The sequence below is a fragment of the Necator americanus genome, chromosome X (genome assembly GCF_031761385.1).
Source record: "Necator americanus strain Aroian chromosome X, whole genome shotgun sequence".
Classification (NCBI taxonomy): domain Eukaryota; kingdom Metazoa; phylum Nematoda; class Chromadorea; order Rhabditida; family Ancylostomatidae; genus Necator; species Necator americanus.
Window position 1 is genome coordinate 2,159,759 of NC_087376.1, and position 133,172 is coordinate 2,292,930.

The 133,172-nt window shown below is 34.9% G+C and overlaps 14 protein-coding genes across 24 annotated transcripts; 9 read left to right on the forward strand and 5 right to left on the reverse strand.

Moving 5' to 3' along the window:
• Positions 1-16,964: 16,964 nt before the first annotated feature.
• On the forward strand, positions 16,965-31,024 carry RB195_021258 (uncharacterized protein; the record flags this gene model as incomplete). 2 transcript variants are annotated; one of them, XM_064207901.1, is made up of 13 exons in its annotated part: positions 16,965-16,999; positions 22,043-22,115; positions 23,475-23,590; positions 23,873-24,033; positions 24,758-24,845; positions 24,934-25,021; positions 26,791-26,888; positions 27,481-27,580; positions 27,671-27,768; positions 28,558-28,749; positions 29,538-29,603; positions 29,683-29,781; positions 30,829-31,024. In XM_064207901.1, 13 exons carry the CDS (start codon positions 16,965-16,967, stop codon positions 31,022-31,024), a joined length of 1,410 nt encoding a protein of 469 aa, XP_064063782.1. The 2 variants fall into 2 exon arrangements, with proteins under 2 accessions (XP_064063782.1, XP_064063783.1); XM_064207902.1 differs by lacking the exons at positions 16,965-16,999; positions 22,043-22,115 and having other exon boundaries at positions 23,481-23,590.
• Positions 31,025-33,125: 2,101 nt separating this feature from the next.
• RB195_021259 (uncharacterized protein) lies at positions 33,126-33,729 on the reverse strand (the record flags this gene model as incomplete). 2 transcript variants are annotated; one of them, XM_064207904.1, is made up of 5 exons in its annotated part: positions 33,126-33,174; positions 33,339-33,343; positions 33,406-33,426; positions 33,514-33,615; positions 33,682-33,729. In XM_064207904.1, the coding sequence occupies 5 exons, from the start codon at positions 33,727-33,729 to the stop codon at positions 33,126-33,128; spliced, it is 225 nt and encodes a 74-aa protein (XP_064063784.1). The 2 variants fall into 2 exon arrangements, with proteins under 2 accessions (XP_064063784.1, XP_064063785.1); XM_064207903.1 differs by lacking the exon at positions 33,126-33,174 and having other exon boundaries at positions 33,340-33,426.
• Positions 33,730-37,015: 3,286 nt separating this feature from the next.
• RB195_021260 (uncharacterized protein) lies at positions 37,016-43,904 on the reverse strand (the record flags this gene model as incomplete). 2 transcript variants are annotated; one of them, XM_064207905.1, is made up of 13 exons in its annotated part: positions 37,016-37,082; positions 37,207-37,295; positions 37,376-37,440; positions 37,915-38,040; positions 38,239-38,359; positions 38,417-38,500; positions 38,993-39,130; positions 39,235-39,402; positions 39,541-39,768; positions 40,130-40,222; positions 41,322-41,409; positions 41,752-41,832; positions 43,858-43,904. In XM_064207905.1, 13 exons carry the CDS (start codon positions 43,902-43,904, stop codon positions 37,016-37,018), a joined length of 1,395 nt encoding a protein of 464 aa, XP_064063786.1. The 2 variants fall into 2 exon arrangements, with proteins under 2 accessions (XP_064063786.1, XP_064063787.1); XM_064207906.1 differs by having other exon boundaries at positions 37,915-38,109.
• A 1,153-nt stretch (positions 43,905-45,057) lies between these two features.
• RB195_021261 (uncharacterized protein) lies at positions 45,058-48,202 on the forward strand (the record flags this gene model as incomplete). The annotated part of the gene is made up of 14 exons (XM_064207907.1): positions 45,058-45,108; positions 45,225-45,329; positions 45,506-45,628; positions 45,689-45,764; positions 45,894-46,063; positions 46,465-46,548; positions 46,624-46,743; positions 46,822-46,882; positions 46,943-47,043; positions 47,105-47,198; positions 47,560-47,677; positions 47,736-47,892; positions 47,962-48,033; positions 48,092-48,202. 14 exons carry the CDS (start codon positions 45,058-45,060, stop codon positions 48,200-48,202), a joined length of 1,443 nt encoding a protein of 480 aa, XP_064063788.1.
• Positions 48,203-50,511: 2,309 nt separating this feature from the next.
• On the forward strand, positions 50,512-66,579 carry RB195_021262 (uncharacterized protein; the record flags this gene model as incomplete). Of its 5 annotated transcripts, XM_013451686.2 has the most annotated exons (26): positions 50,512-50,644; positions 50,729-50,853; positions 50,913-51,012; positions 51,140-51,273; positions 51,603-51,728; positions 51,787-51,876; positions 51,932-52,067; positions 52,173-52,315; positions 52,375-52,455; positions 52,916-53,023; positions 53,090-53,244; positions 53,344-53,437; positions 53,913-53,982; positions 54,044-54,219; positions 54,478-54,620; positions 54,723-54,843; positions 54,923-55,038; positions 61,881-62,005; positions 62,478-62,803; positions 62,967-63,147; positions 64,374-64,514; positions 64,590-64,724; positions 64,776-64,918; positions 65,076-65,168; positions 66,226-66,354; positions 66,433-66,579. In XM_013451686.2, 26 exons carry the CDS (start codon positions 50,512-50,514, stop codon positions 66,577-66,579), a joined length of 3,471 nt encoding a protein of 1,156 aa, XP_013307140.2. The 5 variants fall into 5 exon arrangements, with proteins under 5 accessions (XP_013307140.2, XP_064063789.1, XP_064063790.1 ...); XM_064207910.1 differs by lacking the exons at positions 61,881-62,005; positions 62,478-62,803; positions 62,967-63,147; ... (4 more) ...; positions 66,226-66,354; positions 66,433-66,579 and adding an exon at positions 60,714-60,900; XM_064207908.1 differs by lacking the exons at positions 61,881-62,005; positions 62,478-62,803; positions 62,967-63,147; ... (4 more) ...; positions 66,226-66,354; positions 66,433-66,579 and adding an exon at positions 56,523-56,583.
• Positions 57,783-58,069, reverse strand: RB195_021263 (uncharacterized protein; the record flags this gene model as incomplete). Its single annotated transcript, XM_064207912.1, has 2 exons — positions 57,783-57,916; positions 57,988-58,069. The coding sequence occupies 2 exons, from the start codon at positions 58,067-58,069 to the stop codon at positions 57,783-57,785; spliced, it is 216 nt and encodes a 71-aa protein (XP_064063791.1).
• Positions 66,580-68,974: 2,395 nt separating the features above from the next.
• Positions 68,975-71,808, forward strand: RB195_021264 (uncharacterized protein; the record flags this gene model as incomplete). 2 transcript variants are annotated; one of them, XM_064207913.1, is made up of 4 exons in its annotated part: positions 68,975-69,134; positions 70,299-70,376; positions 70,458-70,552; positions 71,626-71,808. In XM_064207913.1, the coding sequence occupies 4 exons, from the start codon at positions 68,975-68,977 to the stop codon at positions 71,806-71,808; spliced, it is 516 nt and encodes a 171-aa protein (XP_064063794.1). The 2 variants fall into 2 exon arrangements, with proteins under 2 accessions (XP_064063794.1, XP_064063795.1); XM_064207914.1 differs by having other exon boundaries at positions 69,002-69,134.
• Positions 71,809-74,990: 3,182 nt separating this feature from the next.
• RB195_021265 (uncharacterized protein) lies at positions 74,991-80,459 on the forward strand (the record flags this gene model as incomplete). 2 transcript variants are annotated; one of them, XM_064207915.1, is made up of 11 exons in its annotated part: positions 74,991-75,063; positions 75,128-75,225; positions 76,740-76,837; positions 77,158-77,274; positions 78,013-78,075; positions 78,170-78,263; positions 78,342-78,444; positions 78,642-78,823; positions 78,881-78,998; positions 79,579-79,731; positions 80,293-80,459. In XM_064207915.1, the coding sequence occupies 11 exons, from the start codon at positions 74,991-74,993 to the stop codon at positions 80,457-80,459; spliced, it is 1,266 nt and encodes a 421-aa protein (XP_064063796.1). The 2 variants fall into 2 exon arrangements, with proteins under 2 accessions (XP_064063796.1, XP_064063797.1); XM_064207916.1 differs by lacking the exon at positions 80,293-80,459 and having other exon boundaries at positions 79,579-79,742.
• A 54-nt stretch (positions 80,460-80,513) lies between these two features.
• On the reverse strand, positions 80,514-86,359 carry RB195_021266 (uncharacterized protein; the record flags this gene model as incomplete). Its single annotated transcript, XM_064207917.1, has 22 exons — positions 80,514-80,541; positions 80,619-80,889; positions 80,935-81,015; positions 81,099-81,177; positions 81,627-81,764; positions 81,830-81,936; positions 82,055-82,133; positions 82,200-82,346; positions 82,430-82,525; positions 82,743-82,868; positions 83,282-83,425; positions 83,489-83,593; positions 84,086-84,331; positions 84,497-84,610; positions 84,689-84,787; positions 84,920-85,034; positions 85,086-85,213; positions 85,485-85,628; positions 85,696-85,809; positions 85,876-85,974; positions 86,098-86,268; positions 86,339-86,359. The coding sequence occupies 22 exons, from the start codon at positions 86,357-86,359 to the stop codon at positions 80,514-80,516; spliced, it is 2,652 nt and encodes an 883-aa protein (XP_064063798.1).
• Positions 86,360-87,633: 1,274 nt separating this feature from the next.
• RB195_021267 (uncharacterized protein) lies at positions 87,634-89,448 on the forward strand (the record flags this gene model as incomplete). The annotated part of the gene is made up of 2 exons (XM_064207918.1): positions 87,634-87,855; positions 89,422-89,448. 2 exons carry the CDS (start codon positions 87,634-87,636, stop codon positions 89,446-89,448), a joined length of 249 nt encoding a protein of 82 aa, XP_064063799.1.
• A 13,067-nt stretch (positions 89,449-102,515) lies between these two features.
• Positions 102,516-106,647, forward strand: RB195_021268 (uncharacterized protein; the record flags this gene model as incomplete). Its single annotated transcript, XM_013448385.2, has 13 exons — positions 102,516-102,573; positions 102,635-102,702; positions 102,993-103,160; positions 103,951-104,025; positions 104,088-104,231; positions 104,296-104,477; positions 104,544-104,632; positions 104,714-104,850; positions 104,960-105,083; positions 105,268-105,400; positions 106,150-106,298; positions 106,378-106,459; positions 106,584-106,647. 13 exons carry the CDS (start codon positions 102,516-102,518, stop codon positions 106,645-106,647), a joined length of 1,473 nt encoding a protein of 490 aa, XP_013303839.2.
• Positions 106,648-108,898: 2,251 nt separating this feature from the next.
• On the forward strand, positions 108,899-112,771 carry RB195_021269 (uncharacterized protein; the record flags this gene model as incomplete). 2 transcript variants are annotated; one of them, XM_064207920.1, is made up of 16 exons in its annotated part: positions 108,899-108,994; positions 109,050-109,068; positions 109,139-109,147; positions 109,282-109,357; positions 109,424-109,517; positions 110,015-110,137; positions 110,288-110,434; positions 110,495-110,635; positions 110,740-110,799; positions 111,384-111,450; positions 111,509-111,613; positions 111,698-111,784; positions 111,849-111,927; positions 112,051-112,146; positions 112,205-112,341; positions 112,626-112,771. In XM_064207920.1, the coding sequence occupies 16 exons, from the start codon at positions 108,899-108,901 to the stop codon at positions 112,769-112,771; spliced, it is 1,482 nt and encodes a 493-aa protein (XP_064063801.1). The 2 variants fall into 2 exon arrangements, with proteins under 2 accessions (XP_064063801.1, XP_064063800.1); XM_064207919.1 differs by having other exon boundaries at positions 109,050-109,143.
• Positions 112,772-114,856: 2,085 nt separating this feature from the next.
• Positions 114,857-115,072, reverse strand: RB195_021270 (uncharacterized protein; the record flags this gene model as incomplete). Its single annotated transcript, XM_064207921.1, has 1 exon — positions 114,857-115,072. One exon carries the CDS (start codon positions 115,070-115,072, stop codon positions 114,857-114,859), a length of 216 nt encoding a protein of 71 aa, XP_064063802.1.
• Positions 115,073-129,661: 14,589 nt separating this feature from the next.
• On the forward strand, positions 129,662-132,792 carry RB195_021271 (uncharacterized protein; the record flags this gene model as incomplete). Its single annotated transcript, XM_013448383.2, has 7 exons — positions 129,662-129,796; positions 131,214-131,354; positions 131,415-131,476; positions 131,585-131,704; positions 131,773-131,853; positions 132,482-132,611; positions 132,688-132,792. The coding sequence occupies 7 exons, from the start codon at positions 129,662-129,664 to the stop codon at positions 132,790-132,792; spliced, it is 774 nt and encodes a 257-aa protein (XP_013303837.2).
• Between the last annotated feature and the right edge of the window lie 380 nt (positions 132,793-133,172).

The following is a 133,172-nucleotide window of genomic DNA, read 5'->3' on the forward strand; positions in this document are numbered from 1 at the left end:
GTACTGAGGCAGTGGAAATGCTGGAGTGGCAAAACGACTTTTCCCCAAACTAAGCAGCCATGCCAGGGCGAGCTTAGCTTTCACCACAGGTCACAACCTATATGGATCAGGGGACCACCTTGCGACATTTTGCCAAGACGGTGGTGAATCTTAGCAGTGGTTTACTCTTAGCTAGGCTTCCGATTCCGAGAAGTCAGAATGTCGGATGTGTCGAACTCCTTCTCAGCTTGGGAGACCTTGCCGGAGGACGAACCTCCGCTGTGCATCGCAGTTCGACGCCCAGTGTCACCTCCACGCCACTATGAGGCGGTAAACCGTTGTGGAGGGTCAATTAGATAAGAGTCTTATTTCCATGGATTTGACATCCAGCATTTCTCTACGTGCATTGTGTTATCAGCAGATCTGACCTTCCCTCCTATTTCCTCAGAACACCGTAGGAAATGCATCTTTTTTCTTTACTCTTTCAAACTCTTTTAATTACATAGGCAAGTCTTTTTTTTTCAAAAAAGAACTTTTTGTTAATGGATGTTAATTGATGTTAACGACTAATGTCAATAAGGGGACGAATTTTTAAACGGAGCGGAAAATTTTGGATGAAGAGGGCGAAGGAAAAGCGTTTAAGTTTGGCCTTGTGTCAATATTGCACTATATTAGGATCTAAAAGTTTTTGATAGATTAGTTCTAGTTCATTAGACGTATTTTTTGGTTATTGTTGATGAATAAAAAAAATTAAATTAAATGAATTCTTGATGAATTGAAGAGAATTTATTTTATTTACTCAATTTCAAATTACTTCCGTCGAAAAACTTATTTTTCTGGAGTTTCTCTTTCAGCAGCAGCTAATTGCTTGTAAGGAATTCGAGGTAGAGAGTCTAGAGGTAGTCCAGAGATACTACGGTATTGAGGAAGCATTTCTGTAATTTTTATGCTCATTTCAGCTTCGTTGATCATGTAATAAGTAGTTCTGTAAACGTTACCGAGGAACATTTCCCTCCTTTCCCTCTTCCTGGCACACTTCGTTACCGTCGAGTTTTGTGTGTGTGTGCTTTGTACAAGAATTCTTGTGCGGATCTTATGTTCACTGAACTAACTTTTCCTCCTCCTGTTCTTCCGACATTTTTGTCAAAATTTGAAAAATGTATGGATTTCCTGTCAAGCTAACGATGGATCTTCATGACAACTTCTCAATGGGAACCCGGAAGAACCTTTCGGTACAGGAAGCCGCCAAACACCTGAGCAGAGGAACATCTTTTTGTTAATTGCACTAGCGTTATCAATCCTAATGCCAGGCACCTTTGCCAGAGAAAAAATCATGTGTGAATTTACAAGAACTTCGCAAGAATACTTTCATAGATCCATTTTTACGGTCATGGATTTGTGCCACTGTAACCGATATAAGAGAATCCTTGAATCTCGTTAATCATCCGTCACGAATTCTGTCGCTGGTATCTAGGAGTAAATCCAGAACCGTTTTCTCGTGAGTAGCTATATTAGACTAAACAAAGATGTGGTCAGAGTTTTCTGTTTGCGTGTATAGTTGGGGAAATTCAAGAGCCCTCTTTCTTCATTTGTGAGGACGTCTTCAAACTCTCGACGCGAGGAACTCCAGAATTTTTTATTACAGATTTTTCAAGCCAGGAATAGCAACAATGAGGTTGTTGAACGCTGATTTTGAACTATTTTTGCACAAATAGGAAAAAAATTCTTAAGATCCTTGAAAGGAACGTAGGATACGTCCTGTTAATCTCAATCAAAACCTGAGTACAAAAGAAAAGATCGCAGGATTCAGTCACGTTTTATGGATTCATTGATGATGGCGATGCTTCCAGGAAAACTTTATTCATTACTGCTAAGAGTTGACCGTTGTCGGTCTGGAATGAAATAAAAGTGCTACTGTAGAGACCAGTTCTCAGCTAGCCGGAATCTTCGATTCATCGCACTCAGAACAACGATCAATAGAGGTTGGGATTGATCCACGTAGGGCACTTCACTGACTTTTACTCTATCTGAAAACCGGAAGTAATTCACGCATACAGGATCCTTGAGTCACCTAGTAATCCGAAAATTTGCCTCTTAATGCTCAATTTTGTTTGTAATAGGTAAAGAACTTTGTGAATGTTGGGTTCAAAACATAGTAGGTAGCAGTTTCTCATGGATATCGTAACTGTGCCTTTTCCGGAACTTGCTCGAAAGCGTCTACAGCAATTGAAAGAGACAATCTGATCAGCATCCGGGATTCGCATGCATTAGAACCACCAAAATTCCCAGGAAGGTGATTGTGAACGATATTTAACTACTTTTTTAATCACCTGGTTGAAAAATTTCTTCGTCTCCCTGTCAGAAATTCAACAATATTCGACATGGGAGTTTATTCAGTCATTTTGAGCTCATCAGCGTAAAAGTAATCATCAAATTGAAATCCATGATCGCAAAATCCTAATTATGTAGTCATTTTGGTATAAGTTTTGAATATGAAAGAAATATAGAAGAATCAATCAATCAGAATCATTTATCCTCAATCTTTTTTTTGTCTTTTTTTTTGTTTTTTTGTTTTGTTTTTTTTTGTAAAACTACTTCCATTTTTGTGAATGATTTGCTACCAATTCATATTCTTAAGTGACAAAGCTGCTTGAGTAGAAAAATTACCAAGTGATTACTATGATGATCACTCCTAGCACCGTTCTACTCGTTGATGTCAAATCCTTAACCTACCTTGAGCAAGAAACTTTTTTCTTTGATCATGAACATTCCATGGAGATCTCGTGCTAGAAGAGGATCAATCAGAACCATCTCCGTCAAAACAAAGAATTTGCTGATCCAAAACTCCAAAAAAAAGAAGGAAAAGAAGGAAAAGAAAGTGGAAAGACTTACAGCGACTAGACAAATTTCAGAAACAACTGAAAACATGGAGTTGGGGACGAATAGGAGAAGTGTATCAGGAAAAAAAAATGGGCTAGATGAATTTGATATTATAAAACTTTTTTCTGCAGCTTGCCCGTATTTTAAAAAGTAAATTAAATTGTTATTTTTATGAGAAAATTGAAAAAAAAAACCTGTAGGACATTGATTAAGCCTACATACACCTCAACTTATGTGGTTTTTTTTTTTTTGAACAAATGAGCACAGCTCACAGCTCAACTTAATCATGTAACAATAGCTCGTATTGTTTATTCCGCCGAGCGTAACACGAGCCTCATACATACACAATGGAAGGTTCGTCTCGTAATTTTCCGAGAAGTTTCGCGTTGATGAATGAACGACAAGAAAATGTTGTGCGATTGAGAAACCATCTCGCAAAACTTGTGAAATATTTCACACGCCATGATCGACAACGTGTCATACTTCTTCTTTTTCGTGAACGTCATGAATTTAGTTATCCAGCTCTCACTTTATCCCTTGCTAATATTATTCGTATTCACACAATCTGTACCAACATCATATCATATTTGCCTCATTTTCGAACCTCTTTTGTATCACTCAGTCGCGCACATTACCGATCATTGTTAACCGAAAAAGTCCAGGAAAGAAGGTTACGTGAACTTAGCAGCTTAGAAGCTTTAAACCTCAATGTTCCTCAATCTTATTCCTCTTACTCTTTTTACATCCTTCAAGTTCCAATTGTTCTTATCAAAGCGCTTTATATAATAAATAAATACAAATATATAGTAAATAAGTCTAAATTTTTTACAGTTCTATCTCTTTTATAATTTGGTTTTAATTTACAATTAGTTTTAATTTTTTATAATTATTTTTATAATTTTTATAATAATCTTTTTATAACACCTATACCACTTAAATACATTTAGTTGAAACTATAAAAAATGTGGCCTTATTTATTATATATTTATAATAAATAAGCCCAAATTATAGAAAAACAAAACTGTAAAAAATTTGGAACTATTTATTGTATATTTATATTTATTTATCATATAAATATTATTAGGTTATTTATATTTGTTTATTATTTTACTGTTTTATAATTATTTACTGTCTATTATTATTTATTATTATATGTTACATGTACATATGTATGTAGTTGGGAGTATTAAAAATTTGTATTTATTTATTATTTATATTCATATCTATTTGTCATATAAATATTATTGTGTGTTGCTCATATTTATTTATTATTTTATTATTACTTCTTGTCTATCTATCATTTATTATTAATTTTTTTTCGAGTTTTTTTATTTCTTACGTATTTAAAAGATGGCTGTTAATAATAGCAAAAGAGCTCCTATAGAGCAAGCGTTTCTAATTAGAATCCTTTTCACGTGTGTCATTTACATAAATTCTGGATTATTCAAGGAATACGTTCGAGAAAAATAGTGCGAAGACATTTATAATTCCGTTTTTTTTCCCTTAATAAGCTTATTCGGGACTCAATTGCGTGCTTTATTAGAATCTTAGGTGAATAGCATTGTTCCCTGTACTGCACTTGAGTAAAACAATTCTACAAATATAAAAAAGGTTTAAATCTCTCGTTCTATTCTAAATCAGAAAAAAGACTGTCATGTGCAGTTGTTCTTGTGTGAAAATGACATCCATAGTTTTATAATAATTGTGTAAACACGTACTTTATACCAGAACTTTTCAATTGATAAAAACTAAATCCACTATGGTAGTCTAAATTTTACCGGATCTAATTTAAAAATGAAGCAAAATTTTTATTAATGTTGCAGAATTTTTGTGATTATCCAACAAACAGTGATAACCGATAGCTAAATAAAAATTAAATTTTCTCTTTAATAAAAAAAATTACCCTGGAAAATTTCGGCAACAGATTTTAGCTTTGAGAAAAATTACATGAGTGTTTCTTAAAGCCTCGTTCTAAATATTTTTTCCAATATTTTTTAAAAGAAAATTGTTTTAAAACAACCATCTTCCAAATCTTTTAGCAGGAAACTTCCATTGCCTTTTTTAGAGATATTACATATATTCATGACGATAAGTGATTTCATGAGTTTACATTTGTAAATCCACGTTTTTCCATTTGTAGCACGACAATTTATTTGAAAGTTAGTAACAATGTGATTTTGCGTAAATTTTGTAATTTTTTAAGTAAAAAAAAAAACGTTTTCGACTGTTCTTTGGAATAGGTGTACTAAAGTATAAATTTTATGCTTCTCGAGGGAAATCTTTCAGCTTCAATCAAAATCAAATGTATGTAGTCTATTCGTACAAACCTTCGACATCCATTAAAGAACGAATCTTGTCCTTGTACTTTTTTTCCGTCACCTTCATTTTAAGAAAAAAATAAAAGATCCGGGAAATTTGATTTCTAATCAATCCGTACAGCAGGCAACGAAAAGCGGATGCGATTTAGAATTAGGCTTCAGCTATGTAAAAACGAAACCGAGAAAAAAAATTGCTCAGGGTAGGTGTTAAATTGAAGTTCTATGAATATAAATTACCGTCGCTGTTCTTTTTTGCCTATTTGGAAAAATTAATCTATTCATATCCGTGTTCCCTCCTATAATTTTTATTGACTTATTTAATGGGAACTCTAAAATGTTCCGCACCAATTTTTTTAGCTAAACTATAAAGAAGCACTTTAGCTTATTCCACGAGAAGAGAAAATTAATTTAAGAATAATTCTAACAGAAAAAATAATCGAAAAAGCACAACTCAAGGAATTTACAACGTCGTATTTTGCCGCAATTTCCCGAATTAATATATCGCCGTTCAATTGGGTGATTTTATCACATTCTATTTCATTATTTTTTTCTTTAGAAATTATTCTGATTCCTGCATATACTGTATCTCCAAGTACATAATCCATTGTGCGTTGCAGAGCATAGGTATCTATGGATCAGCTATTAATTAAACCTTGCTCCGAGTGAGTCTCTAAGCGATCCGTAATCTCATTGCTTACTGGCACTTAAGCCAAACGATCGAAGACTAACTAAATGAGATTACTCAAAATGAGAAGATACCATGACGATCGAGAAAGGTTTTGTTTTAATTATCCAGAAATAGTAACAATTTTTGATAGTCATTTCCCTATAAATTAACTTTGGATGATAATAAGAGGAACTTTAGAATCAATGAAGCAAATCGGATTACTTTATTAGAACTGGGATGAGCATCGTTACTAGTACACGTAATCCAAGAAACTAACAACTTTTTTCTGTCATTAAAAGAATTACTAGTTTCTTTACTAGGAAAGTAAGTATTACGTATTTGAATATCTGCAAGTAGTTTTACGCAAATACAAAAGAACATGCATAGCACTGATTAGAAATGCGACCGCCTTCAGGTCTTCTGGATTACGCGACGACATTCAGACGAGTTTTCTGTTGATATCCATAGCGTGACATGGGAAATTCTTCGTAATTGTTAGTCGAAACCTCTATTCTCTTTCTTATTATTCAAACTAAAAGAAATCACAGCATTTTTAAAAGGTCACTATTATATCTCCTAAATACGCATAATATATTAAATTGAATTAATAAAATAAAATGTTGTTATCTCTATTTTTGCTTCAAACAATCATTATAAAACTCCTATTGGTTCATGAAAAGAGTGGGCGTGATATGCGTAATCACAATTGGTCGTCGTAATACTGAATGAATTTGCAGCACCACTAGTGTTTTGATGTTCGCCGTTTTCTTTTCCACATGTACTCTACTAAGGAACATAAATCCATTTCTTCATCTAGGATTGAAGAATTGCAAAATGTGTACTTTTGACGTGAGTTATGAATGTTTAGTGGTCTTGTTGGCAAAATTTGATAGCGTCCGCTGCCGTCCAACTCGCCAAACTATGTGTTTGCTAATTTCTTAGATTTCTGGTTGTAAATATAAGCAATGTTGTTGCTTATTCTTGCTTGATTACCATATTCGTTGTTAAAACAAATAGAATCCCTCGAATCCCTATTCAGCAAACTATTTCAAAATTCCGGCGCTTCATTTGTAAAGCTCCAGTTCTGAAAGATTCCTGCTTAGACTCTGAATTCATTACACGTTTCTTCTATTTTCATCTTCCATGTCCCTTATTCCTCATCTTTTTTTTTATTTTTTTGCATTTAAATGATCATTTTCTGGCAGGATGCTTGTCTACTCACAAGCGATTAAAAAAGGCTGAAATGTCAATCTCGTCTCGAATCCATGAAGCAGACATGAAATTTTCAACGAAAAATAAATCTTTGCTTGAGGATTTTGGTTGAAAGAGTGAAAGGAACGAGTGAATTGCTGTCGCTTTTTTTCATCGAACATTATTTTACTGGAAAGTAGTTGCTGGAATCACCTCCTTCTAGTACATAGCTCCAAATCCAATCTTTTTTTTTGTGCCGAATGATGTAAGTATTTATTCTAATTTCAATTTTGAGATATATTATGCAGTAAAACCAGTCAATTCGCTTTCAATTTGTGGGTCTGAAAGAGGTTTTAATGCAATTTTATTAATCTTAATGCATATAAAACCGATACAAGACGGATTTGATCGAACTACTGACAAAAAAAAGTAGTAAGTTTTACGATTTAGAACAGATTTCGTACAAATGCTGTGGGAATTCTGAACTAGGAGAAAGTTCAGTCAAAACCACATCCTATAAATTATCCAAGAGAGATTTTAATGAATTTTTTCAACTTTGTGGACTTAAAAATTCTTGGAATTAAGGAAGAAGGTTTTAAGATTAAAATTCTTGGAATTAAGGAAGAAGGTCTTAGGATTTAAAATGGTAATTCATGATCCGGGAAAAAAAACTCGCTTTAATCTGATTTGAAATGGCGTTATTTTCACAGAAGAGTCTGTGAACGTCACCTGCCCTGTATGTTGTTTTGACTTTTCGTTAGATAACTGCACATATCTGGAAGTTTTTGGAGAATAGAAAAAAACAAAACAAATCTTTAGCATATGTATGCACCCCGCTGTCAACGTCACCTGCCCTGTATGTTGTTATGTTCTAAGGAGGAGGGGGAGCAGATATGTCAATTGCCGAGTGCATGACGATTTTTGGGCTGAAGAGATTACTCGGCCGAGCAATTCAATTGCACAACTACGGGGGGCTGCTTAGGCGAATGTTTTATTCATTTCAAATCTCTATGTGTTTGTGTGTGTGTGTGTGTGAAGAAAGCAAACCAATGATAATTGCTAGCGTTGAAAAATCCACGATGTGATATAGTCGAAGAATCCACATGCCGCCGCTAGATCTCTACTACATCACTCTATAGATGTACGCTGTGATTTTTCACTTTTTTTTAAAAATATTTTGTTAGATTTACTCGTTTCTCATCCACTATTTACTACTGATATGGAAGCAGTAAGAGATATCTGAATTCTCCGGAGACCTATTCATTTCCTGTGGAACACTAGCAATTTTCAAATAGGTCGACAACAAGCTATGTTCACGGAAGATTTACGTTCATTCGTATGTGAGATTGGCTGGATAGAGAGACAATTGAGTGGATCTCCGTTATGTTATTCCTAGCGCTTCACAACGCTTTCTTATCGTCAAGCGATTCTAATTCCGGCTTCTATACTGATTTACAAACTCATCCATGGAATTTTCTAGCAAACATCTAAACGATAATTTCTAACTTTTAGCCATTGAAACTATTGAAAAGATAAAACATAAACAAATACAATATACAACATAAACATTGAAACTTGCAGTAGTTTTTAATAAATTATTTTGTGCAAAAACAGGGTAGTTGCTAGGCATTTTAATTTAACGGCGATGCTGTTCTGACAGGCTTTTCTCTGGATGGAATCTTATCCTCATCTATTAAAATATTCCTGAATATAATCTCCACCTATTAAAACTACTATTTTGTAGTAGTTTTCAACAAATTATTTTGTGCAAGGACAAGGTTGTTGCTAGGCATTTTAGTTTAGCGGCGATACTATTTTGACAGGCCTTTTTCTGGATAAAATCCTATTGAAATAAGTAGTAGAATAAGAAGGAATAGTAATAAGTAGTAGTAATATGTGGAACAATATGTACCTTGAACTTCTTACTCGCGAGGTTCTCTGCATTTTTGAGTATTCATCGTTTGCGGTGAGCGAGGTTTCCGGGTTTGCATTCAAAATTGCCGTATGTGGAATTATTACGTCTGGATGTATAATGTGAGCAATCCACCAATCTTTATATTTGTTTTCAAGTATGAATTTGAGTTAAAAGTTGGGGATTTTTTCTGGATAGCTTTACTTTGAGTGAAAAAGGGAATTCATCGACCAGCTCCTATCTTTACGATTCATCGCCGGCTAGTCGGGAGCTTTATTCAATGAGTGCGTCCCAGCTTCTTATGCTTTCCACTCGGCTATATTTATTGACAGTATATTTATTGGCATCATTTAGGAGAATAGAGCACTTCAAATCCGTAAATCTCCTTCTGCTCTTCTTTATCGAAGTTTTTTTTACAAAAAAAATAGGTTTTTTTTGGGAGTCTTATAGGAGAGAAAGGCTATATATCTTCACTAGAAAAAACATTTACGAAATTTAAATTATAACTTTTAATAAACTCTTCGGGCCGTCATAGCAATATTCCACGCTTGAGCTGTTTAGATCTTTAGGTGGTCAAAGAAAAGAAAAAGAAAAAGAAAGAAAAAAGAAAGAAAAAAAAAAGAAAATAGATGAAATCCACCTAAAACAAAGCAAAAGTACAGAACCTATCAACTATTTCACCCTTATGAGAAAATAAAACCAATTCTTCAACCTTTCAATAATTCTCTGCAAAAATCACTAAATTTCGTACCATTTTAATTATACCGGAAGCTTTTTTCACTAAAAAGAGTTTACCTATTTTTCTTATTTTATTTTAGTTTCTTTTTTCAATAAGGCCTATGTAGAATTTATTGGACTTCGTGTTGATCAGATATCTTTTCTTAGGAGGAAGCGTTTTCCTCAAGTTAAAACAATGTGGGCTTCCGTTTATACCCTCAGGGCATATTTATAGGTATAATTTACTTCCATATCACATCTCTAGTTAAAAATATGATCAGCACTCAAATTTGGGCCCGAACTCACTCAATCGCAAGTGACCTAATTTTATCCAGTGTTTTTTCTTCCGTAGACGTTCTGGAATTCAGTTGCGGTTAGTTGTGAGGCCTATGAGTGTAGAAGAAAACGCTTCACTTCCCTTTAATCGGGATGGATATGAATCTTCAATGTCCAGCCGATAAACGAAAGTGGTTTAGACGACCTTACTGAGACTTTTTCGGTTATTAGAAGGAGATTTTCTCTCTCTCTCTCCAAGAGATACATCCATGACTAGGAAAAGCGATAGAGCTACATTGCATGTATCCCTGAGGATATATGCCATGCATTCGTTAGAGTCTGTGATTTATATCATTCATTAAAAGCATATATACTATGTATTCTATGTGAAAATTAGTTTTGTTTGTTTTTTTTTTGTTTATTCAGGTAAATCCTCAATGTATGAAAATTGCCTTTTTTCTATTCAGTAGAAATGTTACGTTTTCCTTGTAAACAAAATTCGGATTAAAGATTATCTATTCAAGTTTAAGCTCACAGAGAGGAAAGCGCCAGTAAATTTTGACTTTAAAATATTGCTGATGTAATTAGGAATTTCCTTAAATATTGATATTAATTAATTCATCTCGCCTCTCATTGAACAAAAAAAACAGCGTTTTGACGCAAATGTAACTATATTCACGCTTCCTTTTTTTCCCCAAGGTGAAAGAAAAACAAAACAAAATGAAACGAAAAATATTAGCAGCCTAATTTCTCCTGAAATTACGACCGAACGAGAACTGAAATTTGTTCACGTTTTAGCTTAAAAGTGAATAATACGATTATTTTGGTACCCTAACTTTTCCACAAATCCTCAGTGGCATAGATGCGTATAGTTACTACTCGACTATTTCCAGTATATTTTGTACAGTTTTGGTTTTAAAAATTTCAAAATAAAACTTAGTTATTTATGATATCGGATAATTTTTTTGAGTCAAAACTTCTTTTTTTTTATAATATTAATTGAGTGCTTTGCATTGTTCTACATTTCGTTAGCAGCAGCGAAGTGAAGTGAAGAAGAAAATTATATTTTAAAACGATTTTGCAGACTTTTTTATAGCAGGATTTCTATCTTGTTAAGTATCTATAGTTTTGAAAGTGTTCTAAAGTGAAATGTTTATAATAGACGAGAAAAAGAAGGATATTGCACTATTATAAACAATAGGGGTCGAACATCACGGTAAAAGTAATTTGATTATTTTTTTTTCAAAAAATCCATATTTTTCTATATAGAAATCAATGTTTGTAGGAAACATGTTTGACTAGAGATACCTCTCAGTTTTGATTTATATCATAGTGTATGATTTGTCCGCGGGACATACTTGTCGACACATCGCTAACAACAGGAAAGCAGGATGTTCAGAGTGAAATCCAGCAGCAGCGCTTTCGACAACAACACGAGCAAGTACACGTGAATTCCCGGAGGCGTTTTAAGTTAAGCATCAAATTGTTGAACTTGGCTGAACTCTGTTCAAGGGCAAACACATTCGCGAATTTTTTCGATTCCTTGCGTGTTTTTTTCTTTTGTCGTTTCGGATTAAACAAATCCTCTAGTCTCAAACTAATTATCTTAAATATCACAAACAAGGCCAGCAGCTATATTCAAATTTCGAGGGATTTTGTCGGGTTTTTTTTCTCACCTGATAACCGGATAGCGGCTGTCAGGATACTGTCCTTTTAATCTTCTTTAGCGCCTTCATTATTGCAAAGACTCACTATCCTTGTGTGCTTCATCGAATATGTCCTTCACTTCCTTACGATAAATTCCATGAATTTTTCCTTGAATTATACATCTTATTTTTTTAGCAAAATTATCTGCATGAACAGTTTTTAGAATTTCTAGGCTCTTCATCGTTTCTACACGTGTTTTTTCATATAGAAAATAATTTCAAAAAAAAATAGGTAATCAGTGGAGCTGTACATTTTTGTTTACTTATTAAAATAGTAAGCAAATATTATGTATAAATATACGCAGTATAAACATAAATATATAACTATAAATATTAAATAAAATTATTTCATTTGCATTGAACCCGCTCTCATACACTACTCTCGTGAAAAGTTTTTTTTTCTTTTTCGGGGAAAAAAACGGCAAAATCCCTCACTTCACTTCAGTTCATCGTATTTTCCTGTGGGTACAATTTCTTTCTAAAATGCTTCGGAAAAATATTCATAAAAGGTTCCAGCTGAAGAGCATATAATTTCTTCCAAGTACATTTTCGTTGTTTGATCCTTCTCAATGTTTTTTTTTTCATTTGTTTTCATTTAATTATTTTCTAAGGAACTGCTCATTTGCTGGCATCAGTCTCTTCAACGTTCTCCAACTGCACATTATCCGGAATGTTCGTTGATGCACACATTTCTTGATTAAGTGTTCTAAGAGTACAAATGTAGAACAGAAAAAGTTCACTTTTTTTTCTCTTCCTTACTTTTTAGCTGCAAACATTCTTTTAGTATCCACAGCTGGTTCTAATCAGGTAAACCAAGTGCTAGGCGAAAATCTCTCAAGCGAGAATGTTAAGGTTTTTTTTAAGGATCGTTTCGAATTCTCAATTATCCGCATTGTTTCAAGCGCCCACGCGAAAATCGTGAGGAAGTGTTCAGTTTTAGCTTCAGCTGCAGTGTAACAGCAATAATCTTAAATGTTAATGTTTTCCATTGTTCAGACTCAAATCTCCTTTATTTTTCGTCCCTATAACTTAGAAACCCTTTATCACCTGCTCTGCTGCGTAAACAACAAACATCTATAGGGGGATTATGATTTGAATCTTCATTAAGCTAGGGTTTCATTATTTTTCTCACAAAAACACCTTTCAAGTCTAGAAAACATATGAGAGAAAATTTTTATGGTTGTTATAGAAAACAAAAACAAAAGTTTCCCTTTTGCATTTTCTTAAACCAGTATCGTACTATGATAATAGGAAGAAAATAAGATGCGATCCCATCAAGTCCCGGATAAGGCAATAAATAAAAATAATTAACAGCCATAGAAAGCTACAAGAATTCAAATCAATTGAGCCAGATAAAGAGTATAACGTTTTCCAGAGTTTATAGCTTAGTCCTTTCCTGTAATAGGATGATCCTGAAATTTTCGTCACTTATTTAAGAGAATTTTTTGTCTAAGTGTAACCTCATCTTACTTGAACAATAATTTAAAAGGATTCTCTATAAAATTGCTCAAAATAGGGTTATATTTTGCTCTGGTATTTCTAAACGAATCTAAGTAGCTAAAAAGTAATATTATCGAATTTAGTATCAAAACTTGAGTTTCGGGTTTCCACGAATTCCTGGACTACAAAGTATCTTTGGTACCACTTCTACCAAGTCCTTCTCTGTGTTTCACACAAAGTTTTATAATCTTTAAAGCACATGCATGTTGGATTTTTTTCTTGAAATTTTCACAAAAATTTTATTATATTTGCTTAGCACAACTGTAGGATTTGATAGATTTCAAACAAATTTCAAACTGCCTCGTCACAAGGCGCGCACACGCGTCGCGGTGCTTCGGTGCAACACAGTAAGATAAAGTCACTGGTGTTGATCAATCCGTTTGGGATGCGCCGACGCCTTTTCACTGTAATTCGTAATCGTTGATGTTTTAGGAAAGCGTATCAGCCTATACAATGACTTGCGGGGGCCAGCCGATCATCAAGTCAGTGTTTTATCCTCGCAGACAAGTCTGGTACCAATTTATCGACCCTGGAGGGATGAAGGGGTTGATTGGCACAAGGGCGGATTCGAACCATCGAATATATGTATAAACATAATACAAAAAATAATTCATAGTTATCTTAATTCGGCCTTCAGCTGCGAACTGTGTGATAAGTTCATCGCAGGAAAAGTTCAAAATCATCTAAAAATTCACGTTAACTAAAAAAAAAAATTCTTCTATTGTGAGTGTGCTGAAATAAAAAACTGACTAGACATGACGACGACTACATGTTGAATTTTGCTTTGACGAGCGGAATACATAAAATGTGCAAAGGGAAAAGTAGAATAATTCCAGAAAATGCTTTGACTTTTCCATTATTCCCTTACAATTGTAAAGGTTGAAAATTGCAAGCAGATTTTATAAGAAGTAAACGTTGTTACAAAGGTATTTTCGGGCAAAGAACAGTTCCCTGCAAACTCGTCTACAAATTGCTTCGAGCGCAAAAAAAAAACGTCTGATATTTGTTAAAGAGTTATTTCAAGGTTTTCTGTATCTGTGGGCCCTTTTAAAAAAAGATAAACAGGAGTATAGGTTTCTGGAAGAAGATGATCACGTTGATCTCTTAGAATTTGTCCAAAATTCTCTGAAAACCAACTACGAAGTTTATATGGGTAGATTATATACATATAGTGTATAACTAGGTTCAAATAATCCCACATCTCAAATTTTGTTTATAAATTTAAAGTTATGAAAAATTCCTTTCATTTTTTGCAACATAAGTTACGGTATTTATTCTTGTTTGTAACAATTCACATAATTAACAAATGTTGCTCAGTTTTTTTTTCTCGAACTACACAACTTCTTTTTAATTCAACTTTTTTTTCGGGAAAATATGTTATATCTAACGACTTGCTAGGACATATTATCCCTGACTAAAAGAACAAGAGAAGTTCGTTTCGATAGGATTTTCTATGCAAAGAATTACGTTTTTTTTTTGCTAGGATTTCATTTTAGAAATTAAAGCCGCCCTTAAATGTTTACGTAGACCGGCGAGAAGAAAAACTGTTGAGATCTTTTCGACGATTGACGTCAATGAGAGTATATGGGTAAAAATTTTGAATGGATAGAGCACATCAGCATCGTGCTTTCTTTATTCGGCCAATTGCTCGAAACAGAACCGTCCAAGCTTTTACGCTGCTCGAATGAAGCCAATCTGTTCATCTCCGTCAATGCTTCACTGAATCTCAGTCTGACATTTCCGCATTTTCATTACTCATTTAGTTTGATAGGAAGAAAAAAAAATCTCCTCTTTTACCTTTTTCACTGCTTTTACTTAAGGATACTTGACCGTTGAGTGGTTGAAAATTTACCTGAATAACTATCTCGCTCGCCACATACACCCCCTCCCCTCTTCCGGAATACGCTTTTGTCGACGGTGGTAAGCAGCCGCAAATGAGAAGCGTCGACTTCTTTCCACCTCGTAATCCCAGAACTCCGAAGAAAATTCCTTATTAGTTCCATTAACTTTTCCAGTAGTAGGTATGGTTGAAGAAGTAGTTTTACGAATGACAAGAAAAATTCGAAATAATACTGCAACGCCAGCAATTAACATTTTCGTCAACATCCTGAAGGCCCTCAATTTATCCGATGAAACATTCGTTATACTCTCAGGATGGAATGGTGTGGATCAATAGAATGAAATCATCCTGAACTTGCTCATAACATCTGTTCTACTGACGAAATCCTCATAATGAGCTTTCTTTTCGTTATTAGTATGAGTGTAAAGAGGTGCAGTGGTGCCTCATCGAATTAACTGCTCCCTCGACTTTTTTTCAATTAACTGAGGATATGTCTCGTTTTATTTTTGTCTTTAAAAGCTACTTTCTGAATATCACTAACAATATGAAAGATCCTTACCTTGAAATTTCCCTCATACACTGTGTTCAGCCAGATATTCCGAGGATTCACTGTTCACGAATTTTTACCATAATTTCTAGCTATGTTGATGTATTTGATTTATTCACTAGCTGGATGAATCTCAGCATCATTTACGTTCTCCTCTTCTTACATCAAGGATGCCAGTAATTTGCCTGAATCTATTTTTCTTTGTTTTATCGCGATACTCAACAACAGAATAATCGCAAAGATCCGCCTCTTCCCATGTCTACACGTCATTGCTCACGATCCTATTAAGAAGTACCACCAGTCGGACCAGCTCCAATCCAGAGAATGTGTGTGTGTGTGTGCAGATAGTTTATCGTATCGAATTTTTTTTCCGGATTCTGCCATCTTCAAAATAATTACTACTTTGTTTTGTACCACATTTTCAATATTGCACCAATTTTTTTTTCCGAAAATCTATCGAAAATTGAATCCAGATGAAACGTGTCCAAGATTTCTTGTTTCGGATATTTTCTTGGAATATTTCACATGTGAAAAGCATTCACTAAAGCTTTTTCATCCCTCACTATAACTGAGGTTTCTCCTCACTTTCTATCATCTCTTTGAAAAAAAAAAACAACGTTTAGGAGCTTTTCATTGTAGAAGATAAGATCCGAAATAAATAAATATTATAAATAAATAAAAGAAAGAAAAATACCACAAAACGAATCTTTATGACTCCTCACCTCACTTCACTCTTTCTCAGTGTGGAGAGGAATAAATTCAGATACTTGATGTTTGTTGTTGGCTTAGACTGGGATTTCAGGATTTCAAATGTGCTTTTACGTAATTTCGAACGTCATTTTATCACATTTTTTGTTTAGCTATACCTTGACAACATATAACGCCTTAGGAAAATCGATAATGAGTATTGTCTCGAGATAACTGCCGTAACTTTTTTTTTGTTTCACTCTAGTCGTCGTGTCTTCCTTATTGAGCCAATCTGAGTAGATTATACTGCATAAAATCCCGAATGAACATATTTTATGCATATTTTGTTCCAGTATGATCTAAATGTCCTACAATTTTATCCTCATTTTCTTAGTTCTTCTTTCAGATCCTTTTCAAAAAAATAATAATAACTCAGATTCAAAAAAAGAGAGACAGTAGTGGGGTACCAAATCCACATAATTGGGACGGCTCAGGATTTACGTGGTACGCTCGTAGGGCAAATGCTTCTGAAAAATTTTTGTCAGATTCCTATGATGATCATTCACGAATTCTGAGAACATTATGTTCACTGCAAAATCCAGAAATCCACATTCTACCATCTAATCCTTGTTTTAAACCTTACTGTAAAATTTTACATCTTGCTCATCCTTGCTGGAAAAGTGGAAAGCAGGAACTTTGCAGGATCTCTATTCGTGCAAAAGCTAATATTTACTTCAAAGTGCAATGGGTGGCTGCAAGAATTTTGCGTCGTTAGTGAGGTAAAGAAATGGATGAGAGAATAACAGGATTGATTTTTCAGAATCATTTGCAGCTGTTAAATCTCACGAAATCCAAATAAAATCAACAATGAAGCAACCGAAATTGGTGCAGTATTTTTTGTAGAAAAAATCCAACTTGATTGTTCCCGTATATTTCCTACTTATAATACGGATTTGAACTATAAAATTAATATCTTTTGTTTTTTTTAAATTATCCAAGATGCAGGAAAACAATGATTATGAATAAAAATTGTTAACAAAAAAATTTTTAACATAGTTAATTTTTCGCTTTGGTTTTCGCATACATTTCTGTCCCAATTCCGCTGGGATCTGAGGACCTCCCTGAATGAACTGTAAAGATTGGAGTGCGAAAATAAATTCTAAACAATTCATTTGGAAAAACAGCTATTTTCCTAATGAATTACACATTTTTAAACTGTAATTAAATAGCATAAATAATAAATAATAGTATCAAACATATGTATCGATATTTTCATATTAACATATAAATAAGATGACGAAATATTCACCCTACAACTTAAAAAACAAAAGAGAATAATTGAAGATCTTTTTTTTAATCATCCTTCTTTGCAAAAATGACTATCGTTCTTCGCATATATTTTTTAGAAAAATATCATTTTCATCAAAAAAAAATCTGATTTTTAAATTTTTAATCATCACTCTTTTTCGACTGCTCTCTAATCCATCATCGAAATTCTCTTTGATGCTTCGTGTTCGGGAAGTGTAGGGAAAAAAAAACTTATTCATATATGTGAAACGATGCACAATATCAAGAGTGCATAGGGTGGGGAGATCTTTTATCCGATAAAAATACACATATATATGGATTGAAATTTCCTGGAAATGTCGTCATCCAATAATGTACACAGGCATATTTTCAAAAATATTCTTTCTCGATGTCTTCTTCTTTTATGAATCATTTGTCAATCAATGAGTGTATTAATTCAACATTTTGGCGAAAAAAGTGTTCTTTAGTAAATAGTGCTTGAAGAAGAAAAATTATTTTTTAAAATAAATAAATAACTTTATAATGACCACTATACGGTAATGTATGAAGAAAGGATGTTTGCACGTGAAAAGTTCAAAGAGATCCAGTAATTTTCGGATATTTCTGTAAACATGGAAGTATTAAACAGTAAGTAATTGCTGTGGATATATATTGGCACAGTTTTCGATGAATAGTCTTTTACTCTATGCATGATATGAGCGCACTACAATGGACTTAACATTTTAATCGATAATGTTTTCCGTACCACTCACTTCACCTTTACATCTGTTTTTATGTATACGTAAAAGTATATGTCAAAATTTCATACATACCGTGAAGTATTCTTTAAAAAATATTCCCTTAAAAATTTTCAAATTTAAAACCAAAAAGGCGCCATAGGTCATCTTCTAAATATTTGCCTGCAATCCAGAAAATTTCATCGGATTATGCTAAATTTCTGATACCATGTATTAGTATATTCATGATTTCTTTTCGAAAAAAAACAAGCTTAGTAGAATATTCAAGGAAAACTCTGTAGCTAGGAATACTTTTTTTGCCGTGGATCTTCTTCATAAATTCGAAAAAAAGCTCAGAATTATACGAAAATTTACAGTTTCACCAGTTAAAGGTAGTATTCCAGGATATTTCAGATATTCGATTCATCTCTTTTGTTGTACTCTAAAAAGTATTTTTCAAAAATGACAACAAAAACCCAAAATATCACCTAAGAGTTCATTTTTTGCAAATTTCTTCAACTATAGAAAAATTCCCAAAGATTTTGCAGGGTTCGAGCCTTTAAGTAACGAAGTTTTCAGGGAATCTAAATTTCCTAACTTGCACCACACTACACTTCCCGTCCCCGAAACTGAAGTGGGACTCCTCATTTAAAGCAAATCACCAAGAAATGCAGCAGTAATTCGTTTTCGATGCAACAAATTGAGCAAGTCAGACGTACGTGGAATCCTGCACCGTGTCATCCAGATTGTTTCCTTTCCCCATCCTGAACAATTTTCTTAGTTAATCCGGATCAGGTTTCCCTTAATGTGTGCTTGAAAAAATCATCTTCTGCCAATTTTGTTCGATTTCGTTGCGGATCATTTTCATTTGCTCTTGAAAAAAAAGTGAACACTACAAAAATACTACAAATTTGCTCTTGTATCAAATTACAGATCCTAGAAAACTAAAAGAAAATGAAGTTGAGCCAGTATGTACGGTGTTTTGTTATATTTTATATGTCACAAGTAATTCATTCCGTGGATTGCCCCAGAAAGCTTTTTTTTTTGCTTTTCATTTATATCTATGTCATGATACTCTTGCCCTATGAAGAAATTTTGCATCAATTTCTCGTAAATTTAGTCCTTATTACGCATTCCTATCCCCATCCAAGGCTCAGAAAACTGACTTCTTTTCCAGGATCTTCAAACCACTGTTGATGATTTCAATTCTTCCACGATTTTCTTAAATTTTCTGTTTAATTGGATCCCGTTTTTGCATGATAGATCTCTTAGTGTTACCTAAATTAGCTTATTGTTTAGAAATTCCTCAAAAAAATATATTACTTAAATATTACCGAAGTACAGTAGAATCTCTTTTAAAGCGTGGTAAAGATGTAAGATTCGTATAAATGTTGTTGTTTACTGTTTTTCGTCAGAAAACTGATGTAGTAGTACAAATAAATTGAAATATAATCCATACTCTCCAACGATTTCAAAGTGTATTTCAAATTGATCTGTATTTTGTATTTACTCTGACAGTTATATATTTACTTTTTATGTGTATGTACCTTCAGTATTGTAGGGGTGGCTCCTTAGTGTTACCGAGGCGACATCTTATTTTTGAAATAAATTACTAGCTTCATCTACTATTTATAAATAGTAAACTGGTAATAAATGTAAATACTCATTATAACGTCTAGCATAGATAGACGCAGGAGCTCGTGCTCAGATTACTGCTCTGCTTCAAGTACATCTTGTTACTCCATTACAATTGATGGAAAGAAGATTAGTGTACTAAATTAGATTTCCATATTTTATCTGGATTTGCTTACGTTTTTGCCCGTTCTAACAAGCTCTATGACTCTTTTTTTTTTGTTCCTTTTGTTTATGGTTGACTGTTGACGATTTTCAAACGAATAACAACATCTCAACACGTTTTCATGGCGGTTATTAATAATATTATGTCTTCAAACTAGCCTACATTCAATTTTTATTTCTTATTTCTTATTTTTTCCTCTTTTTCACTATCATTCCATGGGATATATTCGTTCTATCATCCTAAAACAGCAGCGCATTGCCAAATTTCCCCCTCATAAGAGGCTCTTCCAGGGCCATTTGCTCACATCATTCTCATATTGCTCTTATGTACATATTTGCCGGTTTCTTCATGAATAGAGCATCCACGTTATGGAGAGAATTAGTTTTCATAAGTTTCTTTATCGTATAAGGAATAGTTCCGGAAACGACATCCAAAGTTCGCCAAAATCCCATAAAATCGCTTTTCCGTTGGTTGATTCCTATTATTTCAGGTTAAATTGCTTGATTACACTTAGGAAAAAAAGAGATTCTTCCTCTAATTTCTCTCCTCTTCTTCCTCTAACTACTTCGTGCTAATTTCTCCACTAGATCATTGGAATTCTTTTTTTTTTCTTGTTATTGTTCTACACAGCAAAATTATTGTATAGATTTTAAATAGGAGGCTGACATTAGCTTGCGTATTTCCTCTTTCCTTCTAAAAACTTCCATTAAAATATTCAACGTGATGTGCACGTGCACAATACGTGCATAATCGGACAATTGCGAGCGGAATGGAGTGATATTGGATCCTTAGTGAACGGTGATTGAAGAGGTGTTCAATTTTGCTTCTCTGGTATTTTATTTGAAGCCATATGACTTAAAAAGCGGAGAAACAACAACACATGGAGTAGTTTGTTGCATTAGCTATACGGTATAAATAATTTCTTCTTTTATGGAGGCAATTATACATAAATCTCCCTCACTAATCTCTCCCTCATAAAGGATGATAGTGCATAGATCGTAGGAAAGACAGCAAGCCATATAATCTGACTCTCAAAAAAAAATTACACGAAATATCGTTTGTATCCGTTTAGCTATTTACTACTTTACTTTATTACATTATTACTTTACTTTATTTAGTTTTTGTTACGATATGTTATGATAAGTCAGATAAAATCAAAGAGCATTTCATTATTTAGGGATTTATTTCCGTATTAAAGCTATGAGAATCGGTTTTTTTAAAATTATTCAGGTTTTTTTGCGGAATTATCAGCTCGATTAAATTCGGTTTTTCTACTCAACTATGAAGTTTTTTTTACCTTATACTTTGGTTACCTTGAACATTTGAAATATCTGATACAGTTATAGGGAATCAGACAATATAAATTATCTAATATGCGGGTAAGTAAATAATATGTTTGCAAAAAACAATCATAGAATGGATACATAGCTTTTGATTGCAATTTCTTCAAACATTGGTGCATCCACCGATATTCATTTTTTACCAAAAATAAACAATAATTTTGTAAATACTAATTGTATGCGTAACCAAAAACACAAAACCAGTTGTTTTCGGATATTTTTTGGAGTCTTTTTGAAGGAAATTTTTCACTTAACATTAAGAGCTGGCTATTAAAGCACAATTTCATCATAATACAGTAATTTTTTTTTTCTTTTTCTAACCAATCATACTTACAGCACTGAAATTGGTTCATTGCAATTTGATTCCGGGAAAAATCATTTCTTATCTGATTCTGTGGATCACGAAAAAAAAAATTGCGTGTGTAATCGCATCTTTAACCTTAGGTCTAAAAATTAGCGAACAACGACCAAACTAATACGGCCATGTGTAATGAAGCGTTAGATAGTGTTTTCGCTGCTGCTCTGTGTTTGATAGTTCTATGTCACGCAGATTCCATGGAAGAAAAAAAAAAGGATCAGAAAATATGCGTGAGGAACACATATAGAGACATTGTTGCCGTTGAAGTTTGAGGTTAAGTCATTTTTTTTTTGAAATTTCAGCTCCAGAGACGAAAAAGCAAACCTGTGCCCAAGTAGAAAGTCGAGCGTGCGAGTTGTCGAACAGCACCTGCTTGTCAGTGCCTGCTTAGCGTTTGGATGTTTTTCAGTGTTTCCGTGCTTGTTTATCCCATTCACAGATCTTGAAGAATGTCTTGAACGTTCGCATATTTGAGCCCTGAAGCATTTAATGCGTTGTCCAGCTTACGATTAGCTCATTATATTTCATATAATATTTCATTCGTTTACTTGAAAACTGTTCGTAGACTCAATTTTCGTTGATCTCACGCGTAGTGTGCAAACAATTTTGGCAATCAGAATTATATTTTCATGATGATGCTGTATGTTTTCGTATAGAGACATCTTCGAGAACGATCTACTGTACCTCGATATATCATTTTACATCATTTTTAAACTTTTACATACGTAAATACACCTATACTTTTAGTGATGTACCTGATTTCTGCATATTACAACAAAGCCGTCGAGAACATGTTCACTTTCTTGTTAGTGCTCCAGAAAAAAAAAAACTACTGCCTCACTGAACATTTTAATAATTATCTGTAGAACAATCTTACATATGTTCACATTTCACATTTGTCCACGTTCTCTGATCCTTGAAAGACTCCCGTCCATCGAATCCGAAATGATACTTTTACAGAGAAGTCTGATGATAACTATAAAATTCATGACTTTCGTCTGCATTTATGCAAACTTTTTTTTTTGTTGTCTACGGTTTCAGTCATTCCAGATGAATAGCTGGCTAGTAGCAGTAGTCAGAATAACATTCACAAGTGAAATCTTCCCTCTTCAAGTGAATTTCTTGTTTCGCATGTGTTTCCATTTCATCTTTTTTTTTTGGATAGATAAAAATCACATTGAACATTTTAATTTTTACTTTGTAGCACTTCTATCTTAATTAAATACATAGAACAACTCAAATAGAATGCACAAATGGATTTATATTTAATTATTCGTTTTTTTTTCTATTTCTAATGACATCACATTTCACCATAATTCTACACACATCTCGAACCTTCTGTTGGATTATCGTGACAAATTAACTCTCGATTTCTCTTTTTGACCCTTCGGTTATTCGAATTATTTTAGTTTTTACCTTGTTGGATAGTAGTAAGTGAAGAATACATATATCTTTGCTTGGATATGTTGTCCATAACTCATACGTATGGTATTTTTTATTCTGTGTAAGGATAATAGTCAAAAAATAGTGCACATTGTAATTAAAACATATTCAACACTTATTCACACGATCAAACTGTCCTTTCATTTTTTCTTTCCCCATTAATCACTACTATCAAGAAAAAAAAACAATTAAAATTCTCCAATATTCTAAAAATTATTCGTTTTTCTCGTATAATGCTTCCCTGACAAGGAAAAGCACTGTGCTCGAATGATAATTACTGGATATTTTTAGCATGAAATGTCGGATTCGTCGCAACATCTTCGTCTTGCACTTACAGTCACTCATCTACTTTTGGTTGCCCTTGGATCTCTCAATTTACTCGTCATTTTTCTTATACTTTCCAGACAGTAAGTAAATATTTTAATGGAATTTTAGTTGAAGTCATTCGATGTCATTCGTATTTGAAATCGAATTTTGCGACGACTAACAATGTGCACTTTTAAGGAGAAATATTTCACATTATATTTTATATTTTTCAAAAGATATATAATCCACTTTTCTTTTGAAAAAAAAACTCTTCATTTTGAAGGCAAAAGTATTTTTTTAGAAGAACAAAAATATTTTTAGTAGTGTTACATTTCTCGGAGGAGGAAAAGAAAAACAACGAATAATATTCTTTTTATTTCCAGATATTTACGTTCGATAACGAATGTTTATATGGTTGGATTGTGCCTAGCCGATTTCATCTACCTCACCGATTTATCACTTGTTGCTGCGACATCATTAAATCTTAAAAGTTGGCCATTCGGCTCAGCTTTATGTCATTTTTATCATGGCACAGAGACGACAGGTTAGTTTAGAAAAGAAAAAAATCCGGAAGAATTTTTACGCTGTTCAGCTTTAGCACGAAATGTTCACCAACTAACACATTCTCATCTTCTTTTGTTCCTGCAAATTTGGTTTGAAACGTGAAAATTCACAGATTCAGCTTCGACTTTATGCGATTTTGTGAGAGATTCACAAGTTCTTTATGAATTCGTTCACAGCATGTGCTCATAAATTTAAAATCAGTGGTTATCGTCCGGAATGCAAGGACAGAAAGAGAGAGAGAGAGAGAGACTCAACTTTCTGCAAAAGTGAAAATATGCACTCTGCACTAATACATGAACACTTTAGCCGACATGTAGCATCAGTTCTAATTTCTTCTGGAAAATTCTATGCATGTATAATCCATACGTTACGGGTAATATATTACGGGCATTTTATATATTTCAATATTTTGATTAAAAAAAACACTTCTATACGGATTTGGAATTAAAAATTCAAAAGAAAAAAGAAAAGAAATTAACTGGTGACGATAAGGAAAGTGGAAAGATCGTTGGTTGAAAATAAGGCTTCATGATTTTGTTTTGATTTGACAAAAAAACATAATTACCCTCCGGCGCTTTCAATATTGCAGTTCCAGATAAAAATTAATAAAATCATAACTGCATAGGAACTCTTCCTTTTTATTTACAAAATTTTATTACCTCGGTATAACAATATTAATATAAAAATGTGGATTTTTTTTACAGGAAAATATGCTTCGGTCCTGTTTGTCGTACTACTTGCTGCCGATCGATATTTAGCTATGTGTAAAACGGATGCATGTGCACGATTCAGGTTAATAAATATATGTATAAATAAACATTTTTTTAAAAGCTAAAACAAAACTATATCACGACTATTTTTATTTATTTATTTTTTTTAGAAATTATCGTGTAGCGATGATTCTCAGCACGTTAGCATGGGTTATCGCAATTGTATGCAGCCTTCCGTTGTATTTATATGCAAAAGAAGTAAGTATATTTTGAAAAAATATAATTTTATATATACTGTAGTGAAATCGATTATTTGTGATCACCGTGAGTTGATCGAAATGATTTTTGTTTTCCATATAGCTTCCTGTTGTTGTCAAAGGTTGGTTATGGTCGTAAAAATCTTAAAACTTCACTTTTTTCTTCAAACTTTTACCACTTTGAATTTATCCGCTCGTTTTTACTTTTGAAACCCATTAAATTAAATCAATCAATATAATCGATCAATTAAATATAATATTTATGTCTTATTACACAAACAAAAATTGCCTTATGATACCTTTTCTATGTGTTTGTTAACAACTGTTGAAATATGATGCGATATGAGTGCGGCATCGTCACATCTTGACAATGACAGTGACAGGTGACAGAGAAACGATGGGACACATAGATCACTTTGCATGGAGTTTATTTGATGCATTTTTCAGATTTTTAAATGATTAAATTTATTTTTATGAATAATGTATGATGATGCATGCGTGTCTGCAATTATGGGAACTAAAAACAACGGAAGTTCGCAAGAACACGCATACATATTTAATAATTATTTATTTATCTAGAGAAATTTTAAATAACTGGGTAACAAATCCGAATCAAACACTAGATTTCTCTTAAAAACTTCTACTTTCCTTCTTTTTTTCGGGAATTTTCCTATTATCTTCCTATTATCATATATTAGAATTTTTTTTATCATTTTCTACATATCCAGAAAACTTCTCCATGTTTAAATAAAGTCGGTATGTACAACTAGACCAGTATTGAGCAACTTCAGTTATTGCTTTCAAATTTTCCAGAAAAGTACAGGTTTTTCTCGAGGTTTTTCGTAGTTTCTGACCTTACGAAACCTGACATAACTGTGAATTCTTTAAAATTCATCGAGGAGAGGAATCCGAGAAATTCTCTCTCGGAATTCGAAGACTGAATTGTGAAATAGAAAGTATTACTATTAGCTAATTTCCAAAATTATGCCAAGAACAAGACCTCCAAATTTAAGAAACTTTAGAAACAAATTTTTTTAATAATTAACTAATTAATTCATTCTTTAAAGAAATTATTTTAATAATTAATTAATTAATTTTTCTAAAAAAAATTTTAAGAACAAAATTAATGAGAAATTACAGAAAGATAAAAAAAGGAGCAAATGCTGGATATGTACATAGTATACATGTATTTATGTAAATAAAAGCGTAAACAAACTCCTTTTAGTTTCTCATCATAATCATGTGCAGAAAGAGTGCTTTAATTTCTGCGACCCTTGCCTCACACGCTTTTCGGACACGTGTTCGTCGTCAATAATGATTTTAAAAAAAAATTGCACTCAATTTCTCCCACACCATAATTTCCTGAACATCACTAATCACCATCTCGTTTGTTTATTTTTTTTTCGCTCCTATAGGTATTTGTTTCCAATTGTGCTTGAGAAACAAAAATCTCCCTACTGGACTGAAACTAATTGTTTTTCCTTTTTTTAACACATTTTTGTCTCGCTTATAAAACACCTGCATCGTTGTTAAATCACAATTTATAATAATTTCCGGATTTAGATGACCAATCAGGTGAACAATTATGAGGAGAGAAAATTCATATAAAATATTTCAAGAAAAAATTGAAAAATATCTATACGAAAAGAAATAAAAATGTAAATGTATGCAATAAAATATCCAGATAAAAAATCCTTCAATATATGTAGAAAAAGGCAGCGTTTAAAAGATGTTAACATAGGAAAGTGTTATGAATAATTCTAATTGTAGGCCACATTTGGTGTACGGCCAAAAAATGCGACCGATGGCGAATATCTGAACAAAACGTTCTGCTTGGTTCATTGGCCAAGTACACCGGCAGCTCAGTGGTAGGTTTCAGAAATTTTTTTAAAAAAATATTGGCTCCTATTCAGTTAAATTGCGAGAATTATTTTATTTTTCACCTGTTTTAAACCTATTACATTGATTGGGTAGTCGATGGATTTAAAAAAAAAACAAGAGAAGCAAAATAATCTGATTTTGACTATGAATTCAAAATTAGAAAGAATTATAAAAATCATAGTGATAGTTCGAAAATAACACTGTTCCATGCAAATTTAATTTTTGCTGAGAAAAAAATGTATACTTTTTTTTTTTTTTTTTTTACCAACCTCACCTTGAATATACTAAAATTTCTTGACGTTTTTCTGTTCGCTTATCTACTGTATTCTTAAAAAGAAAGAAAAAGAAAGAAGAGAAGGAATAAGAAAAAAAAAGAATAAATGAATAAGAAAAAATTATTAAATGAAGTTTTTTTTTCGAAGAAAAAAACAACAACATTTATAAATGTTCGACATCAAAGCATGATGGATGCACTAAAATTAGAAAGAGATGATATAATCGTAATAAAAATAAATTCAAGTGAAATTCGACTCCACTTCAATAAAAATGTCTTCAAGTGTTTTTTTTTTTTGTTTTAAGGTACATCACCACATGTTCAATACTAATATTCATACTGCCAGTACTAGTCATATTTTACTGTTACTACCAGGTTTTCTGTAAACTACGGGAAGCAGCAAAGGTAAACAAAACAATTTGTGTGCTTTTTTTATTTAGAAAAAAAATTCTCCATTATCTCATCATTTTTTCAATTTTTTTTTACTGTTTCAAGGGTTCAAGACGTCTACAACGTTCCACAACAACACGGGCTCCTTATCAACGTGTAACAAGAAGCGTTCAGCGGGTGGTACTTTTCCATCTACTTTGTTGGTAAGAACAAATAGATCCTTCATTGCTATATATATAACCACTGTCTTTCATTTAAATTTGAAAAATCCTATTAAAAATAAAATTTTAAAAAAAAATTAGAGAAATCAAATTATGAAATGAAATTATTTGCAGAGTCTTTGTTTAGTGTTTTTTTTTCTTCTTTGGTTTTTTTAATTTTTTTTTCCGGAAAAGTACAGAATTTTTCGAACAGATTTCCAGGATAAGTAAAGCAGAGGTGGGGTTGAAAACGTAACGAAACCACCAGATTCCTCGATTTTACCACAAACCACGATCCATGTAATTATTGTAACACTTTTAGAAATCTTGAACCAATCCTATCATTATACTTCTGTGATAGTTTATCTGACTCTTTCTAATAATACTATTATCTTTCTCTTAAAATTGAAAAATCTCTGTAAAAATGAACTTAAAAAATACAAAAATTAAACTACGAAATGAAATTATTTGCTAAGCCTTTGTTTAGTGTTTTTTTATTCTTTTCTGATTTTTTTTTTGTTTTTTTTTTTCGAAAGGGAAGAGAATTTTTCGAACAGATACCCAGGATCTTTGAAGCGAAGTTGAGGTAAGCTGACTAGAAATATCGACGGGTTCAAAAATACATCACATTTTTGTCTCATTCTCGTAAACAGCTCTAGAACCGCTTCATTTCGAATCGGTTTTATAATTACTAAAATTCCAACTGGTGCATATTAGATAGTAAAAAATAGGAACTACAATAGGACTCGAAGAGAATTGATTTCTTGAAAAACGCACTGTTTTTCTTTTCAGGACCCCATTCTGGCTGTTCAATCTGTTTTCTTCAATTTTTCGAGTTCGTATCACCTCACAACTTGAACGAATAGTAGTGAATATTATTCATTTATTCCCATATGTGAACTGTGCCCTCAATCCACTTCTATATGCATACAGAGCAGAGAATTTCCGGATCGCCTTCAAATCCTTGTTCTTCTGGTCGGCCAGGTATATCATTGTTTCCATATCATTTAAAGGTCGTACACCACGAAACTGACAATTTTAGAATTTCTCCACAAGCAGGTAGGGTTTGAGGTGTAGTTCACGAGTATATGTGTTGGTCCACGGTCAATTCCTCATAATTTTCCTGGAAAATGACATAGAAAACGACCTTGTTGATCGAATGTAACTACGTGGAACCTGACAACATTTCACGTACGCAGACGCAGGCATACGCGCCGCGTCCGACAGCGAGCGGGATAACGGGGAGAAAGAGCGTCAGTAGCCTATCGACTGTCCGTTCTATGGCTGACGCTGCGCGTATGCTTGCGTACGCCTATGCGACACCTCCGTGCCGACGTGACGTGATGCGTTGTTAGTTGCCTCGTAGGAACATTTGATCGACATTGCCGTTATTCAGGACAATTAGGGGAAGTTGGGCGTGAACACCTTCGTACTCGTAAATAAAAAATAAGTAAAGACTCGTGATCTACATCCCTGATCCTATCTTTTCGTAAAGATCCCAATATCGTGTAATTCTCGGTATGGTGCCTATAATGTTCTAACAGAACTAACTAACCTAATTGAAATTTTTTTGAAAATATCTTACAAATACACAGATTTTATCTCTTGCCTACATTTTGTTTTTCACTGGAACACTCTTTTTAGCCGTAGGCAAGAGATGCAGAGAAAATAATTAACATCACTAGACTCATCTATTTCCTATTAACTGTGGTCGGATTCTAGGATTCTAGATGAGATATCCTAATACTTTGTACTCGCCAGATTGCTTTTAGGGCAACACACGAACTCGACGGATCGCGTCCGAATGTATCGCGAAGTACTTACTGTAGCAGCAATAAGTAATAATTAGAACATAATTTCATCGCCTAAAGTTATAAAGATATTTTATTTTTTCCCCATGAGTACACATTCTTCCAGCCATCCAATATCGGATGAACGTAGCAAAACAGGGCTGCTTGAAAAGCGACCACCATCTACATGCAAGGATGAAGCGAACGGTGGCAAGGAACGGATTAGGTGAATAATTATGAGATTAATTAACTCACATTAAACAATTCAAGAAAAATTCCAGTAATTTTAAGAAAGTAGCCTGTTCTCTTCCTTTGAAAAAAAAAGGTTTTTTTTTGTTCTTCTTGGGAAATATGACTGCACAATAAGAATAGAAAAATAAGAAATAAAAATATTTGGATGTTTGGTTCCCCGCTCTCGTTTCTGTTAGCAGGTTTTATATGATAATAAAATAAAAAAATAAATGCTATAAAGAAGTGAGAATGACCAGTGAATAAAAATATTCCAGTGTCACTAATAACTCACATTTACTCAGATTGCACTAACATATGGTTCATTTCCTCTCCTCAAAAACACAGTACGGACACTAGAATTCTGGATTGAAATTTCATTAAAAGGATGAAGACATAATACGTGCCTGGTGTTAATCAATCCGTTTGGGATGCACCAACGTGTTCACCGCAATTCAGGATCGTTGTAAGTTTAGGAACACGTGTCTAGCCTATACAATTACTTAGGAGGGCAAGCCGATGTATCAAGTTAGTGTTTTTTGAGGGAAATGTAGTTCGGGAGGGGAGGGAGAGGGAGGCACTCAACCATACTCTTATTTCTGGACGCTCTATCTCATTTTTTTTTCTTTTAGTAATTTTAGCTTTCATTTCATAGATCCTCTAAAACTAATCCTTAGCTCCAAGGGTCCAACTGATTTAGTTATTTACTTCCAGAAATAAGGCGTGACTGAGTGTACCCTCCCTGGTTACCCGTGTTTTTATCCGCTCCGAAAAGTCTGGTACCGATTTCTCGACTCCTGGAGGGATGAAAGGTTTGATTGGCTCTGGGCCGGTTTCGAACCATTGACAGATCGTCAAGTCACACTTTAACATCTTACCGACTGCGCTACACCCGCCCATAGGAATCCTATTAAGAAAGCTAATCTACTAATCAGTTGACCTCTCTCGTACTGTTAAAATATTTTTATAGCTACTCGTACTTTATTCCCTTTAAAATAATTTTGAATGAAAATAAACGAAAATGAATGACTAGCGAAATTTTAAGATCATCCATGGATGAGACGTGGCGCTCACAATCAGTTCTGGACAGGCCATTGAAACGATCCGTGAAATTGGCGAAGAATGAAAAGGCACAAGGAGCAAGTCTTCACGTACGATTCTATTCTCAAAAGCCGACAGCTCAAAGTATCATTTTACAATCACCTAAAGAAGATCGTAAAGATAATATAACATTACTGTAAAGTATTATCCACTCCATTCTCAGAGAACGGGTTTAAACAAAAAAGAATTGATCAAACTTTCTCCTTTAATTTTTGCATTTTCATCTGATTTAACCTTCTGTGTGTGTTTTTTTTCTGCTTAATCTAGTCTACAGATTTTTATCATTTTAACAACTTTATTATAAATTTTAATGCCAAATTTCTCAATGGTTTTCTTATGCCTTACTATGTTATTGATAAATTCTACTATTTAGAATAATTAGATTTCGCTCTGAATGCCTGTATCTGCTTGCTCTCATTTCAATGTTGATCATTCAGATTTCCTTTCATTTAATGCCATTTTTATTCGGCAATAAACTGCTAGGATTTTATCCTTATAAAGACGGATCGAGCAAGGAACCAATCAGAACGAGAGAATCATGTATAGCGTTTCACTAAATCCACGACCACTTTTGATTCGAATCCATGAAATGTTGGGATCATATTATACTCCCTATCCTTTGGGACTCATCTTCAGTTCGAGCTACATTATTTTCATCTCATCACTTGCGACCAGGAACCCTGCTGTCGCGGTGAAATGCCCTGAAGCGGGGTCCCATTGCGCGTGCAGTTGCACTCGACGTGGCACGGTGCGACCGTTACTCGTCTCAGCACTTCGACTGGAGCTAATGAGCGTCCCAACTTGACGAAAACCGTTTTCGGAGTGTGAAAATGAGATGAGTTTCAAATGTATGGTTAAGGATCCGGTACGAAAATCGAGGAACACTAGCTGTAACCGTCTGCCACTGCACTACACCCATACATCCAACCAGTCATCAGAATACTAACGTTGATAAAGTACTTTAAAAAAACAATATCCTGGAAAGAATCCTGTTCAATCCCTGAAGAAAAAGAAGTAAGATGTCTTCCATGAGCTTCCTTGCTGCGCTATACTCTGCAGAAGAGAAAAATGGTCTCTTGTCTTAGGACGGTCTCGAACCATTAACGACCATCCAATGTAACGGTCGAATCCCTTACCACTGCACTACAACCACCTATAAACCAATCATCAAAACTCATACTCATAATAAAGGTCATACTAAAACCTAGGAGGACCTTTGCTAGAACTATTGATCGCAGCAATTCGTGATGGTCCCATTTCGAACCCGACCACTCGATCCACTAGTTAATGGATGAGTTTATAGTCGAGTCAATACGACATGCACCTCGGTGAGACTAGCGGCTGGGATCTAGGAGGTGGGACCATCGAGAAATACAACGATAAGTTAAGGGTGCTCCCTCGATCCTAACCGCTATGCTCCACCGCATCGCTTCGAGCGCAGCCGCTTACGCAACTGCATTGAGCATCATGTCGTTTTGGCCCGAATGTACTAAGTCAGTGGCCTAAAAAAACATGTTCCAGGAAAGATTTGTCGACCAATCCTTGTAGAATGGGGAGTATGATGACTTGCATGGATTAACTTAACATGGATTAACTGTACTTCACTCTCCGGAAGAGAGAGAGGTGCACTTGTACGCTTGCCTTAAGTACTGTCGAATCTTCGACAGTGCAAACGCGGTGGGACCTCTAACGGCTCCACATCCCCAACCAACCCACTCACTCGTCAAAACACTGAAGAAAAAAGATGTTTATAAAGTATTTCGAAGTGAGGAACGTTCTCTTTCTTTATTTACGTATTTATCTGTTCTTTAAATGGCAATTATGTAGTGGTTATGGACCTCAAATAATTTTCTACCACAATCATTCTCTGGATGAAGGAATGACTCTCTTGTCTTGGAACGGAATCGAACCATCGTCATCTGCGGTGGAACTATTTGATACTGATATGAATAAATGAAAATTTTAAAAGATTCAATGTTGATCAATTCATTTCGGATGCTTTCTAAGGATACGAAGAATTAATTAATCAATTACGCATTCCTCAAAAATATCAACAACACAACAAAACATTTTTTATTTGAGAAGAAACGGAAATCATTGGAAGAACAATGAACAAAACGAAATCAACAAAGTGGTAATTACAAAAAAATTACACACATTTTAAACCCATATCTATATGATGAAGATCATTGTTCAACAAAATCCGAGCGTAATTAACGGCATGAAGACGAAAAATGATCATCAACAATTAATCGGTATAGGACCGACAGATTCGTTCTCATTCTCGTACCTGAAAACTGTTGTAGAATATTAGGTTATTGGGAAGGAATTGTTCGTTAAAGGAATTATACTAACTGTTTCTTTAAATTTTATTATAAAAACAATAGTATTCTATGGGATTTAATGGGAAGTTTCTGGATATATAGAGTTTATTGGATGAGTGAATGTACTAACCTCATCTACGCGACGCTTTCCATCTCTCATGTCTCATACAAAGATGTTCCGCTTCCCTGATATTCACCTTCATAATATCTTTCAGAGCCTGTAAAAAAAATTGATTTTCGATAGAATAATTAGGGAATAGAATAGATAGAATAATTATCAATAATAATGTAATGAGTTCACATACAGCGACATGATCAGGATCGGTCTCCTCCTCTAAGGCGGCTTCCAGCTGGTGCATAAATTTCAGTCGATCACGGATTTGTGCTCGAAGCTCTTTGCCAAGTGTCTAAATATAATATTAGCAGCTTTTTTTTTGCTCTTGTTAACAATTGTCCAAGAAAAACAAACATACGGGATCCGGCTGGTTTCTTCTTGTAGTTCTGTTTCTGGCACGAGTCATATCTCAAGTATGTTCGTCAAGGATATGATCCTAGAAAATGGAAGCATGAATGAGAATTTGACGAAGGATCACTTTCTCTAAAAACATTTATGATTATCTTATTGAAAAAAAAAAGAAAACAGCATAGGCATAGGGTAACTGAAACTACGTGTGATGGTAGGAATGAGGGTGACTGTACACGGTGTGGATAACCCGATAGTTAGGGATTCCAGTGAGGACCATCTGGTTTCATAACTCTCTCACATCTCGGAGAGTACCCGTTTAAAATTCACTGGGTAACTATCATTATTTTTCACTTTTTTCAGATTATTAGTTACTGGATTGTTCTCTTTGACTTTTCTAGTATCTTTCGATTGTCCAATGGTTCCTTGTGCTCTCAAACATCCACCAATATCCAGAAGATGACCGGTATGAGTGATGATGTCTACAAATTCCTGGACTAAGGACATTGAGGAAATAATTTAACCTGACTAATCATTCATTCATTTCTAAATAATCATTTTTAAAAGATGTAACAACACAATAGAATTACTATTTACCATAGTAACTAAGGTGTTATTGGTGGCCCGACCAAAATAGTTTAACGGGACTGGTGGTAAACAATTAATTATTAGGGTAAGAATAAAATTACACTTATTTTTGAATAGAATTACACATATTTATTCGAAAAACATCACGAACATAAAGATATGTGCACCTTATGGAAATTTTTCTTACATTGATCATCACATAACTGTGAAGTAACAATGAGAAACGCCTATAGAAAAATGAGAATTAGGAAAAATATGAGTAGGAGGAAGTAAAAACAATATTCATACGGATAGTGGAGGTTAAAAGACAGGTTGATGGACTGTTCCGAAAAAATAGAATGGACAAAATGAGGACGGTCGTAGCCACGTGTTCTTCTACAAGGTTTAACATGTTAACCATGTTGAACCTGGTACCTGATGTTGAACATGTTTGTCTGACGTCTTCTCTGATTCATTTTCATATCATTTCTGCTTAACACGTAGGAATGAGATGAGTTCCGACCTCGGTGTGTAAATTACATGGATTTTAGACATAATTCACGTTGCACATTTCTGGGGAAAATGTATGATTTCTTAAGGAAAAATCCATGACTTACCACTACCGTTATACTATTACTCCATATTAGGGAACGGACAGTTGTTGCTGGTTACCGTCCCAAAATGATTCAAAAACAAATTTCCACGTTCCATTCCTAAGTAAATAGTTCCCGCCAGTTTCCTCCTATATTAAGATTACCAAAAACTCGATCAATAGCTATACAGAAAGGATCTTCATTCAGGATTGTGGAGGAATCATAAACTCCGAATCTGGAGTGATTTACGTTTTTTGTAGAAGCTCAATTCACTTTTTCTTCTCTTCACAGTTATTTTTCGTTCACCTCATGCTTTTTTAAAGGCATCACCCTACGAATCTGAGGTAGTATGGATTTCTGGTGGAGTATTCGTATACGGGATCGTAGATTATAGAGAGTGGGTGATCCCGTCCATTTCTTCCTAATTGCCGTGAAAAACGGCCTGGAAGATACGGCTTCGGGCGTTCCGGTTCGCTATTTTCTACAAGGAGTTCGATTGGAGCGCGCCAGCCATGTGCTCGCGCCGCATCTTCCGGGCCGTTTTTTACGGCAATTAGGAAGAAATGGACGGAATCACCTCCCTCTCCATAATCTATGATCCCGTATACGAATATTCCACCTGAAATCCGTACCACCTCAGATTCGTGGGGTAATGCCTTTAAGGATTTTCGTTTTCAACTATGTTCTTGGTATGCCGCTCCTAACTGGCCACGGGCATAGATAAACTTAAAGGTCCCATGAGATTGATGATATCTTGGATCTCTCCACAAAAAAATAACATCAACAATGTAGATTACGAGTACGAGCCCAATTGCTCTTAATTCCTGAATTTGTCGATCGAATTATCCTAAACCAAACAATATATCACCTTTGAAATCGCAGACAAACGCGCCGTGTCTATGAGCAGATGGACAATCAATGAGTTCGTGATGCTATCTGTCAGATTTCCAGACTTCAGATTCCTGTTATGGTACCATTAAGCAGTCTGAAGCAGCAGTGACTGGTCCTATACAGAATGCAGAGCTACTTTAACGACTTAGTGTGCATTTTAATGTTATGTCGAAGCACAACATTGAATATAGTCGGGTCAAAACGACATGAAGCACGGTGCATTTGTGTACGCGTTCGAAACGTCGGGGTGGAGGCAGCAGCTGTAGCCGAGTTGGGACTATCGCAAACTGCAGGGATGGACGGTGCCAGCAAGGGTTCCAATACGCTCCTAACCGCTACGCTCCACCGCACCGCCTCGAGAGGAGTCGCGTACGCAATTGCACCGTGCTTCATGTCATTTTGAACCTACTATAAACCGGATCATGTGGCGGGAATAGGGCGCGAACGGTGATTCTACCTGATTTTCTTTGACTGCACCGACCTCTTATTGAAAAATTTCACTATTCACCTTATTTTTGCAGTCAAAAATCACCTTGCTGTAATTTAAAAAAAATTATGAGAAGGAAATCAAGGTTCTATTGTGATATTTATACTCGACAGTGGACCATTATTATCTGAATTCACGGTTGCTGGTTTTGGTTGTGCCCTCATCTTCTGGAAGAGTTTAGATGATCATATTTTCCAGGTGTGATTGTTCGAAATTGCATTGCTGATTTCTGCAGTCCGATTGGAAAAAGGGAAGATCCCACCACGATCACAACCGTTTATGGGATTGATGCGAACTAAAAATGGTTTGGATTCGACTGTATTGAGCTGTATTCCTGGGATCCATGGAAGTTGTACATGAGTTACGTCTGTTGTCCATGTCTGTAGATAATGGATCTAATGTGTTTCTTGTTGTAACAGCTGAACATCCTGACATTCAATGCGATTATTCATAATATCCTGTATCAACTCCGTGATTTTTGAAGGTAGCTATCGTTGAAGCTTAAAATAGATCTGTTTTTGGTCTCTTTTGTACTTTCAATAACCATTAATCAATCATTTTATACAAAAAAAAATTCATATGAACACAATCAATTTATGTTGATTTATGAATTAGCGTGTTATATGTATGGAGTGTTTTGTAGTTCATGTCACCCGAGGACACGGTGTAATGGCATTCTTTTTTCCCTGATATGAAAAGTAATTTAGCCTGATATTATCCACGATAATAGCATCATTATAGCAATATCCTGCTTCTTCTTCACCACCTCCTTAGGTGACACGATTAATTTTTTTTAAATGGCAATATTAATTTGCACTTCTATTCTTCTTTACGGCGATCACATCTAATATTGGTTGACGCTTCGTTTGATACCTGAAATTTAGACAAGTAAATTCTTAAGGACAATGACTTAAATTCAAAATAACACTAAAAAAAATCCACAAAACATTCAGTTTGAACATGAGTAATTATTTAGAACGATAAATCGAGAAATCACCTCCTCTGCAACTCCCGTAGCTCTTCATCCATCTCTGCTTCAAGATTGTTTTTCCGTCGAAGCAATTCATCAAGTGATAGTTCTCGTAACTGAAGAGGATTAAAAAATTTAAAAAAAAAAACTTAAATTTAAAAAAAAAGAAATAAAACACAAGTATAGAACAACTCACAAATTCGTAATCACCGTCGGCCATCGATTTATGAAAACGATTTTCATACTCTGCCTCAGTGTTTACTGAAAATCGTCACTATTATATTTCAGAAATTTTCAGAACACTTATTCTTCAGAGAAAAAAAAAAAACAAGTACTTAGAAACAGAGGAGGGGAATTAAGTTGAGGAATCAATTTCATTTCTGGTATAAAATCAGATCGGTCATGGCTGGAGTTTAAGATCCGTGGATCTTCTTCCTCTAATGACTGTTAGTAATCGTTTCTGTATTCTAACAAACCATAACCATTTTAGAAAACAGAAATTCTGGGAAAGAAATGGTGTTCTGGACTTCTTTACGGTGGAATACAACAGGGGCATTCCATAGAATATCAACATATTTAATCAATACAATGTCAACAATATTTTCAAATAATCCCCTATAAGCTGAAGTCCAGAAAATTTCACTCAGAAGTCCAAATGAACGAGAACTACCCTCATTCAATAGGCAGTAGATGTTAAAAGGAACAGAAGAAGGTAAAAGAAGTGAAAAAACTCACACATGCTCGAATTTGTTGATGACCCTGACTCTCCAACGGGTGCATCCGTCGTGGTCATTTGATATTCGGGCTTTTCCACAAACGATCCGGCTTTCTGATATGGAGGCGGAGCGCCTAGTACCGATCCTGGGATTTGGCCACCAATACGAAGCGATTCCATTTGACTCTTGAGGCTCAGAGCCGTGAGGAATTGATCTGATTGAGGAAATGCTCTATGAGAAACGGAAATAGTGTCTATATTTTCACAGGACTCAGCCTCAAGGGTATGAGGAGCGGGGTTGTAGTGAAAGTCCGCGAAAAAAAATAAAACTCAAGGAAATATACCTGCGACAGCAGGGTTTTCAACAAGTGTACGGTCATCTTGATTATTTCCTGTTAGAAGTGTCCGACCGTCAAGTTGCCCTCCAACCATGGTCGCTGCCTCAGGTTCGGTTGCTGGTCCATTCTAAAAAATGGAAACTAGATAAATATTGTGTACTTTTGAAGAAAGAATTCAACAAACTCTGTTATTGAATTGGATTTCGCTCGCATCCCTAATGATGGCTTGCAAAACCTCCGGACCAGGAGCATTCGCAATGAAGCTATGCTGCAAGAACTATGAGTTTTTCATCATGTTTTCAAAAATTCTCCTTGAAAAAAGTGGTATATGCTAGAAAAGGCCAAGGATGAATGAAGACAAAAACTTCAACTACAGTTAATTCTAATGACAAACTCATTTAGCACGTTTTGGAAATGTAAGATAATGATCGAGAAAAAAGTTCCTTTAAAAACGAAAGAAAAAAGGAGGGATACGTACTGGAACGGAGGCAAATAAATAGAATTGAACTAACTAAAATTTGCTAACTTTTAAGTGGAACAGATGCGCAATTTTTTTCATCTGAACTAATCAAATATGGGAAATTCTTAACGTCCACAAAAATGGGAAAAAGTGATAAAAAGAGGGAAGAGCAAGAATAAAGGTTTCCTAGTAAGACGACCTGGAGAAGAGTGGTCGTCGCGTTAGGAAAAAAACTGGTAGAATACACACAGAAAAAAAAAACAAAAGAGAGATTAAGACAAGGAAAATGAAAATGTGAACCTCAACAAGCTGGGAAGCCGTTTTTCGATCATCTGGCTTTTTAACCAAGCACTGTTTTATGAAGTCATTGAACTCTTCACTCCACTCATCTGGTTTTTTGAAAGTTGGAGGAGGTTTTGTTGGGATCATGAATATCGCCTGAAATATGAAATAAAAAAGTTGGAGATATTCTCATCTAAATCATCATTATCTCATCAAATCAAAGAAAATCATAAGAATATCCTGAAACTCAAAGGACTCACTCTCATAGGATGAATATCGGCATAAGGTGGTCGTCCTTCAGCCATTTCGATGGCAGTAATACCTAAGGACCAGATATCTGCTTTGGTATCGTATCCGATTTCTTCGATCACTTCAGGTGCCATCCAGAAAGGTGTTCCAATGACCGTGTTTCGCTTAGCCATTGTATCCTATATAAAAAAAAAACAATTGGAGGCAAAAATATGTAGTTAGTTAAGAATTTCATAGTCAGCAGAGTCGATGTATTCACTATTTAATTTTGGGGAGAAAAAAAAAGAAGAAAAAACCAAACAGAAATCAATTCTCACCGTAAGTTGTCCTGCCACTCCAAAATCAGCCAATTTCGCTTGTCCTTCCGTATTCAAAAGAATATTTCCAGCTTTTATATCACGATGGATTTTCTTTAGGTCATGCAGATATCGGAGACCTTGTATAGTATCCCTCAAAACTGCACTCATTTCTCGTTCTGTTAACGTCTTTCGCCTCAGCCGCATGATATCAGAAACCGAACCAGCACCGCAATATTCCATTACAATCTAAAATACAATAAAGTACGGATTTCATTAGAATCAAAAGCACAATTTTCAAAAACTGATTTCCAGCTGTTCAATCTTTCGGGAAAATAATTAACAATGCAGATTCGTATCTATAAAATGGAACAGAAGCCAAAAAAAAATTGAAGTTATAAAGAAAAAACTTTGAACGAGAAGGATAAAACAAAGCCATTAAGATCCAAGTGATAGTACTTTCAGTGATCACAAGAGATATTGAACACTAACAAAAGAAAACACGAAGAACACAGCAATAACTAGATATTTTGAACTGTAATTCTCTTAGAAAAAATATTGTTGAACAGAGGAAACCAATTCTCAAAAAAAAAACCAGGATAATACTTACCCACAAATCGGAATTTTTGAAGTAGGACCCGTAATACTTTACGACATATTTACTGTCACACTGCTGCATAATGCTAATTTCTTTTATAATTTCCTGAAATATCGGATAATTAGCACGATACGATTCTCATGATTAGAATCCGTAATAAAAACACATATTTATCTGCAGTTTTGCTAGCGCTTATGTACTTTTTATGTCCTCGATCGAAAATAAGCATATGAAAATGTGATAACGATGAAATGTTTAGAGCATTATCGGGGAAAAAGCACTTTTGTTGTCCAGCATTCTAAACATCAACATTGTTCAACGCATCACTCATAGCGCAAATATTTGAATCAACTGATTATTCACATCGTAATCAAACAAAAAAAAGTGTGGATTATGTCTTACGTCACTATGGGCACTGAGTAAAATTGCTAGAATCTTCATCGACCTAATAATTCTCCAAACACCCTAAAATCCCATAGATTCATTTTTGTGAAAAGACGCATTCTTTTTTCGTTACCTCTGCTTTTTTTTTTTTGCTTGACTATAATCTTCTAGCGAGTTCTTTATTTTAAAAAAACAAAAAAATATAAGAAAAATAGCTAAGTTAAACAATTTACTGATAGCGATGATGAAACCGATCTACCTAACTTCGTCAAACGGACTTATCTATTGGATTTTAGAGTAATCAGGTTGTGCTCTAAAGAAATCGATGGACGTAAGAATGGTGATTTAGCATTTTTATCCGAATTCAAAAATCCAGACATGTTATAAGGAAATTTTGATACTGATCTATATAATATCAAATGACTGAAATTTACGCAACAAATTTGTAACTCTAACCGACTTAATAGGAAAAGTAAGCAATTTGCTAGCGTCATAATATATTTTCAAGAAATTTTCATCAAGATAGTTTAAAAAAAAATGCGCAACCCAAATCTCTCATGGAAATCCTTCGTAAACCGTTTTTCATATACAGTTCAACGGCTTAGTAAAAAAGAGACTACCGTACAACCAGGCTAAACAAATGCTATGTTCTGTCAAACTGACACAAATGCAAGGTTAAATGGCAAAACAAATGAAAAACAAATATCAAAATTATCATAAAAATTTATCAATATGATGCTTGTTTCAGAAAATGAAATAAGATAAATGAATCAAGAAAGATTTATTACAAAAAATGTACAGTAGAAAGTTGCTAGCCTACCTGAAGATCAGTGTCGACAGGCACCTTCTTAATAGCGAGAGTATGACCGGACTCCCGGTGAACAGCTTTATGAACAGATCCATAAGACCTGGAAAAAAGTAACTTAACTGCATAGTTAGTTGAAGATATAGATAAGTCTCTAGGCTCAAGAAGAAACTGTAGCCTCGTAACAGTTTGAGGCAACATCCCGAGAAACCGTTTAAACAGAATTTTTAGAAAAAAAAGCATGTGCATTTGACACTTTGTGGTTCGGGAGTGTTAGAAAATCCCGAGGTCATCATGTCAGGAAAGAATAAAACGGTTCCGAAAGCGTAAATGAGAGTTGAGTGAAAGGAAATCAATAGTTGAACTTGAGACTGGAGGGAAGACAACGAAAAAAAAAAGGACTTTGTAATAGTACTAAAGATAAGAAGCGAGGATACAAACGTACCCTTCACCCAATTTCCCGACTATATCAAAGACTTCTTCGGGTTGTTTATTAAGAGCTGCCGAGTCCAACTTGAACACATCCCTGAAAATCAGAGAAAGTGATTGAAAAAAGTCACCGAGAAGAAAAAAGTTCAATAGAAGTAACAGAAGTACATTTTACTTAATTCGGGATGCAAAGTAGCTTAACCGAATGTATTAAGGATATTTTGTACGGTTACATAAGCGAAAAAAACCGTACGTGTCGACTCGGATTTGTCTTCTTTCTTTTATTTCCGCAATACCCTCCAAAACTAGATGAGTTCAGGTTTTTCGGAGGACTTCCTGTTTGTCAATGCCTAACACATTGAGGACACTACGGCCCATGGTGAATTTCGTCCGCGAAGTCTTCCCGCATAGAATTTATCGAATCAACGGATGAAGCGATATTTTTGAATGATTTTCACAGATATGATCAGAATTCTGTATTATAACACCATTTTATATAGTTACAATAACAAATTTAGGTGATGTACCTCAAAACTTATTCAAATTCCTCCTAGCAAGTCACTTTGGAGATGAGGTATTGTGCTTCCGAAATGGAAAAAAAAAACAAAAAAAAGATATTTGATTCATGATCAGCACGCTTTATATGCTCAAAAGTTTAGAGGTTGTTTGTGTTGGTCCCTCGTAATAGCAAAAACAAAAATATCCACATATCGTGGATGCAGTTGAGTGATCGTTCCTCATTGGTATTCTATTCGTATCTACAGAAGAAATCAATACAATAAGATGAATAATTGTAGCCATGATCAATACCAATCTTACACTACAGTTCAAGTAAATCAATATAACACGCATCATTTATAAATCACACAAAACAACGACTCGTTAAGATTCCACCACTGTTGGGAATTTATAATACCTTTTTTCACAAATCAAAACAGCTTATTTAGCAGAAGAACAATAGAAAAAACGCTATTGTTAGAGCCGACTATTGTTTAAAAAAAATTGGTCACGCACAATGCATAAATATATAATTATTTGTTATTAACAATCACAACAATTATTATCGCTTAGTGTAAAGAGATGCGAGTTCGCAGGTGAGGATAAAACCGACTATACGCCTTTCCTCACAACTGTTCGTACTTTCAGCCAACATTAATGTCTCAGAGACCACAACATTATGACTACTACGCATAGGTATCCTCAAACATCGTCAGGTATCCGAAATCCCGGCTACTTCCACATAACATGAGTACTTCCAGAAAAGTGAAGGAAAAGAATGATTTCCATCTTCGGTCGGTGTACCCTAATCCTACTATTTCTTGTTTTCGCGGATTCTTTTGTAAAAAGTGTGGGAAAATATTATGACTGAATGAGTTGGCAGTCTGCCAACGATGCGCCATATTTGCCAACCCCCGTATCGATTAGCAAAGCTGAGTTGCACTCATCATGATTTTTGCAAATTGTGAGTTAACAAGTCTTAAAAAAGATTAGAGAATGTCCCGTAAAAGCATATTATACCTCATTCCTTTGCTCTAAAACAAAAAGTTTGCTCTTTAATTGAGCTATGGAACAGAAACTGGCAGGTTATTGTTAAATCCATGAAAAAATAAAGAGTACCGGGAAAGAATAGCGCGTAAGAGCTCACAGAAATCTCATTTCTATATTGTTTATAGTAACAGTACGGTACTTACAAAAGAAACGAAATGAATGGAGCGAAATTCTACTTCACTGGTACATTAAACCATAACTAGGATCTTTCATGGACCCAGAGTAATTTCCATATTATTAAATCCAAGTCAAAACATTGATTTATATGGCTTTTGTAATATAATCCTTACTCCTTTAATCCTTGAAAGTTGTGAAAAACACACGTCTTTCTAGTGATGTTTCCGAGCAAAACAGCATCTTATCACATTACGTTGAATGGATTGTCGTAAAATTCCAATACAAGGTCAACGCATTACTAATTTCCATGGTCGTATCCAGAAGAAAGAACGTATCAACCAACTACGTCTCTAGGATCAAGAATCCGAATTTACTATTGATGATTTCTCAACTAATTATGTGAAAAAAATCGAAAAGCAATTAGAAATCTGAAAAAAAAAAACATCGTTCAACTTACGAACACGCTTCATCGGTATCCTTCGATGAAGTAATGGAAGGAGGCATAAATTCTCTCAGAGGCGACGCCTCCAAAAGCACCCACTAGAAGCTATATAGTTAGTAATGGGAAGTTTTCTCTTTTCTTATTTCTCTGAGAGTATGATAGGACGAGAAATGTGTAGGATAAAAGATTGGTGGTTAAGAGATATAGTGAGTTTTTACATGCACTAGTACTAGTGACGATTAGAAATAGAATATTGGCGTTGTGATAAAAGAAATGCCTGTCATCGTACGAGGATTCCGAACACTTCGTGTGATGCATGAGTGTAACAAACAGAAATTCCACGCCCTCAACAACTGTGCGACGAACCGATTTCCTTTCGTTGCGAGCGTTCCGCGCGCGTACTTTCGCTTCTTGTCACATTAAGTGTTAATTTGATGTTTATATCCGAGATATTATCAAATTTCCTGGAAAATTGAGGGAATTTCATTTCTATTACGATGCGAATTTCTCCTTCAATTTAACTTTTCTCTTCGGGAATTTTTACGGGAACACATAGAACTTTCTCGAGTGGTCCCACTCCAAATAGTAAGGCATAGGATTTTCATTGACGATTTTCCGCCCATTGACTTATTTTCAAGGATCCACTCAGTTTGGAGATTATACCAGCTCATTTCCCGTTTTTCTAACGCAGAAATTCCGAGTTTTCTTTGTCTCCAAGCTCACATCCGTCCCAATTTAGTCCCTTTTGGTGATATGATGTTTTATCCTGAATACTATATAGAAACACTTTGAAAATACTTACTTTAATTAATACTTTGCTAACTGCAAAGGACTTTCTGGATAATAGTACTCAAATAAAGAATAGCTGAAGGCTTCCCACTTTCTAACGGTGAGGTAACCTCGTGCTCCTGTGCCAATCAATTGTCCTAGTGGGAAATTCGCATTCCTTTAAGGAATTTCTAGACTTGTATTTCAATTTGTTTTATAAACTGGTTTATTTCGTACTGGAACTTCAAATTTAAGTATATGTGTTTTATTAACTTGCCAAGTTTATTTATTCGTAAAGAAAATTGTTCAGTATGCAACAGTCTCTCACGGAAAATCTTGCTCTGGAAATTCTCTATTTTTCCTTTCTTTATGTTTACATTGATTATAAAAGTCTTTTTTATTAGCATCTTGGTAATTTAGACATTTGTTATCGTACGATCTCATTTAATGCCCATTTCTGGCTCGAAGGCGAAACGCCTACGTCCATCCCAAGCTAAGGTACGTTCTTTTATGCATAAGTTTTTGCTATCCTAAAATTTTTATTGGCCCTAGAATCACTGCTCATTCATTTTTCTCACTAGTTTTTATCTGAAGAAATTATGCTACAAGTTCAGCTCAATGAAGAAGAAGAAGATCATCTCGCGAGGAAGTTGTTCGGTGACAATCATGTGGCATTAGACGAATCATCTTCAGACGATGAGGGTGAGGTAATTGAACAGGTGGGATTTTGCTAGTTTTTTTTTTTTCATTTCTTTTAAAGTCGAAATCGACAATACTCAAACTAATTCGTAAGTGGCTTCTCTTGGGAGCTTCTTTCGTGTTCCGATGGATTTCACATGAGCATAACATTATCCTGAATTAGGTACAGTGTAAAATTCTCAAATGATCTCTTCAGGAGGTGCGTCCTTCTGTATGGCACGATGAGGACGATGTAGAGGATGAGGTTGTAGTACCGAAGAGTAAATCTGCTGTGTTCCTTCAACGGAGCAGTGATAGTGGTGGTTGTGTTGCTGCTGATGTGAGTTTACTTCACATTTCTAAGTTTTTGAGTTGTATAATTCTAAGGAAAATCTTTCAGGAGTATCAGAGCCGTCTTCGTAGAACGTTCGAACGACATCAGCATGGGACTCCTAAATGGGCTAAAGTTGAACCAAGTAATGTGAAGTTTTTCCCGTTTCATGTGTTTTGTTATTTTTACTTTTCCTCCTTCTTTTCTTCCTTTTCCTTTCCGTTCTTTTTTCACACCCTCTTATATTTATTTTATTTGCCATTACGCTGTTTAGAGAAGCAGGCATTGAAGCGAAAAGGCGATGATACTGAGGATGAAGTTGAGGAAGTTTTTGATGAAATGACCAGATCTACGAAGCGATACATCGACAAGGATCCGTTTCTTGTCAAGGACATTGTTTCAACATTCCGATGGCCGGACATCACAGTTGGACATCATGATTCAGTTAGTTGCACTATTTAAACCACTTTTGTTGTATTATTTTGGTATTATTTCTTCCATTAGATATGCACGCTACTTGCACTTTTCATATTTTCTCTTGTTGGAATTGGAGTATAGAAAACTTTATTTTCGTAGAGACAATACGATTTTTTCATTTCTTGGTGCTACTAATTAATTTTTGTTTTTCACATATACAAACACACATTGTTATCTGTTCTGGTATGATTCAAAGTAGTAACAGTATGGGGGAAAAGGCTACTCTTTTTGTCAGATGTGGTTCGACTTAGCGGAGTAATTTTGCCCAGAACAGTAGCTATCGTTTTACTTCAAGTTCTATAATCCTATTTCTTTAATTGTTTGTTTAGTTCGAATATTTCTGTCACAAGTAACTTCTTGATTTTTAGCGTCCAATTAACGTGATCTTGTTCCACAATGTGAGACCCGTTATTCTAACAGCTGGAAATTCTGGAAAAGTTCAGTTGTTCAGGGTCGGTTGGTTCACACTTATTCCCATACCATCATCTGATTTGGATTTTTTTATTTGTATTCCTTTATCTGTTTAGGTAGGCGATAGTTCTGACTCTGGGAATTTTCTACAAAATGTCCAATTTTCGAATTTTCCGATAACTAGTATGGGTTTTATGCATGGAGGGTGTTCTGTGGTTTGTGGTTCTATTCGACAGGTTCGCTTTTTGTTTACTTGTTATGTGTAATTATCTTTTTGTTCCTTTTCGTTATGGGATGTATTTTCCTTATTGTAGGATTATCTTATGAGGTATGATCTCGAACGAGGCTCAGTCATGCAGTTAAATCTCCCAAAATGTGCGTTTTTAGTTTGTTTATGTGATTTAAACATTCCCAACGTAAGCTTTTCTGTTCCAGGTATCCCTCGTCAAAACGCTGGAAGATTCGTTGTCTCTTATGATGGTTCCTTAATAGCTATGATAGGTCACAGCGCACAAGTTCATGTAATTTCTTCATCGGTGAGATAATACTATTCCCTAATGCTTAATTGAAATATTCTTATGTGAGCTCATAATTCAGTCGATGGAACTGGTGAAAACCCTTTCCGCACCTACAGATGTGACATCGTTGCAGTTTTTGCCAGGATCTAGTCAAGAACTTTGGGCTATGACAGGTTTGGAATGCTTAGTTTTTTTCTTTAATGTGAAGTTGAGCTCTTCGATATCCTTGGATCGAGGTATTTGTAGTTGTATTGTTTTAATTGAAGGTGACGTGGAAAAAAATTGATTATTTCGATTGCTTATTTCAAAATGGTTCATGCCTGAAGACGTTGAAGACATTTAGAGTGCTTAAGAACTTAATGTTATTTGAAAATGTAAACTGATGAAGGTAAAACTCACCTTTTCAAATATCTGTAGCTAGCCCATTGAATGAAGTACGTAATGTGTTTTTGATCCATGCTATTTGAAGCTTGTGGGCAGGGATCTTGATCAAGGGATTCTTAGAGAAAAAGTTCAACTTACTAAAGATTTTAGAACGCGGCGAAGTAGTCATATGGAGCCTCGAAGGATCCCAACACCTATTCCGCGACGAAGGAGCTGTCCGTGGAACAAAAATCAGATTAAGTGCTGATGGCAGCAAAGTAGCTTGCGGGTGAATATTCGTGTTCTCCTGGTGTTTCCGTTTTTAGAAATCATTGTTATTTTTTAAGGTCGAATACTGGTATCATAAATGTTTACGATGCACCGGATGTTCGTAAAAATACGGATCCAAAACCGCGAACCGTTGTCTCAAATTTGGTCACTTCGTGTGACTCAATAGCGTTTAATCATGACTCTCAAGCAATGGCATTTAGCAGCAATGTTAAGGTAAGTTTACTTTTTTGCTTGATCTTTGGTACAAGTATTTTGTTATTTGCTGATATGTTGTATTTTTAGAAAAATCAAGTCAAATTGCTACACGTCGCCAGTGGTACTGTGTACAACAACTTTCCGAAAAAGCACGAAAAGGTTTCACGCTTTTTCAAGGACCTTTTGAGATCTTTTTACATTATATTTATTTGTTTAGATTATGAATGTTGAGTGTGTTGAATTCTCACCTCACAGCGCTTATCTCGGGATCGGTTGCGCAAACGGGCAACTTATTTTGGAACGAATCAATCATTTCGAGGATTATTAGAGCATTCATTGTAATTAGACCTCATTTTGTTTACATTTTGTTGGATTTGTTGATAGTTTATTGTTGTTTTCAAGGTTATGAGATCATTTCTTGTTAAGTTGATTGAGGTTGATGCAAAGAACTGTTGACTCGTTTACTTTGTACCTGATTGTTAATTTTGAATTTTCTTTCAAATATCTTTCACATGCACTATTTTCTGTTTAAAGTCAAGGTTTAAAAATGAATTTACGTTATTCAAATTGTCTGTAGTACTTATAAACATTAAAAGGTTTCAGTAACCTTGGATTCAGAGTTTTTCGAGTGATATTTTTTAATCTATGATTAAAAAGTGAGTTTTCATGCAGGATCTGGGTTAAGAGAACGTGTGAAGGGATCTGCCAGGATTGCATTTTGTTCAAAATTAGTTTGTTTAGCAAAATTCGGCTGATTAATGCAAACACTCCATTATCAAGATGTCGTGTAAGATATCGCGGCTGGTGTTGTTGCATTGTCCGTAATTCTGCGTATTGTTTAGTGCACAACTATTCCAGCAACATCAGTAAAAGCGGTTTAGAATCGATAGGCATAAGCAGGGATGCATGGATGATGTTGTTAAGGTTGGATTCATCGACCTGTGTTCGGAAATGAGAGCAAAGCAATTTCCAGTCCTACTTCACCAATCTAGTTTTACGTCAATGTTTCGTGTTTTAAGCATGATGACTCATATATTAGGCTAGTTGGACGTGTTATCGGACGGATCCGGCGCTAACACTTCACCTTCAACGGATTTCCCTTTCATTTCTCCTTCGTATAGCCCTGAAATGATTGCTGATGGTTCCTCTTATTATTTTTTTGCTGTTATTTTTCTCTTCATCCCATAAACTCGACCGGAAGAATCGATTCTTAGGAAAAAAAAAAGACACAAAAACTCTTAGAATGCTTGCTAGGCCGCTATTCGATGAAGATGTTTGCTGGTTGCTCGAATACACATGTATTTTTAGTTTCTTTAGAAATAAATTGAATTCCTCAATTCAGATATTCTGTCTCGATTCTTGTGTAAACGCACTGTGATCACTAAACTTTTGAATTCTCTTAATCTTCAAAACAAATTTGAAAAGTTCATCCGCATTCGAATGCCGAATGATTCCCTATTCCCTATCTTCGTAATTACGTCTTATTCTACTTGTAAATTGTTCATACGTAGAATATCATTGTCAGTTCTGATTATACAATCATGATTCGAGCACTCTTTCTTTACTTAGACTTGGATGGAATATTGTTGCATCCTTTCCTCGATATTTTGTCCAGTGAACTTTCTGAACATACGCCCATAAGCGAAAAATGTCACTGATTATTCCAGCCGTTTTTAGCCCTTCTAATTGTTGTTTGCTAATATTTATGGATACGGTGTTTTAGCTGTAGTGTAGGAGAGGTGCTCATATTGCGCTTTTCCATCGAGCTCGGTTGTGTTGTTAAATTTTTCCAGCTCTTTTGTTTCTTTTTTTTTGGGTACGTAGGAATGCCAAGAGTATTGGGATTTCTGTAACATTCCAAAGTTGAGGTCGTTATAATATATTCTCTTGGATTTTCTCTCTTCCGCTTGACCTATGAATTTCATGGATCCCTGGAGATTTGACGAATATTCAGTTATGTGGCTTTTTTCTATCATTATGTTGTTCATTTCCATTTAAACATTACTCAAAATCCGAAGTGGCATACTCCTTCAGAGTCCATGAATCCCCACTCTTACTCCGATTTGATTTTTGCTCTGTTTTATACTATTTCCTTTTTGTTCCCTGTAAATCCCGGTCACAGATCTCAAATCAAGCGTTCTCCGATTGTTTTAAATGTTATGTAGATTCACAATTACTCTTTTTTTTTATTGATTCTTCTTCGCGTTATATTTTCAATTCAAATTATTCATGGACTTGTATAATGTGTTTCCATTATTGATATCAAGTTATGTAGATTCGTATCCGTTTCTTATTATTATTATTTTTTGTTTCCTATTAGAAATGTATGGATTATTCCTACATTTGCTGTCTTTATGTAGACGTTGCTACTAATGTTGGCCCAAACGACAGCAATGTGCATTCGACGGAGGTAGATCATTGTGCAGATAGAATGCGTTAGGCGGAATAAAAATGTCTGTTGTTGCACGGATGATGCGGTCCCACAGGGAAACATGCGTGCCACCGTCTATGTATGTATCGCAACATGTTACAGCACTCCGTTTCGTTTTCTTTTATGCCACGTGAGATCTTCAGCTTCTTTGTCTTTTTTTTCAGAGAGTGCTACAAAATTTGAGGTAGTTTCGAACTCCTCTCATAATGTCGGGTCTATTTCGTGGTGCTCTAAATTTAATACAAGGAGAAAGCGCATCAAGTTCATCACATCCTCTTATCGGTACCCAAGTTGAAGTTGGTTCAGTACGTTTACGTGTGGATAGTCTGATTGCTGAAGGTATAGTTCTGTTTGTATAAATCCTTGCTATTTCAATATTTCCTTTTTTCTTCTGTGGATTTAACAGAATAATCTGTTTTTCAGGCGGTTTTGCTGTAGTATTCGCTGCATATGATAGCACTAATAGGTGGTATGCGTTGAAAAGACAATTGACGAAGGATCGAGAATCCATGGATGCTGTTCTGTTGGAGATTAGAATTCTCAAAGAGGTTGGTGATTGAATCATTTTCGATCGTTATATCCCCAGTAAATATCTAATTTTTCGCAGCTTACGGGACATCCCTCAATTCTGGAATTTATTGCTGCGGCACAAATGAAAATTCCATCAGGAGGCGTCGAGTTTATGCTTCTAACAGAATTATGTTCGGGTGAGCATTTGTACGTTCTTTGTGGCTTTCAATTTCTAATTTTTCTTTCTTTAGCATGTGCGCCTAAGCATGTACAGCGTCATGAATTTAATTTTCTTAGTCATCGCTTAATTCTTCTAGTTTCTAGGAGGTTCCGTTGCTGACATGATTAAAAATGTCCGATTGAAACCAGAACAAACGTTGAAAATTTTCTATGCAGCAGCAAGTGCAGTCTGTCATATGCATGACCGAAAAGTTCCCATCACGCATCGCGATATAAAGGTATTTTTCAAACACATTTCTATTTGGTTCACCACATTTCAGTCACTTGAAATTCCAAAAGAATAGCTGTCGCTAATGATTGCGATGGTAAAAATGTCTTTGTTTTCTTTGGATAGCACAATTTTTACTTTTATTTGACAATATTCGAAATAACCTACCATAGTGGAAGGTGGAGCACATCATAAACTTACTTCATTCTCAGAAATTAGCTTTAGAATCATGTACAAACTTTAATATAAGATTCATTTCGTTTTTTTCGTCTTGAAAACATCAACATTTTCCAATCTTTTTTGTTAGGAAGCTTCGAGTTTCATTTTTATTCTCTTCAGATCGAAAACTTGCTCTTTGATGCAGCTGGTCGAGTGAAATTATGTGATTTTGGAAGTGCAACGACGCAGATTTGCCAGCCTGATGAGACATGGAATATGGCAAAAAGAACTCAGCTTGAAGAAGAGGTATATTTTGGATTTTCTGGGCGGATTTCTGCATTCTTTGAAAATTTTCGAATTATAGATGCAACGACATACCACACCTATGTATCGTGCTCCAGAAATTCTCGACACTTATCAGAATTATGTTGTTGGACCGCAGCAAGATATCTGGGTAACTTTTTGAGTGGGAATTTTGTAATTTCCAAACATTATCCTCTTTTTTTCAGGCATTAGGATGCGTTTTGTTCTACTTGTGTTACCATGTTCATCCTTTTGAGGATTCAGCTAAATTGCGTATTCTTAACGTAGCTTACACAGTACCGTCTGGTTGTGAGGAAAGTCGAGACATTTTACCTGTGATTGGTGAGTCTATGACTGGAAAGGATTCATACGTATTTTGCTATATTGTTGGTTTATACTCTGCTCTCCGAGTTGATCTCCAGCTGGCGCTGATTCCAATTTTTTCAGAATCGTGTCTTAAAGCGGATCCATTGATGCGTCCCGTCGCGAGGGATCTTGTCGAAAGGACGGAAGCGTTGGCGGTGGCCCTCGATATTGATACTTCAAAACCTGTATCTGGTGTTGATACTGGATTTCTCAGGAAATCACAAGTTAGTTGAAAATTTTCATGTAGAATATGTGAATTAACTATTGAGATTTCTTCAAATAGGTGCAAAAATTGGCAGCTAGTGGACCATCGAACGCTCCACCTCCGCGTCCTCCTCCACCCAGATCTTCAGCAGTGGCTGAGGTACGATCATCTTCAACCTAAATGATAGCCTGAAGCATTGGGAGTTCGAGGGTGACCTTTTTGAGTACAAGTTAGCAGGAAAAAGCAGAAGTCATCAAATCTAAAGATCTTCACGGATTTTCCAGCCCAAAAGTTTGACGGATATACGCATTTTCACGCTTGAGTTCACATGAGAGCAGTTCGCTTTTGACACTTTTTACTCCGTTTGTTGGTTGTTGTGAATTTACTCAGAGGTTTATGGAAGAACTTTTGATATTCAGGATAATTCTTGAAGAAATCAATTTGTAAAACGTCATCCAAGGTGCTAATTGCCCTTTTTTTGGTTGATTTTTTCCACAAATTTGGCTTCCACGGGTATTTCCTTCCTAAGTCCTTGCCATTATTCATTTCGCAACAACTTCTTTTAAGTTGTTACTTTACTTCTTTAATGTCTTATAACTGAACATATTTTTCTGCTCAGGATGTCACTGAACAAGCGTCAGCCATGCTGGGTGCTCTTAAGGGCCAAGGATTATCTCTACTCAAGAATCTGAAGGATAAATCGTCGGCGGTTGTCCAGAAAGTTCAAGCAAGTCGTTTCCCTATACTTTTCTGTTCATTTTTGTCCTTTCAAACATGTTTCGCAAATCTTCAGGCAAAACTTATCTCTCAAGAAGTCACTTGGATTACATCTAGGATGTGTGTAGTTCCTGTTGCTAGGGCAGTTCAGGACCAAGTTGATGAAGAAGAATGGAATGCTAGAGTGATGACCGCAGGTCGCCCTTATGTGGTATATAACTTGTCGTCGAGGTAAGATTTTATCGATTGTTTTAAAGCTTTGAGTTTCCTAATTGTGAAATGTTTTCAATTTTTTATTTGTAAATTTCTAATTGTAAATGTTTTTTTGAGGCCCTTGCATGGAAATTACCCTATCGAGGAAATGTTTTGTGTACTACGTAGTGTTCGCCCAGAGGTGCCACCTCCTATTGAAAATATATTAAAGGTAAGTACTGTTATTTTCGTTACTCCCTTAGAACTTTCCCTCATTCGTCCTAGCCTCTTTTTTTCTAACATGATTAAATAAGTCTTGGCTTCATATCGAGATTACTTTAGAGAGACTTGTTCTTCATGACAAATGATTCTTTCAATAATTATCCTTCCTTTCTAGTCACACACATACTACAGGAAAGACTTTTTGTCATGATCATTTATTTATTATTTTGTAAATCATAATTTATTCTCGTCACCAAAAAAGGGATAGTTGTAAACCACATATCTGATGCATTGTCAGTTGCAAGTTTGCTGATTTTCTTCCAGAATATATTTCAAAAAAGGTAGTACTTAGGTGATTGTCAAAATTCCGCTCTTATGAAGCGGATTTTATCGCTTTTTCCGTTTCTAGTTCTTCCTTTCCGTTTTAATATTCCGGTAATTTATTCGTATTCATCCTATTCCCTCATTTGTGTTTTTTTTTTCAGATTTGTTCCTCTGTAGTTACTGCTTTGCGCAATCGTCCTGGTTCATCGATCGTATTATTTGGTGCAGAAAGTGAGATTTTCAAATTTATATTTTTCTTTAGCTGCTTGGGATTCTTTTTTTTTTGTTTCAGATCACTGTGTGATGGTATCTGCAGCATTATTATTATATTGTAAACTGATTGGCGATGCAAATGATGCCTGTGATTTTGTTGCAAACAAACGTAGAACTGCTCAACGATTCGCCCCTTCACAAATTCGTTCATTGGATCTCATCAAAAATCTCACATCATCTGCTTCTGTTGTTTTGGTGAGTAAACACCTTATCACTTTTAATAAAAGCCTCCATGGTGTGTTTGGTTCATGCTAACAACATGTTTTTGGGTAATTTACTCCATTGTGGGACCTCTTGAAGTATGCTGCATGTTCCTAGTTTCTGTAGTTGTGTTTCTGTATTTGAGTGGAGTAGGATAGCAGACTTCCTATGATTGTTTTAACTTGTTACTAAATACTTTTTCAAACAAATTTCCACTAAACCAATTTTGTTTTTGGTAGTAAATGTGTTTAGTTGCCCATGAGTCGTCCGATGTCGCTTCGCTCTATCTCGCTTAGTACGCTTCCAATTTTGGCGGGTATTCGTAGTGGTCTACGGCCAGTTATAGAAATATACGTTGGATCATCAAAGGTTTGGGATTCTGTAGGATGCAAACGGTAGGTAATTTTTTTTCAAAACTTTAGATCTATTCACATATTTGCGGTTGAAATGTTCCAATAAAGTTTAAAATCACTTCCGTCAATTGTCGCATTTTGCAGCCCATTTACCGTGTCAAAGTCATTGTCATCTGAAGTAGACGTTGGAGACGTTGTACTAGATGGTCAGGTCACTCTGCTAATGTCGTACAGCAGATCGGATCCTGCTGACGCTGCTTCCAAAGTGAGGACTAGTAACGTCTTTTAATTTTATGAATTATTTTGAAAATTGTTTCTCTTCCATTTATTCTTATAATTTTTAGAAATTCATGTTTTCTGTCGTATTTCATACCTGTGTCGCCAAGGAAATGATGAAGTTTTCCCGATCAGATCTTGATATCAGTACGGTTGAAGAAAGCAATGTTCCGCCTGATTTTAGGTAAGTTCCCACACTCATGGTTCATTTTGTTTCGTCTGGTTTATAGCAAAATGTAGTTTGTATAAAATGTAGTTTATTCGACATCGTGTTTAACTTCATCTATTCTAAGAAATTTATGCTTTTTGTGTGGAGGTATTCAGGCGAAATAGAGGTGATGGCGGACGTCAAAAAAGACTATTTGTACAAAACCGGTTGCTCACAAACTGTGTAACCTTGTAAAACTGCAGTAAAGTAGGTAAAATCCAAGAGAGCCAGTTCTCATCTACAATCCGTTATTTCATCTTCAATTAAAGTACTCATATCATTTTGGTTTCTTTTCTAGATCGATAAGGTATAAATTCAGTGACAGACATCTCTAGCGCATCATCTCGATTCTACTATTAATGTAGTTACTTTAATATAATCTCCATCTGCTTTTTTACGAAGTGCACCTCGAAGCAGAGGCCCTCTGTGAGTAATGAGATATGAAAGAAGTATTTTATTGCAATAGAAGCACCATATGTGACAGTATAGGTAATTTCCTGAAGAGACGACGCATGGATGGTAAAACTAGTAGCTCCTATTGTTTACATTAAAGTTAAAGTTAATTAAGTTTAAATTATTCTAGTTAAAACTTGGTCTCATACATAGCCATAGTTGCCCGCTCTTCATTGATTGAATGGAATAAGTAGAAGCTGAAATGTAATTTTTACAAAAAAAAAAGAACCAGAAAAAAAAACCTCATCAGGATAAGTTGAAATTAACATGAAATGATTCTGACGTATTCGAAAAAAAAAACTATCAGAAATTCTCATCACAGGAGGTAGGGGACAATAAATCGATTCGAGGGGGAGACTACCTCCATCCTTTTTGCGTCGCCATTAAAATGAATTTCTAGCTGTAAAGATTTCTGCTTTTTTTTTTCTTTTCTCATCTTGAGTTAGGTGATTTTCTCTGAATTAATGTTTACCAGTGGATACAATATATCTCAATGCTACACTCGGCGTTTTTTCAATGTTCTAACCTCTACTTAAGACATTACAACGAAATTTGAAGTGGTGTGACCTCATTTTGTAAGAAATGTGAGTCGCAAATCATGTTCTTGCTCAGCGGTTGTATCGCTGGAAAATTCTCCAAGAATTGCCCCCTATGTGACTTTATCGATTTGTTTTTTTTTCACAAATACAAATATTTCTCATTTCTCTGGTGTATACGGATGCATTTTCAGACTATCTTTGTTACAATTTAACAACAATATCTAGGCGCTATGTAGTCATCCTCACAATGACAAAGCGGTGAGCAGAGAGGTGTTTACAGCAAGGAGGGAAAATTACGGTTTTCTCAACTGTATATCATGTTTTGATCGAGAATATTAACAAGATAGTGCCATATTTATCCAGTTTTTTGATGATATATCGTTTGGAGGGGGTTGACTGAAATTACTGCATTATTAAAGTATTACAAATTTGTAACGTTCTTCATCACAGATCAAATATTTTGTCCAGAACGATTATCACGGTCGTAATTAGCACTGGGAAGATTCTTTTGGATGCCATGTATGATTAATGAGGCCTGGAAAGATGAAACGGAAACATATATGGATCGATATTTTCGCTTGAAGTCCTCCTCACTAGCATATTCCCACTAGATCACTAGATTCATTAGATATGATCTCATTGGTCCCAGAAAGAAAGTCCACAGAAATCGATAAACCGACAATTCGATATTTTTTTTAGTTAAGATGATTACCATATTCGTGATGAGCATACATGAATATGTTAACTGCAATTTTTCTGCTGTGTATAGGGCAGAATTGCCCCAAGATCAATAGAATCGATGAAATCAATAATCATATTAATAATTCCGTCCGAGAATTAGCCTATAATCAACGAATTATCGTGTACGAAGTTTGGCTCAAGTTGGACAATACTTTGATAATTTAGATTCGCAACATTCTTGGAGATTTTCTGTTGTTTTTTTTTCATATATTTTTATTTAAAATTTCAATCCTCATTACCTATGAAATTGCTGAAGAAATAACGGAAAAAAAATGTTACGCAGCAAATGGGAAACTGTAGTTTAAATAAAAGAGTAATGTTTTTTGTAATAACCTTTATGCTGCCATTAGCAAACGAACTTGTTCAGATAATGTTTTTTTTCTGTAGAGCAGGTTTTTCAATTGTAAAAGAAAAAGTTGTAATGTTGTGACGGTGTTGAACATGCATTAATATTGACAACACCCATTTTTTGATTATAGTGATTATAGTGATTCGTTATTTTCATCAAAATTATTGTTGAACGAATCAGTATATCATCTTCGGGATTTATTTTTCAAGGATGTCAACGTTATCCTAAACATGTTCGGCTGTTAGATGTTTTTATGGTCGGTGAAAGCAAGAATATCTAAGAATTGAATGAAGAAAGGGTCTTAACAAGTATTTCCTGTTTAAAATTATTTTCTCGACTACCAGAGGTGCACGGATCATTAGGGGATGCTTTGGCTCTGAAAATTACTAGGAACTTAATTGTTTTTATGCAGTTGTTTTGTCTTCTTCGAGTATATAGTAAACAAATTATTTTGATTTGAGAGAAAATATTCTCATATTTTGTCTGGACATTTTCGAGAAATCTTTGGGCGTATTTGTTTTCCAATAAATTCATATAATTCATGTCCAGTCTTTCGTGCTCTCTGACTATCAATAACATGCATTTCAGATTGTTTGTTTTGGCTCGATTTTCTATAACGCTTCTTTTTTGTTGTATCCTTAATGAGGACCTTTTTCCTCTTTCCTCATCCACTTTTCTTTGCTCAATATTGAAGTCGACTGGTCAATTAGTCGGAAAATTCGCTCGATTGCTAACATTGCACGATTTTCCCGCCATCCAACAAACGCAACACCTAGAAATTTCCCTTGAGAATTTCTCACTTGCAGGCACATAGGCCGGGTAGTTCTAGGCTATTTTCATCACCTAATGTCCATTTCTGTGTCGTATTCGATGTGTTTTCAAGAATATCATCTTTCCCGTCAATGCTTGCAGCTATTTTATGCATTAGACATGTGAAAGCATTCATTTTCTTTCTTCGGACTTTTTTTTTTTTGCAATTTTGAATATGTCATTCAATATTCATGTGAAAATGGAACCAAAATGTCTCCGAGTAGTACCTAAGATTTTCTGGAATTAGTTTTAATTCTACACTTTTTTCTGTTGTATTTCGTTGGCGATGTGAACGTCTTCTGCTCGTTCATTTCCGGTTGAGCATCGTTGCAAAGCTGTTATTGATTTTTCCTTTACAATTAGGAAAGGTAACATCCTGAAATTCAACTTACTTTTTGTATCATGGAAAAGCTATTACACTGCAGTGCTTTTGCGGCATCCTAAATTTCGTCTCTGCACGGAACTAACCGTTCTTTTTCACTTTCCTAGAATGTTCCTGTAAATTGCTTTTAACGTTGAGAATTTCGAAACGAGAGTTAGTTAGCGTTCTTTCCAAAGACTCTTAGTGCTCTTATTTTGAATGTTTAAGCACTTCTAGAACAATTTGAGAGTAGGGAAGGAGGTTTATAAAAATGTCATTATTAATCGACTGCAACCAACCGCCTGGTTGATTTTGCTGTCCGTTCATTTTAGTTCCTATCCGTGACCAGATGTCAATATGTCCAGATAGGTGACCGGATGACAAATCGATACCACTCAGTACGTGTGGTAAGACTCATTGATTTTCGAACTTGGCTCTCTAGGACCTGGATGTTGTCGTTTCCGCGATAATCCGAACTGGTAATAGTGTTCTTCCAATGTCCAGGATAATGAGAGACACCTCCTATTACTATAGAATGATTTTGTAGGCGAAGATTAAAATTTCTTCTATAAATTGGGTTCTCCGCGTATCTGCAAATTTCCAATCGTCTTTAAAGATGTACCAGTGGATGAGTGTATAGTTCAGATTTCCTGTCTTCATTTTTCGAACTCTCTCTGTTCGTGGAACGTTCGCTTTCTCGTGATTAAGCCATTTTTATGTACTGATTCTAGTTCTAGTTCCTTTTTTTTTAACGATCGGTTCCACAGTATTGAAAATCTAGAAAATGACTCAGAGACACGAACTCCCTACGATCGTGTTATAACCGGTTTCCAGGGGGTCATTACATTTGTGAGTCTTTTACATAAAAGTGGAGTGTGTTGGGTCCAGTTACATTAAGATATTTTTCAGTAGGTGTGAAATGAAAGGGATTTCTACTGGTAAAATTTGAACGACATGGAATTTGCATGAGATGGGATTAGTGAAGAAAAGAGCGGGGATGATAGGTTGGAGCGATGTTTTCCGTAAAAAGCATAAACGTGAAGGATTTTATTGATTTCCTTTACATTGTTGATCTTGTTAGAACATTGTAAATGGGATAATTATTATTGTAGAAACTTCAAGTTTCCATTATCGTATTCAACTTATTTCTAGGTACTGGAGTTACTCTTAGCTTTATTTAGTTCAGTATAATTCTCGTATCCAGATTCAACCAGTCACCCGCTGTACCATATGGCATTTTTTTTCGACATGAAATCGTGTTACTCGCCGGATTACTGGGATTTGGCCCCATTTCGTATCGTTTGCTACCTTCGTACCTTCGATTACTAGCGCTAATATGTGGAACGGAGCAGACACGTCCATTTTTATATCTTTCCATTAATTCTGACCGCCGAACAGCGCCGAACGTTGAGCATATGAAGCCGTGAAAGCCTTGCCATGGACAACAACCGACACGATTCGTGAACCAATATTTATGTTTTCTATTTAGAACACTTATGGAAGTGACTAAGAATTGTTTGAGTTTGTGCTGAAAAGGGGAAGTGGAGGCAATGTGCTGTCCATGTGGTAGTGTGCGGGTTTTTGTTTCCGTTTCGCTGGGCGCTACCCGCAGTCGTCATTGTCACTCGATACTCATGCCCTCTCTTGCTTGCGAACCGTGGGTATCCGCTAACGTTTTAGGAGACTGAAGCTGTTCGGATAACTTTCGGCAAGCTTTACGCTCCGCCTCCCATTTATTTAGGGTGACGTTTCCAGTATTGGTGAAAGCAATTATATGCTCTTGTTTTTATTCATCATAAATTCTTCTGCCACTGCTGTATAATGTGGTTCGGAGGATAATGTGTACTGCATGCTGAGCAAGTTATTCCGCTATGTCGATCCTGAATGCTTTGAGACGTAAGTCGTTGACTCATTGGGGGCACCACTTTCGATACCCATTATAGCTGCCACTTCTAACCGCAGCTCTCTCATTTCGAAACATTGATTCTTGTGAAGTCAGTCCTTTGCAATATGTGTTCTCTTTCAGTGTGTTCTTTTACAGTTCGTGATGATTTCGTCGAAAAAAAAATCCTCGAACGATTCCTGGAACATTTAGTTGCACCCATTGACATCGGTTTCTGCTTACATTTGCAATCTTCCCTCTTTTTCTGCGGATGTTCTGCATTTACTCTTATCTGGTCTCCGCTTTCTTAAAGGACTAGCGCCATTTCCTTGCATTCGTTTGATTCCATCCATCAAGATGAGGGTGTCAGCGTTTTTCCTGCGTTTAACATCTCTTGTCTGCCGAGTGAAATGTCAATCATCTCCGTCGCTACTCATCGCCGCCAACTGCGAATAACTGTTCCCTGATTGAGCGGTAGAGTCAAATATCTCTGGATCAAACGACTCGAATTTTTAGCTGTACACTGGATTCGTTTACTGCTGTCATATACGATCATTTAGCTTTCGTTAAGCATCCCCAATCAATAAGCATCGACCATATGGGCCGTCTCATTCAGCAGTGGCAGCCGTGGTTGGCGACGTCCGGTTATGACTTGTCATCTGCTGTAGTGGAAGCGTGTTTGATGGAAGCTGAATATGATTAATGACAACATTCGTATTCTTCATCTGAACGTCGAGCGGTTTTGCGGTGTATTTTCAGGAGACGATTCCTGATGAGAGCGTTTGCACTTACGATTATCTACAATAATTTCAGCACCTCCCTGTCCCTGTTCCTATTTGTTAACCACAATTCTATATCCAATTAGCTGATTCTATTTGATTATCGCTTCTCAAATCACAATATTTATTTTACCGTATTCTCGTCCTAGTTTTGAACGCTTCTTACAGTGTATGTTAGCGGGTCGCCATCATGGTTACCAAGCTCTCGGACAAAAACCGCACTTCTTTCAAAGGTACGGTATATTTGGCGAGTGTCTAATGGCCGTAGTCCTAAGTCATTTGTTCTCGAGTGCACTTAAGGCAAGGAAAGACACGAATGTTCTGAATTATTGAGTCTTATCCTCATACTTTTACAAACTATTTGTACCAACGGTTATATTTTCAATTTCAAACACGGGGCGTATGGAAGCATATGAATGTAAGAAGTTTTTTTTTAAAAAATTATTATGGCTGGTGACTATACGGCGACATGTGCTCTGTAGAAGTTTAATTCACAAAAAAAAGTGTGAGCTTCATTTATATTTAAGTATATCTTTCTAATAAAAGATAAGAAACCTTTCAGAAGGGAGAAGAAAAAGTAAAAAAAAAAACATATTGAAATATGTCATTAAGCTATAATTAAGAGGACATTTCAATTAAAATATCTGTTTTATTAAGAAACGAAAGAATTCTGGCATGATTGCTGTTCTTTCTGAAACCAGAAAAGCTTCCATAAAATTCATTTTCATGTTCAAATTCTAGAAAGTAATTCTGGAGATTGAGAAACGTTACATGATTTCCATTAGTTTGTCTAGTGGTTAAACGAAACTTACTTCTAAGAACGAAACTTACTTCTAAATTAAATTGAAAGTAGGAAGGATCCAAGATTGTGGTTAAATGTCGAAATTAATCTGTCTTATTTCAGGATTGCGCTAGGATTCCGTGCAATTTCTCAAGATGATAGTCTTAAAGCCGACACATCATTGCAAGATCCGAACGTTTTGCGTGCGGGATCACCCGAGTTGCTTGTGCTGGACTTTGAGGAGCAAAGTAAGTCGATGTTTATTTCTTTTTTCATGTTTTTTTTGTTTTTCTTTCTATTTTGGTACTTCATGCTTTCTTTACTAAATATTATAAATTTTGTGTATTTCTCGCTTTACTAAATTTTAAACGTTTATAACTTACTTGTTTCAATACAGAAAAGTACAAATTGGGAAGTGGTATGAGAATTTGTCTCTCGAAACTACATTTATTGGAGCATTTATGTTTCCTTAGAAAACGCTTTTGTTTTGTAGTTTTGTTGTCTCATTTCCTTGTTCTTTGGTGACTCCGATCCCATTGCATTTATTTTGGAGCCGCGGCAGAGAATTTAAGTAAATAACGGCGCTTCCAATATGTTTTTCTAAGTTAATAGTTCTTGTTCCTTTTCGAGAGTAAGGATTTGATTCATTGAATTGCAAAGTGGATCTCATCTCACACAAAATTTATCACATTTAATTCGATTAATAATGCTAAATTTCAGAGCAAATCATGGATTGGTACAGCATGTCATCGGAAGCAAGTATTTCTGCCGAAACAGGACAATCCGAACTCTCAAATGAAATCCCACAGGCGCCTGCCGCCTCGAAGACGGACTTCTTTGAGACGTTGGATTGGACGCAGGCTCAACATGGAAACGCTCCACGTCCTCCGTCACCACCACCACCACCGCTACCTCATGGGCCTAAACCTCCGTCGAGGAATCACCAATCTATTCAGGACCCATTCTCTTTGTTAAGCACAGATCACACAGCGCAATCAGCTCAGGTCTCTTCACCATCGAATCGAAGTACTTCTCTTCGTCCATCGGTATGTCTTGAGACTTGTTATAATAATTATGTCATTTTCTAGAGTGCATCGTTTTTTCTTCTAAACATTTTGTTGCTCTGAATAGATTTGTTCACGCAGAAAGCCATTAAAGATTAAACACAACCAAACTTCCCTCATTATTTCCTGAATTCAGATTTTTCAGGGTATGGATACAGCTGAAGTCTATGAACGACAAGCAGGGATTCGTGTTGCGCATGTCGCTGATGCAGACGCTGATCAATATCGATTTGATTACGAAAAAGAAACACCAATCCTGAGTGCATTCACACCACCTTGTGCACCTTCCAGCGAATTTGATCTACTGGATTTGGGCAGTTCTTCAGGTATGTTGGTTACTTTTATTTTTGATTTTTATCATTTGAAAACCTCGCTTTAAAATTTGTTATATGAGGAAGTTGGCGTGAAAATGAGTTACCGATTCCCTTGCAGTTTGTTTTTTTTTTCTTGGAATTTGACAAAACCGCACATGACCGGTCTCTCCGGAAATGAAATCGAATGGGTGCCTATAAAAGAAAGTTCAAGGGCTCCTTTTTATGTATCGGTTCGTGATTCTTACATTCGTATCAGATTTAAGCAGCAACTTCACATTTCTACATCCTCTAATAGTTAACTGAGGAATTTTTAACTAATATTGATCTTTAAGGGATACGGGGCTTGTATTCCTCTCATATTGATATTTTTTACCTTTTAGTTTGTTCAAATAAGATGTTTATGAGTGAAGAAGTGAAAAGTAGGTGTTGTAGTCCTTTTCCTTTATCGATCGCTTCTACTCTGTAGCTTCAAACTTCCGATACAACTTTTGTTACTCCGTTAGTGCAGAAATCTTCCTTTGTTAATGAAAATTTTATCGATTTCGACTTTGTCCTTTAAGTACATGATGATGTTTTTGTTGTATGTACTCGCCAAGATTTAATGCTTTCTGCGCTAGAATAGACTAGACTGCGCTTAAGATGCTTAAAAATTGAGTCAACAATCCTACGGTCGTCAGAATCATGGAACGAACATGGCATGAAGGGAAGGTCTCAGTTAGTGTTCTCATTATGAAAAATCCGTGTCGTCTAGAATTTTGCGGCATGCAATTTTGAAGATTTGCTCATCCGTCCGCATACTTAGTGAGAGAGTGAGGCAATGAAGACAAAAGAGGGAAATGTGAATGAATTGTAAGAAGGAGATGATGATGAAGAGGGAAAACTGTGCATTTTCCAACGGTTTCAAACGATTTTTCTAAATTTTGGTGCTAAGTGACTGTAGATCAGAACAGTTAAAATTTTAAGATGATTGTCTTTGTATTCTAATGATCCTCCATTGTAGATTTTTTTTGAAAAAGCATTATCCTTTAACGAAGCAACAATGAAATCCTTGCGTATTAGCGTGTTCTTCTCATGTACAGTTTTTATCTTTACGAATAGGGGGTATTTTTCTTTGAAACGAGTATAAAAAATATGTACTAAATAACAAAAGTCCACAAAAGCAAAAGTACTTCGGTCAATGAACTCTTAGTCCCTTACGTTACTATTATTTAGTAGTTTATTTCACAATTCCATTTAAGACCCGAGGTCAACTGAACCGACTCAAGCAACAGCGACTGTGGATCCGTTTTCGGATCTGCTAAAGGAAGGTTGGTCAGCATCAACTGGGCCACCTGGTCAGAACACCGGCGACCTGCTAGGCGAATGGTCAGGAACGCCCAGTAAGTTTCTGGTCTGTGCCTGACCTTAGAAAAATTTTCGAGTTGCTCTCTATTTTTTTTTGTACATTTTTGAAGATCTTCTGAGCGCCGGACCTACGTCCTCAATTCATCGGAATGTCTCAGCGCCCGCATTCCAACCAAACGCTGTGAATTTTGATCCATTTGCAGAGTTTCTTTCACAAAGTGCTAGTAATCCAACCAGTGCCCAAGGTAATCATATTTCTTTGCTGTTTTTAAGGCCCAAATTGTTTGGTTTTGCAGCTTCTGCATCTAATAGTGGATCAACAACACCGAAGCCCACAAGACCGAACTATAGTAGAGCTGCGTTCGAAAATCTGACCACCAACCCTGCCGGGAAGCCCAAGGTTTCGAACGACACGTTTGGTGACCTTCTTTCGAGTCAGGTTCGTTAAAAGAAATCCTATTCGTTTCTTCCTTTTCTACTTATTTATTTTACTTCACTGCTTGGCATTTTTGATCTAGTCGTGCTGTTCCTATGTTGTAGCGAGGAATTCAAATGATTTTATAATTCTAAATAGCATTTATTCTGTCTTTTTCTAGGGATTCACCGCATCCTCGAAGAATGTAAATCGAACACTTGGGGATATGAGAAGAGCGGAGGAGATTAAGGAAATGGATCCAGTTTCTATTAAGGTTAGGATGAATATTTCTGTAAGCTTATCAATTTATATCCTGTTGGAGTTAACGTTTACATCTTTATTCACCTATTTGAACTTTACCTTTATTTGTTTATTTGCTGACATTTACTCAAGTGTTTTTGAAGAGAGAATCCTGCCACATTTCTCTAATTTTTTTTCTGGGAGGGGAGATTTTCGCATTTTCTAAATTCTCACGGTTCTTTAACTCCAGATATATACAAGAACTATTTCAACATGATCCTTAAGAACCCGCTTTTCGGGATCCTAGCTGAGCTAACGAGATTCGAATTTCTTCAATCACACAGCTATTTCTATAATATATTCTATACTATATTTCAATTTAATTTACAATTCTCTCCTCTTTTTGGGAGGATTTCTGCATTCCTCCAAAATTTAATCCATTTGGAAAAAATTTCCCCGACTGGTGAAAGATTATGCCATCTGTCTGCCAATTTATAGTATTAAGCTTAGTTTCTTCGGGACGTTTCATCTCTGGATAATAACCGTAACAAGTTTCGGGAGCTTCTTTCAAAAATTTCTGGGGAAAATCGAATTGGTGGCGTTTGAAGGTGCTCTTGGAAGAATTTTTTTTTTGACTGGGCAGAGACATAAACTTTTGGAAAATTTGTTCGGTGGGATGTACGCGAAGAATACTTTTCAATTTTACATTATTAGAACTCTTGGACCTTGATGACCGTTATCGCAGAGCGGCCATATATCTGAGAGGTCAAATGAGTCGGGCTGTGACATTGCGTCCCGGGACTCGCAAATCACTCCGTGAACATCCTTTTAAAATAAGCTGTGCACTTTTGTTTTGATTGATTGTTTTGCCTTTCACGCATCCGCTAAATTTTTATGGATATTTGCAGTACGGGCTTTATACATGAACCTGCCTGTTTAAGACTTTTGCGATGTATTACACAAGTCATTTTTCTTCCTGAACAAATTAACATACGCTATTCGAAAGAGTGCTTCTGGATGGTTTTTTCTCTCATGGATTTGATGCCGTTTCCCATATGGCTAAGTTCCGGACGCACATGTTTCGATTATAGATTCGTGATTGGGTTGTCGGAAAAGAAAGAAACATTCGCGCTTTGCTCGGATCGCTCAACGATGTTTTATGGGAAGGCGCTGAGAAATGGCAGCAACCTCGGATGGCAGATCTGTTGACCGCAGCCCAAGTAAGTTTTTTTTTTCCACCCCTAACCAAATTATCGTTTGATTTTCGTCGGTTTTTCACGGGATATTTACAAGTTTAGGTGAAACGAAGTTACTACAAGGCATGTTTGGTTGTGCATCCTGATAAACAAGTCGGTCAACCGCATGAAAAACTTGCAAGAGCAATTTTCACTGAACTTAATGATGCTTGGAATGCATTTGAACAAGCTGGTAGTCAGTCGCTATAGTGCAGCTGAATTAAGCAGGATATTTTTTTTCCCTTAAAGTGGGTCGAATGCTTTTGTTTTGCCGAAGAGTAAGTTGCAGATCTTCAAATTGGTTGTGTATGTTATTGTTAGCGTTCGGGTTTTTCTTATCCATTATTCTTGTCCATTAATTGTGAACTTTCTGTGATTATTGTGTTGTGTGCTGCTAAAATGATACACCTTTTGTTCAAATGTTTTTTTTTTGTCTCGCTTTTATGCCTAAGATTTATTTATCGTATTTCTTGTGAGTTTGTTCGCTAACGGGTGTATGTTTCGCCCTTTGTGAATCGTGTACTGTACCAATGTTTTTGAACAGATTATGAACATTTTTTCTTGGTGTCAATATGCAGTCGACTTTTTTTTCTTACGGATAAAAAGAAGTCTGCAGGATAGCTACAACCTAGGATAATGAGCTACTAATATCCTGCTTATGAGAAAAGTTCCATAATTTTCTAGCTAATGGAAAGTATTCTAGCAACGATTAAGATAGTAACTTCATAGACATGGGGATGCTTTTTTTTTTTCTTTTTATCCTCGAAAATGTATAAATACCAAATGAAAACGTGGGATAAGATGTAATTGCTACGGGAGGGTTTACCTAATACTGTCTAGAAATAAAACACTGACAAGAAAAAATGTTGGATCAGAGGTAACAGGTTAATAATATATTCATCGAGTGGTCCCTGAGGCCTCGTTCGGGTTCTCTTAAGGAGTTAACGAAGGAGTTTTCCAAATTAAGGGATTTTTGAGATGTGAATGGGCTAAAAAATTGATTCATAAAATAAAATACTAGAGGAAGTAGAACACTTATTATTTAATTACTATAAAATGATGAAAAATGGTTTTAAAAAGGATCAGAGTTATAGTAATGAGGATTTTTTACTTCTGAGATCACATTTCAATTACTGAATCCTTGCATCCAGGTAAGACTAGGTTACTTTTGAAATTAAATATAATAACAATTACTTTGTCTAAACTGTTTGCTAACTGAGACGTACGGCTATCATTTAAAGATGACCTACCAATCAATAAAACTTTGCTAATATATCTGAAGTCATTTAATTCTGTTTACTCATCATCGAAGTCCAGATATATGTTAATGAAGTAGTCTGTAGTTGGTAATGTTTTTTTACAGTTTATTTAAAAAAAGCTGGAGTTGCCTTAAGAACAGTTGTACGAAGATTGTTAAATTATAAAGGTTTTCTATTGGATTTTTTTCTTCTGAAGCACATTTATTTATGTTTACTTTTATTTTTCTATTTATATTTACGTTGAGGAATGAGATAGTGTTTAAGCGAAGGTGTTCATGAAATTCTTAGTGCTTTGTTACTCAAAAGAATGGATATTTCTATGGATATGTGCAAGTTGATTTGTAGATAAAACTATTTGAGAAGAAAATATCATATTTCAACATTATTCAAGCAATTTATTACAAATAAAAATTGTGAAGATTGAAAAATGATATAGGTAGTATATGAAACATCACATTTTCTAGTGTTTATACATGATCTATAAGATTAATTAACATGTCAGATTTGGATGTGGATATGCGACTGGATGACCCCATTGTGAGACCAGTTGCGCGTCACTAATTTACATCCCGTATATCTGGCTGGATATAACTTTAACTTTTTGTTTTTTTTTAGACCTTTTTCCAGAGATATCCTAGCTTTCCTACATTAATATGCCTTCTAACTGTTCCTAAGGTTCCAAACATCTTTTAATTGGCACTTTTTTCTCGTAAAATTTAGTAGAAGATTTTCAAAAAAATGTTTCCATAAAAATGGATAATTTTCGTTCATCGAAAAACCGCACAGGGTTATGGTAGGCTGAAATCCATAATAACGTTCTTGACTATGGCTACAAAATCCTGTTTAGGAATGTGCTGTTTAAAATACCTTTTTTTCAAAAAAAAAAAAAAAGAAAAAACGCCTGTGGAGAATAGTCCACATAATGGCAACTGTTGTCACAGTCCTTTTTCCTTTCAAATTATTTTGTTTAGAATTTATTTTTTCTTAATTTCACTTCTTTTAGTTTTATTTCCCTTTGTTATTTCTTATCTTTATTTATTGTTATTTGTTTGTCTTTGTTGTGTTTTTCTTATCCAATCACTATCCTTTCTTTTCAATTGTTGCCTGAGGCTCATTTCTATTCGTCAATTTCATAAAATAACATAATGCAGAGAAAAATTGCAATAGTTGAATACTTTTTAATATTCGTCAACTTCTTGCCAAATAGTTGGTGAAAGTGACAAAAAACACCAATTTCTTGATCTGGATAGATCACCAATCAATACCTCGTCACACCCGAACATTTGTCGTTTTTTAGCCCAGTGGTCGTTCTTTTACATTACTTCATTTCCGTTTTTTTTCTTAGAATGTTGATGCTAAAATTTATTCTCATTATGTGCTTGATTGGACTCATTTCCTCATCTCGTCCATTACCTCCTTCAATCGACGTAACACAATCTACAAGACCATCGGCAAAATGCGAATTTTCGGTTCACAAAGATGGTCCTGGTGGGGAACCGGTAACAGGTCATTGTTGTAAATACTACGTAATTTTGAAGGATTTAAAAAAAATAATTCCATTGAATCAACTTTAAAAGATGAGAGAAATACTGCTGAAAAGAATAAAATAATTTTTTTCTAGAGATCTCCATTTCGTGAAAAAAATGAAAATGAAAATTAACTCTATGATCTTATGAATAAAACATTTTTGGTGTGTTTTCTTCGATATTTCTAGGCATTTTAATACTAAGAACTGTCGGAATCAACTTCCTGAATAAATTTGTACCTTTATTTAAGTAATGGTTCATTTGACTACTTAGATTTGGTCGTGATCTCCATCGCATTCGTTTTTTTCTATTTGGACGCTAGTATTTGCTGGAAGTCTTCATAGAAGAAAAAAGAAAAAAGAGAAAAGAAGAAGAAGAGGAAGGAAACTGTCGAAAGCTTAACTACGTACTAAGTTAAATTTCTAATTTTTCTTAGAAAGAATGCTGGAGAGAAAGGGAAAAACTTTGATCTTTTAACGGGTTTTTAATTCCCATCTGATTATTTTTTTGGACGTATTTTTTAAACTAGCCTTCCCTTTTATCGATTTTATCCACATCGGTTACGAACATGTGGAGATCGTGGCCAAAACAATTGTTGTCATGAATGTGATTTTACATGATCGGACCACCAAGAAATTATTTTTGAGTACAATTTAAATATTATTTTTGAGTTAACATCTTATAAAACTAGTATTAGTTTTATAAGATGTTAACTCAAAAATTAGCCCGCTTAGTATTTTGAGGAGTTAGATGGGAAGTAGAAGCCATGATAGATCTTTGCTTTTTTTGGGGCCTACAGCACAGCGGGTGAACGTGATCAAATCTGGATGTCAATAACGATTTTTTGATCTCCTACCTTTATCCGGATCAACATCAGGAAGAATAATAAAAGATAGGACATAATGTTAGGAAGCAAAACCGTGAAAAAAGTATAATTCGTAAATCTAAGGTATTGAGAGAGAATTTATATACGATTTGGATCAAAATCAAATAGAACTCTCCTGAAATTTATAAGTAATCGATTCATGGGGTCCACTGTAAGTTTAGATGTATTTTAGAAGTAACATGTACTAAAAATTGTACTTATAGTATTTATTAATTTTGATAATTACTATTTAATTAGTATTAATAATAATTTTTTTAGGGACCGCTCTAGATGTTGAGCTTTACTACGGTATCCGATGTCAAATGCATGATGGATACTGTCTCTCAGTATCGAATTGTATGTTTTGAATAGAGTTTTAAAAAATTACTTTAGAAAATAAAATTCTAATTAAATTTAAAAAATTCACAATTCTTTTAGGTACGATAAGTTCAGATGAGGCCGGTTTCAAGCCATATCCGATAATCGACGAAAATGGATGTTCATTGGAACCATCACTGTATGATAATGTTGTGGTAAGTGAAATGTTAACTAAATATTTTTATTAATTATTTAAATTTTCACAATATTCGTATGAATTTGATTTTATTTCCTTGAAAACGGCATTGTTTGATTTTATTCGTTGAAATTTTTTGCATTTTTTTTAAATTTGGCCATCTCAAATATAGTAGAAGTTTACTTTTATGACGAATAATTTGCATTTTTAATCAGCGAAGATGTGGGGTTCTACAATTTTTTGTTGCTATACGATTTTTCAAACTAGGGTGAATTTTTGTATTTCTGCGGAAAAAATCTCCATTTTATGTTAGTTATCTCACTATGATTTTGCGTATTTGTTAAAATTATTACTGACTTTGCTAAATTGAATGAAAAAAAAACTAAATAAAGCGATATTTCATTTCGCTGTGAAATAGAAAATTGTGTTTTTAGAAACCAATGAAATCTATAAATTTTTATGCCACTCGCGTTAACCGTTCTCCACGATTTTTCTCAGCGATTCTAAAATCACTTACACTACGAAAATGAAAGCTTGAAATATACTGATTTTTTGTTGTTGAACAGTTTTTATCTTTTGATTTTTTTTTCGTTTTCAACTACAAGAAAAACTGGATATAATGTGTAACATTGGTATGTATGTGGCTCATGACTCATAGTTCTTATCTATTCCAGAAATCCAGCTTAGACTTTATCTTAAAAGTAATCATAGATGAGTAGTTTCCTCATTACTTTGCTGTGTTAGTACAACACAGCATCATTTCAGGAATTTTCTTTTTTGGTTGAACTCTCGAAGTCCAGTCTTAGATTCTTGTAATTTAAACAACAAGATCCTCCAACATTTTTTTTTCAAATTTTTATCTTTGTTATTTCTTTGTCTTTATTCTATCGTAATGAACATGACTGGAGACATTTTTAGTTTTTTTTTTTTGGCCATCGAGGGCAACAAACTAATTTCTATTTGTTATTGCTTTTTTTACTTCAAAAAGTTTTTATAACAATAAATTTGAGAAAGAAGAAGTAGAAAACTCGTGTCCAGACTAAATCGATAATTTGTGGACGTAGTTCTTAACAAAAATATAAGCATTTTCAGTATGAATCCAGTTTTACGGCCGGTATTCGAAATCCATATCCGGTACGATTTCGTTCATCATCCGGTGCTGTACTTCTGTACTGTGTGACAACTTTGGTGCCAACCACAACCGATGGTTCCTGTCCTCGACCTGAATGCGTGAAACAAAACCAGCAGAATAGTGAGACTGGTGGTGAACATTGATTCTATGGATTTTTTCCTTCCTTCCATCTCATCCATCCAAACACATCACACATCAGATCATGTTAGATCAATCATACAAATCAATATCATGTGAAAATTAGCTTTCTGTTACACTCAGTGCAATTCATATGTATTCCCCCGTTAACGTTCCACATCAGCAATCATCACAATTTTCGACCTCTTTATCTGTCTGGACGCACTCTCCTCCCTCGCCCGACGCAAACGAAACTCTCACTGATCCATCCGATTCCGTGCGTCCTTCCATAATCCGTCGTCCTATTTCTTAAATTTTCTAGGACAACTTATCTAGTACGCAATTTATCATCTCATCATTTATCTTTATTTAATGATTTATTGCTAATGTTAGTAATAAATTTTGTGCATTTACGGATTTCTGCACTCAGATTTTGTCGTTGTACGATTCTACAAACTAAATAAGGTTGTATTGGTTTTTTTACCGTATATTTATGACGAATCCTTGAACTTTTGATGTTTCTCATCCTCAATGATACAAATTTGGAACACTTTCGTGTCATAACCGAACGATTCAGTGTAGATAATAATTCAAATATTCTTTAAAAAAATTGTAAAAGTAATTTGTTAAGCCATAATTGGTTGTAAAAAAGTGCAGAAAGGAGAAAGTTTCGTCGTCCACACTTGTTCATGTATATCTTTCGGCCAATCTAGTTATGCCCGATTATTTCCACTATGGCTACTGGATCGTGAATCGCTGTGGACTCTTCCCGTCCACTATCTATGCCAATAACATTATAACCTCGTTTATTTTTTTTTCTGAGGCTTCAGAGGTAATTCAACGTATTCATTTGAATTCTCTCAAGCAATTCTCATATTTTTGAAAATGCTTTTTTTTGAAAATTGAAATAATTCGAAAAATGTTGCAAGTAATACTGACATTACTCTTTGTTTTCTTTTGGCACTCAACTAAAAAATTTTTCATGCACGTATTTATTCGTAAACTTCTTTTTTTCAAATTTATATTCGATTGATGAACAAAAATATGACAATTTCTCATTATTTGCTTACTCGTATAGCTTCAAAGAATAATTTAAATTTACGTTTATAGAATAAGTTGTGTGAATTTTAAATATTCATGCATATATTTATTTATAACCTTTTTTACATCCAATGAACAGGAAAATATCTAACAATATCTCATTACATATTTACTCATATAGCTTCCAACAATAATTTAAATAATAATACAATAATTTGTAATTTAATATTTTATAAAAATATAATAATTAAAATAATTTATAATTTTTACAATTATGCAATTAATACATTCATGTAATTACAATTATATAATTTGTGATTTAAATTTTTGTTTACAGAATAAGTTGTTTGAATTTTAAATACAAATGATTACTATCCGGAGTGCCCCAGATCCTTATGGACATACATACATCATAGGTGGAGATACGAATATTCGTGCGTAAAAAGTACTTGACCAGCCGTCTACCGTACTACAGAACTACTACTAGAAGTAACCACAGTAGTTATTGAATTTTGAAGTAGTATGTTTAGAGTTGTAACACGGAATTGTTGCGCTCGAATCGTTTCAAGTTGAGAGAATCGGAGCGTCTATTGAACGGTTAAGTGTTGGATTGTTTACTGATCGTTTACGAAACACTATAAAGGATATCGTTCCGAGTTTACACGAATTCATTCGCATTTCAATGATCCTCAATAATATTTATTTTTTCTAGCGATTTTGATGAATTTTAAGAAAATAGCACCACCTATTTCGCATTAATTCCCAAAAGAAATAGAAAGGTGAGAGATGAACTCATGAGAATACTAATTCCATCGAAATCAAATTAACAATATAGTTGACATTTTTTTTCCTAGGTTTTTTTTTTCGTAGAATAATATTTTCTATTGTTTATTTTAGTTTCGGTATTTTATTTCCGTAGGTTTTACATTTATCAAGCACAATTTTTTTTTAGAAATAAAAAAAAGTGGGAGAGGAAAGAAATTGAATCCTAAAATAATTAATTAAATTTCCGTTATGGGAATCATGTAGCATGGATTGCGGTTTCAATTTGCTTCAATCCATAGTTATATGATGGGAAAAGGTAAAAATAAAATTTTCGAACTTACCATTGTGAATTATGCAAGGAATTATCAAACCAATTCTGGATGAGAATGGTTTTTTTTTTTTGAAAGTTAGAATTTCTCTACACAACTAGTAATTGCTTACATTGTTCTACTCAATTGAAATGAATATTTCCTTACTAGTATTTTTTATTTGTGTTCTTTTCTTCCGATAGTGAAGAGTATAACAATTTTTTTTTTCTGGATTAATATGTACATGAATGTATATTTCCCTAAGAATTAGCTTTGTTATTCTCGTTTGATAATATGCGATGCCGTTACAACTTATTTAAAGTGTTGAGGTCATCGTTTTGTTCCTGAGTTATGAAATAATTGAGTTAGATATTTGAAACATGTTCCATTTCTATGCTTATGCAATTTTTTGTATCCATAAAGTCTTTCGAATCCGATCATAGTTTCGTTTTTCGCTCAACCTATAGCATAAATATGGTTTATTGCTTAAGGGCTTCTGTTATTGACTTTCTTTCCTTCTTTCCTTCTTTCCTACTTCTTTTTTTTAAGAATTAATATTGATGGATCCTGTCCAGATCTTCTGCACTTCCATTCTATGTCTAGATCTGGATTTGTTGCTATTTAGCAGACTTTTTCCTCACTTTACGAACTTTAAACCCATTTATGCCTCAGACTGTACAAGAAGTTCTTGTCGTTTTGTACCTTGAAATCCATTAAATAAACCTTTAGGGATTTGACTTTCTTCAAGGTCCCAATTCGTTTTCGACTTCGAACGCTGCTTTCATTCCCACAACGAGTCCTTGAAATCCATAGCGGTTTCCCAAGTAGAACGTGTTCGAATTAATTACTAATGTATCGATTGCGGTCAGACACGTTCATCGCTCTATGGAAATCCAGCTGAGATCGGAATGATTCACACAATCGCAATCAAAAAAAAGAGAACTTGAACGTATGAATGGCTATGATTCGTCTTATCTCTTTTCATCACTCCTTCTTCTTTCTAACTATTCTATTTCCATCCTGAATTATAATCCTGTTCGATTTCTGGATCGCTCAAACATCTATTTTTATCGCAAAAAAATCAATTCCAGTTAATGTTGCGATGGCAAATAGTAGTGGTGCTTTTAGTAAATGCAGCCGCTGATCCAGAACGAGCTAAACGACAATGTAAGTGAATTTAACAAGGAATTAATTCGGATGATATTTCTATGGATAATCTTTTTATATTCAGTATCCATTGACGACCTGATTTCGAGGGCGCTCTCACTTGTTCGACCGATTTTCGATACATCGCAACCGTTGCAGAACGATGAGATGCTGAAGAAACAAGTTCGTTCCAGAAAAAAAAAACTAGGGATTGATAAAATCTTAGAATAATTAAAATTTCTAGGTTAAGGATGGAATTGTAGTGGATTTACCTGCTGTAACCATTTTAGAGTAGATTTTATAAGCTTTTGAGTTAAAAAAAAAAAAACATCGAAAGATAAAAGAAGTTTCTCCATCCGAAACATGATCGAAATTCTAATAAAATCAAGTTTTCTTTCCTAATCGGTGCGTTGAGGAACCTGGATTTTTCTAGTAATAACGAATAATGTTTGAAGGCAGGATTGAAACCAAAAAACATCAGGAAAAAATACTGGATATCGCTTATCGTTGGGATTTGTTGATTTTGTTAATTCATTTTGCTCCTTCTTCCATAAAAATGAAACATTTAAAAGGTTAGAAACCCTTAAAGACGTAAATCTTCGTAAATTTTGTTTTTCAGCACGAAAAACGTATCGAAAGAAAAGCAACTGATTTTATTTAATTGAAAAAAAAAATATGAAATAGAAACTATTTGATTTCTTTAGTAATTTCTAGCCACAAAAAACTGTGATCACAAGTTTTTTCAACTTTTATCGAGGAAGATCAAAAAAGTGTTCGTAAATTGATTAGAACATTGGGAACGAGAACTTCGCTCGTCTATTTCTGTGGCTCTTACTACGAGAACGTTCCTGAAATATTTTTTTCATTCCTGTTTCATCTATTTCTCTCTTTTTTTTTGCTTCCATAACCTTTTATCGGCTCATCTTTCTTTTTTTACCTCAAGACGTTTTCTCTTTCAATGTTTTTTTATTTTCTGCCACTGACAATGTCTTTTTTTCCGCAAGCATAAAAAAGCGTAAATAAGCGTAATAGAGAAAAAAAAAACGAAAATTTTGGTAAATACTTTCAGTAAGCAAAAGTAAACAGAATATTTACCAATTTTTTAAAATGTAAATCGGTTTTGTGTGAACTATGACTTCTTGATTACGGGATTATAAAGAAATGTTTGTTTTTTTCCTTAAAAAGTCGGATCTTATACCGTTAATTTGGTGTACTGGAGAGCAGAGACCTTGTTCTCAAATATACGTTTGAATTTATAGAGGGATCTTTTTGAATAATAGAAAAAATATTAGGTTGTCCTATAAGTTCCCTTCTAGTCTTTTTTTTCGGAGAATTTTTATTTTTAATTTAACAACAAAAAATTAACTAGACAATATTGTCACAAAGAGACTCGATGCCTTTTTCTCACGGATAGGAGAGATTGTGGATTACTTTGACTAAAAATTCTTTAAAATGATTTTAAAATGTTGACAGTCATACAAACAAATTCAGGGACGCAATAGTTGACGAATAAATCCTCTATTTCTTCGTATTTTAATGATTAGTTGTAAATCTCTTCTAAAAGTTATGCATTTATTTATTTTTTTATTATGTTATATTAATTATTCATCCGTTTATTATATTGTAGTATATTTTTTATTTATTCTATTCTTTATTGCACATCCTCTTGTTCCCTACTTTTCAATCAATACCTACAGCCAGTACCATCAACGGACGATATACGCGATTCGAGCATACTCGGTGCACGTGCTGCTCACCCTTTGGACGATATACCACTTTGTAAAGGAAGTAATAGGTGATTTTTTTTTCGTTTTTTCACTATTATTACAGTATATTTTAATTATTACATAAAAAATTGAGCTATGAATGTGTGTCTGAGATATCGTAGTGTTGAACGTTATGACAGATAAGCATGTGAAAAAAAAAAATCCGCGAAGGTCGTCCAGTCGTCTTTGACAGAGATGTCAGTGACGAACAATGTAGTGGAACGAACGGTGAGAGAAAAGATCTGGAGAAAAATAGCGGAATTATGGATAATCGTTTAAAATGAATTATTGACACGTGAATTCGCCTACAGCAACAAAATTTATCCGGTGAAATTTTGGAATTATTCAGAATCTGTCAATTTATCTCATGTTCTGCGGAAAATTTCAAGAAAGATCCTACATTCGGAAATATTCAACTAGCAGCTCAAGTGTTATCCGATAAAAAATTACGACAAGCTATTAGCAGGTTTGTTGATCTTTTTTTTAAAGTATATTATACGACTAGTTGACGTTTATAGTCGGATCATAACGATCTGAAGCTCATTGCAGTTGCGCGAGCGGCTGCGATCGTGGTGGGACCCTTGCCATCTCCGCAGTGTGATTGAAGTAAATGAGGGTCTTACCTCGATCGATGAAATAGTGTGACACTTAAAAAATCACAACGAACACAATTCTATTCCATCCAGAAGTTAGAGGCAAATTTGCGTTGATTGCACTAGGATTTCGCATTTTCAGCCTAGAAAACATAATTCCATTTTGATGTGGAAAATCTAGAGAAAGAAAGTATGTTGTAGAAGAATTGTGGCAAGGAAAAATGAGGGAACGTGAGTTCCAAATGATCTCTGGACTAATAGATGATCTATTGAACTAAAGATCCGAAGGAACAACGAATTTCTCCTGAAAAGCAACCATAGCATCATATTGCTGTTTTTTCTTGGATCCAAACAATAAGTCAGGAAGCGGAAGTTTTCGGCTGGATATAGTAAGAACAGTAATGTAAAATCATTACACGACTTTTGAAATTTACTGCGAATCCATAAAATTTTACCTTAAAACCATACCGTATCGGGTATCGAGTAGTTAATCCAAACCACTTAAAAATCGTAATTTGAGTCAAGTTCCTTGAAAGTGATCACTAGTTCTGGATTTTCATCCAATACCTTCCGTTTTTCATTAATCCCGAGGCGATCGATGCGGTGTGCAGAGAGCAAGGCATGGACGAAGGTCAATGCAAACTCTTCTCGAACGGATTCCAACTAATCGATCGGTGGGCCCTCTTGGATCTATGATCTCCCTTGTAAACAAATGCAATTTAAAGAATCTTCCAGAAATAAACCTCATTTACTTGTGAATACATCTAGATTTATAACAACTATCGAATCGAGATCTCCAGCAAAAAGTGAGGATCCACCGAGGACAGAAGTTACGAGGCAACCTGATCATAAAGAGAATGATGTAAGTAGTAAACAGTAATTATTTTATTTTTTAAAAGATCGGACTATTTTTGCAACTCCACCCTTTCAATTTTCGAAGATTATGATGGACGACGCTGAATATGTTATGGATTTACCACAACCACGTGAGAAAGTCTATGGATCGAAAACATGGAGTAGTCAACCGGAGCAGGAGCATCCTGGTGAATTTACATCCGGATTTTTTTTTTACTTGGGTCCTTTTCAATGTTAGCGCTGAATTGTAATTTTTTCATCCATTATTTTTTCGGGAAGTAGAATCCAGTCACTCTACGAGATTGCTCAATGAAACAGGAATATGGAAGAAGAATATTTGACCTATCAGCTCACTGCTATAAGACCCAGAAAAAAGTCGTTTCAGGACCACATCTACTCGAAATCCGCAACGATCTTGTCGCCAGTTTTACACCGTTGCCGCCGGCACCATTTGTGCATCCCACTCCACCTCCGGCTCCACCGCTTGCATTCCCAACAGTTCCGTCACTAATTGTGCCTCCCTTGTTACCTCCTATTCTACCTGTAGATAAATTATTTCATTTGAAGGTAAGCCATTTTGGAAATGGTAGCTTGAGTGGATGAATATGGTTTGTTTTTCTTCAGATTGACCCAATAATACGTCGACAACGTGACATCGACTGGGATTTTATGGATGAGGAAGATAATTCAGAACGACGAGTTAAAAGAGATTACTATGATGAGGTGCATACATCAAAATCAGGTATGTTCATGGAAATTTTGTGGATTACAGGAGTTAGTTGGCTTAATAGTGAATATTTAAGTAGTCCCAGCTCCAGCCCACTCATAGGTCCCAAGCAAAAAAAAGCAGTGGACCAATGAGCTACTTTGCTATACAGATTTTTACACTGAACTGCTTCTCAATGCTAGAAAAAGGGTCACTTATTATGTAGGTGTTGTGATCAATTGAGAAAAATCCGAGAAGATCAGATCCGTAAAAAAAACTGGAAGGGGTTCACAAAACGGTGAAATCAAGGAGATAGTAGAAAAATTAGCTAAAATTCTCACATAATATTGCAATATGCTATAGTTTCGTTCAAGGATCCGTTTCCCGAACTCTTTATGGGAATTTCTTTCTCCTACAAAAATTCCGTTTCTCCTCAGATAGAAATGGACGAGTTTTCCAGCTTTTAGGCGGAGCTTCTTTTTCGGTCATGAGAAGATATGACTAGCGAAATTTCTTTGCTTTTGTCGTACATTCTGGATAAAAAAAAGTAGAGAAAAAATAGAGAGAGAGAGAAGAAACGTTACTGACTCTTCACTTCTATTAATAAATTTATCAGGTTCCTCATCATCATCCTCCTCCTCCTCCTCTTCTCTTCATTCTACTGGTTCAACTGTCGATTCGTCTGACGATTATTATGGGACTATCGCTGAATCAACACCAAAAAAACATGAAGAAAGTTCACCGTTACAAAATTGTGTTCATATTTTAGGTATTTATTAGGGACCATTGCATTTGACTTTGTTAACTGTTTGTCATCGCAATCGTTCTGGTTGAGGTCCTAGTCTCTTCCTTAAATTTGATATTGACCTCACCCCTTCTTATCCATTAATTTCCCTCTTGTATACAAATATTCGTGAACAGATGCGGGTGTTTGCTGGTTCAATTTTTTTTTTGTGTCTTCCTCATTTTTTTCCTTAAAAAAATTGTTTATCAATAAATATATACATAATTCATTCACACTACCTCGTTAGACTCTGTTGATGGTTTTTGAGCAAATCAAAAATCAATACTGAGCACAATAGAAATGTCATGGTACTAGAACAATTGTTAAATGGCAATTTTGGAGAAAAAAATGACAATGACAATGACAACGACAATGACAATGACAATGACAATGTATACCCATTTCTAACAACTAGAATTAGTGACTGGTTTTTTTTCTTAAATCGAAGAATAATGCCATACAATTGTGAAATGATGAGAATCACTTGGTATATAATATGACAACGGGAATCGTTGGTAGAATTGTGCTCGGCACATTCGGATAAAGGTAATCGATTAACTCAGAATCTTTACCGACTTGTTGTAAAGGATATTCCCGAAAATTTCGGATCACGTAGCATATCATTTCGCTCACTCTCACTGCTAGAGATGCGCGAATTCCACAAGAAGATCGTGAAATCCATGCGATCGTCTGGATTCCATGTAGACCGCTGATAATTTAGCCGTCCACTTTACATCGTACAATCCACAAATACCAAACATGGACAACTAGCCAGAAAATTCTGAGCATTTTTTCCTAGAAATCTGATGTTAAAAATCGATTTAAAAAAAAAATGAATGAAATTGGTATATTGCTAATGGAATCGACCGTACTGATGATGGTATTGATCGTATCGTTGTGGATAATCAGGATTTGGTGGATATGGCTGATTTTGAGGTGGATAATAATTATGCATAGAATACATTCCTATATCTGAATGTGGATGAGGGATTTGTGAATGCCATTGTTGATTTGTGTATGGCATTTGTTGTTGTTGTGGTGGTGGTGGTTGATGATGTGGATATACATTCATATGTGACGGTATTCCTGTCCCACTCATATGATGCGATGGATGATGAGGTCCCATTGGTGTTGGCATATAACCTGGATGTTCCATGTAATGAAGTGAATTCGGTGAATCCCATGTACCTTGAGGACTATTGATTTGCATCACTTCCTCACCATATGTACTCAATGAGTTATCATTCATGTCAGAATGATTGACAGTTGCTGAAAGGGAGGAGTTTCAATTAAATATTGAAAAAATAATTAATTTTTTCTGCTCAAGTAGATATGATCACTAGAATTCTTACGTGAAAATGGAGGTGAACTCTGAGGCACAGTTGTTGGGCAGAACACATTTACGAATGGATCGTCGGCAATGGCGAAATCCTGAAGAATATTGATTTTCTGATTCCCTATGATAAAATAATAACCCAGCAATGAAACAGAACTTGAATATTACGGTAGCAACTATACACAACATTCTACAAATATAATAATATGGGTCGGAACAAATCGATTTTGCAGTGTATGTTGCATCATGTTGTGCGAGAACTGATCCCTGTTTCACAGAAGTAACCGCAGACCCTTTTACTGTGTTCCGAACGGTATTTTATATGTTTTTTGGACTATTTTCAAAGGCACGATTAGAATCTCGCAGGGAAAAAAGGAGAACGGTTTTTTCTTGTACAACACTGAGGTGCTACTATTCTGAATAGATATAATAGCCTGAGGGAAACTAAATACTTTAATAACTGATATATTTCATATATTTTACGCATTTTTATAGTTGAAATCTGGAAAATTGAAATAAATGTTCTATGGGAATATTTCCTCACCTCAGGTATTTGCTCTCCGGCTCCTTCCATAGGTTCTTGCCACATTCCGGATTCACTACTCATTCGTGTACTTCGTGCAATTGGACTTGGCATTGCCGACGGTGCAGCTGTGGATGCAGTGGATACTTCCAAAGAGGGCTTAATAAGAACAATCAGAACAAAATAAACAAAAAAAATAAAATAATTATGAAACAAAAATTAACCAATGTGTTAGTTTTTTCTTTAGTTCTTATATAGGGTGGTGGTGGTGGATTTCGTGGCATCGCTCCTCCTAGCATAATCATTTTCAAGGATTCCTTTGCAAGATTTGCTGGAAAAAATGTAGAGTTAAGTGAATAACTTCCAAATTCTCACCGTTACTATTATTTTTCATCACTAATTATTATGTATTATTATTTAATACTAGTTATTGTAAAAATTCCGCTCACCCAGTACAGGATTCGAATTTCGAGCGAAATGTTGTAGGCCATTAGTTAAACTATGGTTTTGATTGAAAAATGCAGCCATCTATAATAGTACCATTGAAATTGAACAAAAAAATTGAATTTTAAAATAATTTTTGCATTAAATTACCTTCGGATGGTGAACAGTAGCTTCAATAAGTGAAATTGCCGATTTTTTGATCGATTCCTCATGAGTATCGTGAAGTGCGTAAACAGGAAGGAGTATATCACATTCTCTAACCTTCATATTTTCTGGATAGAGAAGATAGTAGACAACCTACAAATGTATTCATTCAAATATTTTCTGGATTATTCAATAAATATAATATCCGAGGATTAAAAATATTACAATCTTCCTACCATCTCTAACAAATCCCTATCACGACACAAACAATGTAGAACAATCAAGGAAAGATTGATGAGTTCGTAAACTTTGATTCCTTCAACCATTTGAGTCTGAATAAGAATAATATTAGGATACTGTACATTTCAAACAGAAAAAAATAAATGAATAAAAAATAATAAAATAATAAATAAAAAAATAGTTCTTGAGTTTTTTCTCGAAAGCAGGTTGCCTGCTATTCGCTGATACATGGGTGCAAGCGTCCACCAATAGCAGACGAATCCTGTGACTACCTTTACAGGTTACAGTATAAATTTAAAATATTTATACCTCTGGTGGTTGATTGCATGCTACCCGTAGAATATACACAATTTGTTGAACGAAGCACACTCCATCCAGAGAACAATTTCGGAATCCAACCAAATTTTCATCTCTTAGAGCTGCTTTGGAAAGTAACTGAAAACCTACTGAGTTACTGTACAGTTATCGATCGAACGGAAACCATTTAAATCCATCATCCATCACGAATCTGTGGTGGTGCGGGTTTCAGGTGGGTTATGCCTATACGGGGTCGTAGAATAATGAGAGGAGGGTGATTCCGTCCATTTCTTCCTAAACCTAATCTTTAAAAAAAACGGCTCAAAAGATGCGACGCGTGCACAAGGCAAGGGCGCTCCAATCGAACTCGTTTTAGGAAATAGCGCCCCGGAACGCTCGAAGCCGTATCTTCCGGGCCGTTTTTTACGGAAATTAGGAAGAAATAGACGGAATCATCCTTCTCTCCATAATCTACGTGTAGGCATAGCCCCATCCGAAACCCGCACAACCTCAGATTCGTTGAATGATGCGTTTAAGGACAATATCCCTACCTGCAACGTTTGTTTGAGTAGAACTGGTCGCATGTGGACGAGTTTCTCGAGGAAAAGTTGTGGTTGTCGGAAAACTTCTATTCGAACGTCTTCAATCATATTATTACCAACACACAAAGTACAAAGTATTGACAGAATACATTCCTGAAATATGTGGAATATTGAGTAAACAAGACAACTCCTGAGGGAATATTGTCAGCAATTCACATGAATTTCCTCCACAATTATTGTTTGATTTTGTTTGCTCATCGTTCTTTCTTCATTTAAAACTCGAAGTAGATAGCCGACTATTCCATTAGAGATAAGGAATTCCTGGAAGAAAAAGATCGAACAATAGCTAATAATAACTACAACTTATATTAAATGTTTTAAAAATTTTTTCATCGGACAAACTATAGCAGAGATCATTAAAAACAGCAAAATTCAAAAAAAAATTGTAGTGTGTTTACCTGTTTGCATTATTTCTTGGAGCTACGACCTTTAATAAAAAAGTGGTGAGCAGAAATAGATTTAGAGTGGCCAACTATTCATGTTCATTGATTTTTTTGCTATCGATTGGCAGTGATGTTATCGTCTACGATTAATCTCAGAACTCAATTCTTGTATTGACATTCGGAACTGTAGGAAAATTACAGGAGCATATTGTTGTTGCTTGCGTGGCTTACTCTAATTTAATGATTAAAGCAAATTAATTCTCATTGATTGTAGGTCCCATGCTCCCGCTCTATATCACAAAAATTGTCGCTTTTCTGTGATTCAATACAACTTCCAGAGAAAATCACAAATTTTCGGCAAGCTACTTACCTTGTTAACTTTGTTATTTGCACAAAGATTTGCAAGAATATCCAGAGTGTATCGTGTCACTTTCTGATTCCGATGTCCGAATAGTCGTAAGAGGGAACGTAACAGATCGTATCGATTAGCATCGGTTGGCACATCGCTGATATTCCGGAGGCATTCCAGAGATACCAACACCAAACGCTCGGAATCATGAGCTAATTGAGGTGCAAGTACTGCTGGCGCATTACATTGCACCAACATTTGAGGATTCTAAAAATTGTGCTATTTAATGGTGGGCAGTTAGCCGGGGGAGGCGTGACCACAATCTACTATTACTGGTCGGTTAACGTGCAAATAGGACACACAATAGTGTTGGCCAATCACGTGGGAGCTCCTCTCCATCAACACTCTAGGAACAAACTAATAATAACTTACAAAATTAGAAAACACAGTAAGCAATCGAGTTGTCCTCCATAAACAATTTTCATATAAACACTTTTTGAGGATATTCAAAAGTTTTGGTATTCCATTCATTCCAAGGAAATACGCCTGAAAATGGAAATTTTCATGTGCTGCAAATTCTTCTGAAAATTACAAGAATCCACAAATGTCTCCAAAAAGTACTACCTTCTGCTCGTGATTTTTATCGCAAAGGATTCGTACCAGATCCACAATGACGGGTAGGAGTTTTTCACTTTTTTCATGCTGAAGCCATTCAGATACAACCTGAAAAAGTATTTTTTTTTTCACTGAAAGTAGGGTCAATCGATAATGCAGTCTTATCATTGACATGTGACTCTTCCACATAACCTCCTTGATCAACTAAATCCTATTCCAGAACCGGGCAAAGTCACTTACTTGCATGGTATCCATCTGTCTAGCTTGTTGAGCACATTGCGGTCCATGAACTTTATCGGATACCAAACTGTGTAACGTTAATAACGCGTATTTGTAGCATGAAAATGGTACAGTCCTGAAATTTCTAGATCCAGAAACTGAACAGAATCATTAGAATCCTAATTACCTCGCATGTTCGATTAACGCTCGAATCAGTTCACCGTTACATTGAGCATTCACTTTTGCCACATCATCGAGGCCATCTGCTCGGATGCAGATTTGGAACAGTGTTCCAAGAGCCATTCGGATAATATTCTAGGAAAATACAAGAATTCTCATCCTTGTTGAAAGGAAAATAATGGAAAAATTTCTATCCTAGAAATCCGTGTTTAGGAAGTACTAAAGAATCCAAAATATCTACGTTGATTCCTACGACACGTTGAACCTTTTGAGATCTTATGATCATTTTAACCGTGTAATTATACTCCCGCCTTAGCCGTTGGTCCCGTTTAGATTATGCTTACTGTAGGTACGGCTCCTCAACAGCCTCAACCGAGCCTCATATAAACAAAATTCTAAAACATACCGGCGTATTTCTTCGTACTTGAAGCACATTTAAAATTGCCATCACTGCATCCCCACCACGGATTCGAGCACTTGGTGTCCTCGAAATATCCGCATCCAGTTTTGCAATATTTTGCATGATAAACAACGCTCGATAAACAACTACCTATAGAAAAATAATAATAATTAAGTTTCATTTACACTGACAAACACCTAACAATCCCTCCCTTTACCTCATCATTATCCTTCATTAAATTTATCAACTCCGGAATTACACCTTCAGCATTGGCGTATTCTGGATGACTGGGACATAGTGCTAATGAAATATTCTCGAATTTTTGTTGTTGCTGGAAAAAAGGTGGATTATGTGCTGAGTGATGAGTATCCTTAATATCCTATCCGGTCACCACTACCTGATCCGTAAGCTCCGCCGCATCCGTGTCCACAACCGATGACATGGTGGAGATCTGTGAGCCAGCATGTATCGACGTCATCGACATCATGGATGGCGCCTACATGGATACTAGTTATTGGATTATTCAAAAAACTCCCATTATTAGCTTCTAAGTATTACATTTCTAAATCCCCCAGTATCCAGGAAATCGTATAAATTCCATGAATCTGTCCTAACTTACTTGGCTATGTGTCATAGTGTGCACTCCACTATCGAATGGTCGATTTTGCCACATTTGAACCTTAAAATTTGCACTCATCGTTGGATTTGTTTGAACACTTAACGGTGAAGCTCTGGATGATGATTCTATCGGTGGCTGCATCGTTCGTGGATCATATTCAGATGGCTCCCTCTGAAAAAAAAATCCTTTTGGTACTGTGATTAGGCGAAAAACATTGTCCAGCCCCAACAGTCCCTCTTACCGATCCTCGAGGAATATCCATTTACAGCCGATTCGACCTCGACAGTGTCCAAATTGGAATCTGAGCGATGGCCGATAAATACACCTCCTGTAAATCGACCTTTTTTATTTGCTAAATACCATCGAGATTGATGAATCCATGCGTAAAGTCGTGGAAATCACAACTAGAAAAAAACTAGAGAGTTAAAATTTATGACAAAAGACTGCTACAACGAGAAATGATGCTCGATCTGTGCTCTGGACTCATCGAGAACTAAGAGGTCAAGGAAGTTAAGGAAAATGAGGAAATGGCACGGTAGGTAGAGAAATCAGACTCCAGGTAGTTCTCATGATAATCACTCATCTGCATGATCCTAGAAAATTCACAGAGTAACACAAATAAATTATTGATGAGGAAAAGTGTTTTGTAAGTAGAACTTTTTACAAATTTATGAATATATTCAAAAAAGTACATTTCTCCTCTGTTGAGTATAATTTCACTCGATCGAGGTGCACAGATAGAAATGAGGGGACAGCTATTTTTGCAACAAATTTTTGGTTAAATCAATTTCCAAAAGTTCTGAAATCTAGTAGTGTCATCTTTAAAATTATATTCTATGAAAACTATTGAAATTTAGGTGAATGACGACACCAGATCCAAAATCAGAAATTAAAAAAAAAGATATTTAGTTGCTTGATCGAAAAAAAATTTGGTGGGACTTTTTAAGAGAGAAATTTTTTATTTTAACGCATAATTTATCTGAAAAGCTTCACTTCACGTATTTTTATTAGAATATAATCATATTCATGTTGCTCTCACCATACTTCCTCTTTAAAAGAAAAAATCCCATTTTCTCCCTAACAGAAAGCATTTCCAGGAGAATTTCAAAAAAAAAAGTTGTCAGAGAGTTAAAGCTGGCAAATATTGTGCTATAAAATTAAACTATAGAGCATCATAGAGAGCAAAGTGAATCCCAAGAGTTATTCTTAAAGCATCAGCCATTAAACTACCACTGAATAATTTATATAGGTCCGTAAAGGGACCACACACGTGAAACGATGACTATTCCAATATTTACAGCAATACTTAAAAGACCTACATGATCTATGTTCAGAGCACGTGGACCATTCAATGAAAAAATAAAAGTGAGACCGATTTTAGAAAATATACTTTGAGGTGTCAGCCTCCGCTAAATGTTCTGGTATTCAGAAGATATGTATTAAATAATGAAACCCTTTCCAGAAAAATTATACAAGATTTTAGCTAGCAAAATTCATTTTCTTGTTTGTTAGTCCAGTAAACTACAACCTACGACGATGGGAGTGGATCTTTTGATGATTTCGTGGATCTTTTCAAATCCCTCATTATTCCCCGTCCCCTTCGGTGAATCGTTCGTTGCTGTACGGGGTGGTGGTGGTCGTCGACGGAGCGGCGACGACGATACGTGCGAGCGTGCAGATCCGTCGACCACCGTGCGCGCGCACGCACGCACGCACGGTGGTCGACGACGCAATGGCTCGGTCGGTCACTGTCTCTGGGTGAGTTATTACACCATTTGATTAGGTCTTTTCTGATATCACAATGATTTTGTTCGGATAATCTCTCAACGTACGGGAAAACAGAACAGCGCCTACGCGCGGTCAGCGTCACTGACAACTTGAGCGTATCTCCTCCAATCCACAATTTTTTTCCTGGGAAAAAATATCGCAATCACGAACACAGGTCAAATATTTAAAAATAATCACATTGACAGAATACTTATACCTCAGCACTCCAAAAAAAGAAATTATTCCTGCTAAATCTTCAAATTTACCAAAAAAAAAACCTACAGTAATCAACGGGACCATCTTCAAAGCGATATATCAATATATAAACTGAAGGAATTTCTCCAGAAACATTTTTCCACAAAGCAATCATTGAGTGCAGCGAATAAAATTGACAATTGAATATAATGTACCCAACTAAGGCGCCGGAATTTCCCCCGCTGCGATGTAAATACTTCCGAAAATCCACAAAAAATACATTTTCTTTAAACGAATGAAATTCTCGATGAAATTGAGTTGTATACGCAAAGGAAGAATATGTTTGGAATAGGAATATTGATTTTCATTATGGACAAAAATGAATTTTCTATATCTATTCTATTTTCTATATGTCCAGGAAATCCACGAGGTCTTCCAGCATTTATTTTCTGCTCTTGTGTTGCAAAATTTTCTGATAAACCGGTTCTGCTAAGGATCTATAAGAAATTTTTGATGGAATTCCCTAAGCATGGCTATAGATGAAGAAAAAAACCTCTACTGCAGTAATATAGTAAGCTCCGATTCTTCGCTGTAAGACCACATTTTTTGGAAAGAGAATTTCTCTTTATATGAGAATCACGCGGCTCTATCCATAACTTTCAATTTTTTGTAATATTGCTCAAAAAATTATACTTAATGAAGTGAAAATTGTCGAAAAGAAAAGTTGCAGTCCAGAAAAAAAAGAAAATAGACTTTACAAATTAAAAAAAAACCAAAGAATTCACTTTGAGAATAACTTCATCTTACTACGGCTAATGCAATGATTAGCAGCTTTGCAATTTCCAGCTCTTTTTCTATGTGTCGGAGTTTTTTTTTTCGAACAAAAAATGTCAACAGAAAAGAAACCGAAATATCTTGCCTCATTATTAAACTGAAAATTGCTTTAAAATTCTTTTTGAAGGGAAAACTAATAGTAGAGATTGAAAAAAATTGGAATTGATTGAAGAAACAAAAATAGTACCCTGATGAGGCATATAAAATTGCTTAGCAATAAAATTCGCGATTTTAAAATTGAGTAAACTTTAAATCGGCAATAAAAACACCATCACTAGTGTTTTTATAAAGACATTATGCACTTTCTTTTAAACTGGAAAAGAAGTTAGTCACGCTTCCTTGAAATAGCTCTTACGATATGATCAAAACGGAAGATATCAACGACAAGTACATTTCCTGAAAAAACCAGTCACTTTGTCTGTTCAATGGAAACCTTGATGGGAGCATAAACCACTTTAAATGTTGTGTTTAAGTTTTTATAAAGTAAAGTAACGTTTTGAAAACCTGGAACTTCTTAAATATTTTCAGGATAAGGCAATCGTATTGATTCAATGACAACTATTTGACCGCACACCGTCGGGTTGGTGGAATTTTGAGAAGGGTTGTGAATTGACGAAGGTTTTAGTTGATACACAGTGATATTTGTGTAAGATGTAAGATATGTCGGAATATATCCTTATTTTAAACATACTCGAAATATTTTTTAGAAGAAAACAACCGAGGTGCACTTAAAAAAAAAGATTTGTCGAGTGAGATTCAGAAATCCAGGTCCTTCAGGAAAAAAACAGAGTAGCCGATGAGAAAAAATGACTACAAGGAATTGATATTACAAGGGAATTCTGACGTAAGGAGTGAGAATTGCAAAAATTAAGTGGAAAAATCTGAAAATAAAAGGAAACGAGATTTTTGGGGCTTCATCCCTCAAAACAAAAAACACATTCTATTAACTGATTGTTAATGGAATAAGTTAGGATCAGGAATTCGAAGAAAAAAACAGCTTTGCGGAATTGAAGAAGAATCTTCTCGAAAAAAATGAGAATAGGCAAGAAGAAGAAATGCCACATTAAAATAAAAATTTTTCACTCTAAATATGAGTGCAAGTGGAAATATTAACGTGATTAGTTTTTACGGCAGAAACTGAATGATGTAAGATTCTCAAAAAAAAGATCCTTTCTACGAACAAGGCCAAACACTTAAAAAATTTCATATTTGTTTAATGTTGAAACAGTCGAAAATATTAGAGTGGTCGCAATCACAAACGTTCAAAATTATGTCAAAAAGTAAATTTTTTCAAAGCAAACAATCTACTAAAAATTTAAAGGATTATGTTCCTAAAAAAGCTGAAAATGAAGAAAATATTCAGTGCTTGAATGTCTGAGAAAGGATTTTAAAAAATTAAAAATATGGACCTCTGAAATTTCTACAGGACATCAGTGGTGAGTTGGGGAACAACGTGTATGGTCCGAGAAATTGATCCGGTCAATTACGAGAGGTAGGTGTAGGTAAAATTATGAGGGTAGATCAAAAAACTGCGAAGGTAGGTGATTGAGATTTATATGAGGTAGAGGAGGTATACAATACTAATCTGTTGAAAATGTGTACTTTCTTAAGAGTAAGAGTAAAATTTAAAAATATAGAAAAAATGTGTAACTGTTAGCGATGTGCGTAAACAATTCGTGCACGAATTTAACGGATCGGGCATATTCACAATAATTGATAAAACGATTAAAACAATGCCTTTGGTGTAGTTCAATTTACGTGTGGATCGTTAAAGAAAAGTGTGGATTGAAGAGTGGTTGAAGAGAAAGGAAGGCCGGGAAAACATGATCAGTTGCGCGCTGTGCGATCAATGCTATGTCAGTTGTTGGAAAATGATCTGTCAGAGAAATTGGCTGTGTTGTGTCGTGGAACACCACACTGAAAACATTACTCACTTTAGAATTGACGCAAATTTACACTTGAAACCAAGAGAAAAAAAAAGACGTGTGTGGATACAATCGAACTAATCGTCGTTGAACAGACGTAGAATTCAGCTAGATTCCTAGCGTTAAACGAGATTCCACAGAAATATAACATAAATTTTCCTCTTGCAAATGAATCCCAATATCCAGAAATATTATAAAAAATATTACTGAAGATATAAAATATTACGGATGAAAGTTTCTGGATGAAAATTACGTAATATTTACAACGGAAATGAGGTGTGAAGCGTTTTGTGTTGGTGACAACCAGCTGTCTTATCTTCATTGGTAATCGATCGATGAAAAGGGGGAGATAACAAATCGGAGGGGGAGGGGGGGGGGATCGCGAAAGCATCTACCGATCGACGGATCAGACATGCTCTGAACAGAAATTCATTATGTTAAATATCGATTTAGATCGAATCACACATTCTACCGGATATATTTATACGCGAATGAAATGACAGAAATTATTTGAGAAGTTTCTGGAAGACGATGAACAAAAACTGGGAATTTCACATGAAATTCGTAAGAATTTTCCAACGATTCCTGGAAAGACGTAAGGAATCGGAGATACTTGGACGCACACTATGATAATCTTGATGAATGGTTGAAGATTACGTTAAGCCTAACTGCGGTCTGCCAGCACTTTCACGTTTCCTACGGTTACTCCCTCGAAAACAAAAAAAAAGAGAGGAAAAAGGAGAAATAGAAAAGCAATCATATTTCTCTATGTACTATGATAAACGCTTAATTTTCTTGGATTGAAAAATTAAAAATAATTGAGAAATTAAGGATACAACATGGAAAATTACTTCTCACTCTGTTATAAGTGTACCTTTCGTAAAATTACTCAGGATACTATAAAATCGAATTTTTTCAAATTTTATTTTGTAGCAGGGACATTCCACTGAAACATTCTTTCTTTTCACTAATTATCACCATCAATAAGAAATCACTGAATAAATCCACGAAACAGCGTTAATTTTATCCAAAAAAATCGAATTGTTCGGATTTTTTAAATTCTCTCCCTTTAGTTTTGCTATATTATTTTTTCATCACTTTTTTATCATTATTTTTATCGATTGATTAGGATACGAAATGTTCCACGAGCCGATAGAGAATTGTTGCGCTCTCGGAATAAGACATGCAGCTCACTAAGCAAAAATCGGATTTGTTCCTTAGAGTTCTAGAATATTCCAGGAAATAAATTAGAGAGGGAATGCGAATTTTCATAAATTGTGCTCCGTCTGCATTTTTTTTAAAGAAATATAGATGGCTTGTAATGAAAATAATAGAAAATATTCTACACAATATCTCCCGCCTAGGAATGGTTCTGGAAGAAGCTACTGAAACAGACCATGTACGTAAAGCAAAGATACGAAAAATGTTTCACATCCAGGAATAAGAATGGATTGTGTTGAAATTCAAAGCAATTTTGAACAACTTCCTCTCCTAACTCTCCAAATGCTTCTGATTGTTACCCCGAAATAAAAAAAAACTTCCTGGATGACAAATCTGGGAAAGAATTTTCGAGTTATCCTTGGAGAGAAAGGAAGATGAATATCCAAATCTGTCTCCGAGACCACCCATATTCTGTTCATCGCTGAACAAAAATACAATTTACAAGTCTCTCAAAGCGTTTTATTCTTTATCAAAATAATCAATTACTATTTTGACTATTAATGTAAATTACTGCAATAATAATTGATTAATATAATTGAAAATAATTGGTATAAATATAATACTAAACAGTATCCAGTTCCTAGCTATAATTTTGGCAAATTTATACATACATATGTAATGCATAATAATTATAATAATTTACAGTAGGAAGCTGACGTTTTGTAGGATTTTAAGCACAGGATATCCATAGTTTTTATTGAACGAATATTCATTGGTTCTTCGGGTATATCCAGTTACACCCCATTACACAGATTAAACCTGGATGCAAAATTACACTGGATATTTTCTTAAACGTCGTCGTTTTTCTTCAATTTTAAAGTGGACGGATTTCTGGAATATCTAGGAGTAAAAAGGCAAATAAAGATAAATATGTAGCTAAATAATGTCCATGTTGATGCTTTTGATTTACTGTTTTATAAAAGTAAATCTTTTCATATATTATTATTTATTACTATTATTACTAATTCTTGCACATTTTATCGGTCTTAAGGTGTAGGAAGATTGGAAAAGAGCCAGTGTTTTTTTTTGATTCCTTTGCCTATTTTTTATATTTCAAATAAAGACTACAGAAGTTAGAAAAAACGAGTCTATTGGAAGAGAAAAAATCGAGTTACTCGGCGAGTAGTATAATTATTTGTACACAAATTTTGGAGCAGTAGATGTCACTGGATATTCTATATCGTTCTGCCCTAAACACAAAAAAAAATTAATTTTCACCACGTCAAAAAATTGTAATTTTTGTTTTCAGGAGAGTTATTGTAATTTTTTTCGGATATTTGAGTTTAAAAGCAAAAAAAGGAGTAAAAAGTAGGAAGAAAAACGAAACAATAGCCGGATAAGGTTATATGGATCAATTTAGATGTAATTTGGTTCTTTTACTGATCTGCTCTTACTGAGATTCAGCTCGAAAAACTGTAAGGATGTTTAAAAAAAGAGGAAAAATGACAGAGAAAAATTGCGGAAGAGGATGCATATGAAGGAACTCTATGAGAAGAAAGTGGATAGCATTAGTTTAGCCGTTGAAACGTTTCGATGCCACAGGATATCAGCTGAGGTTGGAGAGTTCCGGAATGTAAAGTCGTAAAGGAGTTGGCCAACGTCCAGCGCATATGTTTCCAATTACCGTGGCACAATGAATAGTGTCCCAATCACCACCAGCTTTCCGATGGATACGTTTATACCATCTATTCGATATGTTGATTTTTTTGTTCAAATTGAGATTCAATTTTTTTTAATTAATTCGAAAAAAAAATGAACGCATAAGTGTGTCGGGGAAAAAACCGAGTAAATTTCCTAATTTTGAACCTTTTTTTGCACTATGATCCTGTTTTAAACTGCTATAAATCAATAGTTTTCAGAAAAAAAATTTATGAGTATTTTTCATTCCAATATTCAGGCGATCAATAAGGTTCTTCAAATTAGAAGAAGAGAAACAATCTTTATCTTCTCCTGATTTGAAGAATCTTATCTTTCTAAAGGATAATGATTATTTTTTTAAAACAATTATTTAAACTAGATCATCTATAGGTCATTGGATGATTCAAGAAGAAATTCTTCACTAATATTTTATAATTGCAATTTTTTAGTTAGTACAAATCAGGCGAACATCATAAAGGTTGAATAATTTTTTAAATAGTTGCATTATTTTACTAAAAAATGTCTCTAAAAAAAGGTTTTTTACTTGAATTACTGTCATTTTCAAATGTCCAGAACAGAATTTCATACATATGGTCGTTCAAAATGAATATGCAGAGAAAGAATTCGGATGAGATACTGGATGGAATGATCCGTGATCATTACTTTAAAAAAAAATCAGAATAAATAAGATAGAGGATAAAATTGAAAAAATGGAAAATAGTTTCGTTTCTACCTAGATTCTTCCCATTTTTGACGGAAACCGTACTGAGACCGATTCGTTCTTATCACAAATTCACTACCGTCAAATATAGACAGATTAAATATATAAATATAAATAATAATATAAACAGTAATAATAATATTATAATATATAAATAATAATAATAAATAACATTATTATGTATAAATAATTAAATATATTTATGTTTTCTTGTTATGCCAACGAGGTTTAGGTGAAACTTTTTATTGGCCTGACGTTTCCATGTTGGCATAGCAAGAAAACATAAATACACAATCAAATGCCGAGGTTTCAAGAAGAGAGGACTTGGAGATTAAATAAATATAAATAATAATAATATATAATATATATAGACAGATTAAATGAGAAAGTGGTTAGCTGAGGAGGTGTTGAAGTGTATGGATATTCATAAATCCGGAAATACTCCATGAAAGGGACTACGTATCGTCGGACTACGGATTCGCGATGCTGTTGAAGGGGCACAGCAGCAGCAGCAGCGGCGGCGGCATCAGCAGGGCCTCCTGGGGGAGAAGGCGCGTCGAGGCAGCCGCTGAGACAAACGACTGGGCGTGCACCACGAAATATGGTGCGAACCGCATAGAGTCATCTATCACTGGCACAAAGCCATCGCTTGATCAGAACGCGAACGAACGAAGAAGAAGAAGGGGGGAAAAACGTACGGGGCGGGGACGACGTACGGGTCACGTCTCGAGATACGACGGGACCTCGACATTGATATGTCAGAGCATTTCCGGCTCGTATTTTCATAAATATTTCATTCATCAACTTTCTAGGATAACCACCGACATAGTTTAATAATGTCCAGAAAAATTAAGTTGACCAACACCGGAAGATGCTCAAAAATCTTCATATTCAATGCTTATTATTGCAAAAATTTTAGTAATGTCCAAAAATTGTGTTGACCAAGAAAATTGACCGGAAGATGCTCAAATATCTACAATTTCGATGCTTATTATAGCAAAAATTCGTGTTACATTAAAATTAAAATCATATTAATTATATCAATTATTACATTAAAATTCTTTTTACAAAAATTCCTTCACAATTACAAAGCAAAGAGCAAAAATGTAAAAAATTACATTAGAAAATTTCTAGCTGAAGTGAATCCTTTTGAAATACCTTTCCTCTCGCGCACCGATCTCTAATTTCTTGAACTCCAGAATTTCTACAGGTACCACAACAATTTCTTTTCCAGAAAATAACAAAAGCTGAGTGTAAAGATATGGTACCAATTTATTCTTATCTTTTGAAACCCTGACTTCTTCGGATTTCCAGGAAATCTCCAGCAAAACGGAAGGTTATTGTGACCGTTACTGTATCGTGACCCGCGACTCGCCATATGACGAACAATAGGGGAAGAGGAAGGCAGAGAAACAAATTTCCTACCTTTCATCACCATATGAAACGGTAAAATCCTGGAAAATGTAAAACAGAAGAAAAAAAATGAGTTTATTTTGTTTTGAGGATATGTAGCACAGTAAAAATTATAATTTGAAAAAATAAATAAATTTCAATCCTTGAGCAAAAAAATTTTTGATGACTCTGGAATCCTATGCATTTGAATCGGTCTAGAATAAACTATTCAAATATTAAAAATTGACTTCATCTTACGTCCTAGAACATTTCTTACAGTTTTTATTATTTTTGGCTGTTAGCCGTCAAATAATGTCCTTAAATGAAAAATGTCAAAATGAACCATTACTCGAGTAATAAATAGTGTCAAGAAGCATGAGAGGGTGTTTGTTCACTCAGTTTCGAGAATAAATAACAACTCTATTCTATTGTACACTTTATTCGAGGCCATAATTCGAGGATTAATCATAAACTGAGGTTTAAACTCTGAAAAAATAGTACCTCACTCATAAATAAATATAATACATAAATATTCCGTCATATTCTCCGAAGTTATTTATTTTTCTAAGGTTTATCATCATATAACATAATAAAAAATACACAATAATAAAAAGAACATAAAATTTAGTATGGGCTTGACTATAGACAGTCGCAAAGTAAACTAATTAAGTAAACTGACGTCTTTTTATCTAGAATGGAATAGGATTCGGAAAAAAAATGATCTTCGAGTACAACAAAGACTTTCTCAGCTTGTAAATTCCATAGAATTTTCCAGAAGATTACCGTAATAACGAAAATATGCAAAGAATAAATGGACAATGATGTATATACATGTGGTTCCACAATAACGAAAACAGCACTGCAGATGCGCAACAGAAAAAGAGGGCCGAAGAGTGAGCAGCGAAGAGTTGTTGAATCATCAACATGGGAACGTTCAAAACGCATCCAGAGTACGTCACCTGTTCCTAGGAAATTTGCCCCGAAATTATTAATTATTGGCTCGTTTTTTTTTTAAGTTTTAGTAGAAGAACACAATTTTCTGAATATTTTACGTAAGGGGAAAAATCAGTTTTCCAATCTAAAGGTCAAATTCCTACAAAGAAAAATTATCCAAAAAGGTCAGCGAATTTTAATCCTAGGCCAAAAAACGTACTATAACCCCCTTCCCCTAAACATGTACACGTATGTCTCTTTCAATGTATTGAAGTAATTCTCGGATTTGGTGGATTTATTCAATAGGTTTTTTTTTGTTGAACAGATTCTGGAAATTCGTATCAATTTTCACCAAAACATCTCTTTTCACCCACGCAGACGAAGACCCAGACCGTGATTACACAAAACCTATGCACAGCTTGCTAATCCAAGATCTATATCCAGATAGGTCTTGGATAAGCACGCTGATAAAACAACCAGCTATGAATCTGAAAATACTTCTAGAGTGAAGGATATAGTTACTATCAAACTATTGGTCTGCTTCAATATAAACATTGTGCCTCAGGGAATAAAACTCAATCTAACTCAAAATTGAGTTCTAGTTTTAAAAATACTGAAAATTAGCTACATATAAATTCAATGGTTATGGCACATAGATTCTCGCATTTGCTCATGAATTTATATTGAGACTCTAATTTGGTGATGAAATTCGAATTAAATTCGAAAACATTTGTAAAATATTCCGGAACTCTTCTTCCTTACAGTAGCAAGACCAGCGCACCTTCAAATTTTCACTAAAATTTAGCATTTTAAGGGTCCGCAGCATCCTCACAGTGCTTCTTTTTTCGTAGGGTGTCTTTTTCTGCGTTCTTCTTCCGGGAAATTCCACAAAAAAAGCAGTTCTCTTGTAAGAATTCGCTTTATTCTTATTACAGGCGTACTTATTTTATAGTATTATAGTAGTATTGTTACTTTGTTTATTTCTTCTCTTCATTCTAAAGAAATCCTAGAAATCAAAAACATTTACCGAAATACCTGAAGAATTACTAGAATTAAAATGTGGATTTGTTATAGCTGTTCAACATATCCCTTCTGTTACTATCAACAAGAATAATGTCGATCGAATTGACGATTACGAATGAATATTCGAATTCTGCGAATATCCATGGTGACTCTGTATGTATCTGTCGCTCCCAGGAAAATTCGTTCAATATAATCCTAAACGTTTCAGTATGCAGAGTTTCTTAGGACGTTTCTCATTATTCATGTCTCACATTATGAAAAGGAAGGTCATCGTCGGCCATCGAAAACAAAGCAGATGTTGACAGACTGCCGGTCGCCAGTTGCAAGAGCTACTGGCTAAACCTAAATGAACCACTCTTAGATCCAGAAAAATTTTATACAAATCCGACCTCAACAAATAGAAGGACGCCATTTTTTCTGCTATCACCTCAGTAGTGCCCAGAAACATTTCAAAGCAAGAAAAAGTATCTGGAAAGTCCCGAAAAGGGATACGTCAACGCCATCGATTCGACTTCAATTCAGAATTTTTTTGAGGGTAATGAGGGCGTCTCTGGCATACTGCATGGACTCCAGGAGCCCAATGATGTGTCGAGAATTCATTTCTTAAGTGGGATCACTTTATTTCGACTGTGAATCCGTTTTTTTTTAAGAGTCTGGATTGATTTTGGGCAGGGAGGGCGGAACCTCTGACCACACATCGAAAGTTCATTCATTTATTTCGACGTGTGTACTGAAAACGTCGCTGGTGACGATGACGATGATGATGCCGGGTCCGGATGGAATGGAATGCATCACAACACGAGATACAAAGGGTAAGAAAATTGCGAAAAGGTCATTTGATGAGTGCTGGACATTTTCGCGCATCTGCCATTGAAGAGCGCAAATCGTATATCATTCTTATCCCGCTCACTGAGAGGTGACAACCATCTGCACACCAACGTCATCACTTTTGATCCCGTCGCGAATATCATGGCATCAGGGAGAATTATACTATGCAACAATCATACAACAATTCCACTATTTAAAGCATCTTCCCCTTAGCTATCGAAACACCAAAGATTTCTGGAAATTCAGCTTTCCTACAGATGTACTACATATAAAACTCATGGTTACCTACACTATCCTAACGATATCCTTGACTTTTCGGGATAAGAAGTTGACTACATTGAAACATTTAGAACCAAAACAAACCATAACATTCAGGACTTTTCATTGCTCAGACTGTGCTCCCAATTGAGGCTAAAAAATCCATATAACAACTTGAAAATTTTTTAAAATGTTTACCTTTATTCTCCTATTGTAGCCCATAAAAAAACCAAAACAAAATAAATAAACATATCATAACCATAATTATACCTACTACTACAATGAGCTTATAAATTGTAAAGATCTTATTCTTCATTTATCTTGCTTATTTTATTTTTATTTTTTTTTAATTTTTCTAAAACCATTCCACTGTAATTGTTCATTTTTACATAGTAACCGTGGGAGATTATAGACAGGTTGTACAAAATTTTTGTGAAAATATGAAATTGTTGAAATATCCCAATGATCAGCACAATTAGCTCTGGTAAATAACATAATAAAAATCCATTTGAAACTTTTCCATGTTTTTTTTTTATTAAAGTGACCATTTGAATTAAAAAATTTCATGTTCAAATTGCTGCGATTAGATGAAGTTTTTGAGAAATTTCGATATCAGATCAATATCGCCCTACATTTTTCTCAGGATTTGTAACCAAACATCTCACAATCTCCGTTCATTCTTCTTTGTTTCACAGTTCAATGATCACTTCTATCATTTCACCTTTTATTTTTATATCTAAACCTCAAAAATAACTTATGTACAGTCCTACCACTCCCTCTATTCCCTCGTAACGACCTCCATCGCGTGGCCGCTTACTCATTTTTCCATACATCCTTGAAAATATTAAGTATAACGGGAATTAATACTGTTTGTGCCTATTTTGGCGCGTGCAACCTGAGTAAAAATAAGGTCAAATCCGAGTACAACCTCCAGAACTCAGGTATCGCCTCAATCCATCCTTAAGGGATTCCAACAACGGAATAAATACTTCCGGGTATTTCCCGCAGATATTTAGTTTATTGCGAGTGTTTTGAGGATACAGCGAGAAACAGATGAAATTAAGGATATTTAATTTTATTTGATAATACATACACCAATGGTGCACCAGGAAAAATAAGGAAAAAAAAACAAAAACCAGAGTCAGAATCAGAAACACTCGCAATAAACTAAATATTTTCGAAAAAAAAATCAGAACCCAGTTTTTTTGTCAGTGGAATCGGACGCAGCCTTTGACCCTCGGATAACATTTTGAAGATTTGATCATTCGAAATTGAATTGCGAATCATTTAAATGAACATACATATACTGGATGCTTAATTGATTGATTTTTTTTCCTTTCAACAATTTGTAGTAGTACAATTTATTAGTTTTTTTTTTTCAATGATTGATACAATGGAAGGTTTTTAAAATGAGTGATATAATGGAATGTAGTGAGTGCATTTGCGGACCGAAAGGATTTTACTTCAAAACAAAGTTAATCTAACATTGAGCTCCTTGAATAAACTTCACTATATGCGCATGATTTCCTTGAACAGTTTTTAGGAAGAAAAAACGTTGACTGCATATTTACTGTGCAGTAATAACAATCGAGAATAGAACTCTATTACTCATGACCTCAAAAAAGTAAGAAGTGGTCTCTTGACCGAGATTTCGCGTTAATTTCACGTAATATCGAATATTGTTGAAAGAAAAAACTTTTTAACTGGTCGAAGCAATCCATTTCAGGAAGTTGATTGATTCGGATATTGATCATTAAGATTAAGATGACATTCTTAGGCAGATTATCCGAAGTTTTCGCCAAAATTATGATTTCCACGAAAAATTACGCCAAAATTTCTGAAATTACTGCAATATGGAACGTTTTACTGCCTAGATTTTCTTTTTGACTTTGTTCTAACCACTCTTCCTACCTTATTAATATTCCGGAAATATGTGAATACATAAAAAATCACTTCTGAAAGCGACAATGTTACCATAAACAAAAAAAAAACAGAAAAAAACAATGCACTGAATAAATTCTTCCAAAGAAATCGGAGTCATAGTGGAGGTATCAAATGTCTCAGATATGGAGTCATCATGTCGACAGGAATCAATTTCGGATCTACTCTTGTGGATCGATGTCATTTTTTTTCGAGAAATTTCTTAGATCAGAAAGTATTTTGCAGGTTTCTTGTTCGTATTTTCACTTCCAAACACCTCTCCTTAGCAAATTTCTTTATTAATGAAAACATTATCCTACTATCTCTGGAAATAAAGTTTGAAAATCCTTTGTCGTTGTTCCATCGTATCCCTTCCGCGCGTATGGATCATGACGATGATCTTGACATTGTTGACGTGACCATTTCGATCGTGGCGAACTATCCGTAAGGTTATAGGTCCAAATCGTCTAGGATTCTGCTTGTTTCGTATAAAATCACAACGAGAAGAATGCTATTTGCTCCGGTTTCACTGCTAGGACTGTTCCAAGAATCCAGAGATTCCCATGACAATTACAAAATAATTTCCAATCCTTGGATTTATCAATGAACACAAGAAATTTCTATAAGTTTAAGTTGTTCTGGACGATTTCCGTGATTTACGGTACTTTAAGTGCTGTCGTCTTTGTGCTGACGTGTATAACAGACGTCAGAGTGGTTAGAGACGCAGAGGACGAGCTCAGTGTCACGCTCCATTGTCGAATTGTCGCGCCATTGTTAAGTGATTCGTTTCAGTTATTCGCATTAAAGATCCTCATAGATTGTGGTATTATTTCAATAATTCGTGAATTTGACTTCCCATCGTCATCTCCTGCTCTTCTATGCATCCTAGAAACTTTATTGTGAAGATTTGTTTCGTTTTATTATCATTTTTCATGGATTTTGCATGTTCTAGTGTTATTTCTGGCTTAAAACTGTCCTTTAGTGTGTATTCGTTGAGAAAGAAGAATTGTTAGGATACTGTTGTTTGCTTATTTACTGCCTAAGTTGTCCTTGTTAATTGTTTTTTTTTTCAATTCTTACTTACCTTCCTGTAAAGGATTTCAAATCAGTTAAGGATCGGCTGTATTACTTCTTCTTTATGTTTATACGTTGTTTTCCACTTGAACTTAAATGATTTCTTAAGTTTTAGCTTAGGAATCAATGTAATTCTTTGATAACATTCTGGATGTTCGTGATTCTCCTGACTTTTTTCGTGTTATATTGCATTTGAAATTTTTCGCACTAACATAAGCGGAGCTTGTTTTTTTTTCTTCACTTACAAGTTAACTTCAGTTTTCAAATAAGACTAATGTCAGGGGAATATTATTGTGCTCCTTGTTTTATTGGAAATAGTCTTTTTAAGCGCATACTTAGTTGAATTCCACACAGTAACATAATTTCGAGGATTTACTTATGTTTTATTCTTGCGATTAGTTTTGTTTCATCCGGAAGCATCTAATTTTCTTAAAGAATTGTTCAATAAGTTTTTTTTTGTGGAAATTTTGTTTATTGATTATTGAAGCTTAGCTTGATTCCAGCGTTCCATCCTGATTTCGCTTAAGAAGTATGCAATAAAATCATGTATTGCTATTATTTACTTTGAAATTTTGTGAATTCGTAGCAAGATTTCCTTTTATAAAGCATCAAATAATGAAATATTTCAGTGCGAATTATTTTTCAACTCTTCTGTATCATTTTGTGTGATTCCGTGAACTCCGATTAATATGCGTTCCCTTATCACAGGGATTTCTACTTCATTTCTCACGTTCAGCGTGTATTTGAGTAAGTTTTTTTTTCCTTTTTTTTTGTTTTATTTTCTCTTACTTTAGGCTTTTATTTCCAGCGGTGGTCCATGGCAATAAAGCTGAAGTCAATAAGCATCTCGAACTTGGTAAATCATTTCTCGCGAAAGTAAGTGGACTTAGTTTTTCTTTCTTTTTTTTAAAAATATTTCTTCATCTTTTCAATTATTAGTTGAATATTAGGGTGTGATTCATGTCGAGATGTGACTCATGTATTTTGACTCATATTTTTCAAATCGATAGAGTCATTGCTTACCTATTTGCTTATTTCTTATTCTATATTTAATTATCTGAGTATAGGTAAACCCCTAAAAAATATTCATGGATACAGCTAGAAACTTAAATATTACCGTAATATTGATCGATTCAGTCACAATTTTCATCATTTTTTGAATTTAGGGCCAATTCGCCGATGCACTTACTCATTATCATGCTGCAATAGAAATGGATCCAACGAATTATTTAACGTTTTATCGAAGGGCAACTGTTTATCTTGCTATGGGCAAGAGTAAACAAGCTATTCCAGATCTCGACAAAGTTGTTGAACTCAAAGAAGATTTCACAGCGGTATGTACAGTTACTTTTCATTTGTTTTTCTCTGGTTTTCTCGATTTTCCCTCTTTATTCTCTTTTTGTCCGTCCAAAACTTTAAAGAGAACATAAAGAATGTCTAGAATATCTTAATGTCAAATTTCTACTTCTCGTTTCAAATCGTTTATCGTATATATTTATAGTTTCTAAACAATTTTTAGGGCCTATGCTTTAGTGGATTTTATTGATTTACCACACGTTGAAATGAATTCGTTAAAAACGGATTATTCCCCTGATGATTGGCATAATAATTAACATCGGATAACATTTTTTAATTGTTTCTGGATACGTTTTCATCAGACGGTGCTCCTTAAAACTTTGTTTCGTTTGCATGATACATTTTCTAGATCAATAATCTGGAAGTAGTTGCGGATAGTGTTTTTCCTAATAGGAATATTCCATTATCTTTATCACACCTTAGAAAAATTAGTATAAGTAATAAAAAAATTAGGTCTTGTCATTATATTTTTTTCGCTTAACGCCTCCGCATCTACAGTTAACGTTTATCTCCGCAGAATAATTTGGGGTTTGTATAAAATAACGAATGATATCCTTATTTACGTGTGAAAAGATTCCCAGTGAGGTTTGATTTATTTAGAATTTTATCTGTATGGAATATTCTGTTACTAGAGGAATTCCTGCAAGATTTAGTCTCCAGAAATTCTTTGTATGAATTTTTTTGGTCCAGATTACAGTGGTTGAAAGGGCGTCAGTCTTCCCGGTGCTTTCGGCTAAATATCAAGAAGTTCATGCATTTTTTTTTCAGGCTAGAATACAAAGGGGAAATGTTCTCCTGAAACAGGGTGAAATTGATGCTGCTGAGAGCGATTTCCACGCAGTCGTAAGCAATTCTTTATTATTCTCTTAACTCGAAAATTTGTACAAAGTTTATTTCATATTTAGTTGGCCACTGAACCATCACACTCTGAAGTTTCGGCAAAACTTGACCTCATTGCGGATCTACGGCAATACGTTCATCAAGCTAAATCATTCTACGAACGAGATGATCAACATTCTGCTGAATACTACTTGAACAAAGCACTTGAGGTATGATTACTATCCTTTTTCTATCCATTGATTTTACTCCCTCATTTGATCGCTCTCTTATTAGCATCTCGTCTGGGATCCGTCATTGTATCGGATGCGTGCAAAATGTCTGGAATCTCGTGGTGAAATTCGTAAAGCAATCGCTGATATGCGAACACTTACTAAACTAGTGGCCGACAGTACGGAAGACTTCCTGAAAATTTCTCACCTTTACTATGGAATCGGAGATGTAGAAGAAGCACTTTCGTATGTTTCGAATGTACTTTTCCAGTCGTCCTTTTTTTTTGTTATTTTACAATATTCTTATTTTAGTCAAATCCGAGAATGTCTGAAACTTAATCCTGACCACAAGGAGTGCTTCCCTTTTTATAAGAAGGTGAAGAAACTTGCCAAAATGCGAGGTTTGTACAAGTATCATCCTTTTTGTAGATTTTTCACTTTTTGATGGAGATTTTACTGTCATAAACCTTTTTTCCTTTGAGAATCCTTGAATGATGCTAAGCAGCGTGAAGACTGGATGGGTTGTCTTGAAAAAGGTCAACAGATCCTCAAATACGAAAATAAAGTGCTTGGTATTCAAATGGATACGTTCCGGCAGCTCTGTAAATGTAATATGGAAGTAAGTTATATATTTATCTATATATTTTTATATTTGTTTATACGTTATTGGAAATTTCTGCTTGGCCGGTGATGTGGATGTCATAGATACATAAAAAGTAATTTTACAGGCCGGTCATATCACTGAGGCAATCCAGCAATGCACAGAAGTGCTAACAAACAGCGATCCGAACGATGTGGACGTTCTCTGTGACCGAGCTGAGGCATACATAATGGACGAACGATACGATGAAGGTCGGTTAAGACTCTTGTATGCGGTTACAGTTATCCACAAATTTTGCGCATGAAAATAGAGTTGATTTTTGACAAAATACACTTGCAGTGAAAGTTATTCTCTAGGTAATACATGTGTTCCGAGTCCTGGAAGCGCTTGATGTTGGGAATCGCAAAGTTGTTTACCATAATTTTTTTCTTTCAGCTATCGAAGACTATCAGAAAGCCCAGCAGGTGAACGAGGATTCGAGACGAGTTCGAGAAGGTTTAGATAAAGCACAGAAACTGAAAAAACAAGCCGGAAAACGAGATTACTACAAAATTCTTGGACTCAAAAGGTGAGCACATCAACTAAGGGGTCCTTTGAGTTCTAGAGTAAGTTTTTTGTGTCTTCCGTTTCACTTGGATCATTTATTTTTATCCTGCCTTTTTGGCGTTCTATCTCCTCTCTGGATCTTTCTAATATTCAAAAGTTTGCAAGAAGTATGGTCTATTATACACAGAATCGCTTTCTACTTTACCTTTCCGAGTGGAACTTTTCAGATTCGTAGAGCTTTCAAGGTTTTGTTGTTCCAGAAACTTTTGACTACACACAGCTCTTATCCTAGGATTTGTTTTTATTCGTGGGTTCACGTGCAGAGAATCAGTGATATATCGTATAGCATGTCAAAGATACGGAAACGGTTCTAAACGAATCTTTTCTTGAGTATTTGGTACCTGATTGTGAAGAATTATTTTTTGAATAGAAGTTCGAAGAAAATTCCCAACGAATGCGTGCAACCACATTATAACCGAATCGGATTTTAATGCCTTTGTAAGAGAACATGAGAGGGTTAGTATTCAGCTTGAAATTTTCCTGTCTTACTGTAAATTTGAAAAGAATTCGACTACGATTACGATCACGTTTCGTCCTTGCACAGCTCCATTGATTCTACGCGTGCTCACTGGGTGGTGTGATTTGATCGATCGTTATGATCTGCCATCTTAGAGATCCGGGAGTATTTTTCAATAATACAATATACTACAATACAGTAAAAAGCGGCAATCCTTCTTTTTTTACTACACCAGCCTAAACTGAATTTTTCAGAAATGCCAGTAAACGCGATATTACGAAGGCGTATCGAAAAATGGCGCAGAAATGGCATCCTGATAACTTTAACGATGCGGCCGAAAAGAAGAAAGCTGAACAGAAGTTTATCGATATTGCTGCCGCTAAGGAAGTGTTATCGGATGACGGTAAAGTTTTGTTCTTTTGCATCTTTGAGCCCTTCATATTCCAAGGATCAATCCTCTTTTTCTTTTCTTTTCTCTTTAGAAAAACGTGCCCAATATGATCAAGGAATCGATCCACTTGACCCAGAGGCACAACAACAAGGTCACACACATTTTCATTCCGGGTACGTTAAGTCGTTTGTTGTTTATGTGTTGAGAGAACTAGTTATTACTATTAACTGGATTATTTGTTGATTCCAATCTGTGTTATACAGCTGACTCCAGCTATTGATTTGTTGTTGATTGCAGGTTCCCGGGCGGTTTTATGTTCCGTGAAGGTGGCGGACCGTTTAGTTTTAAGTTTAATTTTTAATTCTAGTCTACAATTTTTGTAGTCATTGTATAGGATGAGGATAAAAAAAATTATGATTAATTTAATTTCTTGTACTATGAATATGTGATCGATTATTGGTTATATCACGCTCGTATCACGGTTCGCTATCTTTCGCGATGGTGGTTGCTGCTACACACAGAGAGAAGTCCCGCCAAACTATGATAGTTCATTGTGCTTTATTTCTTCATTGTGGTTCTAATAACAATAATGCTCTCGCTCTGCTCTTTTATAGAGCTACTTTCCCTTGATTGCGTGTCTTTTCAACCCTCATCGTTGTTTTTCTTTTTTCCTTTTTTTTCCCCGTTTTTTTCCCCTAAATTTCATTACGTGCCTAAATGTGTCGTTGCCAATTAGCCGTAAGAAGTCATTGTTGCTGTGAAATAATTGTGTGGACAGTTCAATTTCTCCACTTTTATTTTATTTATTTATTCTATGAAAATCACGTGATACATTTTTTTTGTGTGTGTGTGTTTGAGGGTGTGTCTTCTTGTACGATTTCTTATACTTTCAATTATTTATTCTTCGAAATGGGTACCGTATTTTTTTTGTCTGCGTTTGTATTCGACTTAATCAGATGTCGTTATCGTTGATGTTGCCCTCCTGTACCATCTGTACAATATTTTCTCTTAATAAAGGTCAAATAGCATCAGCATATCGGGAGGTTTTATCCTGTGTTATTGGGGTGATGTCTTCATTTGTACTTACATTAGTTCCTCCTTTTTTGAGTTTTTCAGCCTTTTTGTAATTTAGCTCTCTTTTATTAAATTACCTATGAAAGTACAGATGATTTTCCTGTTCTTTTGTACGGAAATGGTGTCGTTCTGGAAGTGTCATTCTTACATTATCTACACAATGATTCTGTAATATGGTTTTTTTGATTTTAAGCGAAGATAAATAAATGTGTTACTGTAACTGAGGCTAATTGAATAAGAAGGTGTGATTCCGTAATTTTCACTTACATTGTGGATTTTTCGGCTTTTTTAAAGTTTAGTTGGAAAAGGTGTCAGGATTTTTGTCTAGTTATGATTTCGTCTAGTTTGATATTCAGTGCTGCTATGAATGAATGAATGAACGAATGAATGTTTGGAATGTAACTTCGTAATACCATTCGTTCCTCCGCGCTCCGTTACCTCTTTTGGATAAGATTTCCTCCTCCTGGAAATCCTTCAAATTTCTGTCTGATTTAGAACTACCAGTTTTTCTTTATTCTGTTTCCGACAATATTAGGACTAGGATTTCGTGAAGAAAAAAAATGAAATAATATGAAATTCAATGAAATAAAAGAGTTTGCATAGGAGGATATTATATGTGCTGTATAAGGTACGCTTGGATAACCATGTATCCATTTGAGGGGATTTTCACTCAATCGAACATCTACTCTTTTTTTTTTCTTAAATGTCAATCTGTTGTCATTATAAATTAGCACTTCTTTTTCCTGAAATCTATTTAATATCATAGGGAAAGCGTCAAAGAACGTTATTACATTCTGGTTTTGAATTTCAAACTTTTGCACCGAAATGATAGTATAGTTAAAGTAAACCCATTCATTAAAAAAAAAAAAATAGGTTGTTCATCTTCGTTGTTAGCTCATGTTATGGATTTTCCGCCTGAAATGAAGCATTGAGAAGAACAGAACTGGTAATTTTTTGATTTTCTCTTTTTTTTGACACGACAAGTTTGATTTTGCTTAATATTTGATCTTTTTTATGAATCAAAAACCGCAATGAAGGAAGTCCTTGCCATCAAACTGTTCCTTGTCAAGCAAACAGTTCCTAAGATTTTTTTTGGAAAATGAAATTTTGTTGTTATCACCTTCTTTGAGTACTCTTTTATCAATTTGAAAAAAAAGAAAACAACTTTTTGAAATCATTTACGAACTAGTGAAGATTTGCGTTGAAAAGTCGATTTATTTCATTTTTTTGTATTGTGCCTGGGATACTGTTGATCATAATTACATCTACTTTTGAAACGTTATGGATGTGCTTGAATTTTAAATTAAACTCGTTTCGGTGTGATATTTTGCTTTCACATAGTGTACCAGGATCTAAACTATAGCCAGTTCCATGGATCTGCTCGAATTTCTGTCGATCTCCGCCTTTTTAAGCTCTTTTTTTTTCAACTGTTATAAACAATATGCTGTTTTTCCAGGCAGTTCTACTATGTACTTCCATAGTTCCATATAATTGAGGACTAATCGATCAATTGCTGATGTCATAACGTCAAAAAAAAAATGCGTTATATCGTGTCCGTCGACATTGGTACAACCACGATTCGAGCATGTTTGTATGACGAAAAGTGCAGACTGGTGGAGACGTGCTCAGATAAGGTCTTGCAGATCCTTAATTTCTTCCCCGCTTACATTTGAGTAATAAAATTTTCAGATACGAGTGGAAATTTCTGGTGAACGAGAAGTTCGAGTTGAAATTGATCCTGATATTTTATTTAATCAATTTGTGAATGTTGTCTCCAGCGTGCGTAAGTGAGCCGGCCAAATTGTTTATTTATAATTAGTATCGGTTACAGTAAGTGCGAACGTTACAGTACGTTTAGTTTTAGAAAAAAAAAACTTTCAATTTTCTTAGTTTCCTGATTTTCAGGAATTTTTTTTTTCAGTGCAACGATGTAAGAAGTCAGATAAGGTGTCATTAGCATTATGTACTCAACGGAACTCTTTTCTTTGTTGGGATAAGTGAGTGCTTTGAAATCTGCTTTATTTACGGATATTTCTGGGGTATTATAAGCGGCTTTTGTTTAGAACTACTAATGAAACATTGACAAAAATCATTTGTTGGAGTGATGGTCGAGCAAGGGCTACTTGTACACGATGGAATAAGTCATTTACAATGAAGGTACGGTACATGCATGGAATACCAATGTTTTTTTTTCATTGTTTTTTTTTCGGGTTAAGGGAATTTAGTATTTGATTTTTGATACATTATTATTAGGAGATTATTGACAGACAGAACTTTATTTCCTCTCTTATTGACAGGGTGGACTGGGGAAATTATTATGTTGGATTGATATATGTCAATCACTGTGATTTCTCCTTTGAGATAGTGCGTTTTAATGGAAAGGTGTCTGGAATTGTTGGAAATATGAGGGATCTATGAGGGGATTATTTTAAAATTGTGCTATAATGGTGAAAAGAGAGTGTTAATGAGTCTATAGCCATATCCTCTTTTTGTCACTCAGTTAACTCCCTGTGCTGAGTGGAAAACGAATTGTTGAGAGCAAGTCTATACGTTATAAACGTTCAATCGTTGTATTTATGAGGTTGTAACTCTGAATTGAGGTGGTATTTGGGTTAAATACTGTAGTCTTCTCCTGGATTCATTTCTTTTTTCAGGCTTTGAATACTGCCGGTGCGATATTGTATTTTTTCACTCGTCAACCTCGATTTATGGCTGCTAGAATGTTAAAATTTCTCAGTGCTATGGTATCTCATCGTGTTATGGTTACGATAGAACAGGTGTGTGAATAAGAAATTTATTTGATTGGATTTGAAAGCTTTTGGGAAAATTATCAGCAGTATGTGAGGATTTTAAGAGTGCTGGAAGACGAATGGATTTTTTTTTTGTGACATGCTTTTTTTTCCCGCCATACCTACGTATTTTTTTAGTCCGAAGAAATGAAATATTTACTTGAAAAGGATCAGCTGGGTTTTGGTTGTCTGGATACATGGCTTCTACTTAAACTCACCGATGGAAAAGTACATGTTGCTGAAGCGTCGAATTATTCTTCAAGTGGCATGTTTGATCCTTTCCTGGTAGGAATATTTGTTCATGAATTAAAAATTAATTAATATTACTGGAATTTCCCTTCACAGAATGATTACAACCGTGTGATTTTGCGAATAATTGGTTTTCCAATGATTATATTACCACCGTTAGTTGACACAGCCGATTCGACACCGTTAGGTTTCGTTGCCCAACGATTCTTTTCACGGACTATTCCAATCCATGCAGTGGTCAGTTCTTCTATTTTATCTTCTTTTTTCTAATCTTCTTTGTTATTTTATTCTAGAGGGGAGATATAGCTCAGTCATCATTTCTAACTTTTTCTTCTCTTTAGATAGCTGACCAACAATCTGCTCTTTATGGCAGTGGAGGATGGTGCCGAGGGGATGTTAAGGTTTGTGAGAGGACAATGGTAACATGATGAGGGAAGGGACATTATGGTTATTTGATAAGAAGGGCTGGAAAGTGATTTTTTTTTTTCAAATTAGCGTTATTTTTGAAGGATAATTAGAGGTAACGAAATTGAGGTAGTAGTAAAAACAGAAAAATAAGGTTATGTTACTAGCAAAAACACAAATAATAACAATAATAGATGGATTGGTCGAAGCCGCCTCTACATATATTATTATGTTTTTTTTTGAAAAATTTAGAACTTTCCGAATTTGCTGAAGTCGAATAGAACGATTTGAACGGTTCCAACGAACGGACAGAGATTTCAGCTGAGAAGAAAAATGGACAGAACCATTCCTCTAGGATTTTGCTGCTCTAGGTCCTGAAAACTTTGTAGAAAAATGCATCCATCTAAGCGTGGTGTTGTCAAATTGGTTAAATTTTTGATCAGAGCAAGGAGTATTCTGTACGAGACCAACCTGTGAGAAGCTAAAAGACAACTACTGAAAAAGAACGAAAAATAATAGTAATAAGAAATAAATTGCCAGTAGTTCTCCGATTGTCTGCAACAATCATTGTCCTTTTCAGATCTCATTAGGTACGGGAACATTCGTGGATTTAAATACAGGCAGTAGTATCCATGCATCAATGAATGGTAGAATATTTACTTCCTTTGATATCCTATATTTCACGTTCAAAATATCAGATTTCAGGATTGTATCCTTTGGTTGGATGGCGACTTAACAATAAGCCCACTTTTGTAGCTGAAGGTAATGATCATGATACTGCTGTGGTCCTGAAATGGGCTCAAAGTATAGGTGAGCGGAAGTGGATAGTTCGACTTGAAGTGCTTCCAGGAGTTATCCTTGAGCTGTCCTCTCCAAATAAACAAAAAATTGCAGGTCTTTTTACCAATGTAAGCGATACAGCAAATATGGCGCGATCAGTCCCGAATTCAAATGGGGTTTTGTTTGTGCCTGCATTTGGAGGTTAGGAAATTTCGAGTTATTTATCAATTTCTGGCTGCAAGTCCTCAGTTATCCTCTATTTCAGGACTCCAAACCCCTATAAATGACGACACCGCTTGCTGCGGTTTCCTTGGTATACGTCCGGATACCACAAAAGCCCATATGTATGTTTTGAACCTATTGCTTAGAAAAATTCTTTACCTTGGTAAAAACTGAGATACTGGAATATTTATATGTAGATTTCAGGAAATATGCTGCAAAAACTAAAATAAGGGACTTTATTTCAGGGTTAGAGCAATCCTGGAATCAATCGCGTTCCGGGTTTATCAGATATTTGAAACCATGAGAGCAGAAGTGCAAATTCTAGACAAGCCAAGGATCAGGTACCAAGAGATTCGGATGACCATTATTTATGACTGTCTATCAGTATCAGTGTTTCAGGATTTGCGGTGGAGTGGCTGCTAACGATTTTATATGCGAAACAATTGCGTCATTAACTGGTAACGAGATACTTCGAATGAAAGATGGTGGTTTTGTCGCGTCACGTGGTGCAGCTCTCCTGGCTGGATTTGCGCAAGGTCCTTGTTATGTTGCTTTTTGAAAAGCCGGTTGGTTGATGTGATTGGTCGCCTACATTTGTGGGCGGGACAATTGGTCGCAGGCAAATCACAGAGCTGCGGGGACGGCGATCTTTACACGAAACTTGCTACTTCTTTTTGTTCTTTTTTTGCTGGAATTTCTTTTTCCCTATGTTGTCTTCAGCAAAAAAACATTTTTTTTCCTAAAAAAATCAATCTTAACTTGCTTTCTTTAATGATTTTACTCAAATAAAGAGTATTTTATTTCATTTCTCCCCTTTCAGGTGTATGGGATCAATCCGAGCTTGAATGCATGATCGAGATTGATTTCTGCTTTATTCCATCCGATGAAGACTCATCTAACATGCGGAAAGCATATGAGTTATGGTTAAAAGCGGTGCAACGTTGCTCAAAATTCTATGAACCGTAATTTTTTGGAGGATGAAAAATCTCAAAAAATTTCAGAAAGAGGTGCTCTAGTATTTGTTGATTTGCATGAAATAATCAGAGGAAAAAACTTTTTATATTATAGATAATAATTGAGATGTATTGTTAATAATATCAACGAAACTATAATCCATTTTTTTTTATGGTAGATTACCTCATTATGTGTAGAAAACTGCCTTAACATATCTGTGCTCAACATTAAGTGCCTATAGTTACATACTTAATCTTTGCCAGGATTCTACCTCACATTATTTTCATCGTATACATTCCATGTAAAGTATTTTGTGCCATTTTATATATGTATAGTTGTCAAAGATTGTAAATCTTTGAGAAATTATCAATCATTCAGAAGCATTCACCCTATTGATGATTCTATTTCTGATCTATATAATGATATTTTATAAAACAAATGATAGATTTGTTAGAAATGAATAAATTCTACCGGATTTTTATATACATTGGCTATTGGATAGATGTATTGATTAGTTAAACCGAAAAGAACAAAACTAGATAACTTATGTCCAAATATGTATTAATGGGACGGGTAAGTAGCCTAAGGGACTTCAAATCTTCGGAAGATATGACCCCATTTTCCACATGACTGCTTACCAGCCTTACCCTGAAATCCTACCTTAGCTCACATTTCACAGGACATTTCCAGGATCTATCCACACGATCAGGATATGATTATATGGCGTTAAAAAAAACTCCCTAGAATCAAGGATTCATCGCTTATGAAGGATTTTGTGCTCGATTTCTGTATTCCTACTAACAAGTCAATCCTCCTCTTACAGGTTTCCTTACAGAAGTACTATTCGTTCACGGATTCCTGACACCTGAATATGTAAAATGTGAAATAATAAATAATAACAATTCACATAAATGAGTAAATAACACAAATACTAATAATTAACACAAATGACACTTTCTCAAGAGCAAACAACTTTGCTTGAATCGTGAATTTGAAGGCTGCACGAAATTGCTTTGATGTCTACATCCTGGAAATCATATTAGGTCTATACATGATATGTGTAAATATTCAGAACAAAATAATTCAGGAAAAAAAAACTTTGAACAATCTTAAGGAGAATTGAAAAGCCGTCGGGTTTTCTCAGAAAATTCTTCCGGAGTAATTTCATGTTGTTTCGTGTTGAATATATAAGAAAATCCAAGTTATTTGTAGAAGTTCATGTGTTATTTAATCAAATATGTGGGAAAAAATTTTCGAAAAAGGAATCTAGTCAAATAATTTGATCCTCCAATTAGATAATCCATAAATACAGTAAAATACATTCATAAATACAATGTATTTACGGAAAGTCAAGACATGAAACCACTTTGAATGCTGTAGAGACGGTAACTCATTTTTAAATAAGATCCTTTTACTGTAAATTACTTAATAATTGTAGTTAATTGTTAATAAAAGCAGATACTTCCAAGAGTGAATTGTAGTTTATGAGACCGAAATAGTAAAGATGTTTTCAAGAGGCTTCATTTTTGGAAATTTTGAGATTAATTTTTAGGAGATCCTTAAATTATAACATATATGCCTACATAACTGTTCTTCCGTAACAGCAATTTCGATGGAGGATCGGAAGGGAACGAGGTTAACTAGGAATTCGATTGACTTAAATTGTATACGAGTAGAATTACTAGCATTTTAGGAAGTTTTTGGCCTGAAATGCTGCAAATCACCAAGTTTTATTATTTTTGTATCAGGGCGATTTAAGTTCTGGTTTTACTGATAACGGTGGAGTGGAGTATATGTAAATAAAAACGATGTTAATCCTTGGAAGAGGTGAGAAGCACCCAGAGGACTGTGACACTTCGGAATGTGTGCACTGGTGCTCCTATCACTAGTCTCTCATTTTTTCCCAGGAAATATGGATGTGAGTGTAGGCGGGTACGTTACCTCAATACACTCACTTCTATAAACTCCTTCTAGAGAACATACTCGGCGGTTATTTCATGAGGTATCCGAACGATCCCCGTTTATATTTCTGATTCAGAGGAATTCGTATCAGCAACGATGCTGGTTCTGTAACGAAAACGATGCGCATCTAAATAGCTAGCCACAGATTATCATTTGATATTCAAAAATTTTCTCGTCAACGATTTTCTTCACCGCTTTTGACACCATTCGGTGGCAGTGGGACGGCGGCAGCTTTGATCTGTCGCATTCCTTTTGAATACGTCCATAAAGCGTCCCAACTATTTGCATTCCATCATCGGCCACAAAACGTTCGATATCAAAATCTTCTCCGAGACCCGGCTTCCTTCCCATCGCTCATCGTTGAGTACGATTGATTTTTTTCTTGGAATCATCTGTTATGAATTACGGTAAAAATAGATTATCAAAGAAGATATTTCTTTAATACGATAGGTTAGCAATGCAATTTATAATTTATTCATTTATTTGTTAAGTAAAAGTGAGGGAAATCGCTTAGGGAAGTGAGAACTACATGATTCCTCGCCCATAATGAGCCTTTAGAACGTGATTCGTTGACACCACTGGGACCCTATAAGAACTTCCTCTAACTATGGCCCATTTTCGCTGAAAGCGTATATTCCCTTCGTACTGTATCCATGTTATCGAATTTGCGGAGTTGTTCAAGATAAAAGGATCTGAAAATCCTAGAAGACGAACAGCAGATTCTAAAAATTGATGCGGTAATAAAATTCCGTGAACAAATTTTATCCAGAGATTTGTAGTATTAGGATGAATGTATAAGGTCATGTACATTTGAAGAAAAATTCTTTCGATGATAAGTGACAGTAACAATGCGAAAGAAAGTAGTACTTAGTCCTCCGGAAACTAAAAAAGATGTCAAGAATACACTAGCACCGAATCAGAAAAGCTAAAAAATTGATACGGTGCTAAAATTCCGTCAACAAATTTTATCCAGAGATAACAGCAGCTGGATTGCACCCGTCTTAAATAGTCCGTGAACAACATACATGTTCTGTCAAGATGACTATGTTTTTAAAGCAATCTCTGGATACAATGACAACCCAAAAAAGGAGGAGAACTGACCTTGAAGAGTTCTGATCACAGAAACTTTATTAAACATAATCACTTAATTTCGATACTCATTTTATAATTTTAAAATGAAAAAATTGAGGTAGAGAAAAAAATTTAAAGGAGGAATTCCAGAAAGCAGTTGTACAAGCTGTTAACGGTAGCATTTAGTCTTAGGCATGTGATATCAAGGTGAAAAAAAAAACGGTAGATTTAACAAACTATGAACAAACAATAAGTGCATCCACCCTCTTCCTTATTACTACTTCTATGATAATGAGTACTTTTAGTGACTATTTCTGTAAGTCGTCGGGGATATACTAAATAAAATAGATAAAATACAGAGTAAAGTGAAGAAATGGAATACCTCAGGGAAATGTAAAAAAAAAGTAGTCCCAAATTGTAAATTACAGTGTTTCCTTCTATTCCCTCGTTTTTTGGAGACAAAAAAAAAACAGTGTGGATGGAGATTAATTCTAGTGGATTAGCAGATCGTATGGAATGGAGACATCTTGTGTTTTCATTATCTTACTTTTCGAAATAGGAAAAGGATGAGGAACTGTTACGATCCTGTGAAGAAATTTAAAAACGTTACCTTAGAGCTTTTAAGAGGAGCATTGCGTGAATAAAATCAGAAATTAGAATCAGAATAAAATCAGAGTAGACCGTAAATTTTATTTTTGATTTTTGGATATTTTGATCAGTTTTCGGATTTTTTTTACAATAATAAGCTTTTTTCAATCTATTCTTTATTTTTAATTCTTTATTTGTCATGGTTTTCTTCCATGAAATTTGGATTGTTCTACCGGGAAAAAAGAAAAGTGTATAAGAACGGAAGAAAATAAAAAAAAAGCAAGGATTAAGATATGTACACTTAGAGAAATAGGAAAAAAAAATGGAATTTTTCTCGTTCATTATTCTATACGGTGAAAATGTATAAAACTCAAACTACCAAAATTTCAACCAAAATTTTTATTAAAATTTCAACTTTACGATCGTTAGTATTGTCTTTGTGTGTGTGTGTGCCGAGTTCGGTAGCCATGGTGCGTGTAGATAAGCGATAATGAATGATTTGCTCCACCTTTAAATGAGAAAATATTTTCATAAGATAAGATGCTACCAATTACTACTTATTTCCGTTCTCTACCCATTAACTAATGCTAACTAGGTTTTAATCAATTTTTCACATATTCATTTCGTTATTCATCTCTATTCGCGGTCCGCTTTGGATTCGTACCCGTACTGGACGTAGAATTTCTGGACGTAGAATCAGGATATTCAATAATACCATTTTGGGGTGTGAAGTGCTTATGATAGGCTATCACCTATCGTGGAACGACAACTCGTAAAATTCTCCAAGATGAAAGGACCGGCGACATGTGAAACGACCACCTAAGCAATAATTATTATGATAAATAATGTAAACAGGTGCGAGGATGTTTGCGCTCCTACTACCTATCGGTAGTTTTTTTTTTGTGCAACGTTTAGACTTCTAACATTATTAAAAATAGCGAAATCCTTTTTGTTCTAAGTATTTTCCTGACAATCTTGTAAATCCTCTTCGAAATTTTCCTGTAAACCCTTTTCGAAAGGAGGGCAATTCGGTCACGAATATTTCCTTTGCTTCGTTCAATTCATGTTGTCAACATTCGGATGTTTATATCTATATTATTTATAAGAATACATTATTTTGTATTATATAACATATTCTGCATTTTTTTATTTTTTAGAATTAAGTATCTAACTTTTGAAGATTTTTATTAAACTAGTATGTTATCGAGTAAAACAGCCGACAACGAGAAACGTTTACTAAATTACAAGTTTTTTTTTGAATTTTCTATGACGTGTACATACGATATAGGGTTTAATATGGAGCAAATCTTTTTTTTCTCATTGTTATTGAAATTGAACATTTTTGAAAATGTTTAAATATTTCCCATAACGATAGTCATCTTGCTGGCATTTTAAAATAACGATGATCTTCACGTTATTTATACTTCAAATATTGAAACTAAAACAAGAACATCGGCTTTTCTCAATTTGAATGATCTACCATGAATATCTGTGATCTTGCTGGGAATCAATAATCAGTATATGGGTTCACCTTTACATGTACTAACTGCGTCTCAGTGGGTGGCCGTCTCGGATCACTTGTGTGAATTTTATTTGGACTGATTTTTTGAAATTTTTTGCCCTTATTTCTTTCCTAATAGAATTTATCAATCTGTTTTACTCTTTATCATTTTATATACTGTGTAGAAGTGTACTTTTTTCGTATTATGTGAAGTTTTTAATGTTTCGGGAATCATTCTATTTATATCTTTCAAACAATTCAACTAGCGCTTGTGTTTTCTTGTATTTTGATCTTGTACAGAAGTCCACAAATTCCAGTACGAATTATTAAAAACTTGCTAAAAATCGAATTTTGTTGCGACCTTGAGCAAACTGTAAAATAAGATTGTGACCTCATTGAAATCATTTTGAAGAAACGTTCGCTCTCAATCACATTTTCACCATAGGGAACCTCTCCGAAAGGAATATTGCTCCATTATTTTTGATATTAACGGTTTCCTAGTGTGTATTTTAAAGAAGAAGCCTTTCTTATCGTGACGTTGTTATTAATTTTTAGATTAACTTCAGCGAAAATTCCATTCAGGACTATTTTAGCGACATATTGTTTGAAAAATATTCAAAAAACAAAATAAAATAAACAACGAGAAGAGTAGAACAAACAGTGGGTAAATGTGTAATAAGATATAAATATAAGTTATTCCTTTCGTTAAGATCTTCTTTCTAGGATTTTTTCCCCACAAAACAGAAGACTTTTGTGATGTGTCATTTTCTGGAATGTGAATGAGAGTCTGTTCATTCCGTACCCATAGATAGGAATGATTAACTCAAAGGAGGGGGTTGTGACTTATGACTCACCAACATTCAACCTTTGCACTTTAATCGGCTTAGATAAGCAAACTACGCGCTTCACGTTGCACTGCATTGAACGTTCTCATTCTATTCCTGATGAAAATATCCTGAGGATAATCCTAATTTTGTGCGGGGACATCCTTAGCCATTCTGAAAAATAATCCCCTACAGTAGCTCTTTTCGTGAAAATGTACTTAGAACCTGTAAAATTAGAATTCGGAGAAAATTTGAACAAATTTGACTCGGTAGAACGCTTTTATTTGTGAGAAAGTTTAAATCTGTAGTACTAATTAGTAGTTGTTTTTTTAGAATACAGTAAAGTTTTTTTTTTTAAAGAATCTGCGGCTATGGTTTAGTGGATTTTTATTTATTTCAAGCCTGTAAATTTACTCGACATGTTAAAACATTGACCAGTATCGGAGAAGTGAATGATGTCTTTCTTTATTATTTTTGCAAAAAATCCACTAAATGCTAGGATAAATGCCGGTGAATCATTTTACAACTATGTCGGAGTGTGCAGATTTTTAATGTCACGTCAGCATTTTTTTGAATTATTCATTATTTTTGCTGTATCTCTTGCATCGTTGCATTAAACACGTTCACCTCCTTAATCATCTATAAATGTTAATTTCTGGATAAATAAATATGAAGGAATAACCTAAATTCTCTGTGAGGTTTTGTTTCTAGTTTTTCAGAATATGTTTGTAGTACGTTAATAACGTAATAATTTCGTTTTCAAGGATCTCTGAAATATTCCATAGCGACAACTTTTTGATCCCAAGTTTTTCGCAGCAGACTTCAGCTCTCAAAGAGTTTTTTTTTCACAATGCTATATTACTGGATTGTTTTTTTTAAATTTAATTAAGTAGGAATAAAAATTCTGTTAGATGATCCACAAAATCGGGAAAACTTATTTACTTAGCTGTAATTTAATAAATGATGTGAGCAAAAGGAAGACGTTGGATTACTTCTTTTCTAACAAGTAGTGAAATTATAATTTTTCAATTTTAAAGCATAATTAGCTTTCTGCATCACAAGAATACTGTCTTTCCAGGATCATTCCAGGAATTATGTGAAGAAAAAGTGATATGAATATTGAAAAATGAGCTGTTGTTCAGTTAACTGTTTAAAGAAGATTTAATTTAGACAACAATTCCGGTCATAGGTCCTCAATATCCTTATAATTCTTTGATGTGGTAATATATCTCCAGAAATTGTTAGCTGAAGCCGACTGCGTGCAACGATGCGGTAAAACTATCAAACACAGGTGTTTTCTTGGATGTTGTAACGGATTTGTTTGGAAAGATAAAAGTAATGCCGACGTATACGGCTATATTTGTAAGATGCAATATTATCCATGCGCGGCATAGCCTTCCATGCCAAACACCATGACCGTGTTTGGTTTGGAGTTAGAGCGATTAGTGAGTAATACCGTCGATCGCGATCGCGATCGCGACTGCTACAATCTCGGGTCAAGCGCATTGCGCAGTCAGAGCTTAACACCCGAAGTGTATATAAGAGAGTTTGAACGGTATTGAACAAGCGGAACACTTAAACTTGCAGTGAACCAGCGATAAAGTGAAGCGTCGTTGAACTGATCATTTCTGGATAGTCAAGCCAGGAATTGGTAGTAAAGTTATGAGATAGAAAAGACTAAATGTAGCATGGTTGAAGTGCTTTCCAAACCGGAAGAATTAGATGACTTACGAAGGAGTTTCTTCTCTTCTCTTCGATTCTTTGACTCGATCTTCGAGTTCAAATCCAGACACAACTCTGTGAATTTCATCGATCACATCGTTACTCAATATTTATGGTTCAAGAAGGCATTCAAACGAATTTTTTAAGAAGAAGGAATTGTGAGAGTTTTATGAGATGTGAAAAAGAAGTTCTCTACTATGATTAGGGCATGGAGTTTTGAAGTAATAAATGAAAATAAGCAAGGAAAATGATGGAAAATAATGAAGAAAAGTGATCTCCAATCCTGGAAATGCTAAAAGTACCTATTGATTTTCCGATGTTTCCTCAACATTGAGAGTTAAAAAGAAAGATAGTATTAGAAACACTCGGTTACATGTCATTTCTAAGATTTCAAGAACGTTGTGAACTTCACGGATGAGAAATGCAGTAAGGCACAATTCAGAAATTAGTCCGGAATGGTCTGGGATGCTTGAAAAATTTGCTAAATGATTATTAATCATTTTTGTGGAAATTCGCGCAATTTATCCCGGAACTAATCCTTTAACTCTAAATGTAAGTTAAGCATTTCTTGCATAATTTAGGGATTTCTGATTTGTATGTTTTGTCATCGAAAAATTAGACCTTCTAGGAAAAAGGAGTTGAATAGGTTTCAAGCAGGTCAGTTATATAATTGGATAATCATGTACGATTTTTCTGTATGGTTACAGTAGTCCCGTACAGTCTAGTACCGGTTCCGCTCATGAAACCTGGCGTTTTCTCACCGTAAGTCCCCCAACACGCTTCACCTGTGAGTACGAGGTCATCGGGACCATAAATGTGAGGCGATTAATTACGGTAATACCAAACAAATTACATATCCCACATACGGGTTTACGATGGTTGTCCACAAATTCACATTCAAACAATACCGCTTATTAGTGTTGGTTGAATTACAATATTTTAACTAATTATGAACAATTTTGTATTTTTCTTACATATTATGTACAGGTGAACTATAGCAAACGTATGAATCCCTGTTCAATATCCAGAATCGGCGCATTTTAAAGTCCTCGTATACCACTAGCTATGACGCATTTATGTTCTTCAGTCGATCATAAAGTTTCCATAAACGTACAGTATGCTTCTCTTCCGATGTACAACGGAATACGTTTCACTTTTCGTTACGAATTAACCCTCATTGAACTACCTCTCATCTCATATTCCTCATTTTCGAATGAGAGGGAAATTAAGAACGAAATTTACCTCATATACGTATGATTTGGAAGCAGCGTGTTGGTTCAGTCGGTGGAAATTGCCGCGGTGATTTTCGAATTAAATGAAAGGTGGTCGACCGGAGACGGAAAAGGGTTCCGGAAGCTTCTATGCGAAAAGAATTACGGTTCACCGCAGTGAAGAAGTCATAATTCATATATAGCTGCATTTAGAACCTGAATATGTGTCTTCTATTATAATTTACTAGTTGAAAATCCAGATTCAGAGATGGATTTCTTTGAATAACTCGGCAGTCCGCTGTTATTTCTCGGAAACACAGTTTTTTATGTTCAATTTTTTATTTTCGAACTTTACAAGGTCGTATAATTGTCATTTTTCCCACAACTCGTCTTTTTCCTGGATTTTTCTTTAACATCAGTTGTTTTTTGCTTCATGTCTAGTTTTTGCCAAGACAGACGAACAATGTTAAATTATGGAGGATCATTTTTCACTTTTTCACAAAAAAAATTATATTCTGCATTTTACACGATAATTTTTAAAAAAAGATAAAAGAATTGCACGTGTTCTTGTCTGTTTCGTAGTTGTGCTTATTGGTGATGACCTGTTATGACTGAAAAATTACAAACACCTCAGTGCAAACAGCTTATTGACAGATTTACTCATAGAGGACCTGATAGCCTTTTATGACTCCTCATTTACGTGTAACAAGTAAGAAGTACTTTTTTTCTGTTGATTTGTTTTTCATTAACTCATTTCATTTACTTCTCGACATCCTTTCTGTCGGTATTTTTCTATAAAAAAGAAAAAAAAAGAGAAGAAAGAGGAGAAAATAGAAAGATAGAATGAAAGTATTGTTCGACAAAAATGTTGTAATCATTAAGATTTTTAAAGTTAACTATCGATCGGGAAATGTCACAAATATTTTGCCAGTTAATAGTGGTAGTAAATAAGTAAGTAAATAAATAATAATATGCTAGTAAATAAAATCGCAAGTGATTACCTTCAAGTTAATAGCATTTGGATACCAACATGTTGCCCTTCCAGAAATAGCGAATTATTTACTTGGGAAGGAAAACCACATACCATTGTCAAGAAGGAATCGAAATTTCTGATTTGTAAATAATATCGGAAAAGAAATATTGATTAAAATTTCATCCTTACTCTTAAGATGATGACAGTCATCCACTTCATAGCAGCAATGGTGTTATCCTTATTGTTTGTAATCGTTTTATCCTGACTAATTCCTTATTATCCTTGAAAACGTGTCCAGGAGTAGCATAATCGAAATGTTCTCGAAATTAGAAACCCTTCCATCCAAAGAAAAAATCCAAATTCGTTGCTGGAATAAAATAAATAAAAATCTTATAGAAATCATCTCGGAAGTGTTTTCGTTTAACAAAAGTTTGTTAGAAGAGGCAAAGAGAGGTTATCATTTATTATTCATCTTTTATCTATAGCATTAGTCATTAGTAATTATAATCAAATGTTATCATTCCTTTACTTTAATTTTACTGCACACACCTTTTTTTCGAAGAAAATATCAATGCATATTTCATTTTTAATAACTCATTGTATTTTTTTCACGTTACCATTCTTTTTCTCAAACAATTACGTCATCCGGAGGCGTACGGTTGCCGAAAGCGAACGGAAGAAACATAATATTGGATATATGTGCGAAATTGTATCATTATTTAGAGATATCGTGGAAATAGTTTGTCGAATCGAATTCCCAGATTCCCTGTTCGTCGTGGAACTATTCACTCATTCGATCACTCCATTCGATCCCTCATTACTCCTCATATTAGCGCAGTACTCCATTGTGACATCGTTTCTGGATATTGATAGTGCTCGACTCGTCATTAGTGTATCGAATAAACTTAGCGAATGCTTTGATCCGACATATGTTGATGATTTCATGCTGATACCGGGAATGTCTAACAATTCGCCGGCCGCCGGTCCATCTCATAGCAATCCTGAAATGTTTACTTTTTCCTTTTAGTGACGAACATATGGTGCTAAGAAGTCAATCATTGGCACCGTAGAAGCTGGGCAGATCGATAACAATGATTTTAACGGAATTCCTATGTGAATTTCTATCTGGAATATAATGGAATCTGTTCCTAAAATAATAGTCTCCTTTTGTAATGATTGCTAATTTTGTAAGATGCACTTTTTTTTAGATCAGGCAACTTTTTTAGATTAGTAAACAAAATATGTCATCTATTTTTCCCGGGAACCTATCCTTAAACCTATCCGTGCTATTTTTCCAGTAATTTTTCCAGTAATACCTCATTAAATGGTACTTCTATCTGCTTTAAATACATAAATAATAAGATGATAAGCCTCCAAAGCTAATTATATTTGTACAATTACAGAACTCTTCCTTTTTCTCACTTCCTCAATTTGAGTAAAAGGTATATATTACATGTTCACTACCACATAAGAGCTCTAGCTATTCAATTCGAGTCAACACAGTGAAAAAAATGGTGAGGAATTGAATTTTGTGCTAAAAAACCCCCCAATTTTTATGTATTTACAAAAATTATGGGAAAATTTGGGAAGCGAATTCATACCTATCATCTTTAATTGTTTCGGTAACGACTTATGGTTTGTTCTCATCCAGTAACACTTCCATAGCCAAAAGAAAAATTCTGGATGAGATATCCACGAGGCTCCTATGAGAACTCCTATGAGTCTTCTTTATTTGTAAAATATCCAATTATATACAATTAATGGTTTCTAGAAAAAAAATTACACTTCCCTCTACTCTTTACTGTATTCATTGTGTTCTTTCATTGATAGAAGTTGAGAAGACGTTGAATAGAAGGAATCGTAGCAAAAATTAGGGAATTCCATGGAATTATGATTCGATTCCCAACGCTTTCCTATTTCCTAGTATCTTTAAGCACTTCCTTTCGTCTCTTCTTATGCATATTCGTTTTCCTTCATACGCGTTCCCATATATTTATTCTCATTGCTGTCAGTTGTGTGCCATGATTGCTCAGCATTAAAGCGGTGCCGCCTGTGCCTGGGCATCCGTAGTGCAAATTCTCGCGCATCTCGGCTTCATGCTTGATCTTCGAACCTAACCGTCTGGATATACTATATGATAAGCTCAGATTTATTTGCTCATCACATCACTGTCACCATCAGCTCACATATACCCACTAAAAATTCTAAAAATCCATGTTTTAGACCTGTTTATGCAGTATTTATATGATTTTCCGGAGAAAAGATACGTAACACATGGTGCTTCCACGGACTATTCACTATGGATCGTCTGACAGCAACGTACTCCAGAACAAAGCCAAAGTTGAAATGCGCGCAATTTTCGTGTTCTCTGGAATTCTTTATGTCGATAAAAATCCACCACCATAAGGATTACTATAAGGAGGAAGAAGAAGACTGACTTTGTATAGCTTTCAACAGATCCTTGACTAAACCGTTAAAAACAGGTTTTCGTGTCATTTCATCCAGAGAAACCACAGCTCATCTCCCGTTCTTCATCCGAAAATGTATGGGCCCATTCATGTTTCCTTATACAAGCGGGCCGAGAGGTGCAAAATGTCACCTTAACGGATGAGCCAGGCTTAATTTGATAGGGCCGTATTTAGACAGGGCGTTAGCGAACAACCGGTTTAGCGGCGCTTCGGTATACTGTAGATTGTTGACAGCCGGGCGCATCAACAATGAATATCATGGATCCAGTATTTGACACCTTATAGAGTCCCACCACTTCCTCGATCATGTCATTTAGGTCCCATGACGTTAGTGACTCCTTTGTAAGGTGAAAAAATGCACCCAATTAGATATAACTCTTCCCAGGATGGAAAGTTTGTTAGGATTTTTGAAGTGTTTGAAGATATCCAGGAAAAGATTAAAGGAAAGAGAACGTGTTATGAAATTTTAATGTTATCAGCTACTATTAGCACTGACTACCGTAATCAATGTCCAAATGTTTTTCGGGGAAGTCATCACGTTTTGTTCCGGTCATGCACGTGACTTTCTCTTTTGTTCGAAACGCACCTAACTTGAAATTCTTTCCGGAATCTTTCAGATCCTTTCCTATAGAAACTATTTGAAAATCTATGCTTTTTTCTTCGTAAGACCCGCATATATGAGAAGCTAAACTGTACGTTTTTATAACAAGGTGCAACATCACACCCTTTTAACTGCCGACAACCATTGTTTCGTGTGGTTTTTGTCATTCAATCCACGTTGCTCCTTAGTTTATGTGAGCGCCTTCTTTTACAACTCATCACTGCTGGAGTTATACAAATTGTACGTTGTTAATACGATATTCTCTTTACCCGCTACATTCCCGTGTTCCAGAAAATTCGTGTTGGAGCGCTGTTTTCTTCGTACATGTTTCGATGCGGAAACTGTTATAATTCCGCGATAAAGATGCCATTTTTTCCTCTGATACTTCGACGGGGAACTACTGCAGGAGCTGTTTTGATGACGCTGCTTCCTTTCTCTCCTTTTTTTGTTGAATGTGTGTGGTGTCAGGCCGATGTTGGCTTGAGAAGTGTCGACCGGACGCCCTTCACTTAATCCGGTAATCAGCTGCTTGGTTCTCCTCCCAAGCGCTGCCTACCTTCTTATCACTTTAATACACAACGTCTCTACCTCTATTATTGCTACTCCACTACTAGCAAAAGCATCCAGAAGCAAAATATTATGAGTTCTACTTTGAGATATTTTAAGGTAATTTTACATAATGTAGGGTTTGTTGGAGTTCGGATGCAACTCACCTAAGATGATACCGTTTTCAATTTTGATTTCTCGGAGTTCTTCCTAGCACAAAAAGAAAAAAAAAAAGTATTTTTTATCTGTTGTACAATGACTTTTTCTGTTACTCACTTTTTCTGTATTCTCTCAAAGAGTGAAGGATCAAAATTTATTTTACTGGAAGAATAATTAGTGAAAAAAGTGGCTGACTCTATAATTTCACGAAATAAATTCAAATTCTGACAATTTATCTAAGTTAAAGTTTTAAAATAAGGTCTCAAATAAAAGAGAAACAATTGCTAATTAATGGGGACGAATCCATCAAGGCAGATGTCTGGAATACAACTGAATGCCTACGTAGATTTTCCAGGATTTCTCAGCTGCTCTTGAAATTCCTGGGAAATAATCGTTCTGTAAGGTTTATTCCAGTTTTCTTTGTATTTTCTTTGTAATTTGATCAAAATTATTCACTCAAAGGCGAGAGTCTAAAAGGTTTATCTAGAATTTTGAATTTAATATCTTCTAAACCATATTACCATAGTTTCAGTTTTTATAATTGCTAAGTACCTGAAAGATACGAAAGATGTGGCGCCTAGATGTCCAATAAAAAAGTAGGATTTGTCGATGAGAGGGTTACTGCTAAGAAATTATCCATATTACTAAGACAGTAAGCGACTTTACTGTTTTGACCTTTAAGTTCTTACCACATCATTTGCTGAGCTTTTAGATTTAAATCTGGAAAATCCAGAAGTGCACAAATGTCATTTGAAATTTTTTCATCATGAAAAGTCTCTTATATGACGTTACCAGCAACAAATCTCAACACTCGATCAAAGAACATTAATCCTGAAATCATAGGAATTCTAGGACACTTCACTTGCAAAAATGTCCCACTAAAACGTTCCGTCTTAGATATTGAAATGTTCAGCGTTACGTTTAGTGAAAAATGGTAGCATATGCTGACGCCTATCGACTATTTCTCCAGTAGTGTCCGACTACAGTATACCACCGCAATGGGCGGGACCAGCAGCCAGCCACCTCGGCAGCCGCCAGCACACCGCACACTCGACTAAACACACTCACATACGTAGATAAATGCCCTTAACTCTCTGATGTTCTGACACTTATACGATGAATTATATTGGATCTTACCATGCTGGAGACTTTTCACCTTGCCGCTGGCTGGGTCACTCGATTGTTGATCCAGAATCCAGAACCGCTTGTCTTGTGCTTTACTTAATATTCACCTCCGCTAAACATCACTATTTTCAATGAATTTGCGCCTTTCCCGGTTTGGTCAAAGCCGAAATCAGTTGTCACACTCAATGGACAATTATTTTCTACGTATTATCCACAATATCCTAGCTCCTTTATACATCCTGATGAATAAGTGAAAAATCGAATGAGAATGTTGGAATTTTTGAAATTTTAAATAAGTTTTGCTGGAAAGAATGCTAGAGCTTGGAGGTAATGTCTTGTGGAAATACTTCAGCACTCAAATATTTCAGATTAAAGGGTCCCTCAGAGGTTAGGGAAAATTTCACCTATTTTCCGGTCGAAATCCGCTTTACCAATTCACCAGTAAGCGTTTGTCTGCGGTTTTAACCATGAAAATCATGAGATTATGGAACTTGCTTGCTTTCCTTATTCCTGAAAGAATCGTTACACGAAGAAATCTCAGAAACGTCTATTATTAATAATACGTATCATTATGTAGTCAAAGAATTAACAACGGGAGGTTGAAAAAAAATCCATACAGAACCTGGATAATTGCAAAATTTAATATTGGATCTTTTCATTCTTTTCATTGTAAAAGAGAGCTCATTCAAGTATTTTCTTCCTGTGATATCTGGATTCTGGAAAAATTTATGTAGGAATTTTCTTGGTTTTTCAGATTTAAGTAAATTCTGTGACTAGTTGTCTGTAAGGATTTTAAGCAAATAGACAAAGATAGGTTTCTAAGAAAGAGTTGAAGATTTTTTTAGTTCGAAATTCATCCGGAGATTCCTGATCATCGTTTTAGTATTTCCTTAAGCGGTAGATCTTTGGCGCTTCTTCTAGGAAGAGCTGGAATGGACGGCAATGGTTTTTTCAGAGGAAACTTCTTCATTTTCTACGAAAAGTAGATTCTTGTATAATTTCTATTTTTATATTTCGATTCATAGAACATTCCTCTTCTGATTTTTCCGTGTATTTCTCAACTTATTAGTTAGCATCCATGAAAATCTCCACCATTCATGAGCATTTCTTTTTCCGTTTTTCCGTTCTCGATTCTAACAGACGTGCTATCGAGCGCTTCTCTTTGGACTCTATTCAACGAAGGATGCTGACGCATCCGGGCGGTACGTTTTCATCATAACAGAAGCTCACAAAAATTTTTAACGATCACATACTGTTTTTAAGTGGTTCTTATCAAAAGCTCGTCTCAAAGCAAGCCGCTAGTAATAAAAACGAACTAACCTTTTATGGTGCTCACACTACGTGCCATGATTTCAACGCGTCGATGTGGAGCGAAGCAGCGGCAGCAGCAGCAGCACTAACGATCCAGAATAAAAGCTTACTGTGTCCATCCATATCGACTGTTGTTTTCTGGAATTTCCTAACTTTTACTTCTTCACCGATTCCGTTAGTATTTTCATTCGTTTGCATACTTTCGCCTTTCGAATCGAGAAACCGTGATTGCTGACACCGTTTCGTCACGTTCTAATGCAAACACACACACACACACACACTTTAGTCCGATTACTGTAGAAATGAATGGATAAGCTGCTGTTCATGGATGAATACGTTAAAATATCGATGTTTAATTGTATTCGACTCATTAAGAGATATGTAACTATGTCCGAGTGTGGGTGGAGCTTATTCTCAGATAATCCACGTTAACAAGCTCTCATTGGTCCACTATCCAATCCAACTTACCGACGGAAATAGTAGATTCTAGGAATTTTCACATCTCCATCCCATGTTCCTGGTTATTACTACTACTACTACTTAGTGAATCGATCCAACTACCGTACTATCCATAGCATGTGATTGATAACATTTGAGGACGTGCTTGTACGCTTCCATTTCTCCTATAATACTTCTGTATTTACACAAGAAGCCATGTGGTTACGGATCTAACAGCTAACATTTCCCTTCTCCACACATTTCTGGATAGTTATTACGTTAAATTTCTTATCGATTTTTTCCGGATGGCAACATTTCCAGCCGCCGAAAACGTTGACGACTTCATTTCTTAGTCGGTTTTATATGATTCCACGGTAACACTATCCGAATCCATGCTTACAGATGTTGCCCACGTTTGTCCCATTGAGGGAACATCAGTCGATTTTTCCACCACGTCCTCATAACGATGAATTTCTACGTTATTGGCAAGTATATCAACAACAACTCTATCATATGCTCTATACGATCAATATGCAGGTAGGATATCATTTTCAGGATTTTTTTTTCGATTAGATGAAGATCATAAGATAGTCCCTAAAAAGAAGACTTGAATAAGCATTATAGAACTTTAATAAATAGAATTAAATAAGCAAACAAACAATTGATCAATAAATATAGGGCAATGAATTAGTAAATATAATATAGAAGTAATGAATAATAGATAAATATAGAACAATAAGAGCTTAAATAAGCACTAAATTATGTCGATATTCCGTGAGAATTTTTCTCATTTTCTAGAATTTTCTTTTTTAGGAATAAAAGAAAAGAATCATATGACCTGTGTAGATGAAGAATTATTCGATTTCCATAAAAATATAAGCATTACGTTCGAGGAACCGAAAACCTTACTGGGCGTGCCCCCGTTAATCAGGTTTCCTTATGAATTCGTAATTGTATACGATAAAGTTGCGCGATGAAAAGGATTTTTCCGCCGACGAGATTTCTCTTTACGGGAAAACCTGTAATGTACAAGTTGTTATACTTGGGGACCATTGACATTTATGTGGAACATCTGGAGTTCTGGTAGAGCATGAAGCTGAACGTTTAGTAAGTAATTCCTTTAAAGAAGGCTCTAAATTTGAAAACACATACTGAATACAATTGTTAAGAAATCGATAAAGGTTCTAGAAGATTTGAGGTACAGGAAAAATACGCATGATCATGGGATTGTGTTAAAATAAAATAATACAATGAAAATATTTTGAATTAAATGATATGAGCTTAGGATAACCATAGAATTAAAGAATCAAGAGGATCTAAATTTGAGGTTTTGATTAATTTTGTGTTATTTTAAAAAAGGCAAAAGTGATCCAATCACAACAATTGACGAAGCTTTAACTTAAAAATTAGTAATAGAAGATTAGATTTTCGATGGTAAAAGCGTTATTCGATTCGAGGAAAAATTCCTCGATCCTCATGTAGATTTTTTCTCGAGAATCAAATCCAATCGGTGTACAGGTGATCCCCAATGATTATAAAATTCAAAATTGCTCAGTTTGAACGAGAATTTTCCAGTAACTTGTGGAGAACTCTGTTCTTGAATTTTCGCAATTGAGGGATCGGTTTAAAATCAAATGTTGGAGTGAAACGCTTGAATAAACTGTTCATCTAAACAATAGGAAGGAAAACTTACAACACATATTCTTTCACTGACTAAAAATTTTATATCCAGAAAGAATATTGAGCGTTCAAACATGCTCCTAAAACAGTTAAAGATGTTCTTGATTGATAATTTTGATAATTTTGTGATTATTTTACCATCTTCTACCCGTTTAATTTTTGCTAGATTACTGTAATTTGTTTATTATAGAAAGAAGAAATCAAAAGAAAATCAAAATCAAAAGAAATCTTAAGAAATCAACTGATTTTAGATCTATTACAGAATCTTTTACAGAACATGAATGCACGTATGAAAGCGTTTTGCTCACCTGAATCCTCTGAAGGGACATCGAATGAGTCGTCAACAGAGAAGAAGAAGTTTGATTTCACTCATTTAGCTGAATCCATAGAAACGGAGGAACGGGAAAAAGCGAAGGTCGGTGGTTATAGTAGTTCATCCGTCTGGATAGCGTTCAACTTATCCTCACCATTCCAGATCGACACAACGCCAACACGTCCGCTGGCAGTCACTTCGTCTCCATACAATCGTCCACCATGGTCGGTCAATACGAATTTTTAACTGAGTCATTCGTTTTGTCGGTGGGGGAAAAAAACGGTTGTGTAGTGTGTGAATTCAGATTTATACGTATGTGTGTGGATTTTTAGGTTCCTACTGCCCGGTAGAGGTCGTGGTAGTGGGAAGTCGACAAGACCGAAAAAAGAGTTCATATGCAAATATTGCCATCGACATTTCACTAAATCCTATAATCTCCTGATTCACGAACGGTAATTTTGTTAATTTGTTGTGAAAATTGTCCGCTAAACTAACCACAAACCGATCCATACTTTTCCAGAACACACACAGATGAACGCCCATACTCCTGTGAAACATGTGGAAAAGCTTTTCGACGTCAGGATCATCTCAGGGATCACAAGTAAGTCTCTCCTATTATAATCCACGATCTAATAATAGATGAATTCCCGAAGCTTCCCCGCTATTGGCTGAACGTCCAAAGTGGGCGTGGATTTCGATTCGAAAACGTCCTTTCATCGTTTTTTTTCAACTAACATTTCTATTCATTCTTTAGAAATGTATTATTCAAAGGTTCACAACGTAGGATAATGTCTTTCCTGGGAATTCCGCATAAATCAAGCGGATCCTGAAACCGTTAGAATAATCGGCATAATTTAATATTTATTCTTGTTATCTGGAAGGGGTTCGTAATAATGTTTCTATGATAACGAGTTAGGACAATTCGATCCTGGGTTTACTAACTCCTTATCGATAACGTTACGAAAGATTTTCGGTTATAACTCAACTGACAATTGAAAATTCAATTAAAAATACAAAATGAACAGATTTTCATGAATTAAGAAGATTTTTTGTCCGAGTTTCTAACGTATTTGTAGTTAGAGATTTGATTAAAAGGAATGTTTACCATTTTATTTTTTCTAACAACTGTTAAAAGTTGTTTACCGTTAAAATTCCAACTATTTAACTCTTCCCTCATTTATGTGTACATACTGGATTGTACTATTGAATTTCAAGGATTTCTTTTATAGATTCATCCATTCAAAAGAAAAACCATTCAAATGTGATGTATGTGGCAAAGGTTTCTGCCAGTCTCGAACTTTACAAGTTCATCGCGCGGCACATATGGAATGTGTTGGAAATCCAGAAGTAGACGAACAAGTGTGTGACTTACTACTACTACTCTTTAGTACTTATCATAGTTATTAGTAAAAAAAATACAAAATTCTACTTTTAGGCAATGTTGGTCTCACCGTCGAATGATGTCGAACCGTTACTAACTCCTGGCTCAACACCCGAATACAAATTAGACTCACCTAGTCAGGATTTACGGATTTCCTGAATGGCGCTTACGATTCTACGTAGTATATTTGTGTTTACTTGTTACTATTTGAAACTGTTTCTTTGAGTTTTCTTATTTTTGAACAATTTTTTTTTTGTCTCATCAAGCAATGATTAATCTGTGACTTGAAAATTGTGTGTTGTTTTTAGCTAATTACACCAAATGCTCTTCTTTGAAAATCCCTCGTTTTTCCTCGTTTCGCTTTTGTCCCTCGAAATTCTCAATATTTGACTGATAAGTGAGGTGACAAATTGAGTGCTAACGTTAGCACATTGTGCACACATTCTCTTTATCATCTCTCGACCCCATTGCATATCTGTTACGTACACATACATACACACACACATATACACACATACATCCATACGTACGTATAGACA